Source organism: Bufo gargarizans, chromosome 4 (genome assembly GCF_014858855.1).
Source record: "Bufo gargarizans isolate SCDJY-AF-19 chromosome 4, ASM1485885v1, whole genome shotgun sequence".
NCBI lineage: Eukaryota > Metazoa > Chordata > Amphibia > Anura > Bufonidae > Bufo > Bufo gargarizans.
In genome coordinates, this window is record NC_058083.1 from 450,583,207 (window position 1) to 450,727,385 (window position 144,179).

The 144,179-nt window shown below is 41.1% G+C and overlaps 1 protein-coding gene across 4 annotated transcripts; it reads right to left on the reverse strand.

Annotated features, from left to right (window-relative positions):
* Positions 1 to 862: 862 nt before the first annotated feature.
* On the reverse strand, positions 863 to 121,281 carry BCL11A (BAF chromatin remodeling complex subunit BCL11A). Of its 4 annotated transcripts, none has more exons than XM_044289543.1 (4): positions 120,739 to 121,273; positions 115,826 to 116,155; positions 6,528 to 8,553; positions 863 to 2,315 (listed from the first exon to the last, which is right to left on the reverse strand). In XM_044289543.1, the coding sequence occupies exons 1-3, from the start codon at positions 120,791 to 120,793 to the stop codon at positions 6,530 to 6,532; spliced, it is 2,409 nt and encodes an 802-aa protein (XP_044145478.1). In that variant the 5' UTR covers positions 120,794 to 121,273; the 3' UTR covers positions 863 to 2,315; positions 6,528 to 6,529. The 4 variants fall into 4 exon arrangements, with proteins under 4 accessions (XP_044145478.1, XP_044145479.1, XP_044145480.1 ...); XM_044289544.1 differs by having other exon boundaries at positions 6,808 to 8,553; positions 120,739 to 121,271; XM_044289542.1 differs by lacking the exon at positions 863 to 2,315 and having other exon boundaries at positions 2,347 to 8,553; positions 120,739 to 121,272.
* Positions 121,282 to 144,179: the final 22,898 nt, after the last annotated feature.

Genomic DNA, 144,179 nt, shown 5'->3' on the forward strand with positions numbered 1-144,179 from the left:
CAGATGTTCCAAGGCTGCATACATGTAACAGATCAATGGGCAAAAATCTAAGTAAAAATAAATCGGGATATATATACACTGGACAGCTCAATAACTTACAATTTTCTATAAGCTCTCATCAAAAGATTGGTGGTTGTTAATGCTTATGTGTATTGCTTACACAGTTGTCTGTCTAATTTTATGCAATTTACATAGTCCTATTTTTATTTGCCAGCTTTAATTTATGCTTGTGTTACTATAACTACATGATTGTTGACAATAAATCTCCCTTGTCCTTTTTTTCACAGAGCAATGGTTAGAGCATTCAGGGGTTAAATCAAAATATGTTTAAACTGGCTCTGCCATGCACACAGAAAAAGTGAAAGATGGGGTCACAGGTTACTCTTTGAGGCTCAACAGGCATCTGTATCAGAAATGGGAACTCATTTTTTTAAGAATTGTAGCCTAGTGGGCAATTAACCCCCTCACCATAGCTTACCAGACACTAAAATACATCCATGCAGTCAGAAGCCTAAATATATGCAGGGGCAGAACGATATGTTATGTGGCTGCTTACATTAGTGTATTGATTATATCCAGTTCCCAAAGTGGCAATGTACTCTTGAACTTGGAGGTATCGTTATTCTTGCTGCGGTCTTGCAGATCATCTCCTGTATTTATCTTCTATACTGTATTTCAATAAATATAGCATACAATTTAAGATAACAACTTCCAACTTCAGGATTCATCAAGTATACCGTTTCACTCAACACAGCCTGTGAATTCATGTAACAATTACAGATTTTTTTTTCTTTTTAAAATAAATGATTAAAAATAAATAATGAGATAAAAAAAACAGACCTAAATCTTGACAGTTTATTGTGTCAATTTAATTTCTTTTGTGTTTCGGCCCTTTTAGAGGCAAATGTATAATGTATATTAACAATGATTCCTGGAATATACTTTCAGTATATAACAACAGTTTACATCACATTAAATTCACCCAAAATGGGCAACAATTAACATAAGAAGTGGTGGATTTGTTTTACCCTACAATATGTCATTTTATACAAACTGCATTAAAAGGACACCCCACCCCCCCACCCCTCCTGTTCATAACGCAAGCAATATTTAGAATTTCAGGCACTGATACTAGATCTCCTTTTATTCCGGATTTATTGCGACTTGTACGATCGTATAAGTGGAGTCAAACCAAGAAGAAGAAGAAGAAAAAAAAAATCCTTGTTGTACCAGTGGTCTTCAGTATCTTTGCACAAAATATCTTGAGCAATACTATTTTCTCAAAAGTTTTTACAAGATTCTAATGTGACACTTTTTACTTCAAAAACATTTTTGAAGTTGGCCTCAAAAAATCTAACAGTAAACAGTTAATGACTACCACATCATTTTTTTTTTTTTCAGTTTCAGTTTGACATTTTTTTTTTTCAACATAGAAATATATTTATAAAATTTTCTCCGGACACTAGGTCATGCTTGCATGAAATTTTACAGCAGCTTAAGAACACATTATGGGTGCCATATAAATCTGGTGCAGATTTCTAACAAACTTGAAAAGGCCTCAATGGTTCATGGTTTTTATAACACCATTAATTTATCACACAGTTAGAAAATGTCACACTTTGTATTACCATTTTTTTTCCTTTAGAGCTCAGAGTACAACATGTCATTTGTAAATTATGTTCTTGTTGACTAGGTTTTAGAGCCCCAGTTATTGAGGCAGTATGGTATATTATCTCTTAAATAAGGGTATCATGGAAAAAAACAAAGACAGCAAAATGTACTGCCTAGGCCTGGGATTTTCTGTGAGAGTTCTCCATTTCAGTCCAGCATATATAGTAAGTCGGAATAATAGTAGTTCCTTGTACGGTGTTGTTTTTAAGATTCTGTGTGAATAAAATGTGGATGTAAATTTTTAAATCTTCATAAGACCTTGATTAAACCTTAACTCCTATGCTGGCTTTTGTATCTATTTGTATTTAAAAAAAAAAAAAGATTTAAAGTCATGTCAATACAGGGAAGTAATGTACTCTAAGAGCATTCCTGCTAGGTGCAATGACCGATAATACTCAGCTACAAGTGTAATACATAGAGGTCAGGTCGAAGGAATTTTTTTTTTTCATTTACAATAGGTTGGCCTGTTCATATCAACAACGAGCATCTTCTCCTTTGTCTTCTGTTCTTCCAAAGCTAGGTGTTATTTATTTCTGGCCAAATTGGTATGCATATTTGTTTACACTTTTGCATATCTTTTCAGACTTCTTGCCATATAAATTTGATTGTTCTGTCCTTAGATTTAAAGATGTTGTATTTTCCCCCTAGAAAAAAGGGATACAAATCACACTCTTAGTAAATAAAAATGCACTACAACAAAGACATGGGGAAAAAGAAGATTACAAACCATTATGCATAAAAAGAAAACAATATTGTTTTTCCCTTTCGACTTGTGAGGCAAATGATAGATTTGCCAATTCTGACAGCAGTGTATAAAATTAAAAAAATTACAGTACAAAGAATCTAAAAAAAAATAGAAGCCATATGGATGGTAATGCATGTGCGGTTTGTAAAATGAAAAACAAATATGGGGATTGAAGGAAGAATGAACGACTGACATTGTAGGCTACTTTTAACATATATGAAATCTGGTGGATCTGGTGAAACATGGGTTAATGTGGTTTTGTTAAAAAGAATGTAGCTAGTGTGAAAAATCAAATATATATCTTTTTTTAACTAATTTTTAAGCACCGGGTATTTACTTTTTTGTCTTCTTGACTAATGGCTTCTTACTTAAAAAAAGTCTATGTATCAAGGTTAAAAAGGAACAACCATTGCAAGTGATTGAAAAAGTCTATGCATCAAGGCTATAAATCTAGAATATATACCTTCTATACCTACTATTATTAATAGAAACTATGATGCAAAGTGTAATTAAGAAAATAATCTACTTTGTTTTCCATGGTATTTTTTGACTGAGCTATACTTCATAATACTGTCAAATAAGGTCACAAGACTCTGATGGTGTGTATTTTATTACTTTTTTTATTTTTTCAATAAAAGGGACAAAATGGGTATATGAACAGGATAATGCAGACAACTGCCAAAAAAAACACAGACAGTGGTTTCTCCAATAGAAATTAACAGACCAGAAACAAATACAATAAAAGCCAGGTTTGCATGACCTTTGGTCATTAAATAAAATAAAAAAATAATAATAAGATAATAAGAAAAAATATTTTAAAAAAGATCAAAATGTGTGCCTACGTTTTAAACATTAAGCACATGACCAATAATAAATAGTGACTCCCATAGTAAAAGATAAAATTTCAAGTTACGACAAACACCTTTCATTACAGGAATAGAAAAGGCCAATAACAAAATAGTCTACATTGCCATTTACAAAAAAAAAGAAAAAGTACTGACTTGAGTAATTCTCCACTTTAATATGCTTTGCATATGAATATTTTTTTTCTTCAATCTACGGTAAATATAAAGCACCATTTAATTTTTGGCAATGGAAAGAAATAAAATGTGTTTCTTTTACTGCATATGAAGTTTTGATGCTGGAATGTAGGTGGAAAAAAGAGACAGAAAGCACACTACAGAACAAACCAATGCCATCAGCTTGTAGTACTGTGTACAGTATGGCAGCAAGAGAGAAGAACGAAATAAAAGGATATGTACAGCCCTCTGTAAGACGGCTCTTTTGCATGACATTCTAATCTGTATTCCCAAGTAGCCATTACATGGCTTCTGTACTGTACATTGTCATACATGATTTTTTTTCTTTTTTTTTTCTTGCTTTAAAACATACAAATAATTTGTACTATATTATCCTGCCGAAATAAAAAAAAATATATTTATATATATATATATATATGTATATATATACTGTGGCAGCCTCTGTTTTATACCACTACCATAAAAAGGTACATCGATACCTTTTAAAAAAAAAAAATACAAGCTTCAATATAAATACTATAGTTCCTAGACTAGATGAACATGAAATTCAAATACCTTTCTAAAAGTACAGAAAAAAAAGACAAAAGATGTGTTTTAGCATAATCGACATGAGTGTGCGTTTCCCTAGATTTAAGTACTCTATAATATGGAACCTTTCTTTTCCCAATGCACAACCTGAAAAAAAAACAGGATATATCCAAGGCATAGAAATTCCTCTACCATTTTATTTGCAATGAATATTAAGTCTTGGACATGCCACTGATGCCCTAACATATAACGCCCCTAAACAAAATGTATTATTTTTTAATAATTCAAAATAAAATAAAACCACAAAAACATTTATGTTTTTTTTTGCACACCAAGAAATACCCCTGTACTGTAAAGGCCGAAGAGATCACTATTTTGTAAAGTATGTGTGGTCTATTTCCTTTCACAGCATTGTCTACATGGTATAAGCATATCTGTAAGTCAAGTACATAACTGGCAGAGTATATATATACACATGCATACTTGTATGTATATATATATATATGTTTTATTCATTTACATTTATGTAGGTGTATATGTCTGTATGTGCATGTAGTCGCACATACAAACATCTTTTTATATATATATATGTATATATATATATATATATATATAAAAAGATATATAGATATATATTTTATTTTTATTTTTGCAACATTTCCCTTATAAGTAAGCCTGTAAACAGGGAAAATTGTACAGTGCATTTAAATGTATCTGAGCATTCTTTATACTCAACCACAGTACCTCTGATTAAAGGAAAAGGTACACACAATTCTGGAAGAGTCAAGTGCTATTTGAATACCAACTGGGGCAGATAGGAGCTTAATATTGAAACAACGAATCTGTATATTCATTATAATAGACAGTGCAAAGAAAGAAAACATATTTGCAAAAGAGATATATTCTTGGGTAGTTTTACTTTTATGTATGTCCTTCCTTTTTTTTTTTTTTAAGGGGGCATTTTTTTGAGACAATTCTCAAAAGTTCATACATATTTAATCATCATTATATTTAGCTTATATGCCTGCTTCTTTTCATGGTACCACAGTGACCGTGTTTCTATTGTGCCACTTGATAGCGTATAATTAATACCTAACATTTCATACAGTACACTCTTTAACAACGTTGATACCGATTGTCTATCAGACAACCACATATGCTCTTAATAATTTACTTTAAATTTATTTTCAATTTCTTTTATTTTTTGCACTGTGCTCAGAAAAAGCATATTATAGTACAATTAAACCTTTTGTCATAGAGTTCTAGTTCAGCTTTAATTTAAAAGGGTTTCCTGGGAAAACATCAATGACCTAGCCCTTTTCCCAGGCCATCAATTTGTTATCGTGGGGGGGGGGTCTCAATATGAGACCTCCATGACAACACATTGATGGCTATTCTAAAGATATAATTTAGTAGAATCAGGGCTGTGCCTGGTATGGCAGCTCAGCACCAAGTACCAGATTTGGGGCACCAGAAGCAACAATTGTGCCTGAATAAACATTTATGGGCTTTGGCACTTGAGTACCGATGTCTCTTCATACTGCTGATCCTGCGGTCATACTTCCATCAATCACAGATTGATGACTTATCCTAAGTATGGGCCATCAATGCTTTTTCCCCGAAAAAAAACAAACTTAAACTCTAAAGTTTACTCATAGGTAAACCTGAAATAAAATTCATATCCTTTCCATTCACGAGCAACTAGAATACATTTCATTAAATAAATATCATGGAAACATGATGATTAACTAGGACATCCTGGGTCATATTCTAGGTAGCCTCAGTTATAAGAAATACATCATCATACATTAGATCAATGGAGACCTACATATATCCAAGTTGAATTAGGCTAAATGTTCATTCAACGTAGGAAGAGCCATTGACATTGTTTCAAATAGACTGAAGGCACTCAGATATGCTTTATTTAAACCAAATGATAGTACAAATTACTAATTGAAGGCCTTTTTCTATGTGTTTTTTGTTGGTTTGCTTCTTTTGTCATAATATTTGCTTTTTACAACACTAAAAAGTAACCCCTGGCATGAGGAGATGAGGTTCCACCAGCATTTGCAGCACTATAATACCTGTCCCTGGAAGTCTGGTAAAGAGATGTTCCCTCTGCACATCAGAACACAAAACTGTACATGATATGTATTGCAGAATGTATGCAGCATGGTCACTTGTCAGCACAGAACTGGAAAGAGTAATGTTTGTTTTGCAACTAACTCAGGGACAAATGAAAATAGCTATAACAATACCATACATGCTGTCTATTATATAAAAAAAAATTAAAGGTAGAAAAACAACATACACAACATGTAAATTATTGCACAAGAGAAAGGCTCAAAGTTTGCGTAAAATGCAATAGTATTGCCCCAATAAAGAACATGCATTCAAACGGTGAGAACAAAAAATAAAGAAAAAATTATTTTAAAAAATCAGGAGTGCTAGTGATAAGCACGGTCTTGTATCCTTAGCTTTCATTATTTTTTTTATCACAAGGGACTAGAAAAAAAAAATCTACACGGGGTTTATCAATATACCTCTATTCAGTTTTTATATCATTATTCAAGACTCGATCACTGTGCCATTTTTTCATGTGTTTCTCCAGGGTACTGTACACGCTAAAAGGCATCTGACAAATTTCACATTTGTAAACGTCCTTTCCCACCTGACCATGTGTTTTCATGTGCCGGGTAAGTTTGCTACTCTGCGCGCAGGCGTAGTTGCAAAGCTCACACTTATATGGCCTTTCACCAGTGTGGCTCCTCCTGTGAACAGTAAGGTTACTACAGTTCTTGAAGATTTTTCCACAGTACTCACAAGTGTCGCTGCGCCTGCCCTCTTTTGAACTGGGCCTTCCAGGCCCTGGGCCACTAATATGGGGAGTGCTTCCGCCACTTCCTGTGCCACTACGGCCTGAAATTCCTCCATCCATCTCCCCTGGAGGTGTAGAAAAACGTAAACTACCATTTTCAGATGAGTGCTCTGAAGAGGAGGCAAATGGCGATTGTCTAGAGTCTCCAAAAGTGAGGAATGGATCTTTTAGCTGCCTAGACGCGGCATAGCCAGCAAGCCACTGAGAGTAAACATTTTCTGCGTTAGGCATAGCTGCAGCAGGGAGGTCAAATTCCTTCTCAAGTTTGATGCGTTTAGAAAAAGGACTCATGGAACTTGGGCTACCAAGAAGTAACTTTTTTGACAAGCCTCCTGAAGCAGATTCACCAGGTGAACACCCCCTCCCATTAACAGTACCACCATCTATGCGATCTGATTCTCCTGCCACTGAGTCTTCATCACAAGTGTCTCTTTGCGCTTCTGGCTCAGGTAAATGCCCCCTTTTATGTTTATCAACCAAAGCCTGATGAAAGGCATCACTAAAGTGATGCATTGCACCAAGACCCACACCTTGCATGACATCAGACATAGATCGGCTTTCCTCACCAGATCTTGAGTTGTTTTCATGGTGACGAGCAGCTTCAAGATTTAGGGCAAAACTATAATCCGGCCTACTGTCTGTTTCTGTCAAATCCTCCTCCTCCTCCTCTTCTTCCTCCTCCTCCTCCTCCTCCTCCTCTTCTTCTTCCTCTTCTTCCTCATCACCATTCTCTGGGATCATGTTTGGATCATTTTCACTTTTGAACTTGGCCACTACAGACTTGAGGGCGTTGCTTGCGCTGCCAACTAAATCACTGGTCCCTGGCTCTGGAGAACTGGCTGTGGAAAGACCATCATCTGATTTAACTGTCATTGGGGAGGATTTATGCATGTGCGTTTTCATGTGGCGTTTTAGTTTGCTGGCCTGCGTGCATGCATGGTCGCACAGGTTGCATTTATAAGGTTTTTCTCCAGTGTGGCTTCTACGGTGTACTACTAGATTGCTTTGAAATTTAAAAGTTTTCCCACAAAACTCACAAGATTTTGATTTAATAGAAGGTTGGGAAGGAGGAGGTACAGATTGAAGAGGAGGGAGGGGTGGAGTTGCCAAAAATGGTGGTTTGCTGCTGGACTGGAATGGCTGCAGTAACCTTTGCATAGGGCTTGGCCGGTTGGGCGACAAAGGGGGGCTGGAACTGGAAGTGTTACCAGCTAGCTCTCTAAGTCTCCTTGAAAAATCCATTGCTGGTGGCTCCATAGCCAGGGGATTAAGTCGCAGTACCCTGTCAAAGGCACTCGGGTGATGTGTTGCGAGAGCCATTTCTTCTGCACCCAAACGTTCTATACGATGTGGATCCAAATGATGTCTTGGTGGGGGGCTAAATAATGGGGGAGTTGGTGGGAATCGACCCTCAGATAGACCAGAAGCCTCTCTTGATACTGATCCAGGGATTCTCAATAGGTTAAAGGGATTATTGTCAGCAATATGAATTCCATGGAGTGGTGGCTGTGAAGGACATTCTGCACCCAGTCCTGATGGAATGCCTACCCGGGGTGTAAGAGGACTGCCATGTTCACTTTCCAGATAGATTCTGAAGCCGTGAGTGTTCTGTGCATGTTGCAGGAGAAACCATGCACTGGAGAATGGCTGTTTACATGTTGTACATGTGTAGCTGCTGGGCTCATCCTTGCCTGAAAAACAGTACAAAAATAACATCAGTTTTTGAAATTAATAAAAAAAAAACACAAGGTATAGGTTAAATAAAACCAATTACTTGAACAAATACAGAAATAAATTTCAGCATTAATCGGAATACATTTTTGAGAACTTGCCAAAAGTACTTTCTGTGTACCATATTTGTATTCAGTTTTAAAATGTGCACCTTTTTGAGTTTGGTTGCCTGCCAGGTGGTTTACTGTCGAAAAAAAATTACTTGTAGAGTATGTCCATAAATAATGTCATATTAGGGAACAAAAAAATTAACCTATATGTTCTCTACTCCCTACTTTAAAAATGTGTTTTGAAAGCAAAGGCTCAGTGGTTAACACTGTTGCCTTGCAGCACTGGGGTCTTTGACCTTTGCATATTTTCCCTGTGTTTTTGGCATTTTCCCGGTAGTCTGGTTTCCTCCAACACTCTGATAGACTGATAGACAAACTGGCTTCCAATGTTTGAGGTACAGAAACTAAATTGATTACAGGGACTAAGTAGAATGGCAACAATCTTGATACAACATTGTTGATATGTTGGTGTTATATAGATAAGGGAACAGAAATACTGTAAATAAGGTGGTACTAAATTTCAATTTTCAGCAGGTCTCATATGGTTATTCCAACTTTTATGAGTGTTTGTGTAATGACACCTATTTTTTGGATCTATAAGAGGTCAGTCATGCAAACTGTTGTTACCATTTGTAATGGCGTTATAAAAAAAAACACAAAATGAGAAAATTTGCACAGTTCCGAGTGCTTGCTGTAAAGAACAATATAACAATATACAGGGAACTGGAAACTTAAAGAAAATCAAGAGTACAGTACAACAGAATACTAAGGCAGGATCACAGAAGCAAGAAGACTTCCAATTCAGAAGTACTGTAGTTGGCCTGACCTGTAATTTACTTTGCAATGCATTTTAATCTCATTAAATGTATCCTGCTCTTGGATAAATCTCTTTACAAGATTAGAAGATGAAATTAGGTTTAAAACATTTGCTTAATATGAAATGTGAAAAGTAGCTAGATTTTATAATGAAATACTGTTGACATTATAGCTGCATTGTGCAGTAACCTTTTTGGCATTATTTATTGTAATATATGAATTTCATTCTAGCATAAGAGTCAGACCATCCATAGATATGATAAAATAATTCATGCAAATCCAGTTTTTGTACTGCAATAGTAATATCTTGGTCATAAACTCAAAGTAGATGCCACCTACAAGGTTGGTTGGTATACCTTTGTACGTGTGTATTTAGAACACAAATCCCATAAACCCATAGTTGATGACCTTTTCAAAGTCAGAGGATAATTGTAGTGCACAACTATATTTATAAAGCAATTCACTCATTGAGGATCTTCACCCATTGATAATCTTAAAGGTACAATGAATAAAAAACATTTTCTTTCCTTACAAAATCTGATTAAAATTAGTCTTCGAAGGAGACTGGAAAAGTTGTGACATCCCTATATGTTCCTAAAGGATCCATAACCTATTATCAAAAAGCTAAAGTAAGTAAGCATGTCTTGTTGTTCATGTTCCTTATACAGTGGAGCCATGTATCAAAAGTATTCCTGTGCAAATAAAGAAGGGTATGGCCTATTGTGAAGTCAATAAAACATGACGCTTGTATGTTCTTCATATAATTTAAATGCAAAGGCTAGAAAATTTTTTATGGTGATTCAGGGGTAAGTTCTTGGGACCAAAAACAACGTCTACATGGAATTTGTACAGCATGTTCAATCCATCTCTTTTTTAAATTCAATTTCTTTATGAATTTTCTCAAAATCAACACAATATACAAATCAATACAAAAGGGAAAGGAGGGGCATAATACATATACAAGTGCATCTCCCGGTATATAATCTTCATAATGTACATACCAATAGAATTCTGGCATGCCATGTTAACTTGCCAGTCAAACCAACCTGTAGGAAGAGCCCAGGATAAATACTCATCTCCCTCCTTCTGTAAACAACAAATCCTACCCATTCTACCCCCCCCCCCCCATTCCCGCCCTCCCAGGCCAGGCCACGGCTGTCACAAGTGCGGCAGGCGACTCCCGTCACCATTCCAGTCTGTTACTTATTGTCACCCAGTGTGCAATAAAACACACCATTTTATGAATGTACTTCCCCCTGGCCTTCCCCAGTAATTATTGATTATCAGCTCCACTCCAGCCATTCTCCGCACCTATGTCTAGTGTTTCTCCCCTTTACGTTTAATATCCTCAAATTCCTTTACTCTATGCATTAGTCTTTCCCATTCTAATAAGGTAGGGGCCCTATCTATCACCTAATTCCTAAGAATTAATACCTTGCCCGCCGTTCATTCCATCTTTGAGTAAGTTTCCATTGGGTACTCCATTTTTTCAACAGTCCAAAAACATATCAATGGTATAATTGGCTTTTGTTAAATTGGTCTGATACGTGTGTTTGTACAATCTTTGTACTGTGCTGTGGAAAGTGTTGGCACAATACAGGCAACTAGAAAAAAAAGTGTGCATTGTCACCTGTCTCTTTCCACCAGTGATGGTGAACCAAAACCAGGAATGAAGCATACACAGAGATAAGGTATAATGGAAAGATCTGCGTCTGTTCTATGTTTTGACCTGCACCTGGTTTTAGCTCACAATTACTGGATGGAAATCACTGACTGTGTGAAACTGGCTTAAAGGGAACTTGTCACCATGAAAATGTTATCTACAAGAATCTAGGAGTCAAGCAAACTGATTTATAGTATTTTGGGGGAATGGTTTGAGTATCATTTGCAACTTATTGATTAGAATATCTGCTAATTTTATCCAGTGAGTAGTCCTACTCAGAAATTGGCAGCTATCTATATATATATCCCCACACATACAGAAAAGGCTGTCAATCACTGATGAGACCGCCCACTGGACTCCTAAGCCCAGAATCGGCAAAGATGTCGATCAATAAGTTATAAGTGATGCTGAATTCATTTCCAACAAAACCATATATAGCTCAACCTCTCCTGCTCATCTTAGTCTACATAAACACTTCCGGCTAATCAGACTGCAGGTCCAGCGTGACAGGTTCCCTTTAAAATTGGGATCTGAGGACACAATTAACACATGCTATATTAGGAACCTAGAGCTGTAGATTCTTTGAGCTTCATAGCACATTGTTAATTTCACACATTTCCCTGTCTTGATTCCGGTAGAAATGCTAATCAGAGTTTGTTGTGTATTTCCTATAGTCCAGACATCATGGACATGGATCCCCTGTTGAAACAGAAAGTTAATTTGAATGGATTATTGCTCATCCAAGTTCTCCTTTCAAGGAGTATGGCAACCGAAAGCCTCCATTTATTACATAATGAGCATTCAGTGCACAGTTCTTGATGATTACAGTTTAGTCCTTCTGCTGGGTATATCAGAAGAGAAGTACGGTAATGTATTAATAATAATGTCAATGAGAGGAGTTGTTAACCTGGACTTCCATAGAACATTAAGAGAGCTGCTTTGAAAATGGTAATTATCAGTAGCCAACTAACAGCAAATAATGCATTACTGTTACTCCTTGCTCTCGCAATCCCTCTCAGCCGCTGCTTAGATTCTATTATACTAAGCGGCCTCACGGCATTCCTCAACTTCACACCATCAATAAATGTGCTGCTTGCCATAATCAACTAAATGACTTTGTTCAGACCGTCTTCAACTGTCTAAAGATCAGGATTGATCTAGGTGGCAAAATTATGTTTCCATCGATTTGCTGGAGTGTAAAATGTTCATTTGCTTTGAAGAAATAAAAATCATTTCTAATTTTGCGATTTGTGATAAGGGCTCTCTTTATTATCCTACTAAACAAACTCCAAAAATACCGAGGTCAGCCGAGATGAAAATATGTATCAAATGGTGGAGGTTGGTGGTGGGGGGGGGGGAGTAGATGCAGGCCCGGTCTAGTTCTCCGCATGCTTTTAAGTCTTTAAAAGAATAACATTTACATCAAAGCTTTTAACACTTAAACGCATTTTACTGGCATAGATTTAACTAATGATCATAATAGCTCTGCGCACACTCAGCAAATGTCACCTATCTGCAGTCATTTTAATTCCAGAGGATAAAATGACACCAGCACGATTCCTATGAGACCAAATAAACTCCATGCAAAGATAAATGGAAGAGAACGTTGGTAGATGCTTCAGATTATTTGGAGTGAGCAGATATTCACGTATTTCTCATCTTATTTAGATTCCTCTCCTGCACATCGCTTCCAAAGCAGCAAGAAATATTAGTGTATTCACCGAAGAGCAATTTTTTTTACATGAAGTCCTGGGAGGACAATCGCTGTGTGACCCCAAGTGATGGCAAAAGCAGGTCAATGGACACATTAACGTGCAAGTTAGTAAATAAAGTGGCTTGTTCAACCAAGCGTGTGTTAATGATATACCAGGCGAGCAGATTGCTCAAAACTTTATTGATCAGCTTGAACTTTTCATCCTGACCAGACATCCTCTAAATAAATAGAACAGATATCAGCAGCCATGATGACACTGCAATAGCAAGAGAACCTCATTCTAGGAACAGTGTTTGTACAGTGTCTCCGATATGATGTCTATCTACTCTACCTATATCTATCTATCTACTCTATCCATCCATCCATCCATAATTTATCTATCTATTTATCTATCTATCCATCTATTATCCATCTATGCTATCTATCTATCTATCTATCTATCTATCATCTTTCTATCATTTATCTATCTATTATTTATCTATCTATTATTTATCTATCTACATATCTATTATCTATCTATTATTTATCTATCCATATATTATTTATTTATCTATCTATTACTTATCTATCTATCTATCTATCTATCTACTCTAACTATGTATCTATGTATCTATGTATCTATCCATCTATCTATCTATCTATCTATCTATTATCTATCTATCTATCTATCTATCTCCTACCTAGTATGTATCTAATCTATCTATCTTTCTATCCATGATAGAAGAATGAGACAGCACTCCAAAGTAAGGTTAAAGGGTAGTGGACTCGCTTTATTCACTCCCAAACGCAATGTTTCAGTCCAACACAGTGAGGCATCTCTTGGGTTGAGTTGGCCTGAAACATTACATTTTGGGGATGAATAAAGCGGGTCCACTACCCTTTCACCTTATTATGGAGTGCTCCCGCCACTCTTCCATCCATTGGCTTACAACCCACGGTCTGGAGGGATTTCACCCACTACATTAGTTTTTTTTTGTTTTTTTACTAATGTTGCTGCTTTCATTGCTATAGTATCTATCTATCTATAGCAGTGATGGCGAATCTTTTATAGACCGAGTGCCCAAACTGTAACCCAAAACCCACTTATTTATCACAAAGTGTCAACACGGCAATGTAACCTGGATACTACAGTCCAATATAGTATATCTTCCATGTACTTTATCATTTAGCTATAATATCCTGCCTGCATTCAGTGCGCTGCCTGTGCTGTTCATAGTGCGCCCTGCACTGATGAATGGCAGGAAAAGTCTAAGGCGTATTGGTACACCATAGACTTTTTCCAGGGCACGGGTGCCCACAGATAGGGCTCTGAGTGCCGCCTCTGGCACCCGTGCCATAGGTTCGCCACCACTGATCTATACAATAAATAGAAAAAAATAGCACTGCAACAACAATAAAAAGTGAAAAACAGGTGTAATTCCTTAAAAAGATCCTGGACAAAGATCCTCAACATAGTAAAATCAGTAAGCAGAGGCAGCACTCTGAATTCACCCAATAGTCACCCGAAAGTCAATGCAACACTTCAGCTCATCTGTCGGGAGCCTTTGTTAAGCAGTAACTGAAGTTCTTAGCAATATATATATATATATATATATATATATATACACACACACACAACAATGCGATCATAATTAATGCATGATTAATAATTCAACCAAATAAACTCATAAAAGCATGCCATATTATGGATTTGTTAAGCTCAGAACTTTGCTAGACATAAACTACACAATGGCTACAAGGCTTCGATGAGGTTGCTTGGGAGAAGGTTCCTATTAACCAATCTCAGATTGATTACTAGTAAGGCTACTTTCACACTGGCGTTTTGGCTTTCCGTTTGTAAGATCCATTTCAGGGCTCTCACAAGCGGTCCAAAACGGATCAGTTTGTATTCTAATGCTTTCTGAATGGAAAAGGATCCGCACAGAATGCATCAGTTCAGTCTCCATTCCGCTTTGGAGACAGACACCAAAACGCTGCATTCTGTGCTTGCAGCGTTTTGGTGTCCGTCTGATGAAACTGAGCCAAACGGATCCGTCCCCATTGACTTACATTGTGTGCCAGGACGGATCCGTTTTCACTGACACAATCTGGCACAACAGAAAACGGATCCGTCCTCCATTGACTTTCAATGGTGTTCAAAACGGATCCGTCTTAGCTATGTTAAAGATAACACAAACGGATCCGTTCTGAACGGATGCAGATGGTTGTATTATCTGAACGGATCGGTCCATGGCGGATCCGCAGAAAACGCGAGTGTGAAAGTAGCCTAAGAGGTGGACACAGATAATGGTCAAGGAGCCTTGGCCTTACTGAAAGATAATGTGTCAGCACAATCTTGGACTATTATCTGCTGTAATAAGTAAGTAGTACTGCAGATAAGGAGTCCGGATCGATACATTTTATTTCCCCATTACCCCCATTTATCCCACGTTTAAAGCTGCGCTGAAATACACTGTCACAACTGCTGTGCCTGCACAAAAGGAGTCCTCTCCATTATGTTAGCACAGCAGTCCAGACTGTGTATTTCAGTGCAATTTTCAGTCCTGACAGCGGGGGAATCAGGGGCAGTAGGGAATAAAAACTGGTGATCTGGGCTCCTTATTTGCAGCACTACTCATGTATTACTGCAGATTGTGGTAACAAGTTTCCTTTAATGTATTATCAATAAATCCATAAAAATAAAATGTAGATGTTGCAGATGATGTTCTCAAATGGTTTCGCTCTATACGTGGCTTTACATGTAAAAAAAATAATAATAATAGAGACATACATAAAAGATAGATGGCCCCATAAAAAAGATAAACGGCTTTTTGGGTTTCCCTCTCTCCACACCATTTCCATGCCTCTTGGGTCAAATTCTCATCCCTTGTTTCTCTGTAAGATGGAGTCTTGCAGTTTTCATGAAACCCAATAACAAAGCACACAGTACCAAACAGGTGTGGGGCCCTCTCACCTAGATGCCTGGGCTGTCATACACCCTTGAAGAGGTTGGATACATTTTCAAAGACTGCATTATTACCTGGAATATCGCCTCTTTATTATTGTTATTTCAATATCGTTTTAAATGAAAAAAAAAAATAATCCACATATGATGCTGAGGTTTTAGAAAAATATCAACACATACAACAGAGGCACATCATTTCAGACAAGAGCAGCACAATATGTAACTGACTCAATGTCAGCCTCTGGCATGTCTATAGCCACCAGTCGTGGAATCAACCAAGAAGCTGGGGCGTGAGCCAAAAGAGAAAAACATTTCTTTGCCAACAGAATCCAAAACCAAAGTAAATTCCTCACATGCCAACTAGATGTAGAAGTCTGTTCCAAAATTGCCTCATCTAAAAATAAAATATGGTTTAGCACTTCACAAATATGTATATAAGGTCTAGTTGAAAACATCTCATGAGATATAAAAAGTATGTAATTAGTAATGGGAATACTAATACATATAAGGAACGTATTTTAAAAAAAATTCAAAATGAAGCCTACAAAACGCTTACTTAGGCTATATATGGCTGGCTACATATATCAGATAGCTGTTGGCCAAACCGACAGCTATCCCAGCCAAGCATGCATACAGTATCTTCTGAATGGAGAGAAGGTAGAAAGCCACTGCCAGACATTTCTAGCACCAGTTTACCTCCTCAAGAATAAAGGTGGAGAGTCAAGAGGCCTCTGTAGATATTAGATGGTCAGCTGTTCCCACCGAAATTCAAATTCGGTTGACATTTATCTAATATTTGCAAACAGCTTAAATCTCCACATGAGGCTATGCATTGCCTTTATGAAGACCTACGGTCACCATGCTAGTGCTAGACAACTGCTAATATTCATATATAGCTGCACATTTATAGTTTGTAATTGTACCACAGTCAAACATGCAGCAGGGTCATATTCTATGGTCACTATGAGGCCTAGGTAGATAAGAGCCTAAAGGTGGCAAGGTGGCCATACACATTAGTGTAAAGCAATGGCGTACTGCCAATATAGGCAGACCATGCTGTTGCTATGAGGCCCGTGGCACAGGGGGGCCCAGAGCGCATGGAAGGCTCCGCCCCCTACATCTACGTCATCTCTGCACAAGACTACAGTTTATTCGGGCATTGAGGTGACCCATGGCCCGCCCACTTGTGTTCTCCCTGCCTCCGGTAACAACCCACCCGCACAATGGTTGATCCTCCCTCCCTGTCTGACCTCCATGATCTGGGCGGCGGGCTCCCTCCCAGGCACTTCTGCTGCATTTCACACTGGCCAATCAGCTTTTAGCAGTGCAGAGATCCTGCTGCTGATTGTCCAGTGTATCGCTGGCAGGCAGCAGAAGCAGGCGCCGCTCAAGCACACACAAAGGCGTGCAGCCGGCGTGGCAGTTATCCTCACCTCTGCGCTCAAATGCTGCCCGCCATCTGCCTCAACTTCAAGTCATCAACCAGTGAGTGCAGCCCCCCCCCCCCCTTCCACAGCAGACTTCACAAAAAGTTAACCTATGGTTGGATATATGGGTATTCTTGATGGGGGGAGGGCAGCAGCAAGCAGTGGGGTTGGGGGGGGGCGTAGGTTCATAAAGGACTCAGGAGGACACTGTACGCCTTAGTCCTCTATGAGCCGACAGGGTCCCCCCACCACATCAGTCACCTTGCAGGGGGGAGGGAGATAGGATTGGTGGCTATGTGCACACTCAGCATCAGCAGCAAGGAGTTAAAGGGGTTATCCAACCCCTATAATTCCCCCTAAAAAGCCCAGGCACCTTACTTACCTCATTCCCCCGACACCCGCATTGCTCCTGAGGCCTGCACAGCCGCCACTGCCTCCCTCCCGTCACGCAGATGAAAACTTTCAGCGACATGGGGGGCAGTCAATAGCAGGCCAAAATGGGAACGAGCCTCCCTAGCATCGCAGGTAACGCTAGGGAAGCTAATTTCCGACGCAGCCTGCTATTGGCTGCACCTCCCATTGGGCATAAGTATTATCTGTATGCGGTGCCTGAGCATTTTGAAGGGCATAATAGGGGTTAGATAGCCCCTTTAACTCTTAGGATACCGGAGATTTTTTCATTTTTGCATTTTCTTTTTTCTTCCCTATCTTCCTTGAGCCATAACTTTGTTATTTTTCCGTTCACATAGATGTATGAGGACTTATTTTTTGCGGGAGAAATTGTACTTTAATATGGCATACAATGTAGTGGGAAGTGGGCAAAAAAATTCCAGTGCCCACTCTGCTAAAGCCTGACATAGCCCATCTATGCCCGGCTTTACCAAAGCAGACAGGCAGGAGCAGTGATGTGTGCTGTACATCACTCACTGCAGCCCCAATAAAATCCTTACTCATATCAGTGGTGTACGAGAGTACGGATTATAAAGCGCTAACCGTTTCAGTAGGTCATGTATACATTTCTTTATTGGCGAATGGGGGTGTGGCAGGGGAGGAGCCAGGACAGGAGGTGGGATGGCCCAGGGGTGGGTAGTGGGTGGAGTTAAGGGCCCAATTCAGATTCTTCCTTTGGGGCCCAGTGATTTCTATGTACGCCCCTGGTGTAAAGTTGATCAAAATAGACAATCTCATTCAAAACGATCATTCGTCGGGTGAAACTTAACAAGAATTATAATTTCTAATTACAACCTCATCATCTAAAAAGAAGTTGGCCATGTTTGAAAAACCTTTCCCAGAAAGATCTTTCATCTATTGTCTGGTTTCATTGAACATGAATGGCCAGTGTGAACAACTATAATGGCCTAAAATGTGTATGGCTGTGTCTGCAAAAATGATTGTTCAACTGATGTTCAACCATCATCCAACTTCCATCTAATGTGCATGGCCACCTTAAGCACAGGTCGACCCCACCAACAAGGTGTTCTCCTTCTCAATAACTTTCCAAAGCCACACTCTCAGACACTATTCATATCTTTTAAATTCATTGGTTTGTTCTAAATATTTGCTCTTGATTTTTAGAATAAGATAAGTTTAAATAAACCTTTCTCTCTAAGTTAATGGAGGAGGATCTACCATCTAGGACCCACATCCTATGACCAGTTTGGAGAAAGGTGACACAGATCATAAAAAAATAATTTCAAATGGCAAAGTATAATCCTTCATATCCCCTGTGGAGGCACTGCAGGGAAACTGAACACAAATTGTAGCGGATCACTAATCCCAGCAGTGAGACAGTTCATTGTTTGAGGGACCTTTTAACAAACAGGTATTATTTAAATGATCCTCATTATCATATATAGTTTATGCCAATTATTAAGGACATTGATGATATGCAATATATCACAGACTCTTATAGGCATTGTATCTCAACAAGAATGGAAGAATAAAGATATTATTTGCAAGATATCATACTTATCATGGCTGAAATCATATGATAGCCTCCATATAATATGTTCATCAACTAGAAATAAGAAAACATTAATTTTCCAAACATCAAAGCATTTTTTTGCATATACCAAAGTAATCTTCCTATCTAATCTTTGCATGCATACCAGATATATCCCCTGAGGCACAAAACATAAAACAAATACTATCTCTTGACTAATAAATGAAAAAATCTTAATAAACCATGAATCATAATGATGCAGCCCATATCCTGTGATACAGAAATGAACTGAGCTATGATAGAAAGATAAACTGATGATGAAAGACATAGGTACGTAGATAGATAGATAGATAGATAGATAGATAGATAGATAGATACATTTTGTGGCATTTTATTTCAAGACACGCCCTTCTCAGTGGAAACTTAAGTTCTGGCTTCTGAATGTCTGGGATTTGCTGGCGACTATTTCATCAGTGATGTAGTGGCAATTCAAGTGTAATACATGAAAGGATAGCACCTGCTAGGGCAAAAACCATTATGTGTTATTGGCTAATAGAGGTAAAGCTGGGGTTGTGAGACGGTCCCTTTCAGCTTTCCAGGGACTTAAATTTTGCTAGTTTTGCGATATTTGGCAGGTATCTGCAGTCCAAAAGTCCAACAGATAGGGTTTAACAGGTAAATATCCAGTGTTATTGTTAGAGATAAACTGTGCTACAAACTGATAATTTCATTTTCCTTCTACAAGAGGTTAATCACTAATATATAATTAACTAAGCTCCACTTAAAATGATAAAGATTTACAAAATTTTGTTTGAAAAAAATGTATCATGGGTGTTGTGGCAGTGGGTGTGGGACTGCTGCGTCAACCAAGGGCATTATCCCGGCAGTCCCTTGGTTTTCACACTTTACCTTTACTTACCTACAGAGGAACCATCAGGCAAATACCTCTTAGAGTAGTTTCTGTTGGGTTGACAGCTGCCCACGGTGGTTAAAATCCTAAAAGGAGGCTGGGACACGGGCATAAAATGAAATATAGGCACCCTACTACTGAGGAAGTTGTCTTAAGTACCTCCAAGGTGGCCAGCCATAGGCTGGTGAAGATAAGGGTGTCTGCTGGCCCTTTGAGAATCAGTGGGAGCGCACACATCCTAAAGGCACAGTGAGAGAGGCTGGGCTGAAAAGTAGGCCATAGCCTGTGTGGAGGGACAAAGCTACCCTGGCGAGAGGCTACAGAGGGTGGTAGGCAGGTCTACGCCACTGGGACCTGGGGCGCCAGGAATGGGTGAGCAAGATAGCGGCGTCCTCAAGCCACCACTGCAACAATAAGGTCTAATAGTAATACAAATTTCAACATGTCCTACTGGGGCGTCAAAATTATGTAGCTACTGGAGTTTCTCTTTAAGAATTTTTTTAAACATAAGACAGATAATTATACATCCAAATTCTATAAATATAAGACGTATATATGTCTGCAGCGTTTGGAACATTGTAAATATTACTTCTCTTCTTGATAGGCTATATATTATTCATTTTACAGTAAAAGGACAACATGATAACATGGAACAAGCGAGGCCAACGCACATAACCTTTTACATTGTACCAATTAACATCACAGACACATATGACTGAACACTCAATACTGCAGGCACAGAGAGATCTCATTGTGTCACTCTCGTTATGTGGTTCTATCATTTCCTATAATAGAATGTATTATGCCTTACATGTTCAAAATAAACATATTAAAATAGAGCCATATGGTTTGGAAGTAAAAGCACAAATACTAATACAAAATCACCCAATTAGGCTTTCCAGTTACTAATGCAATACAAAAGAACTCCCCAGAGTAGTCTGATGTAATGTGATGTTTAAGGCCACTTTCATCTCTGCTCCCAGGAATAGAAATTGCATTCTGCACTCTTAGTAATCATGACTGCTCTGCTGGATATAAATACTGGATACGTTTCAGTTAAAAATGGGATTTTTTATTCTACAGGATTTTAAACCTTACTTTGATGACCAGAATCAAAACATGTTCCTTTACTTATAAATGTTTCATCGTGGACAACACTGTGCATGGCGGCTGCATGTGAGCGAGGCATGCTTTCTGAGGGGTATGACTATGGTAGCTGTAAATATATCATTTTTAGGGAGTCAAAAATTAATATTTTGGATCATGTGAGATATGAAAAAAAAAAAAAAAAAACTGATGCTCCATTAGGCAGATTAAGCATTTGGAACAATTGACTAAAAATTGACTAAATATAATAATCTGGAGCTGAAGGAATTTCCCTATTTGATGCCCATTCCCTGAGGGAGCGCTCAGCAGAATACAGCAAGCTGCCAAATACCAGCAGGTTATTGTCACGATGATCTCGTGACTAAGAGGAGAAATTCTAATTAGAACAATATAGCCATGTATGCAAAGTCATATATTTTACAGTCATACTGGAATTTCACAATTAAGGATTAATCTAAACTTTGCTAAAGAAAATTATACTGTGGGGGTCCAACTTTAGATGTCCTAATTGGCAGTTTACAGTGATAAAGTAGATGTTGGATAACAACTCAACCCTCACCCCTTTATAAACATGCATGCATGCCAGGATTGGCTGAACATGGATGTTTAATTCAAAGAGGTGGCTGTAGTCATGGCTCCAAGTACGACCAGACTGTACCTGGAAAAACATTGTTCCAGGGTCGCAGCGGCACAGCCATTGCATTCTGCTGTTCCTGGGGGTCAGAACCATCCCAATCATCCTTCCTCTGTCAACAGCAAAGCAATGTCTTATTTGAAAAACACTAATATGATTCTGTCTCTTAATATGGAATATACTAAGCATAAAAAAGATATACAAAATGCAACAGCATTAAAATGTAAAAAAAAAAAAAAGGACAAAAAAGCCCAATTTATCAAAACTGCCTTAGTTGCCCATATCAACCAATCAGAGCTCACCTTTCATTTTTCAGAGCACTTTAAGAAATGAAACGTGAGCTCTGATTGGTTGCCATGGGCAACTAAGACAGTTTTGATAAATGAGGCCCAGAGCTATCAAACTGGTGTAAAAAAGAACTGTCTTAATTGCCCATAGCAACCAATCCGATTCCACCTTTCATTTATCACAGCTCCTGTGGAAAATGAAAGGTGGAATCTGATTGTATGTTATGGGCAACTAAGCCAATACTACTTGCTGCTTTACTCCAATCTCCTAGAACAGGGGTGCCCAACCTGTGGCCCTCCATTTGTTGCAAAGCTACAACTCCCAACAGGATCTGATAGCTGTAGGCTATCCAGGCATGCTGGGAGTTGTAGTTTTGCAACAGCTGGAGGGCCACAGGTTGGGCATCCCTGTTCTAGAATATTAAATTATGAGCGATCCCACAGTGATTTAAGATAAAAGAGAAAGAAAATGCTTTTACTTATATGTCAACATCTAGAGAAAGAGCCTTATGAAAAAATTGCATTGGTTCGATCCACGTGATGCATAATAAGAAAATTACTTTATAATCCATTATTATTTTATAGCAATTCACGTTATGATGTTATTTTTATTACATATTACTGTGGACAATCGGACGCTAATGTCTAAATGTAGGCCATGCCTATGTTGCTCTCACTTGGAAAGCTAATTATATATTACTTTAAAATGTACTTATTAGCATACATGAACAGTAGATGTGAATATACAAAACTTGGTGACATATCTTTTCAGAAGAAAATTCCATTTTCTTCATCTTGCGACAACCTCTAGTGCCTTATTCCCTGCCTACAAGCTCTTTGTGAATGCTCAAAAACCTCAACAGTCACCAAAAATCCATCTGGCATAGAACAACAAATATTAAACAGTTAAGAGGGGTATGCAGCTGCAGTATGCAGCTACTAGAGGGGAGGGGGGAGCAGCAAGAGGAGGGCCGCTGATTTTTCAGAGCACACAACACAGATTTGAAATCACATCAGGAAGAACCGGCCAACTGAAAAACCTCCTCAGCCACCAAAAATATCCATCTAGAGTAAACAGTAAATACTAAACAGAGAAGAGGGGTATGCAGCTGCAGGATCTTTCTTCATTTATGCTGGGGGAGGAGAGAAAAAGGATCAAAAGGAGGGCCACTGATTCTTAACAGCACAGATCGAAGAACCTGCCCACTCAAAAATCTCCTCAGTCCCCATAAATCCATCTAAACAGTAAATACTAAACAGAGAAGAGGGGTATGCAGCTGCAGGATCTTTCTGATTTATGCTGGGAGAGGAGGAGAAGTAGCAAGGGGAGGGTCGCTGATGACACAACACAGATCTGAAATCACAGCAGGAAGAAAAGTTCCACTCAAGTATAGAGTAAAAACGAGCATTTACCAAAACAATATTGAAGGAACATGTCTTAGAATGTTAGGAGGTTGCCTCCATTTGCAGAGCTTCCTATGGAGGTGAGGGAGCAGGGCCTCGCTTTACTGCATTACAATAGAGGGTAATGGTGCAATCCTGCCTACGATATGCCATCATGGCTTAGTAGCCTGACAGGAACGCTCACCAATGTGTAGTATATGCAAGTGCCAGAGTGTAGTATATAGCAGTGTTTCCCAACCAGTGTGCCTCCAGCTGTTGCAAAACTACAACTCCCAGCATGCCTGGACAGCCTTTGGCTGTGCTGGCATGCTGGGAGTTGTAGTTTTGCAACAGCTGGAGGCACACTGGTTGGGAAACACTGCTATATAGTAAGCCCCCACCTAGACAGCTTTGCAATGGAAGCAGCTAATCCTCCCCATTACAAGTCCATTATAGACCAGCCTGACTTGACAATGCCATGTGTGTTCTTAAGATGTTTCAAGGTTGAACCATACTCCTTGGAAACAGCACTGGAGGTATTCACTTTAGGCAGCCCTTTGAATTTCTGATTTAGCTATGTACAACTGGACTCAGTTCATCTGATTATACAGTGTCTTGCTTTCTAGAATATGTAATCATGTCTTCCTGATGACATTTTAAATATCCAACTAGACAAATAATTGCAGCAATAATTGATAGCCCAAGCAGGCCGAGAGATTATTGATTGGCGGAGTATCCACTGGAAAAAAAATCCTGCTTAGTGCTCAAGCATTACACTTTGGATATGTACGTCTGGCCATTTATATTTATTTTCCTGGACATACTCTTGTAGAATCAATGTACCTATTAATTGTCATGTAGAATTAAGAGCAAGGGGGATATTTAACTAATGAATAATGAAGACATATGTACAGTAAGTGAAATGGATAGAAGAATTTAGTAAGAAGCTTCATGGCAGCAATACTGTACATCAAATACTTTTAGAAGGTTTAATAAACATTAGTGTCTTCTAACGTTCCTATAAGGATGACATACATTTGATTAAATTAAACATTAGCTTATTAGTATTAAACTATTTCCCCACAATATGTATAGTATATAAGTAATATTGCATCTAAGGGAATAATACAGACACAATTTAGGGGGGGAAGTTCCGATACTTGATGTCCATGATGAATGTGCCCTGTAAGGAGGATGATACATTATTTCCATCTGTGCATCTGGGAAATACATCAGATACCTACATAAAAGCTAAATTTGTCATTTAACTGTTTCTATCATGCACAGTAATATCCTACTGAGGGGGAGAAAAAGTAATATAAAGAAAAAGTATATAAAATTCATCGTATTTTCCTACAGTGTAAGGTTGGCCATACACTTACAATAGTTGTCAGCTGGAGCTCTTGCTTAACCTAAAGCTATTACTACTGATCCTCCCATACATGTGCATGCTCGACTTAGCCTACTGTTCTCATTAGGAAGACTGGAGGGCACCCCTGGCTCTGACAGTGGCTTACTTCACTGATAACATAAGAATCGTGTAGATGAAATCCAACATGCCCAATCCTTATCTCAGTGAATGTTGCAAGAGTCAGGATGCCAGGTTGAGCCGATGTAGGCATTGTGAATTGTTTGACCCAAATTTATAGTTTTACATGGCATATCTATAGGATTTGCCATCAATGGATGGGACAGAATGATGTTTCTGTGGACACCAGTGCATATCATACATCATGTGGATTTGGGGTGAGCTGGGGTTGCTGGTACAGCCTCACACATATAGACTAGGGCTGCAGTAAACGATTATTTTAGTAATCAAGTATTCTACCGATTATTTTTGTGATGAATCGAGTTCTCTAATAAGAAAAAATGAATTAATAGACTGTTTTCTTTTACAAAAACTCATCAGACCCCCTGCCATCAGTCCCCAACACCCTTCGGTCCCCCCTGTGAGATCAGCCCAAGTAAATCAGTTCCCCCCAGTGCCATCAGATCCATTATCCCCCAATGCCATCAGCTCCGTTCCACCAGTGCCTTCAGCTCTCCACCACCCCAGTGCCTTCAGCTCTCCACCACCCCAGTGCCTTCAGTTCTCCACCACCCCAGTGCCTTCAGCTCCACTCCCCCAGTGCCATCAGCTTTCCCCCACCGTAGTGCCATCAGCCTTCCCACACCCTAGTGCCATCAGCTCCAGTCCCCCAGTGCCCTCAGCTCTCCCCCACCAAAGTGCCTTCAGTTCTCCCCCACCCCAGTGCCTTTAGCTTTCCCCCACCCCAGTCCCATCAGCTCCACTCCCCCAGTGCCTTCAGCTCTCCCCCACCCCAGTCCCATCAGCTCCACTCCCCCAGTGCCTTCAGCTCTCCCCCACCCAGTGCCATCAGCTCCCCCTCCAATGCCACCAGCTCTCTCCACTGCCATCAGTTCTTCCACTCCCTCTTCTAGCCATCAGTGCCCAGCCGCAGCGCCAGTGAACTAAAATGTCCTGATAATGTGTGTACATCAGGATCCAAAGCAGCGTTGTGCGAGCAGGTGGGTGACCGCGGAGCGTGAGTAATAGCAAGCTCTTCACACTCAGTAGTCACATGGCAAAAAAGAGTCATCGATTCGAGGATTTTTTTTTTGTCGAGTTAATCGATTAATTAGAGTAATCATTTCAGCCCTAATATAGAAATCACTGTGCCTGGATAAACAATGAAGGGGCCACCAGAGTTTCTTTCTGGCCCTTAACAGTAGTCCCTCAAGTTACAATATTAATTGGGATGACCATTGTAAGTTGAAACCATTGTAACATGAGTCCATAACCCTATGGAAAACTAGTTCTAAAGACTCAACAGTCATTCAATGATAAGAGAAAGTGATGATTTAAGAAAAATAGGCAGATAACTAAGATAAAACAACTCCTTATATATAACAGTCAGTGATAGATGATGGAAGCTGTAAATCAATATCTATGATGAGGACAGGGGCTTCTACAGGGTCCTGTATAAAGTACTCACATGTACAAGAAAAATAAAATGGAGCAGCCCGCACCTGACATCCATAAAAGTAAATCATCCTGGCACAGGCAGAGGGCAGTACTGGAAATGTGGAGAAATAGCCATATTGATGGCTTGGATCGGAGTCTGAGGCACTTAATGTTGAGTCTTGCATTTGATGGCCCAGGAAAAAAATATTGTAAGTTGAAAATATTGTATTGTCAGGTCATAGTATCTTGAGGGACCACTCTACTGCTGTTTTCAGGTCCATCATGTGCCAAACTTTGCCTCCAATCTACCCACACTAAATTACAATCAACTTTTGCGATCTCTTACCTTCCTACTACAAAACAATTTTTCAAGATCTAGAAAGTCATGAGAGCATTTCCTCTTTTTCGAATTTATAGCAGTTTCCTTGTAGCACAGGAAAGAAGACAGCTGCCACATGCTTCTGAAGAACATCTACTGTTATATATTTCCCCTAATGTTTCATTTTTAAAGACCTTGCCGGTAAAATATCACTGGGGTAAAGCACTGGTCACATAATCCAATATGTAACAGAAATGTGTAATAACGAGAGTCGCCTCATATAAAATGACTGCTCATAAAGAAACCCAGCAATTACAAACTATCAAAATTACCCATGACCTCAGAAAGCCCCTGCACTCTGCTATCAAGTCAATTTTGCAATAATTATGCAGATTTTTATGTATACTATTCAAATACTAAAGGCATTTTGTAGGATAATGCAAATATAGCTGTTTTTACTGGACACATGGAGTGATCACATTTGCCTTAGGCTGGTTTCACACGGGCGTTGCGGAAAAATGTGCGGGTGCGTTGCGGAAACACCCGCGATTTTTCCGCGCGAGTGCAAAACATTGTAATGCGTTTTGCACTCGCGTGAGAAAAATCGCGCATGTTTGGTACCCAAACCCGAACTTCTTCACAGAAGTTCGGGCTTGGGATTGATGTTCTGAAGATTGTATTATTTTCCCTTATAACATGGTTATAAGGGAAAATAATAGCATTCTGAATACAGAATGCTTAGTATAATAGTGCTGGAAGGGTTAAAAATAATAAAAAAGTTAACTCACCTTATCCCCATGATCGTGTAGATCCCGGTCTGTTCTTTAGCTGTGGCTGAATGACCTTTGGTGATGTCAGATCACATGCTCCAATCACATGGTCCATCACCATGGTGATGGAGCATGTGATCTGACATCACCACAGGTCCTTTAGCCACAGCTAAAGAACAGACCGACCGGGAACTAGGCGATCATGGGGATAAGGTGAGTTAACTTTTTTTATTTTTTTTAACCCTTCCAGCACTATTATACTAAGCATTCTGTAGTCAGAATGCTATTATTTTCCCTTATAACCATGTTATAAGGGAAAATAATACAGTGAATAGACTGTCACCTAGAACCCATGCGTGGAAATCGCACCGCATCCGCACTTGCTTGCGGATGCTTGCGATTTTCACGCAACCCCATTCATTTCTATGGGGCCTGCGTTACGTGAAAAACGCTGAATATAGAACATGCTGCGATTTTCACGCAACGCATAAGTGATGCGTGAAAATCACCGGTCATGTGAACAGCCCCATAGAAATGAATGGGTCAGGATTCAGTGCGGGTGCAATGCGTTCAACTCACGCATCGCACCCGCGCGGAAATCTCGCCCGTGTGAAAGGGGCCTTAAAGGGGTTCTGCACCTTTGTACTACTGGTTGCCTTCTCAAACAGCTGATTAGTGGGAGTACCAGGTGTCAGGCTCCCACCGATCAGATGCTGATGATCTATCCAATAGATAGATCATCAGTAATAAAAAGGTGTAGAGCCCCTTTGAGGGTGCCTTCAGATGCGGCAGATTTTTTGCTGAAAATTTGCTTCGACTGAAACTCTGTTTCATTCACCTGAATGGGGCTTTAAGAAATCCATGTGCTTCCCACAAAAAAACAACCCAATTCAGATAAAAGGAACTGATTTTCAGTTGCAACAAAACCTGTCTCGTGTGACGGCACCCTTATACTTCCTGTAAAAATGGGTTTGTTTTTTAGCACTGCTTCTCTCTGCTTGGGTTTAGAGACAATTTGTGTATATACATACACATTGCCTCCCTGTAGCCACCCTGAGGCAAACATAACTACAGGGTTAGGGCAGTAAGCTGACCCTTCGTGTAAAAAGAGTTGTGCCAGACTCAAAGCGTATCACCTATCGAGCATTGGTCAAGCATACATTGATTCTCTATGGGACTGATGAAGATATCCCAAGATCTCTGTCAGTTCTATGTAGTCCTCTGCTCCATTTAAGCAGGCAACAAGGAACCCCCTGTTCTCAAGATTGATGGGAGTCCCAGGAGTTGGACCCCTTGTGATCGACAACTTATCAATCTATCCAGTGGATAATTGATACGTTTCGATTTTCTGGCACAACCCCTTTAAGGAAAGCCCCGTTATGTCTCCAAATCCAGCTAGTTCACTGCCACTTGCTAGGAGGCCACTTACTATAACAACACTGCCTCTGCCACTGACTATTGGCCCTTTTTCAAGGGCTGAGGATTGGGACAATTATTGGGAACGACCATTCAGAAGAATGCACATTTCTGTTTACTGCGCTGCGTAAATGTGCCACTGATTTCCGGAAGAATGAGTAAATCCTCTTCTGCATCTACAAACATTACATCTTTCGAGCAGGCAGGTGCTGCCAACAAATACAGAATCTGTATAGGGGACAAACAATCACAGTAGCGATCATTCATCCCTATACAGAACAGATGACCGCTGCATGTAAACTGCAGTTGAACACTGATCAACCACTGGGAATAAATCTTTTATTCCAGATCCTTGCTCTGCGCATGTAAATTGGCCTCTAGGCAATCAGCTCTTTCTAAATATATTATCCTACAAGTGCCTGTCCATGTTGTCACCTGTCTAAGCTCTGTTGCCTCAAATTATCCACATTATATCTGCAGGGAGTGCGAGTCAGTCTTAGCCTCCTAATTTGTAATCTGCAGACCCGTGCAGCTGTATCCTCGTTGCAAATGTTTTTTTATACGGGAACCGATGATTTTGTTGCCGTTCATTTTTCTACTGTTTAGTGGATCATTTACCTTGAGCAATAAAAAAAAATGAATTCAGTGGGTGGTCCAATGGAGGTGGTATCGCTAATGCCGGTGTGGACTAAAATTAGATATTACAGCTGAATATTTTAGTGTGGAAGCAAGGAATTTAATTTCATGGAGGGGAGGACCTGCCGATCTGCTCTAACATTCTGAAATAAAGTCATTATGAGCTGATTGAGTCTCATAGCTACTGTTAAAAATCAGAGGCTTGTTAGAGGTAATGATTATCTGTGCCTTGACACTTACGGCATATGAGGGGGCTTGTCGAGCAGCTTTACTCTAATTTACAGTTCTGCAGTTAATTAGATAAGCCCTATGATTTTTTTCTCTTTTTTTTTTTTTACCATGCAAATACAGGTCACTATCGACGGCTCCGATCTTTGATGCTGCCCCTATGACAGTTGCTGGACCGACCTTCCTTAGGCTGCCAGGGTCATCTAGAACTTACTATGTCAGGGAATTTAGAGCAGCCTGCCAGCTCTAGCAGGAAGCTTACCAGTAAGGATACGGTGCTCATATACCCTGTTTCCTCACATTAAACAAACGCTGACAAAACCTGCTATAAATAGCTGGAATTTTTTTTTTTCCGCGGAGAACGAAACAGGGAGGGAGGTCAAGTAATGTCACAGCATGTCCAGAGTTTCCAGGTTATTATTGGACTGGCATCTGCATGTTAGAGCTTTATGTTAAAGATCACATGCAATGAGGCTATCATGTCTCCAGATTGTTGGGAAAAAATAGTATAGCAGGAAGATAAGGTCCCTGATCTCAAGGCTGTTTACAATGACCACAGTAGGACTGGTTCATAAGTTCATAGAAAAACATTTTTTATATATATATATATATATATATATATATATCTATATATATATAATTATTTTTGTACAGATTTCAAACCAGCACCTGCATCTGAATACTTTTGTAATTACCTGTAATTAAAAATTTGGCGTTAATCAATGAAATATATCTGTAGAGCACCACCCGCTGTTTACTCTTTTTTTAATTTCTCTGTCCTGCTGACAGAGATGGACGCACATGCTCAGTTCTATCCTTCAACTGCCGCCAGCTGCTGCAGAAAAGACACATCCTCTGAGAAAGGACACGTCCCATGAGCTGCAGCTTGAAATAAATCTAGCAGAACAGTTGGAGCAATGAATGGGGAGATCTCTGGATCCATGGGAGGTACAGGGCTGGTATTAGCTTTGTTAGAAAGAGATTGTCATGTACTAGATTATGTATGATTTCCATTTTTTACATTCATCGTGGGATAACCCCATTTAAAGGGTTATTCCCATCTGGGACATTGATGGTGTATCAATAGGATAGGCCATCAATATCAGATAGGTGCAGGTCACCTTGTATCTTCAGAACAGGACCCCTCGAAGTGAACAAAGAGCAGCATCACATGCACGGCCACCCTCTGTTCAGTGCTGTGGGAGTTCTGAAAATAGCTGAGTGATGGCTTGGCTATTTCCAGCAGTATCATAGAAGTAAATGGATAGATGGCCGTTTTTGCACTTTGCACTTTCCATTAATCACTATGCGAAAATTGCCGAGCGCACGCTGTTTTTGGAACTCCCACAACGATGAATAAAGAGTGCGCCACGTAGGTGTGGCAGTGTTCTCTTTCAGTTTGGGGGCCCCATTCTCTAGATAGGAGCAGGCTATAGAGGTGAGACCAACACCTATGTGACACTGATGCCCTATTCTAGTGATATGCCATTATTGTCCCAGATGGGGCAACCCCTTTACATTTTAAAGAATTCATTGAGAATTGACTTTGGAGATGGAGTGAGATTGGATTGTGATTCAGGAGTCAGCAATTTACACATTTCAAAGATTCACACATCTGCATTTGCCAAAGTGAGAACAATTTAATTGGGGGTGGAGGTGGTAGGTTAGTGGCATAAATGGTAGCTTTTATTTTTTAAACTATATAATATGCCTATTGAAGCCAAAGGTAGACCAAGTATTAAAGTGCCATTGGCTGGGCAGCTGAAGGGGCCTACAGAATGTTTCATGCCGAGTTGGATGCAGTGGTTGTTGAAATTGTCAATTATGTCATTGTACCTTCATCACTCTCCACCAGTCATTTGCAGATCTGTCAGTATAGCTCTGATCTGACCTACCTCTCACATTTCCTCTCTAAGACCTCTGGATTACTTGGCAATTTTGCATGTCGCAACTATTGCGCCTTCCAAACAGGTTAGAGTTTCAAGTTTTTTTTATCACAACACATACACAACTAATTTTATATGCCGTGCTCCTCGGGTTATCATTGCCTCCAATACCATTTGATTTAATCTCAATCTGTTGCAAAATGATTCTGGAGACAGGGCCTCAAAGAGTACAAGGCATGGCATGACATGCAAGTCATGTGTGACTTTGAAGTAACGTTATGTTGCTCTTTCATACTGTTCTGGTTCTGTACAAGTACTGAGCCTTATTAGGGCACCCATAGAATTCTGTTGTGATACACAGTATCTCTGTATGAGGCATACACCATGCCTTGCTCTAGGATACTTATGGAATCTGACGGGAAAATGTGGAAGGTTCCTTCAGATGCCATATTACAGAGGTATTCAGGTTGCCATTTTATCTCCAAAGGTTTTGAAGCTATCAACATTAGTCTGTCATGAGAAAAGATGTAGAGCCACAAGGTGAGAGTTAACATATTACTAGGGCTACAATAAAGTTAATAGTGCTTTCCACTGTGGTAACATAGAAACATAGACTGTGTCGGCAGATAAGAACCATTTGGCCCATCTAGTCTGCCCAATATACTGAATACTATGGATAGCCCTGGCCCTATCTTATATGAAGGATGGCCTTATGCCTATCCCATGCATGCTTAAACTCCTTCACTGTATTTGCAGCTACCACTTCTGCAGGAAGGCTATTCCATGCATCCACTACTTTCTCAGTAAAGTAATACTTCCTGATATTACTTTTAAACCTTTGCCCCTCTAATTTAAAACCATGTCCTCTTGTAGCAGTTTTTCTTCTTTTAAATATTCTTTCCTCTTTTACCTTGTTGATTCCCTTTATGTATTTAATATATTTCTATCATATCCCCTCTGTCTCGTCTTTCTTCCAAGCTATAAGGTCCTTAGGTTTCTTCCACTTGTTAAGGTCCTTTAATCTTCCCTGGTAAGTTTTATCCTGCAATCCATGTACCAGTTTAGTAGCTCTTCTCTGAACTCTCTCCATGATGGACCAAGTAGCTAAAAGGTTGCATGTAAAACACCTTTTAAGTACCTGAGAAAATGTGAAAAGAACCATGTAGAACTAAATATGTAATTACTAGAAAGTTAAAAGGCTTTTCTGAGATTTAAAAACTAATGACCTATCCTCCTTCTCACAGGTTTACCTAGGCCATGTGACATAACGTTCATCGGTCACAAGGCCTAGGCGCAGTTCAGTCCCTTTAAAATAAATGGGGCTAAGCTGTGATACCAACACAGCAACAATACAATGTACAGCACTGTGCTTGGTGAGTAGAGAAAAATTCGCTGCCCTAACGCGAGCACCGTTACCTTCTCAACTTATCGGCGGGAACCTCAGGTGTCAGGCCCCCCGATCAGATACTGACAACCTATCTGGAGGATAAGTCATCAATTTGGATTTTCTTAATCAAGACGGGAGCAGGCGGCCTCTCTGCGAACAATTGGATGAGGTGTGTATAATTTTATTATTTATTTTTTAACCCCGGAAAAAACTCAAGGGCACCTGAATGTGAGTCTCAGATGCCACAATCAGCGTTCAATGTGGCATCTGAGGAGTTAGATGACAGGTGCGGCGCATTCGCCATTCCCGTCATTGCACCCGCTCCATACAAGTGATTTGTGACAAAGTTTCTGGACGAAGTTTGGCGAAGCTTCCGAATGTACTTTTTCAAAAGTTAGCTCAATACTACGCAAGTCATAATCTACAATCTAAGCCTCCTACGTGCACAGTACAGTTATCATTTTCATATAGTACCGTGCAACATCTGGTATTGAATAGGTTAAGATTACACAGACTTTTGTTTAGTCGTCTCAGTCTACCCCATCAAACTTTTTAAGTTTTTTTTTTGTCATCCATCTGTAAGATTAGAATAATACTTCTCTTGTTTGTCAGATAACTTAGATGAATTATTCTGTAATGTGGCAAATAAAACAAAAGACAAGGGTACGCAGGGTGTTCTAGAAATTGCATCAGGTTCACTTAGATTCTTCCCTAGTGTCCGTGGCAATCCAGTTAAGAGTCGACTGCACTTAAAGATCACGCTATTTAAGATAATGGGACAGTGCTGTAACAGGATTACAGGAAATGTGAAAGAAAGGACACAGGTACGAAATGTCATTTAGATAAACCCATCACGGAAAAGTTGATGAGTATATTGGTAGACCAAAAACATACGCACAAGCTAATACATTAACAGCTTTGTGAAAGTCATAAATTCTTTACAGTTAGTTGAACATTAACAGGTCACTAAAAAGTGTCCTTGTCACACTAATGACTCTCTATCGGCGGGACCTAATTAATTGGCGATTGTTGAGGTGTCCATTACACAATGATTATTATCATCATTATGATTGAAATTACAAATAGACCAACGCCCAAATGTCCACATTCCAGAAGATTATGTACTTTCACATCAAACTTAAAAAAGGAAGGTTCATATATATGCTGACCCACATTGTATGTACAGTCATAGTTACAATATTTGAATATTAAAATGTATGTAGGATCATTCTGCAGCTCCCAAACCTGCGACCAGATAAAACTGAATGCAATAGTTTCAGTATACATGTGTCGCAAGGTGGCTCAATGATCAGCGCTACTGCTTGTAAGACTGGGGTCATAAGCTTGAATTTGACCAAGGAAACATCTGCATGACCCTGTTTCTCTATGTGTTTCCTCCAGGTACTCCAGTTTCCTCTTATACTCAAAAAATACACTTAGGTTCATTTACTTTTTACGAAATTGGCCTTAAGTGTATTATGTCGTTGAGTGTAAGAGATTGTCACTCCCCAATTTCTGAACTCCTGAACAGAACGTGTAATAAGGATGGGATCAGGACCAGAGGTAACCCTAATGTTGAGTATATACATAAATCTTTTGTTGGCCAGACCCACTGAGAAGGGTAGGTTCAGCAGACACACTAATGTGTGGGTTGAGCTCCCGACTCTTCTCCGATAGATGATGTCCTGGAAGAAAAGGATTGAGAAAAATGAATATTTTCCCCCAATTCTATTGTTCTCATGGGAGAAAAGCTGCAACTAAAACTGCCTGGTAGTGGCTTTCTCCTCTGTCCCCATAGAATACCCAGACAAGTTTGCCCAAGCCAAACGTGTATGTTGGAAGAGATAGCGGCCAAAAGATTGAATGTGTGTGGACAGCTTAAAAACAGCACAGTGGGAAAAGCACCTGCTTCTCAGGTTCAGATAATAATATGAATTGTGGAAATTAGTTCAGTCGTTTCAAGTAGATCTGTGCTATAGTGCCAGCTATACTGGCCTTTGCCCAGTCTGACCCAAACTCACTGTATCACAGTGATTTATGACGCTATGAGCTCCTGCCCGGCCGTAGGTCTGCTGTCCCATGCTTACACAATACTGTGAGTAGAGGACAGTAGACCCACAGTAGGGCTGGAACTCACAGCATCATAGGTCAATATATTGGAGTGGGTTCGGGTCAGACGAGATGTGGTCGGTCTTGGAAATGCTTCTGTGAACCAGTCTAACATGGATTCCTTATCAGTCAGCACCTCAATGGGATATTCACAGTGTGAACGGGAACAGATGGAGCATTTTTTTTTCCTTTTGAAGAATAGCTTATTTGCATAATGTCCCATAAACCATTGCCAGATAGTCTACCTATGTTTACACAATGTACTAGCAATGTTAGTATAGCCTACTATGATCTGTCCAGGGCAAGGCAATGCAGGAAGTGCATACTTACTGTGATATATCTGTAACTCATTGTACGTTACTATATTGTGTTATTTATTTTCATGCGATATGTGTCAAGAATTCGCTGATTTTGGAACAGATTTGCACCCATACCCACGCTGGGTCTGAACATACCTTAAAGCAGTGTTTCCCAACCAGTGTGCCTCCAGCTGTTGCAAAACTACAACTCCCAGCAGGCCTGCAGTGTTTCCCAACCAGTGTGCCTCCAGCTGTTGCAAAACTACAACTCCCAGCATGCCTGCACAGCCAAAGGCTGTCTGGGCATGCTGGGAGTTGTAGTTTTGCAACAGCTGGAGGCACGCTGGTTGGGAAACACTGCCTTAAAGAGCATCTGTCAGCAAGATCAACCCTAGTAAATCCCCCATACTGCCTGGTAGTGTTGATCATGCTGAGTGTAACAATTATTCTCTTGCAGCAATCCAAAGTCTAAGTTTTTTGAAATTCATACTTTCATTTTTATGCTAATAAAGTGCTCGGAGCAATGAGTGGCAGGTGCAGTTGCTTGGAGCACCGCTTCACCACCGCCTTTCATCCTCTGCCATTCCCTTTCCCCCCACTGATTAACAGGGCCGGGCATCCTCACTGTACCAGAGCCTGGCCTTGAAGCCTTGTGCAATCGGTGTGTGCGCAGTTTAGATCTCAGAGCCAAATCCGATCCATGTACCCTCGCATGCTAGGTTCACTAGGGTTGATCATGTTGACAAATGCTCTTTAAAATGTACCCGTTCCATTCATAATTTTATTTTGTCTTTGCACAACTATACAATATCCTTAGCTGAGGGGTTATGTGCGTACTCTGAACAAGTAGTAGTTTCCAATATCATGCCCATGATTCTCTAATTATTCCACACGTCCAGAAATCTAAAATAGACCCGTCACTGCTGTTTAAGGTGGCGAGCAGTGTTGCGCCGCAGCCAGCCGACTGTCCTAGGCGCTTCCTTAAATAACATCTTTGCAGATTCTTTACTTATCACTCACCAAACAACCGCACACCTGCAGAGTCCCACAGGGTAATCAAAAGGAGCTTCAAGGACCAAGGTCACCATAGTACTTGTAAAATCAGAGACGGGGTGGGGTATGAATAGAGAGGCAGAGAAAAATACACACCGGAGCAGATCTGCGGATAGAAGGCTCCTTTGGGTGCAGTCTAACGGCCTTATTACCTAGGCAGCTGGATCTAGTTTCCAGCACTTAAGTTCCCACAAGAGAAAACAACAAATCCACATAGGATGTTGACATATGCTAAACCGATAGGAGAGGTGAACGCCTGTGCACCCTTCACAGGGTCAGTAGTGCACGGACATGTGGAGAATGAATGACGCTCTCACGGAATAATAACCCGCTTTTTTTTTTTTTTCTGATTGTCTGGTCTCCAATCATTCAATGGCTACCTCAACACCCTGGAGGTTAACAATGACTTCAACACCTTGCAAATTCCCTTTTTGTCCTTTTTTTTTTTTTAACAATATCGCAGCTGCCCCCTTTTCTAGCCGCCAAAACAGCTTCCTCATTGTCACAGACCAGACGTTTTCTTGTGTGCCAAGTGATTGACCACAAACAAAAGCTTGTTTGACCAACACTTGTTCCCTAACAAAACACTGGCTGAAGGAGGAAGTGCAGAATAGAAGGCCACATTGATGTACCGATCATTTCAAACCCAGACAGGGAAGCGTTATCCCCTGTTGCTAAACAATACTGTCTGGACGATATATCTTTTTCTTTTTCATCTTTAAGGTTGTTAGGAGCGTTGCCATCATCAGAGAAGACGGACGTCTAACTCTAACGGCCGTGTATGTAAAATGATCACGTAGCAATAATTATAGTATAATATTAGAATAGTTACAGAGGGATTAATAAAGAACCATTTGAAAATGATCCCTCTGCTGTGAACACTGTATCATTTGTTATCATCAGAATCCGATTATATTGAGCTTTTACTGCCATCTAATGATACAAGCACAGGCACTTATTACTTGGAGAAGTTGGTTTTAGGTAGGTCACTTTACTCAATCATACAGTAAATGGATGGACTATGACAATAAAGGACAGTAAGTACCAGACCTATCAGGGTAAGGCCTCATGCACACAACCATATAAGAAATCTGTAAAATGGTACTCTGGACATATGGCCAAACTCTATACGGCGCTGATGTATTTTCTGCTTAAAAAAAAAAAAAATTCTAACAGGAAAAATTGGTGCAGTACAGAGTTTTTGGGATAGATCATTCTGCATGCAGGGATGCAATTTTCAGTCTCCCTGGACTTCTATGGAGAAAATAGACACATATACTGTATGGCATCTGATGTAAAAGAGCAAAATGTATATTCTTTACTGCGGTATGAACAGCACATACCAAAACACCAAGTATTAACCAATATACATAAAATTCTGTAAGATAACATTACCACCATATGATAGCAAGGAAACTGTATCAAACCGTAACACAGCTGTGTGCATGAGGCAATAGGCTAAAAGTTATCAATTTACTATGAACATTCGCAAGACTTAAAGGGGTTCTGTATTTTGTTTTAACTGATGATCTATCTTCTGGATAGATCATCAGCGTCTGATCGGCGGGGGTCCGACACCCGGGACCCCCGCCAATCAGCTGTTTGAGAAGGCAGCGGCGCTCGAGGAGCGCCGCAGCCTTCTCACTGTTTACCGCTGGCCCAGTGACGTCACGACTAGTATCAACTAGCGTGGGCGGGGCTAAGCTCTGTTCACTTGAATGGAGCTTAGCCCCGCCCACGCTAGTTGATACTAGTAGTGACGTCAATGGGCCGGCGGTAAACAGTGAGAAGGCCGCGGCGCTGCTGAGGCACCGCTGCCCTCTCAAACAGCTGATCGGGGGGGGTCCCGGGTGTCGGACCCCCGCCGATCAGAAGCTGATAATCTATCCAGAGGATAGACCATCAGTTAAAACAAAGTGCAGAACCCCTTTAAAGAGCATTTCTCAGCTTGATCAAGCCTATTAAACCAGCCTTTGAAATTTAGAAAATCAGTGTCCCATTTGTAGAGAAATCTATACTTTATTGCATATGCTTATGAAGTATTCAGAGCACCGAGGGGCAGACCTAGCCCCTCGGAGCACCACTTCACCAATGCCTTTCCCCCCTTAGGCACAACACCTCCCCTTGAGTAAAGGTCCAGGCATGCTCACTGTATACCTACTTGACCCTGTAATTGGTGCACGCGGACTTCAGATCTGAGCAGGCTTTCCCAGTGTTAATATCCTAAGGCTCCATTCACATATCCGTATAATGGGTCCGCATCCGTTCCGCAGGTGAGGTCCCATTCATTCTCTATGGGGACGGAATGGATGCGGAGAGCACATATCTCCGGAGCGCGCCCCCGATCTTCTGGTCCGCGGTTCCGGAAAAAAATAGAACATGTCCTATTGCGGACAAGAATAGGCAGTTCTATAGGGGTGCCGGCCGGGTGTATTGCAGATCCGCAATGCACTACGGACGTCTGAATGGACCCTAACTGCGCATGCACGGATTTAACGTTCTCCAGAGCATGCACAGGATTGCAGGGCCAGGTAGAAGGCAGTGAAGATGCTAAGAGGGAAAGGTGGTAGAGAAGCAGTGCTCCGAGGGGTAAGGCCTGCCCCTTGCTGCTCTGAACACCTCATTAATGTAAGTTTAAGTGCAGATTTCTCTACAACAGGGCTATGGATTTCAAACACAGAGGGATCACTTAACTCAGCATGATCAACCCTAACACGCAGTAGGCCTGGTTTAATAAAAAAAATGTATAACTGCCTACAGACTTATTAGTGTCAAAAGCCAAATGATTAGACTGCTGCCATTGTGGTGCAGTCGGGTCCTGCTAACATAAGCAATGATGGCTAGTATTGCTTAGTGTTAATAAATGCAATGTAAAGCTGAGTTGTGATACATTTCCTTTACTAGGGGGCAAATACTCTGGTCAAGGCAAAGTCAACACCAAGCAACCAGGCCAGATGCCAGCTCCACATTACAGGAGCTATGGACACATTTGAACAGCAAATTGCCTGCAGACCAGGCAGGGGTTAAAACAAGACAAAGTGGCCAGTGAAATAAATGGAAGCAAAGTCCATGAGTGGTTGTTACCTTTGGCCATTTACTGAGCTGGGGCACAGTCATGATATGTGATTTCAGGTCTTGTTAGATGTTCTACTGTCCGTGCGGAGATCTCTGTACAGGCCTGAATGCACAATTGTTGCACAGTGTATGTTCAGTCTGATATATGGCGGTTTTATCACTGAGTCTGTAACTTGACTGATGTTTCTTGCACTCCGGTGCTGTCATACCCATTGTTCTGCCACCCTCAGGAATACTTAGTGTTCATACAACCCACAGTTAACCCATGCATTTATAACACCCAGCGCTGGTGGGTGGCCGCCTCTCAAGCATTGTTCCTGTCCTGTATCGCACACTAATCAAGCCCGGTGGGAGAGAAAGCAGTAGAGGTCTTAACTAAATACACAGCTGTGGGGTGATATTGCCATCTTAATTGAAAAACAAGGGGGGCTTTTATTTTGGCTCTGCAAATCGGAAGATAAAGGCAGCTCTATGCTGGAGTGACATGTGGATTCTCTTACAGATTGGGGACTCATATCCCGGCCCTGCTGTCTGCAATATCCACTCTTTTCTACATAAGTGCCAGGCGCTGTCAAAGTGGTCAGCAATGCATTACAAAATCCTTTGTGGGTAAGACGATACAGGAACTCGAACATCAGCAGACTCCGCTTCCAGTTTTAGAAGGGGGGAGAAGAAAAAAGGTCTGATATTAATCAAAAACGGAACAACATTTTACCAGCACAAGTCCTGGCACCATGTCCAGATACATGGGTGGCCTCCTAACAGACGATCTGCAGCGACCAGCAGTATAGAAAGAGAGGATAACTGATAGATAGATAGATAGATAGATAGATAGATAGATAGATAATATATATATATATATATATATATATATATATATATATAAGATAGATAGATATAAGATAGATATGAGATAGATAGATAGATAGATAGATAGATAGATAGATAGATAGATAGATAGATAGGAAATAGACAGATGAATAGATGATAGATGGATCAATATATAGATAGATAATAGATAAATAGTAGATGAATAGAAGATAGATAGTTATGAGATTAATAGATATCAGAGAGAGAGAGATGAAATAGAGAAATACAGTAGATAGATAGACAGATATAAGTAAAAACACTTTTATTTAATCTATTGTAGATGAATGAATCGATAGATGATAGATAGATAGATGATAGATAGATAGATGATAGATAGATAGATAGATAGATAGGATTTCCCCCTGCTGCATTCTCTATAACCTGATGATTTATATACAAAGTGATTTGGAAAGTAGACATAACTATGGGAACTGCTTACAAGACAGTTCCCTAATATGCAAGCAAAGGAGAACTTTGCCTTAAAGATATTCTATACTTTTTCATGAATAAAGCCGAAATAACAACATAAATAGTGGTCCAACATCAAATATACAATGTATAAATGTGGTCAGTAAGGTCCGAAGAGTCCCTATTTAAATCCACTCTGAGGCACCAAGTTTTACCAAATGAATTATACTTTATTTAGAAACAGCACCACTTGTACCCGCAGGCTGTGCCTTGTATTGCAGCACAACAGTATATATATATATATATATATTACAGTGATTTCTAGAAGGATACATAGAGTGGACACGTGCTCATAGCACAGATGTGAGTGCGGCAGTCCTAGTCGTGGATGCCAGGCTAGGAAAACTGTTAGTGATCGTTTGCATGAGCAGCTCGTAAGCAAACATGACAGCATGGTGTTCAGTGATAACAATTTTGACAAGTTCAACTGCAGATATCCCTGCGAACAGACCCTGCTCCTGATATACCGAATGCTGCACCAGAGATAAAGCACAAAGTAGTTTTCTACTTTGTGTCCATATTACATAACAGTTCTGCGGCGTGAGACGTAATCTTTATATCATAAATGTGTAAGAACAGAAGACTTACATGCACATAGTTCATAAGAGAACCTGAATACAATGGGTTCCTGGGTAAAAGAAAACATTTGGAAAAAATACTTTTATTGACTGTTAACGTTCCATTCGATTATCCCTGCCAACCCAACACTGAGCAAAAATGATTTGCATACTGGATATAGTGTCTCCCTTATCGTCCAGTGTAATTCGATCTACTTCCGGACAATAACCTCTTAGGCAGGGGGCTGAATATCCTAAAAGAGACCAGTCCTGTATGGAGACTTACAGGGGCTGACTGGCCATAGACCCTACAGGGAAATTCCCTTGGTGGGTCGATCCTCGGTGGGCCACCTGAGCCCACCTCACGGCTGCAGGATACATAACGTTCGGATGCTCTCAGTAGTAAATCATTCTAGGAGCATCAGGTACTAATGTTCCTGGCCAGTGGCTACAGGTCCCCCTCCTGAATTTAACTGTATTGCATCTTTAGGACGGTGATAGAGTGAATACTGCAGCGGGGGCAGCAGGATTTTGTGCTGCACTGTTATATTTGGTTCTGCTGGGGTGGTATTTTGTGCTGCACTATGGTATTGCTGCCCCCCCCCCCCAACTTCTGTTTTTCCTGCCTACTTGTTTTGCCCCACCTTCTTTCAATTTGGACCTGCCTACAACATGGGGCCACTTTAAGTTCCCAGTCCATCCCTGAAGATTTACTGGAAGCACTCCTTGGCATGGAGACTTATCGGCAATGCTTCTTGGGAAACAAATATGCAGAGAGGTATCTCCAAAGAAAAAGAACCATCTCACCAGCGCCACCGATTAGAAGTGGCCCCCTATGAGTCAATATCCGACTGAAGAGTTTCATCGTATAGGAACATTTTATTCTAGTTAGCACTATATTTTGGGTCTATAAGATGGCAGAGTCCCCACTAAGTCAGCACCAACACAGCATTTGTCCACTTCTTTACAAGTGATTGCCTAGCCTCAGGCCTAGCCGCAATATTGAATGAGCGGTAGTCCGTCACCACATGCCTCCGTCGATCAGCTGTTCTGCAGTAACTCCGGCACTGGAAGTCATCCCTGAAACTAGGCAGCTCTGTCTATTGTGCAGTTCATGGAGCTGGTTACTGCAGTCCTGCTCCCCCCGAAGTGAATGGGAGCAATGCTGCAGTTACAAGTTTTGTAAACTGTACAACAAACAGAACTGTGTAGTTCTGGCGCTGATTTCTGGTGCCAGAGTTACTGCAGAACAACTGACCGGTGGGTTTACGAGGTGACAAATAATGCCAATCCAATATTGATGGCCTAAGGAGTGGACAACCCATTTAAAGTACTCCTCCGGTAAAGGTCTTAAAATGATACATTAGTCTGTACCTACAGGGGATGATTACCTGCTATTTATTTTCCATAGTGCTAACTCGATTACAGCAAGTCTGTGACTACAGGTTAGCCATGGTGCTAATCTTCCTATCCCATCATTGGTTCAGGCTCCTGCTCTGCTGGAGCCTGAACCAATGATGAGACAAGGGGGGTGTCTCAGACTACCTAGGCAATCTGGCTGGACTGTAGTCTCAGATAGAGCAGAGCTGAAAAGCAGCTAAGGAGCAAGCGCTGAGGACATAAATAGCAGGTAGTAGATACTGAATTACCGATAAATATAATTTCTGAGCTCCTGACTGAAGGGTCACTCAAATACATCAGTAGGGTTCTGCTATCTTAAGCCATGGGTACAGCCGGGGGTGGACTGGGAACTTAAAGTGGGCCTGGAAAAAAAACTTAAAGGGAACCTGTCACCGGGATTTTGTGTACAGAGCTGAGGTCATGGATTGCTAGATGGCCGCTAGCACATCCGCAATACCCAGTCCCCATAGCTCTGTGTGCTTTTATTGTGTCAAAAAACCGATTTGATACATATGCAAATTAACCTGAGATGAGTCCTGTATGTGAGATGAGTCAGGGACAGGACTCATCTCAGGTTAATTTGCATAGGTATCAAATCGGTTTTTTGACACAATAAAAGCACACGGAGCTATGGGGACTGGGTATTGCGGATGTGCTAGCGGCCATCTAGCATTCCATGTCCTCAGCTCTATACACAAAATCCTGGTGACAGGTTCCCTTTAAAGGTGGTCCCATGTTGTAGGCGGATTCAGATTAACAGAAGGTGGAGCAAAACAAGCCAGAGGTTCCCTAGTGCAGCACAAAATGCTACCCCAGCAGAACCACATACTGCTGCCTACAGAAACCCTCTGTCCTGAGGACAGCGATACAGTTGAATTCAGCAGGGCACCTGTGGATGCCAGCTAGGGACATAAGTACCTGATGTTACTAAGTTACCTGATCGTTATGTACTCAACCAGCAGCCATGAGAAGGGCTTGGGCGGCCCCCTGGGCATAGACCCACTGGGGAATTTCCCTGTAGGTTATATGGCCAATCTCCCCCTGGGTACAGCTAAATGTCAAGTATTTCACTAATTTCAGTAATCCAGGACCTCAAACATGTACCACATTAAAATGTATTGTCCAAGATTTACCCGTTTCTCTTTCAACATGGCACAATATAGGACACCGACATGAACTGCATTAAAGAGAACATTATAATGAAAGGGCGTGGATTATCAAGTATTTACTCTGGATTATATTGGTTCCCCTGATATCTAATATAATAACAGCCATACTAAAAATACCATTCCAACCAGAGGTTTCAGAAACGTATAATCATTTCTAATGGTCATTTACAGCTCTGCGTTCAGAAACACAAGCTGTTTCGGTCAATCGATCATTCGATCTTTTTTTCTGCTTCCTAAAGAGGACACATGAGCTATAAGTCTAGACAATCCTGAAAGCTATAGGTTTACATCAAGAGCCTCCATGTTTGACAGGCACGCCACCACCATCACCACCCTTCCCCCTCGGCTCACACACAATAGTTTAAGTCAATGAACCTTATACCAGGCACATGATTTTTTTTATATATATATACTTTAGTATTAATGATGACAATTTCCATTCCTACAGTTCTTCTTTCCTTATGCTTCCAAATGTTGCACTTGAAAAACTAACATAACTCAAGGTTATATGAGACGTTAGCAAGCTTGTCATGTCTCACTCATTTCAAATGAGTAGCATCCACTGGAGAGTATGCACACTCATTTTCTACTTCAATAGTCTCATTCACTTCAAGGCACGGTCCTACTCTGCACCACCAACACTGCCTTTGTGCAAATTGCCTTTCCCTGGCATTTTCATCTTGAGTACATGTAAAAATCTTTTTTTTTTTCCAGACAGATTTATCATGACTTCAAAATACATAAATGACAATACACAGAATTTCTAAAAACAACCAAGCAGATGTCTGCTAATTAATTTCTGCATATACAATTACAGCCCCCCCCCCCTCCCCCCCCCTTCCTGCTTTAGAAAGACAGAGCACAAGAGTAAGGAGACATTTGTCCCCATGTGCCCAACCTTTGAAGACATGTCCTTTGGAGAATTCTATTCTGATTTTTCTCATACATGCAAAGGTCACCCATTGCTGTTATGTTAGGTCAGGGTCATACGTGATTGTGTTTTCAAAAAAAAATCCCTAATTTTATACTGGTTATTAGTGGAGTTTTATAAGTGTGCTGAGGGCTTATTGTCCCGTTGACTTTAATGAGAATAAAATGTAAAAAATCTATGTTTCTCCTTTACATGTGATACCATGTACCAAGCTTCAGCACTAACAGCTTTGGGAACATTGGGGGAGATTTATCAAAACTGGCTTAGATGCCCATAGCAACAAATCAGATTCCACCTTTCATTTTTCAGAGCTCCTTTGGAAAATGAAAGGTGCATTCTGATTGGTTGCTCTGGACAACTAAACCAGTTTTCTTTTACACCACTTTCGATAAAATCCCCCATTGTGTTAAAACTCTAAAAGGCTTGGATTGATGAAAGGGATGCAGAAGTAGAAGCAGCCCCAGGCCCTGGTGCCTGAGGGACCTGGGAAGCTCCTAGTCCACATATGAAAGCAATACCATTATACCTACCACCTGTTACAGATTTTACATAGTGGCCAAGGACTTGAAAATTAGACTCCCGTTTTCATTTCATAGCACTATTGGTCATGTGTGAACACAGTTGTCATCAGCCCATCCATTTGTTGAGGAACCATAAGTGTCAGCCCAACCTATACCATATGAACTGACACATGTAATCATTATGTATCTATAATGATATGGTATTAGATTCTGATCGTACCACATCATCTCAAGTGAAAAGAAAAAGTAGTCCGGCATGAAATCTGGAGGCCTTACTAGGAATGCAGTTGGAATATTTCTTTCGAAACATCAAAAAGGTTGCAAGTATGTGGACAGACTGAAGGTGGCGCAGTGGAGCTTGTGATGACAAACAACGGCTTCTTATGGTCAATAGATTTCAACAGAAAACAGATTGCACTCTGCTCCTGAATGGACCTCAGACTTCATCTATTGCTGCGGCGTCCTTGCCGTGTTTGATCACTCAGTGTTATCACCGTCGATATCAAAAGAAATAGTGTGACGTTTACAAAAAAACGTTGGACGGCTTACAGCAGCGTGTGTTGTAATACTGTGAACAGAAAGAGTTATCTGCGCTGGATAAATATTTGCAGAGACACTTATCAAAAGCAGCTATCGTATATCGGGCCCCTTTTAGTTGAATGGAGAGGATAATGATATTACTGTAGTCTTGAACTCAAACACAATTACGCAAACACAAAGAGGCAAAAAACAAACAGCCGTGGTTAGTGGAAGTAACGCAACCCTCTGCAATGAAGGTGATCAACATAAAAATACCACTAGGTGCACAAGAACAGATCACATTGCTCTATGACTGTTTTCATCCAACAGACAATGTGCAAATTGAGAGATTATTGTGGCACATGCAGTACAATGGCCCAGATTTACTAAGACTGTAGATGGTGTAAGCTTAGACCGGCTGTCTAGACCTGCACCAGAATTATATTGCTGGCTTATATTAAATAAGCCAGCACCTCATCTGCAGACAGCTGTTTCGGGGTGATTGCCCCTCATCAGTGCAGAGCAGAGAGTACTGGCTTAACTGGGTAGGAGGCCTGTGTCCGAGCAAGGGGGGAAGCTAACTCTCCTTAGGGAGAGAGCACCTTAATCAGTGTGAGGAGACTCATCTGCAGACAGCTGTTTCGGGGTGATTGCCCCTCATCAGTGCAGAGCAGAGAGTACTGGCTTAACAGGGTAGGAGGCCTGTGTCCGAGCAAGGGGGGAAACTAACTCTCCTTAGGGAGAGAGCACCTTAATCAGTGTGAGGAGACCTATAGGCCATAAATGCTCCTCTGGAATGGCCTATAAGTCTCCTCACACTGATTAAGGTGCTCTCTCCCTAAGGATCGTTAGTTCCCCCCTTGCTCGGACACAGGCCTCCTACCCAGTTAAGCCAGTACTCTCTGCTCTGCACTGATTAGGGGCAATCACCCCGAAACAGCTGTCTGCAGATGAGGTGCTGGCTTATTTAATATCCAAGTCATGTCTCAAGGCTTATTTTAGGAGCTGAATAATGACTTATAGGATAGCTGCCTTACATCTGGTGGCATTAGAGGCAGAGCTTGTTAAGAGCTCATTTGCATTTCTTCCCTCCTAGAAGACAGTTGTAACAGAATGTCAAAAGAGGCAAAATGTATACAAACCCTCTAAGAGGACCATATAAAAGGACTTCACCCCAGTGATGCTGGTAAAATCCTTATGGTATTACTAGCTATACCAGTTTATCTCTAAGGATTTCTGCCACGGATTTTAAGTTGCAGATGCAAAATGTAGATTTAGTCTCCTTTGGTGGAACTTATGTGCGTGTGGCCATGTCTTCCCACCCCCCAAGAGATGTTGGGTGGCATACATAATTTGGTCCCCTTACTATGTTCACGATATCAGTATAGACCTACATGTAGAGGGCAATTGTAACAGAATGTTGAAAAAGTAAACAAGAGGACCATATAAAAGGACCCCACTCTATTGATGCTGGTAAAACCCTCATGGTATTACTAGCGACACTAGTTTTATCACCAAGGATTTCTGCTGCAAATTATTAGTTGTATATGTCAAATGCAGAATTATCCCCCATAGGTGGGATTTATGCATGTGTCACCATGTCACCCCTCCCCTAGAGACATAGTGTAGAATATATAATTTGCGTTTTTTTTTTTCTATATCTTTTTTTAGACTTGCCCTTACTGGTTTAGACAGCGTTGATTGTGCCATATTTATCAAATGCCACAACTGTCTAGAAATTCGATTCGACTGTTTTTGTAACTTCTCCAAAAAGCTGTGAAGATAAATCTGGCAACTCTCGCTTTTATACTACTTTTCAAAACCGAGAGGCTGTTGTAAAAGGGTAAAACGGCAAAACCATACAAATTTTGACACAAAACGGCATTTGGGCCAAAATTTGCGATACTCGATACATTGCCCTCATGATGTTTACCTCCCACATGACACAGCTTGAGAACCTAGACTGTAGCACTCCACCACTGTATAGGTTCAGTGATGTTTGCCGTTTTCTGCAGCAGCCTACTAATGATTGTTTTTAATGCTATAAGGTTATTAAATGATTGGAAATGTTCTTCCTTGTAGCCGTTGAAGAGTCAGTTATTAACACTGAAAGAAGAAAGACATAGTTTGGATTATTACCTGAACTTTTATGACGGTCACATACTTTTTATTGCACATGAATAACGAGGGTAATGAGAAAACTGATTGTTAAATATTAAATATGCCTCTACACTTAGCCGGGGTCAAAGCTATACTACAGCTGGCATGCCAATAAGCAGAAAATTAAAATTTGTGCAAGTGCATTTTTAATAGGTTATAAACGTCTTTTTTTTCACCTGTTAACGGCCACTGACAACAATTCTAAGGGTATGTACACACTTATGTGGTCGAGGTTTTTCCCGTAGGCGAAGCAGAGTATGTGCTTGCCATGTGGCATCTAGACAGATGTTGACATATGGAATATGGTAATGAGACTATGAGCTTAACATATCAATATAGGGCATGACATGTCTGGTTAATGAGACAAATTACAACATTAATGGGTATGTACACTTTTTTGTCTATTTTTGATGTAGTTCTAATTGCAACTGCAAACAAGTCTACATAACCGTAGGTGTATTAGATGATGCCGTATGATTATAAGGGTAAACCAAAGACCAAACTAGCTGCGGTGTCAAACATCTCACTTTTTACATTAATAAATTTGCATATTTACTTCCGCATCCACCTTACACACACTGTATGGCAGCAATATACTGTATGCAAAGGTCTGCGAATAATAGACTTAGGGAGGAAAATGTATCATTTGCGGTGATTTTGATGTCAGTTTTAGGTCTGTCTTTGCTTTGTGAGATGGCGCCAAATTTATGAAATGGCGCACTACGTAATAATATATTGGCAATGTGGTGTCAGCCTATGTCTGTAAAAGTACACAAGGGGGTTGACTTTTTCGTGACTTTTTAAAAAGTCTCATATCATAAAATGAGACTTGAAGGTATTCTAATCTGAAATCCTGACCTACTGTTCACCAAATATTTCAAAATTTGACCAAATGTTGCAAAAATATGTACCAAATGTTGCACAAGGGCATTGCTTACGACATTTTTGCTACATAGAGGTCCAAGGCATAAGGGTATCTTCTGCGGGATATATCAAAGGCTGTATCCTTGGATTTGTGCTGTGGATTTGCAGCAGATATGCTGTTGTGTCTGCAGCAATTCCATAGCAGCAGATTCACACAGGGATTAGCCCCATTGTCATCTAATGGAGTCAATCCTCAACGTTCTCTGTCCAAGATAAATTATGTCACTTATTTCTGCAGCAGATGTTTTTCCACCATGCGGCCAGAAATCCGCTGTGAAATTTTCCAACACATGTAGATGGGGTTGCAGAAACCCTATTCACATCCATGGGATGTAGATCTCAAGCAGATTTAGGACCAGAATATGTGCTGAAATATGCATGAAATTTATAATGTGTGAATTTACCTTAAAGGGGTTGTCTAGGAATAAATAACTTTTCAGCGATGCCACAGCTTGCAGAGCAGGTGATCATGCTCATGACCAGGAAAAAGTACGGTAAACAAACCGCGGACGGGAAGATGGACACTAAGGAGACAATGCACAGTGGTGGGGAGCAGGTAAGTATGATTCTTTCCATATTGGAGGCAAGCTGCGGGCACCACTAAAAAGTTATTTATTTATTGATAGACAACACCTTTAAGAAGGTAACCCAAACAGGAACACTCTCTGCAAACCCGGAGCAGTTTCACGCTATAGATTTCAATGGGATTTAAAGGGAACCTGTCGCCGGGATTTTGTGTATAGAGCTGAGGACATGGGTTGCTAGATCACAGCTAGCACATCCGCAATACCCAGTCCCCATAGCTCTGTGTGCTTTTATTGTGTAAAAAAAAAAAGATTTTAAACATTTGCAAATTAACCTGAGATGAGTCCTGTATGTGAGATGAGTCAGGGACAGGTTAATTTGCATATGTATCAAATATATATATATTTTTTACACAATAAAAGCACACAGAGCTATGGGGACTGGGTATTGCGGATGTGCTAGCGGCCATCTAGCAACCCATGTCCTCAGCTCTATACACAAAATCCCGGTGACAGGTTCCCTTTAACTTCAGGGACTGTCAATTTGTCATGTGGATTTTCTCTGTGCATTTCTCCCATTTTAATGTAGCACTGTGAAATCTGTAGTAAACTCTCAACAAAATCTGCAGGATTCTCCTCAGATTTGGACCTATCCTCAGAGTTGGGTTGCCATAGTAATCTTGACCTTCACAAAGATGACTGGCAAAAATTGAGGAATTCTTTGCTCACTCTTATACTGACCTTCTCTGTTGTAGAGTTAAGGCACCTTTACAAGGGACGACTAAGCAGGTAATTATCGGGAACAAACCATTCGGTCACAATAGTTGCATGCTTATCAGAAGAGGTGAGAGCTGCATATTCTTGCAGCTATCATGTCCTCTGTATGAGGGTGAGCGATTATTACTGCGCTCGCTCATCCTCATAGAACATCACTGTTTCTGGGGAGGAAATCCCCCCCTTTCACAGGGCGATCTGTTGCACAGAGACAATGATTCCGGGCGCCATATCCAACAATGCCTTCACTCAATGGAGAAGAGTTTGCTCATTCATCAGGTGATCAGCGGCACCTTTATGTGGCAATTATCAAGAATGAGTGTTTATGCAAACATTTATTCCCGATAATCGCCCGATAATTGACATGTCTAAAGAGATCTTAAGAGTTCTTCAAGACAAAATCAAACTTTTCAAAGCTTCCCACTAAAGCAGCCTTGTTACATAATATCAGTAATAACTATATTAAAGAAAATGCAATAGCCAAATGTAGAATCACATGTGACCACTTATAGGCCCACTACTTCCTTGTTCCATTATTGGAAAGCTGCCGCTTGTAAAGATGGCGCTTGGGATAATAGAAGTAAATTATGTACCAAAGTGTCATTTACTTATGCCCACCGTCATATGGCAGAATGATTTTACACTGTATATCATTGTGCACATTTGAGTCACCACTGGTCAGTGGCCCATTACATCCTCACCTTAGGGGTTGTGGGCACTGTAAACATGTATAGAAGTTAATGTAAGTTGTCAGCATAAAATAGTATAATATTAAATGATTACAAAAAGATATATGTTTTTAGTGCCACAGTGGCCATAATTAGTCCCATATAAGTTGTTTGGCCACAGAACTCCAAAATGTTCCAGGGACCTGCTCCTAGTGAAGGCTGTTTCCTGTTATGACATATCTTCTAAAGACATTGGAGGTTATTTTTAAAAAGCCACCAAACTAAAAAGGAGAAATTGTAAAAGTTTCAATCTGAATGCGTGTCTGGTTTAAGACTGCAGGGGGGCTGTGTCTTTAAAGCACAGGTCAGTTTTGGGCTCCCATCGACACCCCAAACACTGTTATTTCAGCTGGGGCACCTATCCATCTGATCTACATGGGCAATGAGAAGAAAGGCAAATCATTTTACAAAAAGAATCATATTTTAAAGGTATATAGGGAAAAATATTATTACACGTATACAGGGTTGTGTGACCTAGGGATCACAATAGGAAAAAAATAATAAAATTATTTTCCTATTTTAGAATTTTTTTGCATACATAATTATTATGTTGGGATGCAAACATACGTAGATGGTGCTTGTCTGATTGTCATGTCCACCCCTCCCCTCCAATGACGTAAGCCAAGTCAGAGACATCTAACAGTCATTCCCCACCCCTATACCTATAATAATTCACATTCATCTCCATGGGTCATCTGGCATGACTCAAGTCTCACCGTTTATGAACTTGCCATTTAATGGATATTATATAGGTGGCCATAGATGTGACAATTCTTTATAGCCAGAAATAAGGAATAGAAAATGCTGGTTCATGGCTTTTCAGCGGACAAGCAACATGTACAAAACATTCACATTCTTTTTGATCAGCTTGTTTAAAGGACATGTTTGAAAAATGTCGTACACAGTAGATAAAAATTGTTGAAACTCACAGATTACGGCGGCAACAGCCACCCATCTAATGTGTATGAGGGACCTCCAAATCTCTGCAGACGTTGGGGGAAAGAAGGAATTGGACACGTTGGATTTCTTTTGCTTTCAAGAGACATAAGCCTCCGCCAGCTGTGTATTCTCCCCTCCCTGTTGAGAATACCTGCTCACTTGGTACAGCTCAACATGCAGGTAGGTCAGGAGGCCTGCACCTTCTAAGGAGTACTGCCACTTTTACCTTGATGATACCAAACTTTACTTCTTTGGCGAACTTTGTCAAGAAAACAAACTTCACAAAGTAATCAAAATGTATCTCTCTGCCTCAACTATAGACAGTTATCGCTGTCTATGACAAGGATTTTTATAGTCAAGTAAGACGACGCAATGTCTTCTCTCACAGACAGATGCAGGCCATTACATGTTTCATTCTGTGAACCACGGTAAACAAAAGATTTTCTCTCTTTAGGTTAATGTTGTGCTTCAGACCAAATGCAGACGTTATAAGGCTTTCAAAATAAGCAAAGCAAAGGAAGGCAGTTGTTCAAAGTTCTCCTTTTCAGCATGGTTTGTGGATCTTGCAGGAGAAATAATAACCTTTAGAAGCACAGAGCCATGTTGGGACATGCAGGTGAAATGTAAGAGAGCAGCTGTCACCTCTAGGAATCACTCATCATGCGTGGAGCTGGGTGGGATTGGTTTCAGCTGGACAAACATTTTATCTACAATGATGTGCAACTCTCTGTCCTACAGAGTCGATCAGGTCAGATCACACACTCTTTGAGCTCTCCTTATCTTTCTATCAACACACCATACAGGTGGCTGTTTTTTTTTTTTATTGCTGCACCCAGACTAAGCAAACAGTTCAAGAAAAAGAGTCGGGAGAGTAAAGCTGGCCTCATTGTGACCATTCAGCTGTTCCAAAGACGATAGCCTCTTGTCCGCACTGACACATAATGCAGGTTTAATATGAAAAAAAAAAAAAATCTAAGATATATTCAATGGATATTAAACAGTCAATCAGCTACTGAAGAACTGAGTGATAATTTATTATATGTAATGCTTCAACCTCTCGGCACAGGTACAAGGCTGTTGTTGGACTTAACATCTTTAGTACAGCCTGATAGCCCAATGTCTATGGACTCTACCAAACACCCTCCGTTAACCCTTCAGCCACATTCAACTCTATTAGCCAGCTCCGGTTGTTCAGATACATCAGAGGCATCTAGCGGCCACTCAACTGCTTCAGTCTCCACATAAAGATATGGCAGTGCCAGGGGCGGACTGGCCATAGACCCTATAGGGAAATTTCCCAGTGGGCCTCCTGAGCCCTCCTCATGGCTGCCATCCGGGTACACAATGATCTGACGCTCTTAGATCATGTAGGAGCATCTGGTACTTATGCACCTGACCAACCGTCGCGGGTTCCCTTCTAGATGGTGATACAGTTCAGTACTGTGGCAAGGGCAACAGTATTTTGCGCTGAACTTTGGTATTTGGTTCTGCTGAGGCAGTAGTTTGTGCTACACTGTGGTATTTGGTTCAGGTGGTGTGGTATTTTGGGCTGCATTATGGTATTGTTGGCCCTGCCTATTTCTGTTGTACCTGCCTACTTATCATGACCCTACTTGTGCTTTCTCACCCTTTGTGAATTTGGACCCACCTACAATATGAGGCCACTTTTAGTTTATTTTCTACTTTAAGTTCCCTGGGCAGTGCAATACTTTAGCTCTTCAGCTAGAGGGGTAGTTTGGACAATAGTGATCATACACGCTGATCTTTCCTTCCGCACGGGTCTTCCACTCGCTGCAGCAAGCAATATTTTAAGTTGGGCATTGACTTTTATCTGGTGAGGCCAAAAGACAAAAATGGAAATCCAAGTGTACATCAACGTAGATTATTGCATTGTTCGAATTTGTGGCCAGTTTACTAAGGCATAGAGAAAATTCGTTCAAAGCGTTGAAGATTTTCCACAAATAACTTCATTAGTTTAGAAAGCTAAAAATGGAATTTATGGAGCATTTTCTGAGAAGTCTGTGATGCATTTTGTAACAGAGAAGAAAATATGGTCTTTTTGGCAGTAGCACGGAGTTGCTGACAATTTTGCAGATTAAAAATATCAATAAGCTATTAATTCAGTTTAAAATGGATCGACATTAAGAGAAAGGATTTTTTTTAACATATGTGTTCAGTTTTTTTTTTTTTAACACATCATATTAAACAGATGACAAACTGGTCTTTAGAGAAGCCTCTTAACTATAATTTATCATCAGTCATTGCAATGGAAAGACTGCCAGACTCCATAGTTGGTGGTGATAACACATTATAGTTTATTGCTTAAAGGGAACCTGCCACCTGGATTTTGGGTATAGAGCTGAGGACATGGGCTGCTAGATGGCCGCTAGCACATCCGCAATACCCAGTCCCCATAGCTCTGTGTGCTTTTATTGTGTCAAAAAAAACAATTTTAAAGATATGTAATTCTACATTTCAGAAAAAGCTGTCATGTGTGCCTAAGTGAGGAAAAACAATATACCTGACCATTATATTAGGGTGGGTTCACATCTGCGTTCTGGATACCGTTATGGCTTTCCGTTATAACATGGTTATAACGGAAAACAACCGAATCCATAAAACGGAAGGACGGATTCGTTATGCTGCCCACATAGACTTCAATTATGACGGAATGCAAAACGGAAGCGTTAAAAAGGCATTCCGTCTTAATTGAAGTCTATGGGAACCCTAACGGAACCGTCCAGTTTCCGTTATACAGAAAAAAAGTCCTGTCGACAGGACTTTGTTTTCCGTCTTGCATAACGGGAACCTGACGGATCCGTTGATTCCCATAGACTTCTATTAAGATGGATCAAAACAGAATGCCTTTGAACTGACCCTTACTTGTATTCTGCACATTTCTGTAAATATTCAGTTCAGGTGGTAGGGCAGGGAGAAGAAGACTCTCATAAAGAGGCATTTTTCTCTAATAAGATATACTAGAAAAAGGTTTTGTTATATTTGCTTGTATTATTGATATATAAATGTACAGCAATTTGAAAAGATACATTTCTCTGGTCCGAGTATAACTTAGAATAAATTAATAATCTACCTATAAATACATACAGATAGATAAGGATCTAGGAATTTTAATAAACAGCAAACTAAGCTGTAGAAACCAGTGTCAGGCAGCTGCTGCCAAGGCCAATAAGATAATGGGTTGCATAAGAAGGGGCATAGATGCCCGTGATGATAACATAGCCCTACCACTTTACAAATCGCTAGTCAGACCACACATGGAGTACTGTGTACAGTTCTGGGCTCCTGTGAACAAGGCAGACATAGCAGAGCTGGAGAGGGTCCAGAGGAGGGCAACTAAAGTAATAACTGGAATGGGGCAACTACAGTACCCTGAAAGATTATCAACATTAGGGTTATTCACTTTAGAAAAAAGACGACTGAGGGGAGATCTAATAGCTATGTATAAATATATCAGGGGTCAGTACAGAGATCTATCCCATCAGCTATTTATCCCCAGGACTGTGATTGTGACGAGGGGACATCCTCTGCGTCTGGAGGAAAGAAGGTTTGTACACAAACATAGAAGAGGATTCTTTATGGTAAGAGCAGTGAAACTATGGAACTCTCTGCCTGAGGAGGTGGTGATGGTGAGTACAATAAAGGAATTCAAGAGGGGCCTGGATGTATTTCTGGAGTGTAATAATATTGCAGGCTATGGCTACTAGAGAGGGGTCGTTGATCCAGGGAGTTATTCTGATTGCCTGATTGGAGTCGGGAAGGAATTTTTTATTCCCCTAAAGTGAGGAAAATTGGCTTCTACTTCACATTTTTTTTGCCTTCCTCTGGATCAACTTGCAGGATGGCAGGCCGAACTGGATGGACAAATGTCTTTTTTTGGCCTTATGTCCTATGTTACTGTGTTATGTACTATGTTTATGTTCAGTATCCAAGAGCAGGCAGGGCGATTGATCAAGTAAATATGATTGCCACCACGGCCATGCTGGGGGATCTGAAGAAACACTCATCAAGGGTGCACAACACCTTTAGGGTATTTTGTGGTCACTTTGTAAGCTAAACTAATAATAAATAGCTCCAAAGACTATAACTTGTGACAGTAATAAGCCAAATTACACAGTTTTTTTTATTTTTATGGCAGTCTCAGCTTATGTGGATGTACTGTACTTTAGAGCATGAATGTTACAACATAATGATATCGGACAATCTGGTGTTTGTACCATGAATAGCCTGACTACTGACCACAATACCATGCATAAAAGAAGCCTCTGAAATCATCATCATATGACATGTCAGTGAATGTAACTAAATGATGAATGTCTACAGACACATTGGTAGCTCTACAATCCATGTCATTTTGCTTATGCTTCAGAGCTTTGGTATGCTTTTTCTAATTACTTAGATGACGCAGATTTTTATGAAGTGATTTATAGGTATGGGGTGTTGGCAGATATTATTGCCCTGTGGCATGTTGGTGTTTCAAGGTAACAATATCCCTTTGTTTAGATGTATACATTCATGTCCCCCAGATACTTATGTTTTGTCAAATATGCCACCTATAGAGATACCCAAATACTGGACACTATTGTCATTGCGAACTGTATGCCGGGACCTTGGTGTGGGTGTACCATACTTTTCTGTACACTGGGACGGAATGTCTTTTATGTGTGTCTTGTCTGTGGATTACTAATGTTTTACTATATGCCCATTTGGTACTTTTTACCTGCTTGTTTTCTGTTCCCTATTTGTGTGTGCTGTGGCCTAAGCAATGTATGGTAGTAAATTATTTTGGCTTCCAGGTATGCCATCTTTTTTATGTTCTGTGTGCCACCGTTTTCATGTTTTCAGTTTTTTATGCAAAAAGTTTTAAATATGTATTTAAAGGGGTTTCCAAATGTTTTATAGATAGAATATCAGCATCCGATCGGCGGTGGTCCGACCTCCAGCACACCTGAAGATAAGCTGTTTAAATAGGCGGCATCGCTCCAGTGAGCGCTACAGCCTCCCCGCAGCTTATCAAGTACATTGACTTTCGCTGGACAGAAGCTGTGCTTGGTAACGCAACTCAGGCTCTTTCAGTTGGTCATTTGACCGATGAGCGTGACACCACTGGCTTAGGACCAGGCTGCAGTGCTCACCGGAGCGCCGCAGCCTCTGTAAACAGCTGATCGGTGGACGTCCTGGGAGTCAGAACCCCACCAATCAGTTACTGATAAAGTATCCTGAGGATAGGTTATCAATATTAAACACTTGGAGAACTCCTTTAATAAAGATATGTTTTTTTTTTTTTTGGGTCTAAAATTGTGTTGAGCGTATTGGTATCTCTATAGGTGGCAAATTTGTGGTTATGCATGCAGAGTTGGACTATTACATATGGCATTATTCATTGGTTTGGTGTTTTGTTAAATAACCCCAACACATTTCTTTCACTGCTTAGTACTTTCTATCTTTTCTGGTTACTTTTAAAACAACCTAGGTGGAAATAATTTATTTCATATAAAATATGTATATAGGAATTGTTTTGTATGGACGGGCCTCTACTAGTCTTCACTGATGGCTCTATTGCTGGGTAAACAACTTCAGTTTTGTCATTTTATTAATTCCGCACCCTTTATCTAGATATTATGAAGATGATTACAGACAGATATACTCAGTCACACTGGGGATAATTAATGCATGGCAAAGTAATTCTAAGAAGTAGCTGCTTGCTGCAAACACTTTGCCCTAGGCACTCTCATAAACTCCAATTTTGGACTACAGGAACTGCAGTGGTAATGTTGACTGGTCATGGCAGTAGATGAGTTTTCTGACTTTGCCTTAGCAAGATTATAACATAACTTGATATGTCCGATACAGGATAAGCTATGTATTTCATGAGTAATTAATCATTTAGAGGGCCCTGTGAATAATGCTTTCGTATAGTGAAGCCAACATAAGGATGAACGCGTTGGGCATCTTGCCACAATAATTATGTCTTCATGGCAAAATCAACACTTGAGACTTGACCTTAGAAATCACCAATTCTCACCCTGCTGTGATATATCTCAGTCATTTTTTCACAAACGCATTAATCTTCAGCTTATATAAAATAATGAAATAATAACCGGGAATACTAGGAAAGAAACCTTTGCATGTTAACATGTGTTATTTATGTTTCAATTGGTCCTCGGGCCTTGACTATGACAGCTGGCTTAGAGGTATAGAAGGAAGAGGTAAGATGCTATTGAGCGTCATAGGCAAGTATACTAGCACATCTACTATAGACTACAAAACATTTTACAACAATGTTTGCTAGTTTGGTCACTTTATTCATAATTTAATACACACTTTCAATCCCGTAGTTTAGGTTCAGGAGTTGGTACAACATTGTGTGACCTGAAAGTTTAATGAGATAGCATAAAAAAAAAAAAGCCAGAATGGGTTAAAATAAAAGCATAAGCCATACTCACCTCACCTATCCCATCTGCTTCTGTTCTGAAGCTGCTGTGGTCCCTGCTGCCCTCCACTTCCAGGTCCTGACTCAACATACAGGAAATGGCTTAGGATGGCCTCTCAGCCAATCAGTGGTCGAGATGCATCACCGATGCAGCCAGCTATTGGCTTACAGGCATACAGCCATTTTCTGGATGCTGAGCTAGACCTTGGAAGAGTAGAGCACAGGGGACCTTTTTATTTTTAACCCCAACTGGCGTTTAAAATTTTTTATCCTTCAGACAACCCTTTTAACTATGGATTATGGACCTTGATATTTGACGCTTTGAGAATCAACATTATAATGTAGTGTTTTACAAAAGAGGAAAGTGATTGGACAGGTGTAATGAAGAGTTAAACCAAGAGTATGTGGTTGAGACTAAGATAGACATACGATTTTAACTGGACAAGTCTTCTTGAGCCTATAAAATAGGGTGGCACAAGGACAACATTTCCTTTAAAGTTAATAATAGAATTTGGCAGAATCTTGTATCATCACTGGTAAAAAGTTAAAAGTAGCATGATTCTGTTTAAGAACCAGCTAATTAGAATGGTTACATTCACTGAATAGTTTCTTTGGTGTACGGGGCAGACTGAGACAGTTGTGTAATGAGTCTCTCTCCATTAAACAGGAAACACCATTGAAAAAAAGAGGACAAAATAAAATTCCTAGTTCTGCATCATAGACAGTGTCTGTCCAGTCTTCAAAAAGGTAAAAACACGAGGTATTGGTTGGCAGTCCTCATCGACACATGTGGGGTTAACATGTGATTTTAGACATTTTAGATTTATATCAAATACAATGAGCACTGTTAAGTGTCTATGGCTGGCCTCCAGTGAATAAACAAGACCGAATTGTACCACATCACAGGATTCAGATGGTCTTCAAATGTCCTTCTTCTTATAGAGTGTGTCTGAGATGCAATCAAACTAATCAAACAATGGCCACTATTGCAAATCCGTAAGAGAGATCTATTCATTCCAAAGGACCAATATGGACTACAGATTGCCTAACGGCAATCTACCAAAAAGTTACGTAAATAAAACATAAAGCATAAGGACAGAGGAGATCTCAAGCTAGTGGATAGTCACAGAATGCAGAATAAGTCTGAGCAACATGAAGGGCTGGAAGAAAGGCTTCATTACACAGCACAACACCCCAGGCCAACTTCTCTACAGTGGTAAGACACGTAGGCCCAGCAGTACAGTCAATAGCTACATAAAATCTGACATTTACACACACAAGAAGGGCTGCAGGCTGCTGTGAGACAAACATCCATAACACACTATTTTCAAGGAATACAGCTGTAGGGTTATGTAACACCCAGCAAAGAGCAACATTTTGTATAGGACCTCAACTTTTTTACGACAATGACTCATTCTAGAGATAATATTAAAGTTCTAAATGTCTTTCATTGAGTTCAATAGGATAAAATAAAATGTGGTTCTCTTTTTATACTTTAAGTAGCTTAGAAGGTCTATTCATCCTTTGAGCATCTGTGCGGTCTCTTTTTGACTTTCTTATTGTCACATTCAGCATGACCTGTGCTCCGATTGAGACTTTGTACCATATTCAAGTGCACATATAAACGTGAAAGGTTTCATCCTCTGACATCTTTCTATCCTGAAACCAATAAGTAAAAAAGTAAACTGTGTAGGAAAATATATATGTTATACAAAATTAATATTAGGCACTGAAATGACAGAATGATATTTTCTGGTTGATAATTTTATTGACACTTGCTCAACAAGTCACCAGAAATATCACAACTGCTGATCACCACGAAGATAGCAATACATTATTTAACCAGTTTTATCATATCATCTCAAGGTGTAACGTTTGATATAGTACAGATATCTCCCAAACTGTTCTGAACTAGAAATTCATGCCCAGAGAATTTGTTACATGCCTTTCCCCATTTCAATTGGACAGTCATCCAAGTAAAGGGGCCCATAAACATTAATAGTAAAGTTGGGTGGATCCAATCATTTTGTAGGGACTAGCCCACTACCTTATGAATGGGCCAAGGATCGGACACGTTAAATTTCAACTCCCAATCCTTTTGTTCTTAAGGCAGATAAGCTGTTATGTACACTCAGCCAAGTTCATTGTGCATTTATATGGGAGAGTCAAGAAGAATAGCAATTCAGCCAATAGATATTGAAGGTGTAAAGCCTGTATTGCACCTGCCGATTTTTCGGCAGATGATCACCAAGCCTACTTTCACACTCGCGTTTTGGCTTTCCGTTTGGGGCTGTCTCTCAATGGATGAGTTTGCATTCTAATGCATTCTGAATGGGAAAGGATCCGCTCAGAATGCATCAGTTTGCATCAGTTCAGTCTCCATTCCGCTTTGGAGACGGACACCACAGCGTTTTGGTGTCCGTCTAATGAAACTGAGCCAAATGGATCCATCCTGGCACACAATGTAAGTCAATAGGGACGGATCCGTTTTCACTGACACAATCTGGCACAATAGAAAACGGATCCGTCCTCCATTGACTTTCAATGGTGTGCAAGACAGATCCGTCTTGGCAATGTTAAAGATAATACAAACAGATCCGTGCAGAACTGATGCAGACGGTTGTATTATCTGAACAGATCCGTCCATGACAGATCCGCACAAAACGCGAGTGTGAAAGTAGCCTAACAAGCGTTCATATGAACACTCGATCATCGGGCAATCCGAATCTTCTGACATGTTAAAAAATAATCGTTTGCAGAAGGCTGATCGTGGTGTCTATTAACGATCTGCCGCCGGCAAACCAGTATACAGCATGGGGATGAGCAATGGTATAGCGATCACTCCTCCCCATGCTGTTGAGGAGATAACTGCGCGTAACAGAAGTGGTCTCCTCCGATAGCGAGCAGGCGATTACCGTGAGGGAATGCTTCCTTCCTGACAATCATCTGCCACATCGGGTTGTGTAATACAGCCTTGAGAGTACCTCAAGCCATAAAACTACTAGACAGAAGAAGTCAATGGGTAAAAACAACATATGTGTGATCTAGCAACTCCTCCTTCCTTTACAAGTAAATGGTGGTTCCTAGCATTGCAACTCTACCGTACTTCATTCTGTATAAACAGGGCAAACATTTCACAGGTCTATTAAAGCATATGACTGACTTGGTAAATGTGGATATGGTATTGCCAAATGCTATCTGACAATAGTGGTAAATCTTGTCACATCTAAGCTCTTCATATAGTGATGTTTTTGTGTTATGTAGAATTATAGAGCTGTGATCGCATTAAAGTCCATATTGAAGTTCAGTCATGAGCTATAGTGACACAGGCTCCAACATATCAGTCATTGTTGGCAAATTAATAGTTGAAGTTAAATGACAAAGCCATGTTGGCTGTTTCCCTCCCAGGTTGGGAGTTGCTTGTTTAGATGTCCTGGAATTCCTGTCAATGCATATAGAGTCTGTAGGTTCACACACCCTAATCTACAGCTATGATCAATATTGTGGTTTCTGGTGAACATCGAGAACAGCATTGCAGAGGTAGGGCTCATCCACTGTACGGAGAAACGCCACAAGCTTCAATTCTAAACATATAGTGATGCAACTGGGTAATGAAAGAATGAATCAATGGCTAATTTGGGATCATGGGGAAAACTATATGCTGCGTGCAAATTATCTTGTCAAAGGGTCACTTACTTTTCCAAAAACCTTTGATATGCCATAGAGACATATCAAAAGTTTAGATCGGTGGGGGTCTGAGCGCTGAGACCCCACCGATCTCTAGAACAAGTGAAGAGAAGTGAGTGAATATTACATACTCTCTCCTCATTGCTAGAAGTCTATGGGCCCATCTCGATTCCATCTTCTGCAGAGAGGAGAAAGAGTATGAAATGCGCGTGCTTTTCTCCCCTTGTTCTCAGCACTCAGACCCCCACCGATTTAAATTTCGATATTTGTCTCTATGACATATGAAAAGTTTCTTGCAAAGATAGTGACACTGTAAATAAGTTGTAGCTTTGACTATAAAAGATGCTTTAAAACATGTAGCTTCTAATCATTGGCTACAGCTCCACCATTCATTAGTTGTCGGTTGAATAACCATCTTTCCTGACTCCACCATACACAACATGCATGCTTGGTTCACCTAAACGTCTATGTGTTTTCCATGGGAAGACACGAGAAAGCCACTGCCAGACAATTCTGGTGGAAGAACAAAAGGATCAGTCGAAAAAATTCAGTTTGTCCGATCGTTCTCTCCCCCAACATCATCTGTCGGAAGGTTTCAATACACTAATCTGGATGGGCCTTTAGACCCACATACATTGGACACTAGAGTGCCAAATCTTGTGGGGGTGATTCGAATTACACATGTTGTGGGTTATCCAAATTACAAACTCATCTAAAGGTATAACAGCTGTGGCAAACATCGCCACTTATAGAATGTCTTTCTTGTCTGTACCTCTTCCCCTCCCCCCTCATCCTCCCATCAGCCCTTGCTATTGTCTGACCCCACCTCTCCTTGTACCATAGTAATCTATGTATTGTATGTAAATGAGGCTGTTGGAGGTTTGAAAGCAGGTGCACATGCCTAGTAAAGTCAGTTGACTCCCAAACTGTGTGTCGTCCAGTCACTGGGGAAATTGTCTCTTGAATATTGACCTGTTTCTTCAGCTACAAGGGGATTTAAGTGAAGATATTGAGGGTATATCTTCAAGCTCCGCAACAACAGCTTTCTTTAGTAGTTTGAAAAAGATAAGTCAATACCTCACCAATTCACCTAATTCCTACAACCTAGTCACAGAATATAAGTAAGACTGACTACGTATTATTGGGAGCAGTAAGTAAAAGTAAATGGTGTTGACCAACAAGGTAATTGTCCTTTATTCCATTCTAAGGTTAAAAAAATGAAAATTTCTGATCCATTTAAATGGAAAGACTATTTATTGGTGGGAGTTTGCATGAGATGGCCTATTCTGTTGAAGAACTAGGATGCAAAATATTGCTGTTATTGCTCCTGTGCTAGGGGATACGAGGAGGCTGAATTAAAATAACTTGCCAATTTGAAAATGAATGCCTTTTTGCCTAGCTGCTCTCTGTTCCATTATAGATAAAACACTTAAAGATGCAATTCATGCAGACATAAAGTACTAATGGGTACTTGTTAACATGTTTATAATGCTAATATTTTTCTCTTGTTCAGATGGTTCTCTTTTTTTTCGTTATATTAAAGGTAGTGGAACACTAATCTGATCATGAAGACTTAAAGAGCGTCAATCTGCATAACTGTACTATTAATGACAGCCATTCTCATCTGCAGCAGCATTTCATACAAACAGTCATTATTCAGTGTACCTAGTCTGTGAGCCACGCAAGGCAACACATGAGTACTTTCATCAGAATTCTGCTCCTTTTTCTTTAAGTGTATGTAAATACCTGTTTGAGCCATAGTTAAAAGGGTTTTCCTGGAGTAAAATACCAATGAGCCATCCTCAGGATAGGTCATCAATATCTGGTCATGGCAGTCTGACTCCTGACTGTAATGACCGGCGTCACGCAAAGAAAAAAATTGTGTCTAGATATAAGTGACATTTGCAGGGGCGTAGCTATGGGCTCATGGGCCCTGGTGCTAATGTTCAGCTTGGGACCCCCCTTCCCTCAGTGCTTTGTGGCCAGGGGCAGGGAAGCACGTAGCTACCCCCACCCCCGCCATACCAAATTCTTGGCCTAACCCCTTCCCTCCAGCCAGAGGGGTAACTTGACCAGCATGCACTTTCTACAATGCCAGTGTCTTTTTATGCGGCACAAGGGTCTTTGGGCCCCTTCAGGCTCCTGGGCCCGGTAGCGACTGCTACCTCTGCACCCCCTATAGCTACGCCCCTGGACATTTATCAGAAACATGTCAGGGTTGGCACAATACTTGAGAATTGGAGATAGTAGTTTGATGTCTCCAAGCAATGGTAAGCTACCATAAACACATGACCCCGACTGACCGGCCAAGAGGGTTTATTGAAAGACTCTCATGCTGGCATTTTGGAAGTTAAGGCCTTTGGTGGTTAAAAACACAACCACAAGCTCACAAACAGTGCTCTCAAAGTGACATATCCTTTAATATGGCATCTTTCCAGAGTTCACAATCTTGTCTACAAAATCAGCTGGAGAACGTATAGTATTTTCACCCTAAACTGGGGTTAGAGCACTCAGTCTGCTTCCACTTAAAGGGGTAATCCCAAAAATTAGAAAAAATATATATCTGGAGTAATGCACACCATTCAATGCAAAACTGCTCTCCAGTGTAATTTTCACCTATGGTACTTTCTTTTTCTTACTGATATTCTTTAGTGAACTTGTATCTTCCCTTTCTCTGGGTGGGCAGCTTATAACATGTGACAGTCATGCATCCACATCTACCAAGAGTGCATTTCAGCCATTTTCTCCCCTGCGTAGAAAAAAGCCCCATGCGGTTGTATTATCTGAACGGATGCGTTTGTGCAGATCCATGACGGATCTGCACCAAATGCGAGTGTGAAAGAAGCCTAATGAAAAGCACTATGGTATGCAAATCCCCCCCACCCCCAACTTCCTTCTCCGCTATCTAGAGAGCAATATAGCTATAGTGTTTCTTCTTTCACTCTCCCACCACAGTGCTCAGGATCCCCACTGTTGACAGCCAGTGTGACGGTGTTGCAGTCAATGACTGGCCTCAGTGCTGAGCTGTCCCCTTTCATCATGTGACTAATTGACATGCCACAAGGAGGGCAGGTCACCACTAGGGCCAGCCATTGGCTGCAGTGGCATGAAACTGAATGTTGATGGTGGGGGTGCTGAGCACTGAAAAGGGGTTGGAGTAAAAGAGTCAGGACCCAGCAGCAGGGAGCTGGTAAATACGCTTCCCTCAGCAGGTCTGGTCACAAGGGGGGGCTGCCAAAAGAAACCCTATGAAGATGAACAACCCCTTTCAAAGATCTGTTATCACACAGATTGCAAAAATGTATTCAGCACTGTTGATTTTAAAATCTGCAGTGTGTTTATTATTGAGGGCGGACTTGTTCCGGAGCATGCGGTATAATATAACCCATTCACATGCATTGGCGGTGGAATGTCAGTAGAATTCACACCTAAATCCTCTAAGAATCTGAAACATGTAAACATGGCCTTACAGTAACCGAGTAGACAGAGCAAGTAGTTCTGCATTCTACAGATTTGTATTTTCTTTGGGTCTGAGGACATCTGGGTGTCCACCCTAATAATTTTTTCTTCTGTGTTGCCATGACTTTTACAGGGACATACGCTTTGACTCGGCTCGCACACTTTGTATGAATTCAGAGCAACCACTCCAGATAAAAATATTCTAAACTTTTTTTTTTATGCTTCACTTTTTATGTTTTTTTTTTTTTTTTTCTTTAATCAAAATCCACAAATATAAACTCTCTGTGGGAACTTGCACACTTGAGAATATTAAAATGATGCAATTGTTTGAATTTAAACATTTATCGGGTTACTTTGCGGTTAAATCCACTCCTGACCTAAGCTTAGTTGCTTGCAATGCTGGTACATAACACTGTATTACATGACAGCGTTCTGCAGCAAAGATCACAAGACTGATTTCGTTTTAATTAAATTCGACAAGTATAATTAAAGTCTTTACACAAATCCATGTAGGTTTGTAGCCCACTAAATAAATAATACATTGAACTGGAGAGATTGCATTGAATACCCATGCAATTTTATACCATTTAGTATGATTTGGCCCCGTGCGTTCAAACTGCTGTCTGGAACTTTAGTCAGTGCGTAATTAGCACTGAAATTTTGTTTTCTTCCAAAACTTTTCTAGACAAATAGAATGGAAACTGATACAAAATTGCCTTTGATAACAATAAGAATACGAGAATATTAGAAAAACTAACCTAACAGCCTGTATTCAGGTCACTACTAATCCATCTAGCATCCATGTAGATAAGCTGATCCATGGCATGCACTAAAATATATAAAGTACACATATGGTTAGAGAGAAAGCTGGGTCGATCAATAGGTACTGTCACCAGGAAAAAAGGATCTGATGGACTTTGGCCCCTAGAGAATATATTCATGGAGAGACCGTTAACGACAATCAACCACGCGTTTCGCGCCCAGACCGGGCACTTCATCAGGTTTTGTCAGATTGAACATGACGAAGTGCACGGTCCAAGCAAGAAGCACATAGTTTGTTGTCATTTTATTTTGTCATGACTGTAGAAAAATCGGGCCAAGAACCACCTACAAATACATATCAGGTTTTAATGAGGCAGTAATGTCTGTGAGAAGCAAAATGGTAAGATTAAAACATGTCCAAACCTTTTCATTAGACTCTGCCAAAAATGTGACATGATCCCTTCAGGTAAAGATAGGTGTGTTCTCTTTCTCTCACAAATATGCACTGACATATTCTGAAGTCATGTGTAGTTACCTGATATACAATACCTCTTATTATATCTTTAAGTAATTTCATATGTATGTTTAAAATACCCTTAAAGGGTTTGTCCAACCCTTTACTATATGTTATCCTCAGGATAGGCCATCACTACCTGATCAGCGAGGGTCTGACACCCCACACTCCTGCCGATCAGCTGTTCTGCAGTACCTCTGGCACCGGAACTACAAGGCTCGGTCCATTGTGCAGTGGCTGGAGCTAAGGTAGCTACACATGGAGATTTTTTACATTGAATATTTGTCATGGATTCCATATCAAAAAGCCATCAGCAGACGAGTAGAAACCGCCCAACCATTGTTCTCAATCGGAGGCTGCACTGTCATTCACGTTGCCGCGGTTTGTAGCCACAGCTGGGCCAACAAGGCCTTTCTTTGATGCAGTCAAAGCCGTAAAGCATGGCCTCCCACTGAGAACGATGGGAGGAGGATTCTGTGCCAAAACAATGCCAAAAGATGCCGAGTGAACATACCCTAGGGTAGAGCGGCATGAGGTGAATTTTCTGCAGTGAGATTTCCACCTTCATTTTTCGTGATCTATTTGGTGACAAATCTGCAGAAATGTGTTAGATGTGGATCTATGGTGGAATTTGCTGTGGATCTGGCACAGATATGCACTGCAAAGGGAGAAATCTCTGGTGGAACACTTTAAGCTGAACATTTATAACCCACACCGCTGGTCAATTTCCGCTATTGATTTTCTGCAGTATGTGGTAGAGTTTTTGTAAAATCTCATCTATTTTACTGGTACCCTGCTGAAAATCCCCAGGGTATCTGTGACATATGTATGCTTAATCCATTTTTTCCACCCATTTTTTTAATGGAAAAGGTATTTTCTGGTTCTTCTATGTTCCTCCAGGCAGAAATATTGGTGGCATTGCATCACCAAGTGCCCACCAGTACTTTAGGTCAAAGCAGGCATGAGAAGCCATTCTCAGTGACACTGCCACATTAAATAGGCCTCTGCAGGTCAAGCACTGTCACCTGATGTCCCCAATGGTTGTTGCTAGGCAACGACTTGTAGACATCCAGGGAGTGAGGAGAAGAAAGACAAGCTTTGAAGAAAACAAAGGAGCCACATTGAAGGAAACATTTACAACAGGGACATCATCATTTCAACAGGGCTGCCCTTAACTAGGTGATTATATTGATCAGATACCTTGTCATGACTTACTAGGAGGACAGATGCTATCTATAGATCTGAAGCCACGAGCGCTGCCCTGAATGTTGTCTACCTAGGAACATAGATGGACAGTAGTTAAAAGGCAACTTAAAAATAAAAACTTAAGAAAATTGCATGGATACTACAATTGCATTTCAGAGGTGATTTACATATTAATATGCATGGCCGTGCCAGATGATCTTCGTAGCGCAGAAACACAAAAATAACCTGTCCGTCTAACTCAACATCTTTTCTTTCATCAGGTGAGACAAAGCCTCGGTGATGGCAGGACAATGGCTGACATTTTCTGTCCCTGTGGAGAACAGCTTGTCAGGTACCTAATCTGAAAATAGTCACCTGTGCATTACAAACCTCCAACAAGGGAAAAGAAAAAAAGAAAATAGGCTTCCGTCATGGCACCCTGTACTTGTTGGTGCCAGATTACATTTCCACAACAGCTGCTTCTTTTGTCTGCTTTCAGTGAAGCCAAACCAGCCTAAAATTTAATTTAATCTGCTGTAAAACCAAAGTGTCAGGCACTTAGGTGGCAGCTAAAAGCGCCACTCTCAGATAACTGACTGACACTTGCTAATAATAGGCTTGTGCATTAACAGGGTAAGAGCGGACATTTTGTGCACCTTAAGTTGTGTATGGGAACGGTTGAGTGTGGCCAGTCCCAGCTTCTTAAGAAGCCAATATAGTAATAAGGGGCCGGGCCCACCCGGGCTTTTATGTGATTAGCTTCAGCCGCACTAATACCACCAGTGACCTCTCTTTTCAAGCCAGGGGGTGACACAAGTCTTAGCTTTTGTTAGGTGGAAAACAAAATGCCACCTTGCCGCAGCCCTTGGAAATCATAGCTTTTCATCTTTGGCATGCTCTGAAGTTAGACCTCTGAAGTTTAACCCTTTCCTGAGACTTTTCCATGGACAAATGACACAAGGATTAGATGGCAGGTCGACTGGCGAGTGCATAAACCACAAAATCAGATGTGCGGTGGCATGAAGACGCTCGTCACAACAAGAACTAGGTTGGCAAAGAAAGAGATGAAAAAAAAAAATCTTGTTGCTAGGAAATGTTACATTCGGGTTATAGTGTGGCGTAATGTCAGTAAGCAGTCCATGTCCAAGCCAAGATGGGAGAAGAGAAGAGGAGTGAGAGACCCTAACGGCCCAGGTGTCATAAATTATTATTTATGACACCTGGGCCGTTAGGGTCTCTCACTCCTCTTCTCTTCTCTTCTACTGTCTGTCTATGTCTTCTACGGCCATGGCCCTGCCTGCAAGCTGCACTGCACATGGTGATGGCACTTGATCTCTCATAGCAGGCATTAGGGAATAATACCCAGGTCATCATGAGTCCCATCAGCATAATAGCCTCATACAGTATAATGTCTCCCTGTTGCCCCATACAGGAGCAGCAAGAAGACATTACTGTCTTCGACCAGCCTATACAGTATATAATGTCTCCTTGTGGCCCGCTGTCTGCCCAGCAACCAGCCCATACAGTATATAATGTCTCCTTGTGCCCCGCTACCAGCCCATAAAGAATATGTCTCCTTGTGCCCTGCTGCCTGCCCATACAGTATATAATGTCTCCTTGTGCCCCACTGCCTGCCCATACAGAATATTTCTCCTTCTCCATGATAAATTTCTTAATATCGTTATCATGGGAATATTTTTGATATCGCCCAACCCTACATCATACAGTAGTAGAAACTGGCAAATTACTGAACTCGCATCATTGTGCATTGCATTACAGAGCACTAAGATGCAGTGTGTGTCTATATATATATATATATATATATATATATAGACAGACAGGCCCGGCTTATTTATCATTTTCTATGCTGTTTTTTGGCGTGAAAAATGGCTTAAACCTATGCTAGCAAGAGGGCTGGTGTACAGATAATGGTGTTGTCTCACTTCAGCAAATGGCATTTCTCATGTAAATAAAGTTAATACTAGGCAGTTACTAATGTATTGTAATTGTCCATATTGCCTCCTTTGCTGGCTGGATTCATTTTTCCATCACATTATACACTGCTGATATCCATGGTTATGACCACCTTGCAATCCAGCAGTGGTGGCCGTGCTTGCACACTATAGGAAAAAGCACCGACCTATGTGTACTTCTGCAATCCCGACCACCAGAGAGGCCTTTTCGTATAGTGTACAAGCATGACCACTGTTGGATTGAATGGTGGACGGAACCCCTGGATACGAGCAGTGTAATATTGGATGGAAAAATGAATCAAGACAACAAAGGAGGCAATATGGACAATTGCCCCCAATATTTATTTATTTTATGCATTTTATATAGCGCTACTATATTCCGCAGCGCTTTACAGACATTATCATCCAACTGTCCCCAATGGGGCTCACAATCTAAGGATGGAAAATAGTCTACATCAGGCATGCCCAACCTGCGGCCCTCCAGCTGTTGCAAAACTAAAACCACAACTCCCAACATGCCTGCATAACCTACAGCAATCAGGGCATGCTGGGAGTTGTAGTTTTTCAACAGCTGGAGAGCGCAGGTTCAGCATCCCTGGGGTCTACGTGATAAATGACATTTGCTGAAGTGAGACAACTCCTTTAAGCTTGTTGCACGGCCTGCCGGATGGAGCGCCAGACTTATGTAGAGGACTGCGCCTACAGAGGGACTTGGAAAATGTCTTAATAAATGTCCCCCTGTATGTACATATGCACACACCCTTTCTTAGGAAACAAGGAGGTTAAAGTTAAAAGAGTAACAACGCAAACAGACAAATCCTTACATAACCTCTGCATCAACTATTCAACCAGCTCACACTATGAGTATTTTCTACTAATCTGGTGATTTTGTTTCCTGTGGCAAAATACAGAGAGAACTACATACTTCCAAGCTAAGAAAAGACATCAGTCGACAGAGAGTGGGCGTACATACTAAGTCAATTATGCTAAATATTGTTCATCTGACATACGACCTCCAGCTCCTTCATAGGACGCCACTAAGACCATGATCACATTTAATAATCACTCTTTTATACTTACAATACATAGTGCCAGCACAAAATGGAAATCAATGATACATGGCATTTCCTACAGCAGCACAAACAATCATGATGGCACCAGGAACATGTATAGGGAGAGAGGTTGGTTTCTGACACCACCCTTTCCCAAATTCAGGGGCCAGCATTCAGTAGTTATACAGTTGATCTGCCAAATTTTTTTTCCATCTCCAATTTAGGGAAGGGGAGTTGGCTGTCCTTGCTTTACACTTACTTTCTGGCCTTAAAGGGGTATTTTAATTGTTTAATGTTATGGCACATGACTACACATGAATCCTGGGACTGAAGGGGCAGCAGTGCTGGTATTGGGTCTGTTGGTCTGGTCTTTGGACAGTTTTTCACTGCACTGTAGCACTTGTCGGTGTGGACAATTGTAGCACAGCCCCCATCGGTGCTTCATTCCCGGCCCCTCCATTCTCAGGATCGGTGTGCAGCGTTATGCTATAGTATAGGACAAAAAGGCACCATAGATTCCTCACTGCACTACAATTTCAGAGTATGGTCACATTAAGAAGCTTAAAAGGGTTTTCCAAGCTCCTGGTATTGATGATCTATCTTCAGGATAGGTTATTAATACCTGATCTGTGAGGGTCCGACACCCTGCACCACTACTGATTAGCTGCCTGGGGCAATGGAACTAGCACTGCAAATGGAACAGGAAGCGCTGCTCAGTTCCAAGTATAGTGGGCATGCTGGGTTACTGCAGCTCAGCTCCCATTCACTTCAGTAACCCAGCATGACCACTACATTTTGAGCAGCGCTGTGTTCCCTTCAAAGTTTTAGTTCGAGCCCCATGAGGTTTCAGGAAACAGCTGATGTGTGGGGGTGCTGGGTGTCAGATGCTAACCAATTGGATATTAATATCAGTATCAGGGGCCTGGAAAACCCCTTTGAAGAAATTCTCCAACTATACCTGCTGAACGAGTATGTGTATGGCGGAGCCGGAAGGGAGTCAGGAGAGTAAGGGTAGAGCCACAAGGTCAGGTTTCTGCATGCAGTTTTGGAAGCCAAAATCAGGAATGGATCATAAAAGTAGAGAAAGTATACAGGACAGGTAACTTTTTCTCTTTTTTGAATTCACTCCTGGCTTTGGCTTCCAAAACAGCATCAAGAAACCTGACCATGCAGTCATCCTCAAAGCTGTCAGCCAAACCATTGTACTGTCAACAGCAATTGAATGTATATATGATGCCCTTAGACAAAGCAGTGAGAAGATGTGCATTATTCTTGACTGTGGCATGCACAGCGTGATAGAGTTTCCACATCTTACAAGAACTTATACTTAGACCAGCTCTTGTTGGGTTTACTTTAGAGCAATTTTTTTAGCTAAAATGTGTGGGGTCATTAATAAATTTGGCGCTGTTTCAAATGTACTAAGCCATGCCCTTTTTCAGTGTTTAGAAAGGCTGAAAAAGTGTCCAAAACCTTTAGTAAGTGTGACACATGGCACGTGCGCCAGGATTCTGCCTCCGTTTGAGAGGTAACTCTGTCCCATTGTTCACAAAAAATTAGATGTACTGTGGTCTCTTTATTCTAAACCCAGTGCCGATTTCACCTCAAGGCTAGAAATGAGCGAATCTATTCGCAGACTCGGAGATTCGTTCTGAATATCCAATCTTTTTGGACTGAATCGAACCCGAAACCTTTCTGGTTCGATTCGGATGAATCTTGTAAAACGGCGCCCAGTGAATAAGCCATCAATAGTGTTCTGTCATCACCAGGCAGGAGGTGGATGCAGTCAGTTGTGGCCAAGCAATAACCGCAGGTTACGGCAGCAACGATAAAAGTAGATACAGTTATACCTGATGCTGCAACAGACCGAGGGGACGGGCAAAGGAAAATGAAAAAAATTCATGAAAAATGAGCGAAACGAGATTGGAGCTTTTCATTTTAAAAAAAATCTGTGTTTTAGAGAACTATAGGGGGTTATATACCAATTTCGAGGGCAATTGGGGCAACTTTCATTCCAGACGAATAGATTCAGACCCGAAACAAACTTTTTTGAAAAATTTGTCGAATCCGAAGATTCACTCCTGTCTACTCAAAACCTTAGTAATCAAAACAGACTGGTTTCTAGGGTTGCGCTGTCTGACAAGCTATTGTATCCCTAGCAACCAGTTTCATTTGGTTTTATTTAGTGGTATGGTGGTGACATCTGAGAAGGGAAAAGCAGCGATGCAGAAGGTAACTCATGCCACCCTCATACATGCTTGGCGATACATTTTCTGGGATTAATGTTAGGCTACTTTCACACTAGCATTTTGGCTTTCCGTTTTCCGCCTGACGAAGCAGAGCCAAACGGGCCATCCTGGCACACAATGCAAGTCAACGGGGACGGATCCGTTTTCTCTCACACACAATAGAAAACTCATCCGTCCCCCATTGACTTTCAATGGTGTTCAAGACAGATCCGTTCATGATGGATGCATGCGGTTGTATTATTGTAACGGAAGCGTTTTTTTGCAGATCCATGGCGTATCCGCAAAAACGCTAGTGTGAAAGTAGCCTTAGTTGATTTAAGGGTATGCGTACATTCCATAGACCTACATTTTAAGTATTTATCTACAGTAGTCCATTTTACTGTTCAACTGTACTTAAAACCAAGATGAGGAGTATTGGGAGTGTAAAGAAAAATGTTACAGTTATTTAAGATCCGATTCCCCAATATTCACCTCAACGTACTGTTCAGCACTGCATAAAAGAGAAAACGCCCATGGACGGCATGTCTGAGATGTACAGATGACTGAACGTGTCAGTTATGTTCCAAATGGGTTTTTGCAGGTCAAGGTTCTGTAGGCAGCAAGAGCACAAACTATTTTTAGACAGGATAAGGTCATCAGGCCTATAGAGACAGCGAGGTCGACAGCAAAACTTATTGATCAGTCTCTGGAACCGGTACTCTGGAGACTTGTAGATTGAAACAAAAATTGCCCAGCCGTTTCCACAGTAGACGCACCAGCTAAAAGCTTGAAGGTCTAAAGATCTTTTAGGAAATAAAATGATTAGTAAGGAGTAACAGTGTGGGGAGCAGACAGGTTCATTTAACCAGATAAAAGGGGAGAAGGTCACGGGAGAGGAAAGAATATTCCCCTAGCACCAGCAGGGCACAGGGAAATGCATATGTAGCATTCCTATATGTAGGGAGGCAACTAAGGACGTGTCGTAGTCTGCTTTCTATTAAATCATGGAAATAATTCATAGCCTCCACTGTGTGTATTATATTCCAGGAGCTGTAAGATACTGGATACATTAAAATGTGATGTTTTATTTCAGACGACCTATTTTTGAATAATTTTATATAAGTTTAATTTTGCTAAGTTGCATTTTACATGCTTGCTGTTTAACTTTAAAGCATCAGAATGGGTTTACTATAAGCACGCTACTGGAATGACTAAATCCGTTCATAGTCCTAATGAATGGGGCCTTGGCTGCAGCTCATTCAGGGCTTCCTCGAAAGTCACGCAACATTCAGGATGGAGCCGCACATCGAGTTTGGTCCTGAGTAAGGATTGCAGTGTGGCTCTGCCTACATCTCTAGTAATTGCAACTAATGGGGTTACGTTGTGACCTGCAAGTTTCCGTAAGCTCATAGCGTATCGCGGCAACTTGATGGTCACCATGCAAACCCGTTAAATGACATTATTACCTGCGATGTAGGCAGTGCAATCTTTGGCCACGCGAAGAGCGTGGCGGACAAAATCTCTGTGTGGCCCCTTATGTGTGGCAGAAGGAACCTCTTGGTACCAGGGCTCAGTTGCGACAGCAACCTGTACACCCTCTATCTCTCTAACGGTGGATTCGCACTTGCGTTATGGCATTCCATGACGCTGGGTTCACACCTGAGCGTTTTACAGCGCGTTCCTACGCGCTGTAAAATGCTCAACAAGGAGAAACCAATGCTTCCCTATCGGCATGGTTCTCACCTGGGCGTTTTACAGCGCGTACGATCGCGCTGTAAAATGCCCGACGCCCCAAGAAGTACATGAGCTTCTTTGGGGTGTCTTGTCGCGCGTTCCCGTACATAGACTTTCGGGAACGTGCGACAATGGGCGTTCGCTTGTCTCTGTATGCGCGATTGCAAACGCCCGTACAATCGCACTTACAGAGCGCTCCATCGCGAACGCTCAGGTGTGAACCCAGCCTTATAGGTTCCTGTCAACAGGACTTTGTTTTCCATCCTGCATAAAGGAAATGAGACGGATCCGTTATGCTTTCCTATAGTCTTGTATTATGACAAATCTAAACAAAATTTCTCTTAAAGGCTTCTGGGAATTTCGTTATATTCCGTTATAAAGGGAACCTATAACGGCATGCCATAATACAAGTACAAATCCACCCTAAGCTGCGCCCTTTGCACAATGTATTTAGGGTCTTTTTACACAGCACGATGCACAGGGCAATGATCGTGAAAGAACCATTAATTCCCGATCACGGAACTGCAATAGAGCTGCATTTATATGCAGAGGAACAGTTTCTGCTACGATTGTTCATCCCCATACAGATTCTTTGTTTGCACATGGTGATATGTGCTGCCCGCAATGATTTTAGGCGCTGCATGAAAGATGTGATCGTCCTATGAACAAACAATTAATGATCAGTGGGACTTTTACAAAGGCAGTTATCGACAAGAATTTTGTTCCAATGCGCTGCCCATGGAAAAGGGCCTAGGAAAATGTAACTGCTTGCAGACAAGTACTTTCACACTTGCGTTGCTTGATTCCGGCAGGCAGTTCCGTTGCCTGAACTGACTGCCTGATCAGGCAAACTGTATGCAAACGGATGTCATTTTTTCTGACTGATCAGGCATTTTTCTGACTGATCAGGATCCTGATCAGTCAGAAAAATGCCTGATCAGTCATAAAAATGCCTGATCAGTCATAAAAATGCATTGCAATACCGGATCCGTTTTTCCGGTGTCATCAGGCAAAACGGATCCGTTTTTTTTTTTTTTTTCATTTTTAAAGGTCTGCGCATGCGCATTCAGAATGCATGGGGATATGCCTGATCAGTTATTTTCCGGTATAGAGCCCCTGTGACGGAACTCTATGCCGGAAAAGAAAAACGCAAGTGTGAAAGTACCCTAAAGCTGATAATGGCTCATTTGACCTCATTAGAATCTTGTTTTAACCCCTTTCTTTCCATAGTGTATAGATTAAAGGGAATACGGATTATAAGAGTTTTAGTGGCAACAGTGCTTGGAAGGGAAGTCACCAACTTCCGCCCATATGTCCTTTACACAGGGAATGTGGAAGCGGTAAGAAACATCACAAAACTCTAGTTTCATGAGTCACTCTAAAAATAATGACGGGAATAGATCAAGACCTGCTACAGAATTTTGTCTTCAAAAAGTCACCAAGTAGGGCCTTGGTGACTTTTTGGGGTCACTTGCGCAAACCTTTTATGACTTTTTGCATTTTTACGCCACTCACTTCAGTTTTGAAAAGTAGGTGGGAAATAAGCCATGGTTAGCTACGTTAATGAGTTTAACTCCAGATTTATGACTTTAAAAAAAAGTTTTTTTAAATATCCCAAGGCGGGGGGGGGGGGGGGGGGGTTGGAGGGAATTGTGCAGAAAACTGGAGTACAATTTGTAGACAAAAGTGTTACATTTAAAGATAAAGCCAATTTAACAAATAATGTGTGCTGTGTGATAAACTTCAAATATCACCCCTCCCCCCCCCCCCCCCCACACACCCTTTATCTCCAATAAGATCCCAATAAGAACAAAAGCAACAGTATTTTCCAGCAATGACCTACTAAAAGTTTTCTTTTTTCTGTAAATGTAGTTACTTTCCATTGACATTCTCAAACAATGATATAATCAACTGCTGCGGAGAAACTTTTTGGAAACATTAAAATCAGTCAATTGGTTATTTCTATGGCTATTAGGAATATGTTAATGATCATCATTTGTTTAAGATAGATAGATAGATAGATAGATAGAGTAATATGATCTCTCAAGATCCTTCTGGAGAGGGCAGCATAATTGTTTCGGGTTGAATACAGTAACCAATTCCAGTTCTCGTGTTCTCTATTACTGGCAGCGCCATTTGCTGGCAGTCCTACACTGACTGGTTTGTTGGTAGGACACTTATTTATTTCACCACAATGCCACAATATTTCTAGATACTTATGAAAATATGCATGAAACTTTATACAAATGAAGCCAAATAGGAGCTAGTGACACATTTTTGGGTGTGAATAGCGAGTGTACTTCCCATATGACACATAGCTTTGATAAATATGGAGCACTTTGGGTCTGACACCTTTCCGGTAATTTGGTATATTGATACAAGAAGAAAAAAATCACAGAATGAAGTGGCCTAAATGGGAGGAAGTGCTCAAAACCCCAAACATCAGCGTGAGGGTTTGGCCAGTATTGTCAGTAGCATATTATTTTGGTGCACTTTTTGCAGTGATTTATGGATTTTTATATTCTCAGCCACACAATATTCCATCTTGTGTAGGATGTTTTTGTGGTGCGTGTGGTCCGCTGCCCTCCATTGTATGCATTTTTGCTGGGGATGGCCGTTAGCAGCAGATCACATGCGGAGGATCTGCTCCCCCGGTTATAAACACGCCACAGTGTTTGGGGTTTTGAGCACTTCCTCACATTTAGGCCACTTCATTCTGTGATTTTATTCTTGATATATATGGAATGTGCCATAGTTTATCGTTAGTACCATTCTAGTGCACCTGGTAGCCTGTGTCACATGGCCTGTTATAGGTGGGGCTCGCAGCCTTCTCCCTCCTCCCATTGTATTAGTGATCCTACTATGGAGGTATTTGGGAGTTTGGCTGTAAGTCAGACCTCAGCACCTATTGGACTGTGTTCACACACTGTCGGTAGGTTAGCGGTAGGACCCATGCCACACTAAAATACCTTGACGGGGTGCCTTGGGCTCCGATATGTTCCTGACTGGAATATATTGGCCAAAGTCTCCGTTTTTAACATCAGCGTGAGGGTTTGGCCAGTATTGTCAGTAGCATATTATTGTGTTGCACCATTTGCAGTGATTTATACATTGATACGAGAGCCTAATTTTGTACAAAAAGCAAATTTTACAAGAAAGAAAGTGTCTTTCCTTTAACACGGTCTTACTTGTCTCATGTCGTACTTGGTATTCTAAGTTATTATTCTAAGGACGATAAAGCAAAGCATCATTTGTGCTTTAGATCAGTGCATTAAACCTAAAATAACAGATTAGGAGATAATCCGAGCCCTGAGGAATCTGTGCTGAGTATACTTTCATATAGTTCCACATTCTCTGACATGATCACATAAGGGAATTTTTCACCTTATCTTATATCTGTCCACACTGCAAGACAACCACAAAATAGCAAATTATTTCCTTAAATCTATATATAACAGCACCTGCCCCTCTGAAACCATTTTTTCCCCCTTACAGTCGCTCACTGGGTGAATCTTTGTTATTTCTTTCTTTCTCTTTCCTCATAAATATTTGATTGTCCCAAATTCAAGCATTCTGTTTCAAGATGCTGTATTGATTATGCATTTTGCCGACTGACCTGAGGCAATGTCTGCAGGATTTTCTCAGGCTGAAGGTTTTCCATCCATCCAGTCAAGTTACTGGCCCTTACTTAAACATTTCACACTAAAACAAGGGAGTCTTCTTCAAAAGCAGAAGTGAACCTTTCCTGGCAAACGTTTCATATTGTAATATCTTGTATATGAACAACGATAGATTAGATTAGATAGACGGAGCAGTCAGACAATTATATACTAGCCAAGGACACACATACCATAAAGGCAGACACTCCTAGGGACCCATACTTTCTAGTCACAACCATCAGTGTTTAGTCTCCTATTACAGCCAGGAGAATGCCGGAGCCTTGAGAGGTAAGTAACCCATTGGACCCGACCCCAGTTAGACAGTATTAACACTTACAATGCCCTCTACCAAAGATCTTAGAATGAACTATTTTATCACCATGAGTTTTGAAATCAATCCCTTTACTGCCAAGGACCACTAGGGATACTGACATTAACCCCTTCACTGCCCTAGACCAACAGGTACACAGTCATTAACCCCTTTACTGATCTAGACCACTGGGGATACACCGATAAATCCCTTCAGTGCCCTAGATCACTGGGGATACTGACATTGACCCTTCACTGCCCTAGACCACCAGATGAACTGTTTTATTGCTCTAGACAAATGGGTAAAACCAGCATTAACACTTTCACTGTCCTAAATCATCAAGAATTCTGACACCAACACTTCACTAACATAGATCACCAGGGTGCTGGCATTAACCACATTGCCACCATAGACCATCATGTATTTTAATAGAAATAAAAGTATGAGAGAGGGACACAATAGAATCTCGACCTATAGTAGGAAACGAGGTGAATTTTAAAGTGTAATATGTCAGACTTCCATTAGACAATATAGATATACAACAGTCCTACAGTCCTCACAGATCAAAAAATACAGCAAACGTCTGACATTGATGGAAGGTGATAATTGAAAAGTTAAGAAATCGTTTGGATGGTCAGACAAGGGGCAGACACATACAGGGGGGATCCCTCAAATGTACTTGTATGACAGCCACCTGAAATAAGCCTAACTTTTTTTTTTTTTTTTAATATGGTCCTTGGAAACACCGAAACGGAACCTGCTGTTAATAATAGCACATGCTACATACAGCCTGAATAGTGTCTCAGCGTGTTTTTTGTTTGTTTGTTTTTTTGCCTTTTTTAAGTGAAAACTAGAGGGGATGGGGGGAAGGCGGGGACATTATATAGAGTGGGGTGCATTATTTAAACTGGGGGCATGATGGGGGGCATAATATCTATACTGAGAGCACTCTAGGAGTTGGCATTTTAACTTGAAAACCCAATGGAAATCAGACGTTTTTAATGGCCGTTAAAAATAAATGCAAATTGGAAGAAAAACGGCTGCTAAAGATGGCTAGACAGTATAGACAAAATGGATGCACAAATGGTTGAAGAATGTGTGAATGTAGCCTTCATGTAGTTGCTTTGCAGCACTGGGCTCTTGGGTTTGAACCCAACCAAGAATTATCTCTGTATGTAGTTTGTATGCTCTTCCTGTGGATGCTTAGGTTTCCTCCTATGCTCCAAAAAACAGAGGCGGTCATTTACTATATTGAAATACACCTAAATTAGGTGTATTTCAGGCTCAGATGGGGACGCAACGGTTAGTTGCACCGCTAATTGTGACTTTACTCTGCTCACGCCAGGTCTAAAATCGTGGCATGAGCGGAGTAAAGTCACAGATAGCGGGCCCTTCTCATTCATCATTTTTTATGCTTGGTTTAGGCATAGAAAATAAATCTGAATGAATCTGGTCTGAATGTAAAACGCCGGTCTTACTACATGTGCCCTAGACTGTTTAATTTGAAATTTAGTTATGAACCCCAATGGGGATAGTGAGTGCTGGCAATCTCTGTACAGTGCCATGTTATATATTGGCACTGTATAAGGGAATACGATAATATTGTCCCTTTTATCACCTACATAACATTTCCCCTTCTTGTTTGTTGGTGTTTTGTGGACTATTAATTATAATGAGAACCTGGGAAAACACATATACGCCTTAATTATTCAAAGGTATCTCAAGGGGAAGCAAGGACACGGTACCCTGAGCATATTGTGCAATATACATTACTGTGGTAACAGTCACACACGTTATGCGACTGTAGTGGTGCCGAGTTTGTCATCGGGTACACTTTATCATCATATTGCAATTTATCAGCAGGTAAACCTACAATATCATGTTAACCCAGTGACAGCTTGAGCTCAGCTACATCTCTACACTATGCGAGAGGTATTAAAAAAACATTAATTAAAATGGATTCCAAGGTCACCCTAACCTTAATTACCTCTGAGAGTGTGTACTGCACGAGATAATATCAGGAAGCTGTACCAATACTCCATTTTTTTCACTGTGAAAATATTATAGTACAAGAGAAAATCTGGGGGGGGGAGACACAATCCATGTGCACAACTACAACGCGTTTCGTCATTTGGTAAAAAAAAAAAAAAAAAAAAGGGTTGTCCCCACGACCATTTACATTTTGCAAAGTGCACTAATTAATTACTGCAGATTTTCATCCCTGTATCTCCTGCTGAATTGCCAGAATTGGTCCGCGAAATAAAAATGTATAGAGTAATTAAATGGATATTTATAATTAGAATTTAATAATTTGCATCAGGGACAAACGAGCTCTGATTTCAATCTGCAGTGCATTTAAATTAGCCTGAAGACAATATGATGTTTTATAGTTCCCCCTCTCAGATTATGAAACAATAGTGGCTGCCGAACTGGTGTGTTTGTGTCTGCGATACAGTATACCGTGGAAGCTGCAATGAAAATGTTTGACAACGCAAAGGCGCTATAAATTACATGGCAACTGTGTAAAAGCCATGATAGAACAAGTAAAAGGGCTGACCCATAACACATTTGATTCACGGCTGTACACGCAGCTTTCCCGCGCCAGTCTTAGAAAAGGCGAGTGCACAGCACGACTACTTAGCACGCGGAGCACTGTAAATTATCGCTAGTCAACACCATTGATTTCTAGTCAACATTTCAATCAATCTGAGGTAAAAATCATACACAACTCATTCAACAGCCTATTAACCAGTCAGGCTCAGGTCTATAGCGTTTTAAAGGTACTTTAACTCAAAAAGGGGGATATCTATCACACACTTGATTAGCCAAGGCTACAGAAACACAGTAATTATACGTTTGGGCTCCTTCGGAGTCTGGGACTTGCCAGAAATCTATTTTTTCTTTTCCGCTTTTGATAAATGTTTTAAAGTGGATGAAATTTACTACGTTGTGAATCTTTAAAATTCTAGGGAAAGAGGTGACTGAGCAGAAGAAAAATGTCTCCATGAGAGGAAATTCATATTTATGCAATTGATATTTTTTTTAAAAATGCATTTGAATGAATAGTTTTGGACACATTTTTCATCCCTTCCGTTTTAAATTCCTTCTGCTGCTTTTTTAATGAAACACCTCTCCGCCTCTCTCTAGGTTTTCGGGGGCAGTCAGACGAGGTGCTGTACAACACAAAAGCAGTCTCTTGTGAGAGGAAACACATAAAGGCCTCATGGAGGCAGGTGAATGCAGCAGTTGCCCATGGCAACCAATCAGATGTGAGCTTTCAAATCTCCACTGCAGTTTGGCAAATGAAAGACGTGATATGATTGGTTGTTGTGGGTAACTCCTTCCTAAACCTTTGTTTATCTGCACAGGTTTTGTGTGTGAAGGACATAATAGTCACCGTCACTTTTATTTCAACTAAGTCCTGAAGGAACATATTCAAAACAAATGACCAATGTCTTTACGGCCACGCATCCAGAAGGCCTTCTTCCATTTTAGTGTAGATTCAGCAAAGGTGAACCTGTGAGAATATATAATATATATACTGTATCAGACCTCCTGCACATGACCGCATTTTTCTACAGAGTGCTATCCGTTTTTAAAATGAATAGCACACTGAACAATACCATAGTTACCAACATTGTACAAACACACCTGGGATTGCCACTTATGGGTGGGGCTTATATGAGTCCCAACCATTTTAATCCAAGGACAGCCCAAATTTGCCAGGACTGTCTCTGAAAATTAGGGACAGCCCCTTCAAATTTGAGATTGTTGGCAACTATGCCAATACACATCAATCGGGCTATTCCCAGATCCGTGTGCCCAATACAAGAATCTCACTGCCGGTCCTATTCATGCCCATTTTACGACAGAGACTCACCATTTCTATTGATGGGAGTGACAAAGAAACGGAATGTGTACATAAGCTTACTATTTTTCAAGGAACCAATTTCTGCAAACCAAAAATCGCATAAACGCCTTAAACACAGAATGTAATCATTCAAATCAGTCCCTGGTCCTTACAGAGCTCACAATTTAATTTTTTTTACCACTACACTATCATACACTATTCCTCATGCACACCGCCATATTATAGCTCCATCCTGTCTTGAGTTATACTCCTCCTGATGGTGTGCTGTATCCTGTTCTGCCCATGTATAGACTTCTGCCTGTTTACTGTACTCTGACCTTTGACTGCCTGACCTTATCTGTATCTGACCTCCATCTTGATCCTACCCTGCCTGCCCTTGGACCAATTCCCATAGTGAAGTACTCTGCCAGCCCTGACCTTGGCCTGTCCCTGACTAGGAGTCTGCCTGACCTCTCGTTCCCTGCACCAGTGTCTCTGACCCCTGGTGGTCAACCACACTGGGACTGCTCCAGGAGGTAGTGGCCTGGTAGTTCCCCTGTAGAGAAGTCCAAATGTATAAAGGACAAAGGGTGTATACCAGGTGACTGGCAGGTTAACCCCCATAGGATTAGTCGTAAGCCGGATCTATTGGATGACACAGTGGTTCTACACCAACTGCTGTAAAAGCTGGTTAATAGTGTATAGTAATATGAATTCCATGCTGCCTATGATATATGTTCCTCCAATAATAGTATAAAAGTAAATCCCTGATTCTGCCATTCTTCCAAAATGGCTGACTTTCCAATCCCAAAGAACCTGCAGTCGGAAAAAGTTTTATCTTTGGAGTTATTTCTAATAGTTCTGCTAGTTTTCTAACACAATTTGTAACACCTTTTCCCAGTAAATTTGCTTCTGGAATTGTCTTTTAACTGGGCTCTAAAGTACTCGTTCACCAAGGTGGTCCACTAGATAGACCTCTTCTCAACTACACTGTATACACAGAGGTATACAACTAAGATTTCGGAAAGGTCTGAGGTTATGTAACCTGCAGTTCTTACTAAAAGCTGATAATGCAGATAAACTTTCTGCCAACCATGAATAAAAGATGATGTGACTCGAATCTACATAATAATGTAGGGCCAAGCTTTGACCACCAGGTGTTCACAAGGTAATATTACACATTTAACCCTTTAAGGGCGGCAGCTTGGTCTCTCTTTTACAACTAAATGCAATTTACTGACAGCACCAGTGGCTTGCCAATTTCTGAATGACTGGAATTATGTATGGGAATGCCCTAAGGCGGCCATAGCTAATAAGAATGAGAAATAGCATTATTACAGCACCTTTTAATTCTGTGAAAATGAAAAAAGATACATTGTGCACTGATGATAATGGCTATTATGTAAGCTGCAATCCATATACTGTATGCTCTAATAGATCCCAGTGGTGGTCCTAATTGCAAGCAATGGTATGGCTTATGCATGTTCTCATCTTATGGTATTTAGCTTTATCCATACCATTAAAGGGGTTATCCCATGACTAATGTAAAATCAGACATCATATAGTAAATGAGAATCTCTTTCTAACAAAGCTAAAACCAGTCATCTACCTTCCATGGATCAAGAGATCTTCACATTCAATGCTCTGCTAGATTTATATCAAGCTGACAGCTCAAGGGGAGTGTCTTTTCTGCTGCAGCTCAGGGGTGTGTCTATGCTCTCCCTATCACAGCTCAGGAGGCAGTTGAAGGATGAAACTGAGCATGTGCGGCCTTCTCAGGGAGCCAAACAAAGAAAAGCAGGTGGTGCTATACAGATACATTTTATTGAATAACTCACTGGCTATGCTACATTTTTAATTACATGCAATTACAAAAGTATTAAGATCCAGGTGCTGGTTTGAAAACTGTAGAATATTTTTTGTGGGACAACCCCTTTAACTTAAAGGTTGTTTATGGATTTTCTAGGGTAGTTATGAACATTTTATAGAGAAAAGTACAATTGATATACTAGTGACCCATAGGCATGACGACTACGGTAAAAGGCCTGGCAGCTCTATGGTACCTAGGTGCCTTCTTCTGCTATGAGGTGATCACTCCTGATGATGGAAAGAGCATTTGAAAATTGAACACAGTTCCCATAGGAAATATATGGAAATATGCACATGGGCTGAGAGCAAATTATATGTCAGCCTGGTACCAACCTGTCCACAACCATGAAATACCAAGCATTTATGCATCAAACCCTGCGTCCCCAACCAGTATTACCTGATATTTGAGCTGTTTGTGGGACATAGCACAACTAGCTGGTGTGGTGGGAAATTGCAGTTGGGGTGCTGGTGTAAATGGGAAGACTGTAAGCACAAGGAAATGGAGGGAAGGGATAGGTGAGCATTTTAGGAGCATTTGCTGTTAGACCCTTCAGATGCTCGCCCCACTTTTAGATTCCCAACCTCTGGGCTCTCAAAATTAGGGTGCTTTGCTAAAAAAAAAAAGGTATGTAAGAGGCGGATTTACACAGCACAATTGCCAGGCTCATTATTGGTTAGTATGAATACATGTTCCCGATAAGGTGTCTGTGTAAATTTTCCGCAGATCACCTGATGAATGAGCAAAACGCTTGTTCATCAGGTGAAATGATGTTTCATGCGGACATCCCAATCATCATTTCCGGGCAGCAGACTGTGATTTCAGCATGTAAATGTAGCTCTTTCCGCCACCCACGAGCCTTCGCTTCCCAATAATTGCCTGTTCGATCTATCTACTGTATCTATCTATCTATCTAATATCTAGCTATGTATCTGTCTACTGTATCTATCATCTGTTTATCTGTCTACCTCATATCTAACTAATATCTAGCTATGTATTTGTCTACTGTATCTAACTATCTATCTTCTCTCTAACATATATCTATCATCTAACCTATATATCTATTTACCTCTTATGAACTTTGTGTACATCTAAAACCATGGACCTACAAATTAAAATGAGGGGTGGGGGGGGGGACTGCTTCCAAGCATAGGATACCCATTACAAATGTTTCTGTTAATTGCTTATCCTAGAAGCTTATCAGGGAATACAAGGGGCACCCCCAGCCAAAGAATCTGTGCTACATTTCCATCAAAAATTCCACATAGCTGGTATAATCTGCACTTCCATCAGGTCACAGTGCAAGGTAAATATGCAAGAAGTCACAATATGGCTCTCTCAATTAGCTGAAGCACAGCAGGATCTCACAATGGCGCAGCTTACAGCCATCTACAGTTGCCAGGCACAAATACATCTGAGTTGGTTCCAGGAAATGTGAATGAATGGCAGGGATGCCAAGTTAGTGTAATAATAACAACACATTTTTTTAGAGTGGAATCCAAAATGCTTCCATTGTGTTACTAATTGGTGTTTGAGAGACTGCAGATTTATTCTATGATTTCCTGAAGATTGAAATAACAAATCTTATACTCCGGTGATCATTCTGATATCAAGAAAATCAATTACATGCTTGATCATTTTTCTGTTTCAATGGTTCTTTATTGGAATTTTATCAACAGTACGAGACAACATAGCCTGCTGGTCAGCGCAGGTAAAGAAAAGTATATGCATATCTTAACACATGAGATCAGGTATGAGTGACAATAAAGGTACATCATAAATATTACCGTCAAACTTTTATAAATATGAAATGACATATCTAAATATTACAGAACTATGCAAGCAGTTAGAAGATGTTTCATGAAAGAGGCACGCTGATCTCCAGTTTGCTTCTGGCTCCTTAGGTAGTGTGGGGATTCGCTCTGATAGTTAGGACTAGCAGATGCAGTATAGAGGCAAAGTACACAGTTCTTGAATCAAACAGCAGTGTTTATTCACACATTGGTGTATAACAAAATGCAGATAAGGTGTATCACAAAACGCAGGTGGCTTGGTGTTTGTTCACACACAAGGAAAGTCCATAAACAATAAAAGTCACCTTTTCTCCTGGGTGTTAATTCACACACTGTTAGCCGTTCAGCATCAAGTCCATAGGCGGTCTGTTCACCTTTAGAGGGGTCTGAGTCCTCCAGCCCGGCTTAAACCTCAAATCCCAGCACAGCCCTCAGTTCACAGCACACAGACTCCTGAACTCAACTGTCAGAGGGAGGTAAATCCACACACCTGGCAGCGCTGGCTGTTTTTTATGCCTGGCAAAACCCAGCTGAAACATGGGGTGTAGTTACCCACCCAGCACTTTGACTACTCCCAGTAAGAGCCGTTCCGGATCAGCTATAACAGCCATGCTAAATCTTTAGGTATCAATTAGCAATAGCTGCTGCTGACACATAAAATACTGACTCTTACTTCAGCCGAGGCCATGAACCTCGGTAACACCTACCTTCTAACCACGATAATTCCAGGTACCTTTTTACATACCCCCCTTTGTTCAACCCTGAGGGGGTAAACACCTGTCATACAGTATACCCAGGACAGGGCATCCGCGTTTCCCTGCAACCGGCCTGGCCTTTGTTCCACTGAGAACTTAAAGTTCTGTAAGGACAGGACTCGGGCATTTCTCTCTTTGGCCTGGCTCACCCACTTGAGAGGGTAGTGGTCAGTCACCAGGCAGAACTTTCTCCCCAACAAATAGTAGCGGAGAGACTCGAGTGCCCACTTGATAGCCAGGCACTCTCTCTCCACTATACTATACCTGGTTTCGGCTGGGGTGAGCTTGCGGCTTAAAAAGACAACGGGGTGCTCCTCCCCATTGATTTCCTGAGAGAGTACAGCACCGAGGCCTACTTCGGAGGCATCTGTCTGTACCACGAACTCCCGATTGAAGTCGGGCGTCACAAAAACCTGTGACCCACACAGGGCCGACTTCAAAGTGAAAAAAGCCTCTTCCGCCCGCTTATCCTAGCGAACCATCACTGATTTTCATCCCTTCAAGAGCTCTGTCAAGGGCACAGCTATAGTGGCAAAGTGGGGAACAAATCTCATGTAATAGCCTATCATTCCTAGGAACGTCTTAACTTGTTTAGTGGTGACAGTTCGGGGCCAATTTCTTATCACCTCTATTTTGTTTACTCAGGGTTTGATCACTCCGCGCCCAATGACATAACCCAGGTATTTTGTCTCCTCTAACCCTATCGCGCATTTTTTTGGGGTTAGCGGTTAGTCTAGCTTTTCGAAGGGAGTCTACTACAGCCTGCACTTTGGGCAGGTGACTTTCCTAGTCAGTACTGTGGATGACAATATCGTCCAGGTAAGCCGAAGCGTACCGACGATGTGGTCACAGCATAATGTCCATTAGCCTTTGGAAAGTGGCAGGGGCGCCATGCAGACCAAAGGGTAACACCTTATACTGGTACAGCCCTCCGGTGTGATAAAGGCCGTTTTCTCTTTGGCAGCCTCTGTCGCCGAGCCTCAGGTACCTGATATGGTTTCACCCGGATTTTTACCTGAGGCTCAGTGACAATGTCATGCTGGGTTATGAAAGTGCATCCAGGGAGGTCTGAGAACACATCTGTATTCCTGCTGACGAACTCCCTGGCCTCCTAAATCTGTTTATAGGAGAGGCTGTCAGAAATCTATACTGTGGCAACCGCTTCCCTTACATCAGACTTAGGGGCCGTCACCTCTCCCCCTAGAAAACTCGGCCGCGGGATATCGTCAGTACTGGTCTCACTATCCTTCCACGGTTCGAGTAAATTCACATGGTACACCTGCTCCGGCCTCCGCCGCCCTGGTTGGTGTACCTTGTAGTTTACCTCTCCAACCATTTCGAGTACCTCGTAGGGTCCCTGCCACCTAGCCGGTAACTTACTGTCCACTGTCGGTACCAGAACCAAAACCTGATCTTCCGGGTTAAAGATCCGGACCCGAGCCTGCCGATTATACACCCGACTTTGAGCTCGCTGAGCTGCCTCCATATGTTCCTTTACCAGCGGCAACATGGTTTTCATACGTTCCTGCATCTGGGTGACGTTTTTAACAACACTTTTATATGGTGTGGGTTGTTGCTCCCACGCCTCTTTGGCTATATCCAACAGACCACGTTGATGTCTGCCATATAGTGTCTCAAACGGCGAGAACCCAGTAGAGGCCTGGGGCACTTCTCGCACTGCGAACATAAGATAGGGCAGAAGGAGGTCCCAGTCCTTTCCATCCTTAGCTACTACTCATTTTAAAATAGTTTTTAACGTTTGATTAAACCTTTCTACTAGGCCGTCAGTTTGCGGGTGATAAAAGGATGTATGTATCAGTTTGATATTCAGCAACACACAGAGCTCCCGCATGACCTTGGACATAAAAGGAGTCCCCTGGTCAGTCAGAACCTCTTTGGGTATCCCCACTCAGGAAAACATCTCCATTAACTCTTTTGCTATGAGATTGGCCAATGTATGTCGCAGTGGCACCGCCTCCGGGTACCGAGTGGCGTAGTCCTGGATAACCAAGATTTGTTGGTGCCCCCCAGCGGACTTCGGTACTGGGCCTACAGGATCCATAGCGATTCCCTCAAATGGTGCCTCGATAATCGGGAGGGGCACTAAGGGACTGCGGAACAGGTGCTGGGGGCTAGTGGTTTGGCAGGTCAGGCAATACTTACAAAAGTTATCCACCTCTCTAAAGAAACTGGGCCAGTAAAACCATTGTAGTATCCGGTCCTGTGTCTTCTGCAGTCCCAGATGATCCCCGAGAACATGTTGGTGGGCTAACTCTAACACGAGTTTTCAATAAGCCCCAGGCACCACCAACTGTTCAACAGGTTCACCCCGCAGCTGGTTTATCCGATATGGCATATTCTGGTGGACCACAAAACGGGGAAACATCGACTCGGCCCCAGGTTGTTGAGGTACACCATCAAGTATTACCACATTCTCCCAGGCCCGAGATAGGGTTGGGTCTCGGCATTGGGCTGTACCTAAATTCTCCCCAGAGATGTTGAGGTCTGCCAACCCAGGACCCAGTGGCAACTGCTCCACCTCTCCCACCATTACCCTATGCGGGGTTGTCTCCCCCTCTTCCACCAAAGTGGTGGTCACCCCTACTGCTAGCCCTTCGGCCTCAGGTTCCCAGGGTTCTGGCCGTCCCCCTGAACAAGGACAATCTCCTGGGCTTATTCCTGTCTAGGGGGTATCCTTAACTCTCACAACTGGCCATAGGGCAGGGAAGCCTGGAAAGTCTCTCACTATTACGCGGTATCTTTCAAGTCTCCATGAATGCACATCACCTAAACTTTCCGGCCAATATACTCAGCGGCCCGCACCAGGGTAGCCCTTACCAGGGTCACCAAGCTCCCTGAGTCCAGCAGTGCCTCCGCTTCAGTGTCTCCCACTTGGTATGAGTGGTCTAGAGCATCTGGGGTACCTGTGGCACACAGTTTCCTAGCATATAGCGATTGTCGGTAACCATAATTAGTGTCCATGGACTCAACCCGATGAGGACACTCAGCCCTGGTGTGGCCAGGTTCCTGACACCGCCAGCAGATTAACTGCGTCTGGCCCATAGGGGGAACCTCCCAGGGGGGTTTCATTGGCTCATACCGGTGGGCCTGGGGTGGGGAGATCTGGGAGTTTGCCAGCCCTCCTCCCAAAATAACCCCCTTGAGATTCTTGGTGGCCTCATAGTGTTTCACCAGGTCCACCATTTCCAGGGCATTTCCAGGAGATACCTGGCCAATCCAGTGCTGGAGAGGGGGTGGCAGCGCCCTCCAGAATATGTCAGCCAATAGTCTATCCAGCATAGTCGTGGGACTCAGCACATCAGCCTGTAGCCACTTTTGCAAAAGGTGGAGTAAGTCATAATACTGGGGTCTCGCGGGCTCAGCCGCCTTAAACCCCCACTGATGTACCCGCTGGGCCCGGACCAACACATTCACCCCCAGTCTTGCCAAAATCTCACCCTTTACCTTCGGGTAGTCGGCCGCTTGATCGTCCGGCAAGTTGAAATACACACGCTGGGACTCTGATGCCAGGAAAGGAGCGATGACTTCAGCCCACTGGTCTCAGGCAGCTTTTCCCTGGTGGCCACTTTCTCGTACATCGCCAGGTAGGTTTCGATGTCGTCTGTGGGTGTCATCTTATGGATCGCTGCACGGACTGTTTTCCGGGCATCGTGGATGCTTGGGGTTGCTCCTGCTGTCTGAAAAGCCATCATGTGTTATAGCAGCAACTGGTTGGTCTCTTGCTGCTGCTTATTAGCCTCCCGTTGGTGCAGGTTGGTCTCTCGCTGCTGCAAATTAGCCTCCATGAGGGCCTTCACAGCAGCCTCTATTTTTTCGTGGGGCACGGGTTGAAATACAGCTGGTTTGATGTACGACATACAACTGTGCCCAAAAATGCAAACCGAAAAATATATCAGCGTTCACGCCAGCCTCACTGCACTTGCTCACATCCTCCACCAATTGTGGGGATTCGCTCTGGTAGTTAGGACTAGCAGATGCAGTATAGAGGCAAAGTACACAGTTCTTGAATCAAACAGCGGTGTTTATTCACACATTGGTGTATAACAAAATGCAGATAAGGTATATCACAAAACGCAGGTGGCTTGGTGTTTGTTCACACACAAGGAAAGTCCATAAACAATAAAAGTCACCTTTTCTCCTGGGTGTTAATTCACACCCTGTTAGCCGTTCAGCCTCATCAAGTCCATAGGTGGTCTGTTCTTCTTTAGAGGGGCCTGAGTCCTCCAGCCCAGCTCAAATCCCAGCACAGCCCTCAGTTCACAGCACACAGACTCCTGAGCTCCACTGTCAGAGGGAGGTAAATCCACACACCTGGCAGTGCTGGCTGTTTTTTATGCCTGGCAAAACTCGGCTAGAACATGGGGAGTAGTCACCCACCCAGCACTTTGACTACTCCCAGTAAGAGCCGTTCTGGATCAGCTATAACAGCCATGCTAAATCTTTAGGTTTCAATTAGCAATAGCTGCTGCTGACACATAAAATACCTGGCTCTTACTTCACCGAGGCCAGGAACCTCGGTGACACATACCTTCCATCCACGATGATTCCAGGTACCTTCTTACAGTAGTTACATGTAATCTATGTACATGTGTTCAGGTGTACCTATATGTGTCGCCTTTTAGGATGTTTTGCCGCCATTATGTAGAAATGATGGCAAACACCTCAATTTCTTTTACTTTAACCACTCGTAGTTGACTGATCAAGCTTCCCTGGAAAAGGGAAATTAATGACCGACGCGCATTTATGTGGGAGTCTGGTGGCACTCTAGTATGGCTGTCTTCCTAATATAGGTGAATCTTTGGTTGACATGCTAGGGACTTTTGGGTGTATCTGTGCCAGGTGAACTGTCATAGGCAGGGCATAGCTATAGGGGGTGCAGAGGTAGCAGTTGCTCGCGGGCCCAGGAGCCTGAGGGGCTCAAAGACCCTTGTGCTGTATAAGAACACACCAGTACTATAGAAAGTGCAGGCTGGTCAAGTTACACCTCTGGCTGGATGAAAGGGGTTAGGTCAAGAATTTGGCAATTTTTGCCTCAGGAAGCACAAAGGTAATGTGCTTACCTGCCCCTGGCCACAAAGCTCGGAGGGAAGGGGGGCCCAAGCTGAACTCTTGCACAAGGGCCCATGGGCCTTTAGCTATGCCCCTGGTCAAAGGTGTATCTGTGAATGGCACACTGGCATGGGAGCTTCTGTGGCCAGCAGTCATGTAGGCATCTCTAGCTGACATAATGGTATTTAGGCATCTATGGCTGACACAGTGTTATGGGAGAAACGGTGGCAGGCGCATTGTTGTGTGGGCATTCCATTGAAGAACCTGTGGCAGGTGCTTTTGTATGGAGACATCAATGGCTGGCACATTTTTAGGGGGCATCTGCAGCTAGTGCTCAGTTATTTGTTACCTGTGCCTGGAATAATGTAAAGGCATATGTGACCTGTTCTCTTATGGGGCAACTTTTGGACCATTTAATAGGGGCACATGAAATTTCAGCTTTTAACAATATTTATAAAAAAAAAAAAAAAAAGGTAATAGAACTTTGTTAGTTATCATCTATGGATTTTACAGTCATTTAAGTAGTTTTTCCATCTATTTTTATCTCAACTCCAGCTTGAGGCCTGACCTTCCTGCGTCTACACATGCGCCATCAGATAAATGAAAGAACACGTTCCCGTCTTAGTTAAAACCACTAATGAAAAAAACGTGCCTTTAAAGTAACAAGAATAAATATTCTTTCATAATTGGGATTCAGCCTTGTGCGGCTTAATACAAACTGTTCAAGGTGGGTGTTAATGCCCCTGAATCAGTCGTATGCTTTCCTCCAGTAATTGGTCATTTACAGCCCTGGTTAAATCTGATTATCTTGTAAATATGGTGGGGAGGAAGCCACTGTACACCACTGTATATACATTAGGGGCTCGTTAAGGGATAATAACTGAACGAGGAAAGAATGATACAGTGATTTTAACAAAACAGTAACTTGGGGGACATATTTTGTCTTTTTTATTAGATTTGCCCACATTTAATAGTTAACCTTGAATTGGTTTACATCAATCAAACCTAAAGGCAGTTCTTAAAAGAGATGCATTATTAATCCATCTGCAACTGCAGCTCCGAGTGTGGGAATGAATTCTGCTACTACAGCGTGCGATTATTAGAGGGACCTGCAACATATTACTTGCCACTTACTGTGTTTACAGTCATGTCGTTTTTGCAAGAAAGGATTAGAGAAAAGCATTAAAAATAACTCCGATAACAATATGTGATAGTATATAGAGCAGTGTGGGAAATACCTGGGCCTTACATTGTAATCCTCCTGCAAAGACAAGTATAAGGCTGATTAATGGCACCAAACACTGACACTTGCAACAACAAAAAAATATGCCGCAGTCACAAATCTCTGCCTGGAAGTGCAGATTCTATAGAGCATAGCAGGTAGGCACACGTCAGGCCTAATACACTGGCACAGGCTATGTACTATGCTGTACAGTATAATAACATGGGCTGTGGATGCTGGGAAGTAGTTCAGCAAGAGATGGAAAGCTATCCAGTTCAACATAGGGGTAAATACATTGACGCCATGATCTTAATAATACATATAACACATACCTCTCCAAAAGATCACATCTTTGAGAAGATCATCCCCTTATCCAGACCAGATTTCTTGTGATTTTCTGTCCCACCATAAACAATGCATATTAACCATCTTCTTTGAGAATGCCACCTCATAGAAGACCATTTTTGATGCAATGTTGGGTGGACAGTTTATATAAAAGGTATACGGTCTCTGTTATGTAATTGAGGTCCTATGGATTCATCTAAAGGAGGCTTAGACATTGGAGCACTCACAGTTTAGTCCTCAAGAACAGATATTAAGGAACGGTGTAGGTGGGACGGATCCATAAGACTAAGATATCTACTATCATTCTTATTAACATCATACAATAAAAAGGTCAGGAAAAATGAGTCTGATCTATATAAATTACTAGTTTTGTTAGATATTACAGATTATGAGTCACGATAGAAGATCATAGATATAGTACATAGTGTACTTATACATTACAATTAATGGCTGGGGGGTAGGTGGCTCATATTTACAACATACATATATTCAAGCAGTTCTGTGTGTATTGTTACCAAGTCTCATGCACAGCACTGCTTTAACTACTCTTTATATACTGTGATTATGGGGGGCTATAGGAAAAAGGGATTGTCTACTTACATAGAGCTCTTCTATGACACTGATAACTGTGTGTGTATTCCCTAAAATTATCTCTCTCTCTCTATTAGGCATATTATACAGTGGGCCATATCCAGGAACATGTTTATGACTGTGGGTTTTTCAGGTGTTTCATTTTTTATGACCTATTCTCAAAATAGGCAAGGGTCCAACTCCTGGCAGTCCCGAGGATCAGGTGTTTGAATAGGCCATGATGCTCCATGAGGAAATCAGCCTCCATCTAGGCAAGTGATGTCACACTCATCATTTACGTGGCCTAGGCCCAGATCAGTCCCATTCAAGTGAATGGAGCTGAGCTGCAATACCAAGCACAGCCGCTATCAAATGGATGGCACAGCCTCTTCAACCATGAGAGGTAGTGCCCAGTGTCAAACCTCTACTGATCAGGTAGAGATCAATGGGGATCTGACATGACATATCTTCAGGATAGGTCAGGAATATTAAACGCCTGGAAAAACCCTTTAAGTGCTGCTATTTCTCTGCGTAACTGTGGTGTATTCATATAAGGTACATTCATTTGCCTGTGCCCAACGAACATGGTGCTGGTAAAGTCGGACCCTGGAATCTATAATTTGTGGAGAACTGTAATGTAATTGTCTACAACAATGTAAGAAGGCATAGGAGTACGGACACCACATTCCTCATGTGGACCTCATAGCTAATTCAATAAAAGGGTCAGCTCTTTCTGCCAATGGGGTGTAGGATTTCAGCACTAACAGTTAGTGTTGAAGACTGGAGTGTCTAGTACTTTTCTCTACTACATCCAACACAATGAGCTCAAATTGGTACTGTGGTGCTAGGTATACACAGACATTTCTTGTAGATGACAAATCGGAAAGCTGGGAGGTAGACCCTGGACATACCCAACAGGTCTTACAGAATTTCTGCAACTAGCCGCAATCTCTGGATAGAGAGACACACCACTGCCATGAGTCGCACAGGAGCTTGTAAGTTGAACTGATTTGCACTCCATATTGTTGGCCACACTCTGTTTCTAGGGTAAAGCCACATTGTAGTCCTGCTATGTCCTACACCACAGTTGCCTGTTGTGCCGCACATGCATTGTGTTAGCGGCATTCATACTTCAAACTAGCTTGCGCTACACTACGAATCCTCGGCCGAACCATTACAATGGTGTCTGTTTATAGCAGCCATGGCAGCTGTGCTGTATCCTTTTAAAAATGGATACCGTTAAATCCTTGAGGACCCCTACTGAGTTTAATGAAGTCAACCAGGTTACCATTGAGGTTCTATTTTTTTGACAGCAAGAAGAGAGCTGCAGCCTTTTCCATTCTTGCCCTCAAGACTACCGTAGACTCGATGGAAACCAAAAATGCTACCTGCACACGCATTAGTTAATTTTAGTATAGTATCTACCAGAAATGTAGACAGGATCTTGGGACCCTAAGTTCCTTCCATCTTCCTTCCCTGTGCATGATTCTTTAGGCGGTTTATAAAATGGCACCTGCCAGCGTGGCCAAATGACTGGTCTCAACTGGTTCTCTGAGAACAAAAAAAAATAGAGCTATTTTGTTTTCCTTTATGCCTTCAGCCACAAGACCTGAGAGACTATGATGAACAGTCAGCAGGTATAAAAAAAATATTGAATGCTCCTGGGCTATGACACTTTCTCATCAAAAGCCTGGACTTCGTCCAAGTTCATCTGTTAATGGACAGCATCATCCCACCCCCACCCATCTTCTTTCCCTACGTGCTCGCCAGATCTCCTTTAACCCTTTCTCTACCCCAGGAACTTGCTGTTTGCCGCAGTCATGCATCTACTGCATAATATGCTGGGCATTCAAGGGTTACAATCGCCATAGCTTCAGTTACACTTATGCAGAAGAGATTCGACACTTCTAAAATTGAGTGTTAAACTTTTCATTCCACAATGGTAAAGGGTTGTTTTGTAATTTATGTCTTAGACTGATACTCCATATGGCATGATATTAAATATCAGGGGATTTGCAATGACTTTTGTTTGCAAGGTAGATGGCAAAGACTGAAAGGTAAACTGTATTGAGGGCATAACTCTAACCATGCAAGAAACATTGCTGGCATTTCAGCAGTTTAGGAATGGGCATAATGGTTTTATAAATTATTCATTTTAGTTTTATTTGTTTTATATTTTCTAATGTGTTTTATTGTATCTTATGCCACATTCCTCCATAGTTAATAATATTCACTTTTATGTCCGTTTGATAATGCCCACTGTGGCATAAACAGGTTAAATAATGTTTTTTTCTTTGTCCGCCCCCCCCCCCCTTCCTCCCCTTACATCCCCCATCAAGCTCCTACAAACTAGACACTGATTATGTCTCTGCTTTCCCTTGCTATTCAAGATAAACAAAGTGCTTTAAGATCAGGGCACACCCTGGGACCCTTGACAAAGCAATCTATCATTCTGTCTGCTAAACCAGTCTGGCCACACTAAGGCTATAGAGGCTGAAGCTCTCAGTGTACAATTTTTCTATTGTGCTGCTGGCCTATTACAACTTACTTCCATTCTTTGCCACTTTCTCCAGAGCAGATGTGATGGACCACTTGGCTTAAGCCCCTCCTAGTCCAGACAGAATTGTTTAAAGAAACCTCGGGAATAAGAAAGTCCATGGCCAAGACCTAGGCATCACAAAGGCGGCGACTCTCAATTTTGTGCTCTCACCTCCACAAAATTCTCACTATTTATCACTGCAAGCTTTTCAGTGCCGTGCTTCTGTAGAGCAAAGATTCAGGAATGAATGAAGCCACAGAGCAGGCTTTTCATGGGTTAGAGCACTGCATTGTGTTGGCCATGAAAGGATTAACGAGGGTATCTATTAATAGTATTGCTGTGTACCAAGCAATATGCTTCCATCACCACATTGTTTTTTCCCCTCTATCATTATTTAGCAAGTTATCTACAATTCATTGACTATATAGTGTGTAAATACCCAACATCTCTAAGCCCTCAGCTTCTCAACCTCTGATGATCACCATCATGTTCATCAGACGCAGAATAAAGCCAGTTCTAAAATTCCTAGACACATGAGATGATCACTGACCCAGAAGTACATAATTTATTCAATTTTTTTTTTGTATAGAGTAATAGTGTCACCAGCTCCCAATCTCATGAAAAGCTCGAAACTACCCCACAGTTAGCAAAATGTAAGGCGACGTGGACATTGGCCATTTTCCCTGTCCCTCATTCCAGAATTTTAATCACTCATTGAAAGGGGAATCCCACTGGAGTGGTTTACAGATTTACACTCAAGCGAATGGCAAGAATTCTTTGGCATAAGTGTGTGTTTGTTGATCAAATGTCACATCATATGCTTGCCTTTATTATGACTTACAAAACCCTTGCTTCAGTCCCAAAGCTTTGCCAAAGACAACAACACCAGTACGAGAAGCAAACACATGCATTTATGAATCATGTGAAGTGCTAGCAGCCATTAATGTTTCTCTCCATTTCACATGATAACTCAGGATGCTCTGTGGAACAACTAAGCTTCTTGTGGAAACATCAGGCTTATTTGTCAGATTTCATGCTAATTTGGACAGTCCTCCAACATTTCATTGATATTCATGGAGAGCCTAAGTGGGTATCAACAAGAATTGGAGTAGCATGGCTATATCACACAACTTGCTTTCTCTTATTATGTTAGATATGCTTCCACTGTTCGAAGCAGAAACAATTATTCTTGGACTCTGTAAAAAAAACGGTCACCATTTTTTACTTGAGGGATTTCTATTATTATTGGACTGTGAACATTGCATCTATACGAATTTCATAATGTTTTTTAAATATATCAAAGGGGTTCTTCAGCCTAGGAGTCAACAACCCCAATGCTCCTAACATGCCCCCCCATAAATGAAAACACTCATCTGTCCGCTGTCTTGCCATGCCCGTAGTGCTGCCCCATTTCCGGTTGCTTCCAGTCCCCACAGGAACCGGAAGTGGCTTAGTCCTGTGACCTCTGCGGTCAATTACCGGCCTCAGTGGTCACATCTGCTTAAATGATACAAGTATGGATGAAATAAAATGGCTATGTGGTCCTCAATTTATTGAACAAGTCTGCATTAGGGATTCAATACAGAAAAAGGACTATGTACTCATTGTGCCCATACAGCAAACATTATAGACTTTATTCCTGCAGCCTAGATTATAGACAAATTTTCAATATATTCTTTCAGCCTCCATTTATATAACACTCGTTTTATATTATACTGTAGATCATGGTTCAGCAACCTTTGGCACTACAGCTACTGAGAAACTACAACTCCAAGCATGCACACTTGCTCAGCTCAAAAAGTGACAGGAGGATTCTGGGAGTTCTAGTTTTAGAACAGCTATAGTGCCGGAGGTTGCTGATCCCTACTGTAGACAAACTTGAATTGTTCCTGTAAATTTTTGCCTATAAAACATATTTTTCTAAAAAAAATTAAAATAAATGTTTTATGTGAGGCCCTAAAGAGAAAGTGCTCTCTCAAGGCTGGTCCTAACATGGTCTTCCCAGATGCTACAATCTTATTAAACTAAATCATGAAAAGTAGATGGAGGCACCAATAGCACTTATCCCTTAACCGCAAGATAGGGGATTAGTGGTCTGACCTCTGTGACCCCCAGCAGGGGTTCTCAAGTGCCTCCAAACTTCTCCATAAGAATTAAGCAGTGGTGTGCGAATGTGGCCAGAAGGACTGCCTTTAGTGCAGCAGTCCCATTGAAGTGAATGGATTGGTGATCAGGCATGCGCACCACCACTCCATTATCATGGGGCACTTGCAAAGCACTGTTCTGGTGATTGCTGGGGGTCCCAAAGGTAGGACCCCCAGCATTCAAATACTTTTACCCCTTTTTGTGGATAGGATATGTGTCATTATTTGTACAACCCCTTTAAGACTTCATTGAAGCCTACTGATGTGCTGTATCAACCAGTTTATTTGAACGGAGATGGTAAATGCCTATCTTGAATTCAGACTGCAATGAATGGAGTAGAGCAGAAACCTACCACTTGTGTGCACTGGCTTTTCTTGGCAACGTCATATATATTTTTAGGAGTGCATTTTGTGGCCTTTTGACAGTGTTTGCATTATTGGCTGGCATGCTTGCCATGTTTTTCTATGGTAAGCTAATCATGGCAGCTTCTATAAACCATGTCCATGCAGGAACATTGAGAAGGTAGCATTTCTTCAGAAAATGCTAACAGGCCCACGTAATATTTTATGCATTCAGTTAAATAGGACAAATAACCCCTTGATCGCCAGTCCTAGCTTATGCATAGCACACAAAAGGCTGACATGGACAAAGTTTGAACTGGCCCTGCTCTCAGATAATTTATACAGAGGCTTCTTTGCTTTCATTGTTTATATGTGCAAAAGCCTTTGAGGTGGCTATATACAGATTCAATACGGGAAGTGTTCAGAATGCTGTTTTACAGGAAACTACCCGTCACCAATAGTCCAAAAACATATAAAAACTGCAATATTGTATTCTCATGCAGATCTGTAGACGAAAGTGAAGCATCTGAGAAACAGAGAGCAGTCCTTAATAATCCCACTCCTCTGTAAGGATATAATACCGACTTGGTAATAGTTATATGCCACTGTGGCACTGGCCAACACGAAGAAGGACATTTAGCCTTTTTATTATTTTGAAATGGTAAACTATCCATTAGATTTCATCATATCTTACTGAAGCAATTACATCAAGAAAACGATAGCGTGTGTGGAATCAATTATGCATGCACTTGGCCGGAGACCAAAGGCTATGGAGTCGAAGAGGGCAGAATCGTTGGACACACACACAAATAAAAAGCCCCTAGATCTCACAGATGGACCCCATCAGTTTATCTTACTGCCTAAAAAGTTCATGCACTTAATAATTTATTTGCGTTCTGGATACTGTTTCCAAGCTGAATATTAACAACTCTAGCGTGCTTTTACCACACTATGAAGCATAGTCGAAGGGCACAATTAGGTCCCTGTGAGGTTAAGAGACATATTATTGTATAGGAAAATATAGAAATATTTCCATTTTCAGCTGACATTTTTTTTTATGTGTGTGCTACATTCATTTACTTATCTATGGATGCCATATGGTGATGCACAGTCCATGAGGATTTCATTTTATGGTAAAATTAGTTTTGAATGTTAAAGGGATTGTCCAGCGTTTTTGTTTTTTTCAGTGTGCACCGCATCCTGGAATAACTGTGGAGAAAAATCATACTCACCTGCTCCCCGCCACTCTCTCTCCCTGACTCTCTTCAATGCTTTTCTAGTCCCCATCTGTCAACTGCTCCTGGGTCACATACAGCTAGGGGACATGTCAGTGCTGAAGCCCATCATTGGTTGCAGTGGCTCACATGACTCTGTCCATGCGGACCAGTAAAGAAAGACAGCGAGCCAAGGTGCGAGAACAGTGTGGCAGGAAGCAGATGAGTATAGAGTTTTGCACAGATATTCCTGGCTTAAGGTCCCTTATGTCCCCCATATACATCCCGTCAATTTCTTCAGGCCCAGCCAACTATCTTATGTGTAGAGGGCCCTTCTGAATTTTCCAGACAGAAGATATCATGGGAAAGAAGGATGAGGATTTTTGAATTACATTCCCAACCCTTCGGTTCTCATAGAAGATAAGCAGCCACCAGCGGTACCTGACAGCAGCTGACTTGCCTGTCCCCATTTAGATCATAGGCACGCTCTTCCACGTAGGTAAGTGTATGGGATGTTAGGAGGAATGGCACTCAGTCGAACCAGTGCTTGGCCAAAAGCTATTAAAGGTGTCTGGGCACCTTTAGAGTTGGTAGACCAAAAAGGTAAAACCTTTGTACTTTACAAGAGCGTCAATAATAAGGCCAGTACTGTGCAAAAAAAAATTCCTGTTCGGCTAAACAAGATTGTACTAAATCTATGTGGATTTGAGTGTTAGTGAATATAACCCATTTCAGTTCAATATAGAAAACAACTTATAAATGATCATGTAAATCTACATATGTTTTTAGATGTCATCAGGACGCCTCGTTCTGCAGACACTTACATTATCTAAGCCCAGAAGCTCTACTGCATCTATATGAGTATGAGGCAATGCGTTCAAAGGTTTTTTCTATGGTTCCATGTTCCATCAATGTTGCATTCCGCATGTAATACAGTGCCTTAGCGAGACACCGTATGGCGTCGCACAGAGTGCCTACAGTTCTGTAGTACGGAGCCAAAGGGATTCAGTGTGCCACCATATGGCTCTGCCCTGTACCTAAGCGTATTATACCACAATGGTGGAGAAACCCTTTGAGCTAAAGCTCGTTGGCAAGGCTCACTTCTTATACGCTCTTGATTCCTATATTGTACTTACAAATAAGACTTTGGTATCTTGGCGCAAATGTTGCAAAAAAAAAAGATGTGATGAGAAGTGGACCCTGGGTAAAAGTGAGTTTTTGATGATGATTTGAAAAGCACACTTACTTTCTTCAGTTTTTACAAGTGGAGGCCAGCATCAATCGATGATAGATGTTTCTGTAAGGCCAGTTTTTATATCTTGGAATGCTGCAGCCTGGTGGAACAGCACAAGCACTAAAGCATTCCGTCTCACTATTGTCAAATTGCTTGCAGCTTAACCTCCCTGCCTTTTTTTTTTTGCCAAGATCAATTCAACTGAACCGTTGGGAAAAAAGGGAAAAAAAATAAAAAATCTAGATTTTTGAAGGAATGCCCCCCCCCCCCCCAAATGGGAACTGTTTCCTTCTACATTCCACAAACTGTACTTAACGTAAATGCAGAAACTGATAAAACATATTTAATTACTGGAGGTTAGGATCCTAATTCCTCAATTCACTAAAGGAAAGTTGGCAAGGAGATGCATCATTTTGCTGCTTTCTGCCTGAGCATCTGAGGGAGAAAAGCCACTGAGGCAGCTAATACACAAAACATGATCAAAAGTGATTAACAACAGCTTCATATGCAAATTGCATTAATGAAGGAGTGCAAAGTCATCATGTAAATTAAATATGTCAAATCTCTCGGTGAACTTTCACTCATGAGAGAGAAAAAAAGGGGAAAAAAAATAAAAAGGTCTATTTTTTTCACATCATCCATTTCCACAGAATGAAAAATCTTAAGAATCTCGGTGCTATAAACAATTTTCACCTTTTTTTTCCTCCTTCAGCAGCCTGACAGGCCGGGCTGATATGTGCCGAATGCACATGTTAATAAGCCAATCAAAAATGCAAAACAATTCGCAATTACTGCAAGGACCTAATGGTCATTAGAATTTACAACTAGGTAATGAACTAAAGTCTGCCCACACCATGCATATTCATAAAGCAATTTAGCCTTTGAAGATTAAAGCAGTGCTTAAAATTCAAATGAGCTTTAGCAAATTATCAGTAAAATTCATCCAAAAAGCACAGTGCTGCATGTCCCATGATTTCCCCCCACCCCACCTCTTTTTAATGCAAACCCGCAGAGCCGCCTTTATAGAGAGGTGCTTAGGGGTGCAGAAGGCAGCACTGCCCCAGGCCTCACGTGTTTTTATGTGGCCTTACTTTGCCTCATTTCACTCACAGCCCTTCATGTATTTTCCGTGCAAACACAATTAACTCCTTCATCGCTCTGGGGCGTATGGATAGTTAAGCTGGTTTGCAAAGGCAAGAACTTTTCTGTATAGCAGCGTAAAATCATTCATGTTTGATCATTCTCAAACTGTACTGCCAAAAAAGACTTGATTATTACTATTATTATTATTATGAAAGTTATCATTATTATTTTGACAGCCGTAACCAGGTTGGTCCATTTTATTTCAAGGCTTCTTTGAGTTGATTTCAAAGGACGCGTTGGCGTATGTAAATTTCCAGTAAATGAATACATGTCTCTTTCTTCAAATAATATGTGGGAAGAAAATGTTATATAGTCAGTCACCCCTCACTTTGTATTGTTTCTATATATGTAGCAGAGCTGAGTTTATTCATTCAGTTCTTTGAGGAAACGGTGTATGCCTGTGTTTGGTTATGTTCAAAGGTAAGCCCCAATACGGCTGTACCAACACAGTTGCAATGTCTGTCAATGGCTGCCATTCAAAAAGTTGTATACCATACAATATCTTTTTCTTTTGGTATACAGTTGTATTCAAAAGCGTAGTCAACTATGCTCTTCGGTACAGTTGGGGCTACTGGATAATAATGTATACTTGCCAAACGAGTGCCAAAAGGACGTCCTTTTGGCATTCATTTGGTCATCGAAGAATATGGACCCATCAGTGTCCGGGAATTTTCCTAGCATGCATGTGGTGTGACTTAAACGTTAGGTCTGCCAGCAGTTCTATGTAAAGCTATAAAGTAGTATTGTATGTATAAGCTTTATATTGATGTCAGTGATATTTCTCTTCTTGTTGCCTATACATTAGGCCTAAACACAGCAAACAGCAGTCAGATCTTAGGTTGAGTCAGAACCAGGGCCGACGTTAGGGGGGGAAATTGCCCAGGGCCCCCACCTCCTAAGGGGCCCCCTGCTTCAGCGCGACTGAATGTCGGGGCAGCAGATCGCTAAACAATTGGGACTCCAATTCCTGGCTTAGGAGTCCCTTCTCTGACGCCATATATGGCTGTGTCCATATATGGAGTCAGTGCTATGAACATGAAGGGGGTATACACAGGGTGACCCCAAGTATACTGACAATGCTTGGGGACACCCCACTGGTGGATCCAGGGGGGCGGTAACGGGTCAATATAGTGAGAGAGTGGGCGTCGCTCCGTTCGCCCCGCCGTGGCCCAGTTACCTTCTCCGGCGCTGTATGGTAATTGCTACTATCGGAACACCAGGGAGGAATCTGCCCTGTTTACAGTAAGGGAGAAGGAACGCCCAGGGAGAAACAGGGCAGACTCCTCCATGGTGTTCCGATAGTAGCAATTACCATACAGCGCAGGAGAAGGTAATGGGGCCACAGCGGGCAAACAGAGCAGTGCCCAGGGATAATAGTAAGTGGCAGTGAGATCCCTGGGCGCCGGGCTGCATATACAGATAGTTATCTTACAATGTTTGGACCCATGAAAGATCCTCTTTAATAAGTTTTTCAGGGCCTTTTCACATACACTGGCTCGGCGCCATTGGTGGCCCGCCCTGTCCCTTCCACCCCCACCCGCGCATCTTACTGCCAACCAGAATCAAGCCGGTACAAGCCGGCGTCGTTCTAATTAGGCCCGCCCACCAAGTTCCGGACCCGGGAACTGGAAGTCCGTAAAAGAGGAGCACCACGTGGGAGTCGGGACAGGTACGGGACCTCACCTCACGGGTTGCGGAAAACTGCGGCGGTGCCAGTGACAGTCTGACAGACTGTTCCCCTCCTGAGACCAGGCTCTGCATCCACCACTGGGACACCCTGTGTATTTAAGTTTTATTTAGCCTCTATTTTTGAAATGTACATTATTACAAGATTTGGGGCCCAATTTTTTATTTTGCCCTGGTCAGAACTCTTCCAAACTGAGGACATAGACTATAACATGTAGGTTTGAGTTATAGCTGCCAAAAGGAGAAATCAAAGTCTTTTGACCATTCGACAAAACTGCTAGACATGACTAGTACAAGACACTGGGATCTAACGTTGCATGCATTCCAGTGGTGCAGACAATCTTATTTTTATATTGAAGGAAGAGGGCATATATAGGAGAAGTGAAACCCTGGTGACTTCATAGTTACATCTTTAAATATTGGCTGTGGTGTCTTTGGACAGTCAAATGCAAACCCATGTCTCAAGCTGTCTTTTTGAAACCTTGATTTGCATGTACCAGCCAAGCCATGTGAGACAAAATCAGTTGTTAAGGCCGTTAAAGTTCTGCTTCATCTTCATTATTTTTGAGGAAGTAGCACCATCAATCAAGTTCACACTTTCGAATAGAATCAGGCTCTGACTGTTGCTCGATTATGCTTTCCTAAAATGACTCTTAGTTTCGCTAATACCATCTCTAATCTTCGTGGGGGGGTGGTTCTATATTTTATACAGTCTTACAGCAATGACAAAGAAGAAGCTTTGAACGTTTAACATTTATGTCTTGAGAATTTTTTGTGAGTGGTTCCTTCATTGCATTGCATGGGTAACCTTGCCTCAGGTGATTGTAGAGATAAAAGTAGAAGTCAATTCACTAAAATCAAGAGGCAACTAAAACATTTACTAAAAGTTAAGTGGTATAATTAAAACAGCCAGCTAAATAACCCACAAGTATAATAATGCAAGACTTGGCCTGCCCCTAAAGGGTCTTGCAATGTAATTACACAAGTAATTGGACTAGTTGCTCTTCAGCCAGGGACAAAATTCACTACTTTAACAGCTGCATTGGCTCCTAATCCAAATCCATCTTATATTTTTTTTATATATGGAGTCAAATACATGAATGCATTGATCCACCGGTCCCATAATATGTCTATATAACCAATTATATCTCCTCTAATATAGGAAAAGTATGCTTGGAAGTCTCGTTTTGAGGGCCAGAGCGTATCAACTTTATATCTCTTATTCTGTCTGACTCTTACGAGAAGCAGAGATTGGAAATATGGAGCAATGATCCCTATAGTCCCAATTACTCTGTCATAGATGTTTTGATTCAGACGTATGATTTTGGAGACTATCGAGTCAGTTTATCACACTTTTGTCCTATATTATCCATTGTCGCATGAACAAGTTCTGCCCAATGTGGTACATGAACATGGTGCGACCCAAGCCAGAATAGCATATAATCAGTATCAGAGGAAGGCTGTTGATTACCTGAATTGTCATCATAGGCGATGACGCCTCTTTTGGCCAAAAGTCACTCATAAGATGAGCTGCAATTAACAGTACCTGCAGCACTGAAAAACCATATATATAACCAATGAAGAAACTTTAATAATATTCTATAAGTTGCAGATATGACATACATTACCCATGTGCTGTGTATGGGCAGCTCTTGTATATTAAAGGTGACTATGGCTTAATAAGAATTTTAGAATCGAACTTTGATTAGGGTTTGGCTGCAATCCATTGGTTAAAGACTTAAACATATATCAGCTCCATTGTCAACGAGTAAGAGAGTGAAGAACGTCCGTAGATCACTGCCTCATTGTGTTTCAGACTGTGTAGGACTTAGTCTATAAATGTCAGGCCTACACCTATATCGTGAGGCCTATATATGGGATCAGAGCCTTCAGGCACTTATTTCCAAGGCTCAATGCTTAGTTTTGAATGAACGACTACAGAGACTTTGCTCCACAGTGTGAGCTGCAGGATTCTCTAATCACACTCAGTGGCAGGTAGTTGTACTCATTAGTGGCCTCACATTAGAATTTTACACTTACACATCACAGCGTCTCCTTCACTTTTGATTTGTATGATACCGAATTCCCAGATGTCACGTACCAGACTCATCGTTAGAACGACGTGATTCAGGCTAAATGGCATTGTGTGTATCTCTGCCTAGTTTTCACCATGCTACAGCTATGGAAGAGCTCAGTTTGTCACTTATCGATATGCATTGTCCCTGGGATGAGTTACATGACAAATTCTGCACTGCTACATCTGTAGAGTCTTGGCACCTTTTTTTTAGGTTGTCATAATCCGTAACCAATAACAGCAAAGCATTAATATGACCTGAAGTATGCCAGTATGTAGAGAAGGAAAGATCGACGCCAGTCGGGGGAGAAAGAAGCCAAATCTTGGAAACATAGGAGAATAAAGAATGTGAATGTAGAACAAATTGCAGCGGAGGCAAGTACAACGCATTCTTGTCGTAACTTCCTCAATAAAGTGAGAAAATCTCTCCCTTGTGCAAGCACTATTTTTTAGCAATTTAAACTTAAATTAAACCAATTTAGTATATTAGCACAGGGAAGATGAGACTGCTGCACCATTAGGAGCTTCAAATGACCAATTTTATCTGAAATAAAATAAGCACCAAACAAAAAAAACTAAATAAATAAAAAATTCCTCCAGACATCTTTGTCAGCCATAGGTCTACATTACATACAATCCCTCCCAGCGGCAAAGTTATTATACAAGGAAGCAGAGCCCAGCCATAGTTTACATGGGCTCTATCAGAGCCAAGACAAAAGACTACAGACAGACAATAGCTTGCAATGTAAATGCATAAAAAAAAAAGGGGGGCCACAGTTCTTAACCTGCCAAAAACGTTTTTTCCCCTTTTGCAATGTCTGCAGAAAACTATGGCAGTCTTACCAGGGGAGAGGAAGAAAGAAAAATGTCACAAAAGGAGGTTGAAATATTTCTAAAAATTAAGCAATTAACTTTTCGGCAGAATTCAGCAAGCGATTGTGATAGACTGTTCTGCATAAAAAGCAGGAGTCGTGATCCTCGATCTCAGACCCGCGGCGGGCACAAAGGAGGCAGCCCCTGCACAATGCCTGCTGTCAGCAAGTGAATTATTTTTATACAGGAATTTTTATCTCTATTGTACAAACAAGTATGTGCCTGCGCTGACTTGTTAAGCAATCCACTTGTATGTAGAATAAGAAATGCCTTTTTCTTCTTTCCCCGCTGCTCCGCGTCACACAGCCCCTAACATCATAAGACAACACGTTCTTTGAAGATCCTGATTTTTCTTTTTTTATTCAAGAAGTCGTTACCATAGCAGAAAGATTTTTGAATGGATTCAATAACTTTAAAAAAATATATATAAAATAATTCCGTCAAAATTCTGACAAAATGTATTTTTCATGACATGTTTCTTTTGTTTTTAGTTTTTTGTGTGTGACACCCATGCGTCAGCTTTCCACCGCAACCCATACACACTGAATGGTACAGTGTTAAAAATGGAAAATTACCTTCGGCACCTAACGAGCATGGAAGGTAAATAACTCTATTTCTGTCAGTTTTATTAAGTGCGTTGCCTGAGGTCTGTTGTTTCTATCTAGAGGTAACAAATGCAATTGTCAAAAAAGCAATACACGCACATTATATAGACAGTGCCATTTGTGGCCTACAATAGGTGCTTAAATAAACGACGGACTAAAGCATACATTCTGTAATGTATTAGTATAATATCCATTGAACATCAATAATAAAGCACTGCGTGTTTGAACTACAGAATATCAACTATTACCTTCTCATTCTCCGTAGGTAGGTATAGGTCTGGGCGGGGGGGGGTTCTACTTTTTATACAGACACCTCTTGCGTGTGCTCCAGTTATGGTAACTTAGCATTAGAGGATGAGACGTGTATGTTGCCAGCACACCTCTTCTTGTCTGCACATCTGTGCGAGGGAATTATTATTTTTTTTGGGGTGGGGGGGAGTTGTTAAAACTAGATTCTGAAAATTGTTAAGGGTGAGCCAAAAGTCAAAGCAGAACACAAACTGCTGTTTTACATTTTACTACCTCAGCCACAGAAGCTCCATAAAATTCTCTTCGATTTCGCACCACGGGGGTTGCAAAACTTCATTTTTAACTTCGCTAAAGACTCTATGGGTGCAGTGGTCCAATACTATACCCCCTACACAAAGAGCAGCACAGAGTTTGTCCGCTGTAGTAGGGCAGAGTGGGCGATTTGGGACAACTCTCTGTGTGATTAGGATCAGTGGTTTGACATAGGACTGCAGGAAAACCTTTACTTAGAGGGTTATGAAAATGCAAAAGCAGTCTAGGTTTATTTGATGCTCTTTTATATTTCCTTTGCTTTTTATATGTATACCATGCAAACTTTTTATGCACATGGCCTCTAGTGTATTTATATATATATATATATATATATATTTATTTATTTATTTTTTCATCTAGACTGAGCCAGTGCAACTCTGCATATGGCTTTGTCCTGATTAAAATATTCCACTGCATTGTGTAAAATGCTGCCCATGGTCTGGTTCAAAAACACCATATGCAGCTGGGTGATTGACAGGCATTTGTCCATCTAACACCCTGGAGCACCCTAACCACAAACAGGTTTCCATAATGGCCCAATGTGGATTCACAAGAGCATAAGAAACTGTAAAAACACTGTCAACGCTCTTTTAACTAAGCAAACTGGGGAAGGGTGAATGTGTTCAAGTGTGTTTTATTATAAGCATGCCTCTTTCTTCTTTGTACACTCTGTTAATTTGGTCCATCTGCCAACGAAGATGTTCTGCCTACAAAATGGGCATACTGCTAAAAAAAAAAAAAAAAAAAAAAAAAAACCCTTCCCACCATTAAACAAAGGAAATGAAGGCTCCTAATGAAAACACCAACCATTCTGTCTTGGGAGGGGATGGGGGTGGGCATGAGTTTAGTGAAAAATTACAGAAGTGTTGAGGGCAGCCATTATTCCAAAAGGGTTAATAGGAGCACCAAGGCCAACATTGTACCAGTATATTATTGCATCGTTGTCGTTGTATCGTACTTTCAATTGATCCTTTTATACCTATGATAAACCCTGGCAGCAACTTAATTTTCAAATAAGACATTAAAAGAGGCCCTTCAGCAGAAAAGAGGGGAAGGTAACTGCACGGACTGGCACAGATGAAGTCGGGAAACAGACATATTGAACATTTTAACAGCGCTGTCACTCGCAGTAGGCTAGGCACTGTACAATTCCCTGGACTGACTTGCACGTTATAATTTCAGCTTGTAGCTGTGTACAGCTCTATTACAGAGGAAGGTGAATGGAGCATTAAGATTCCACCAGTGCGTCTGCCAGGAAATTTACATGCAGCTGATCTAAACTTGCACCTAAAGGCTTCTCAAAGGTGCTGTAACTTTGCTAATATTTCATATACAAATCAAGAGGCCACGCGGCAGGAAGGCTTCCTGACCTTAACACACCTGCAACTTTTCCCGTTCAAGTCCAACTCAGAGTCACTTGGGAAACCACAAGTAAGCCTAATGGAAACATTGAATAATTCTCCGTCCCCCGATGAACAGCAAAAAAAACCTTTCCAAATTGCGCTCGCAACTTTTATTGGGTCTGGCCAGACTAAATGTACATGGGAAGTGAGACCATTGACAAAAAAAAAGTCACATCTATCTAGGTGACTAAAAGTCATTCTGCAAAGTCATAAACACACACGGCACATCCGTGCCAGCGCGAGCACGGGCATCGATGCTGGCTTGCAGTTATTTTATGGTGTACCAACAGTACAACGTAGCTAGGCTGGTTATTTGGCCCAGGTCATTGGGATGTATCAAAAGGGCTTCTTTATCTGGTAGAGTGCCAAGGGAGAATTCGGTTCTGCTACATCTGTCTACACCTGATGACAGCCAAGGCTTCTTAATAATCTGCAACAGTTACACAGAGAGCTAGTAAGTAAATCAGATGCAGAATGCAATACAAAAATGACAGCTTACTGAGAAAATCTATAAATTCATCAGCTTATACACAAAATTGAAACACCATTTTGAGCCAAGGCCAATCTCACGAGAAATCAAGCTGAAATCTACCAAAGGAGTGTGCAGATACAAAGGGCTTAGGCAGAAAAGAAAAACAATGAGATGCCCGGTATAGTGTGTGTCAGGTGTGGGTATGGGTGTGAAGAAAAGAGGATCAGGCCCCCTTTATCTAATCACATAACTGCCAGCATACCCATGGCACAAACAGAACCTCTACCAGCAGAAAGCAAATAAAGATGCTTACTGATTAGATCTCATAGTAAGTGATGGCAAGATGCCAGGCAATGTCCAGCTTGATGCTAAGCGTCTTTTATTGCACAAAGCTGGTACCACGGCATACAAATGCCAACTAGATTGCTGGCAAAACGGTGTCTAATTCAATATGAAAGAAACCATTGCTTCTGTAATCAGCTACTTCGGCATCTCCAAAGGTCATCTCCATTATTACGGTTTTTACATAATAAAGGCATGATGCGAGCGTAGTTGCCGGGCATAAAGATTATCGATCGAACAACACACATCAATTTTGTTTACTGCCGGTGAATGGAAAAATCTTCATTCTAGCAGCGGTCTACCTGATTATGCCGTCTTCGTCTCGTAAGTGTGATCATTGTCTCTCCAGTGACAGTCCCTCCCACAGTAAAACATTATAGCTTTACAATTCACAGTTCAAGGCTTGTATGAACAGGAAAGCTAATACAATATGCATGCGGTACTACTACTGCAAGCGATTCCTCTACGTGGTCTGTATATATGTCTAACAGGGACACTTCATCTTTTCCCTATCCAATAATAAACACGTTCTCACAACGCTATCCGATTCAATATATGTATTCTGCTAGCATTAATTGGAACTAATTAGGGTATTTAGCAATTATAACCCAATATATTCCAATACAAGCAGAACGCTAACACTTGCTAATGACTTTCTAGCCACATGAAGATAAATATTCTCTATAGCTTCAGCCCAGCAACAATGATATCATTGACTCAATACAGAACATACTCCTTGCCTATAATACAAGCCAGACTAGAATTTCACCAGCAGAAGTCTTGTGTATAGTGTATAAATGCAATCCTCATGGTACAGTTCCTGTGTATACAGTTGCATTTTTCATACATCAAAGTGCATAGGCATTCTACGTCATATTTACAACTCAGCGGGGCCTCCATAATGACCACATGTTAATTAAATCAATTCAGACCATAGATGTAGAGCTTTTTTTTGGGTGACATAAATGGGACATTTATGGTGGGGAGCCAGAACAGAGGGAGCACTATTTTGTGCCATTTCATCATACACCAAAAATGTGATGTCCATAAACATGTGGAACATCCTTATATTGTTCATGTCATGGAACTGTGCCACATTATGTCCAATAAAAAACTTTATACTATACCATTTGAATGAATTTTGAGAAATTGCTACCTAGTCTACATCGTAGACACAAGTCATACAAGCTACAATACATTTTCTTAAGCACTGGAGAAGACCTGTCCCATCAAAATTGTGCTGATGGTCTGAAAAGGTTTGCGTTTAACTATGCATGACCAATATATTTCTTTAAAATTTCCTAGCATCCTGCTCATGTTTCTTATCAAAGGTGCCATTGCTGATGAGATTCTCAAAAGTAGTCATGGCGTAAAATGATTTGCCTCATAACTTTGGAAAACACACTGGACTTTTGAGAAACAACCTCAATCTTAGGCAAGGCATGAACTGACTGCCATGTTTTCATCTGGATATTATTTTAAGTCATAACAGATATATACACGGACTTATTAGTAAGGAATACTACACAAAAACTAGAAAAAAATAAGTCCATATTGATATTGCATGTTCCGCTTTGGAAATGTTCTCCGGTAGAAGGATATGTTCAGAGATTGAATTTTGTATCTGCTTGCACAATTTGACTTATATTTCCACTCAGAGTATAAGGACATCATCTAATGAATTACAACATGTTCCAAAAATGCTTGTTAAGGGATGTCTGAAGATATAAAAATCCCAGAAGCTACTTGTGAATACTTAAACCCAGGTCTCCAGATTGAATTATAAATGGATCAAAGGCTGGAGATGCTTAGGTTCTAGAATTAACAGAGCTAGAAATGTATAAGGTTGAAGATGCTCAGATTCTAGAAATAACAAACATAAGAAATGTATTTATAAGGTCAGAGGTAGGAGATGCTCAGATTCTAGAAGAAACGCATAGAATAACCGTATTTATAAGCCTGGAGATGCTTAGGTTCTAGAATTAACATAAATAGAGACTTATAGGATTGGGGATACTCAAGTTCTAGAAATGACACACAGAAGAACCTTATTTATAAGGTTGTGTGATGCTCAACTTCTAGAAGTAACAAATAGATTAACTTTATTTATAAGGCTGGAGATGCTTAGAGTCTAGAAGTAACACTCAGAGGAACTTAATAAAGCTGGAGATGCTCACATTTTAGAAGTAATAAACTGATGAACCTTATTTATAAGGCTAGAAGTCCTCAGATTCTAGAAGTAACACATAGAATAACTATTTATTAGGCTGGAGATGCTCAAATTCTAGAAGTAACAAATAAATTAACTTTATTTCTAAGGTCGGAACTGCTCAGATTCTAGAAGTAACAGAAATAGAGGAACCCTATTTATAAGAGGCAGTCTGGTTTGAGGTGAACACACAGTTCCTTCAAAAAGTTCTCTGAAGACTGTTTAGTTACGGTAGCCTCCGAATGAACATATGGAGTTTATCAATAGAGTGACCTATTTGGGACAATGGCAAGCAGTCTGCTTTTAATTCCTTCTTGACAGATACTGTGTTTTGTCTTTTAAACAGAGCTCTCCAATATGTAAATATGATGTTACATCACTCCAGTGTTACTCCATATTTGGTGATTTAGAAGGACTTTGGATCTCTAAAGGCTACAGATCTCTTCCACCAACCCTGGCTTCATTAATCATGGAATACTATTCTGCTGTTATTCCCTCATATGAAAGACAGCAATTGGAAATGGTCACTAGGCCCTCAGCAGTGGAAAGAAAATTAACCATGCACATGCCAAAAGAGGCTCCTTTATAACTTTTCAGAACCACATTCTTTGTGCATTCTGTAAACCTACTAAGTTTACCCAGTCAGTGTCCCTAAAGTCCTATATAAAACGGCATACCTACTGTATATCTGTCCACATTTACTGCACACAATACACATATGATATAAAGGACAAATAAAAAGATTACCGTAGATCTCTAAATGAAGATTCATATATTACACTCAGGTCTACACTCGCAGAATAATAAATGAAAACTTTTATAATACAATTTCTGCAACGTGACTGACAGTTGTGGACATAATGGACCATGACACCTCCTATGTGTTCGGAAAAGGCCTATGAATTTTATAATCATACAATTAAAATAATACTTGTCATCATAAAACATGAAGGACCCAATGTAACGTCTCATTTAACCATTACTCTGCCACCTACGCAGCAAGTGCAGAAGAAGACCTGTAACTAGGTGCCAGAACCTACTGTATTCCATATCCATCTTGCAACGGCAGAGCTACATTAAGATGTAACTGTTTGATTTTCACACAAGCTGACCTTACACTAAATACACCACCCAGTCCTCGTTCTCACACAGTGCTGGGCTCCAAGTCAATTCACATTTCATTGTCTGCGTCTAAAAGGTTAAAACAACAGATACAAAAGAGAGGGAATCTCATAAAGAGTAATACACTTGTGACCTATTCTTAGGAATGAGGTTTGTCTGGACTTGGAAAGGCAATCACCGAGCTACAACTCTTTACGTTTATAATCCCATTTCTGCCACGAGAATTGTGAGGGTGCTCTTATCCTTCTCTAAAATGCAAATTTGCCCTGGACTGTACAGATGTAGCAGAGCTCAATTAGGCATGTATTTTTTATGTACCCCTAGTAATTGATTAAGTTATCTCAGTAGGGTTGACCTGAAGTTCTTGGGAAAACCCTCAGGTGAAAAACTGTGATATCATGATCAATGGCATCAAAACTACCAGTTCTGCTACAAATGTATATTTCCTGATAGATATGAGATAGATAGATAGATAGATAGATAGATAGATAGATAGATAGATAGATAGAATCAGTGCAGGGTTCTTCTTAAGTGTGGTTGTGTAGACCACAAAGAAAATAGAGATACATCTGTCAAAACCACATCAGAGGTATGGGAAAGCACAGAGAGGCATTTATCATTTGGCTGAAGAGGCAGACTGCAGAAAGCGGCCTTTCCTGTCAAACCAACCTTTTGAAATTTCCAACATGCCCTTAAACTTTTCGAATAAGCATGTCTGTGCGCTTCAGCAACTGCCCTCTCTACTCTGGCCTGGCCAGTCGAAAATGGCATCTTAAAGTCAAGGTCAGAGGTGTCACAGTGCCATGGGGCTGTGTTTAATTACAGTCTGCATGCTGACAGCCAGTATGGATCCAAGGCTAGCTGCAACATGCTTTAACCCTTTCTGTACTTCTAGTAGCAAACCAGTTTTTCAGAAGCTTTAAAGAATACATTTTTGTAAACTAAAAATAAAAAATAAAAAATGTACTGGTTTGAGGGACAAAATGGCATGTCTTTTTTTTTCTTTCAATTTGGACACTATTAGGTCAATTCATAGACATGCAATTTTTTCCCCCTGTTTTCTAGTAAAGCCATTGCACCAGACCTGGACAAGATGTAGCAGACACCTCACTGTCCAGTCTTCTAAGAAACAAACACAGATATGCATTTTTTTTTTGGGGGGGGGGGGGGATTTTGGAAATTTTGAAACAAAGAAATGGTGAGCGGTCAATTCTACCCTTGCAGGTAAAGTGATTGGAGTTGAGAGTGAAGCGTTCAGTAACCTCCTCTCATTAGATTTACCTGCGGCATTTTCCTGTTTAGGACAAATCCCTCTAGATGACGTTGACAAACAGTCATCATCCTCCGGCGTGACCTGGATGCCAACCTCCACAGGATTGGACGCTTTCTTCAGCTCACTTGGCGTAGGTGAGGGCGGCTTATCCACAGCCTTCTCTAAGCAAAGGCTGCCATTGCATTGTTTTCGCTTGTGCTCAATAAAAATAAGAATGTCCCCCAATGGGAAGTTCATCTGACACTGGCCACAGGTAAGGAGGTCATGGTCCCCTTCTCCAGTTCCCAATGTGCTGTTGTCTGGTTCATCGTCTGTTAGAATGGCTTCGACAGGTTCGGCTGCAGTGTAGAAAACAAAGAAAACATCAGCTCTCTTGAGAAGGGAAAGGAGAAACAAGCAATAGATAGGCAAGGTTTATACCCCGCACATACTGTACCAAATTGTTTGAGAACCCTATACTGTCAAGAAGAAGACACAGTGGAAAAACCATTGTGAGGGAGTACATTGGGAGGCTTTCATAAGTCCTTACTAACATGGTTGCTGTTGTAAGGTGACTATGTCATTATAGACTGCAAAGACATTTGGAACGAATATGTAGATGATGCCTGAAAAATGATTTAACCCCACTGTGCTGTGAGGTAGGAGAAAAAGATACTACAGAAATATAGACCTGCTTCTAAATACTTTGGAGGAGTCAATTCTACAAACAAATCATTTAGCTCTTTTGTGATATATACGAGAACGTTCATACAATCTCCATTCATGTTGCACCACCATGTAAAAGTCAGTGTGGTCAAGTGAACGCCACGTTTCATAACCACTGATAGAAGTCTATTTCGTCAACCTGAAATACCTATTCAACCGGCTGTCAAACTTGACAGATTGTCTACATGGAGATACAAGTCATTTTTTTTTTTTTTTTTTAGAATGGTAAAATGAAGCTTTTAATGAAACATATATACAGTTTTCCTAGAAAGCATTTTAACAAGAAAAATTCTGCAGCAAGTCTATGGACGTTCTATCAAGCTGGAAAGTAAAAAAAAACAAAAAACAAAACAGAGAACCACGTTCTATGATTCGTCACACAAAGGCAATGGTGACACTACAATGTCAATTAGAGCACAAAGAAAACCCATTTTGAAAATATCATGGTGCCCAGTGCAACTATCAAATAGTTAATCAGTCTGACCTTCTTAAGCAGACTGCCAATTTCACATTTTAATGAACTTAAAGCCACAGAGAATCAAAAAATAGATTTTAATTTGGTCGTAGACTATTGGACTAGATGTTGGTAAAGTGCAGAAATCTACTGAACTCAGGTTAAATTTATTTCAGCCCCACGTAGAGTGGATATTGAAGGGGGAGATCTGGAGTAGCTCCCAGTTGGGCAGTATAAAATAATATGAGTGACACCTTCCTGCACCTGAGCTTCAAGTAGGACAAAGTTCTACTTGAAGAAGTCGAAGCCTCTAAGACTGCACTATAATACGTGAACCCTAATTTTATGGGTTCAAGATGGGTATAGTCCTGCCATAACTCTTCCGGTGGCATCTTACCACATACAAGTAGCGAGGGATGAATACTGTACTATCCAGGAAACTGATTTTCGACATTTTTGAGTCTGTGCACAAGTGGGAAAACCTGTTCATGCCACTAAGATCTTTTTGACCCTTCGAACCCACCATAAAGCATAAAGATAATAGCTCCACAGCCATAAACCATCGGTGGTGCAGTCGCATAGACCAGGCACAGATATAGTTAAAAGATATTTGAGCAAAATAGGCAAAGTCTACTGAGTGCAGTCACCAGCCTGATTTACAATCAAAACCAGGAAATGAAGTGCTTATTCAGAGGTAGCTGATTACCCCTCCACATTTCACCTAATTAATTTTATAGGAGGCAAAGTTCTTGAAAATAACAAGATGATCAGATGTACAGATATAAAATCCATAACCTTAACATTTCCGATGCTCTCCACGTAAATTATTTCTAATTAGCAAGGAATACATCCTGATAAATAAGTGCGTTCAGCGGGCCTACGGTTGGCTCCTGATGTATGGAGATAGCACAGGGGAACAATTCCATTATTCTGGATTATTATTACAATGTGAGGCCGCCGAGGCTAACCTCTCAGTTATGTATGCACACTTATGGTGTACACAACGCGCTACAGCGCATATACATTAAATATTGCTTTTTTACTTTGGTATTACCTATGGGCTATGATTTCAAGAGCAATTTTTAAAAATGTGGAAAAAAAATTTAAAATAAAAATGAGAAGATCCCGACTCTTCAGAAGTGCAATTTCTTTTAGATTTGGAAGGAAATGCTTGTGTGTTCTCACTGCTGGTTGTGAACCTAAAGTGTTGAGTAGATTAACACAATCATCATGTTACCCCGAGTCTGGTCTAGTCCAGGATTTACTAAAAATAATAAAGATCTCGGGCCGGACGACCAGCGAACTTTGCAAATAATAAAGGCACAATGGGAGCTTGAACAGAGGACTCTATCCCTCCCTCTTCCTCTCTCTGTCCAAACACGTGGATGAAAGGCAAACATGTCAGACAGTCAACAAGGAACCTCTCTGTTTTAGGAAAAACCTGTTTCCCTCCCCTCCCCCTCTTACACAAGACTTCTTCCCTCTCTGCATTGTAGTTAATAAAGAACAGAACAATGTAAACTTTAAAAAAAAAAAAAAAAAAAGAGAGAGACCAGGCTGGACTCCACATGCTACAAGCAAACTTCAACTTGCCTATTAATACAAAAGAATTACGAAAGCGTAAACGAGACATGATAAATATGCAAAACATATTTTATTATAGAAAAAAATATTTTCACAATTTTTTTTAATTTTTTTATGCCTATGGGATAGCTATGGGTAGCCAAGACGGGCGCCGTGTTTGACTTTTTATTTGTACACGATTATTGTATGCGATATCTGCCCTAGAAAATAAAAGACAGCCATGACAGATTAATATATATATGTATGTGCCTCAGCAGCATGACTAGTGATGTCCGCCAGCCGAGGACACCGTCTTTCAAGGTAGTATAATCCACCGCCTGCATCGCCTCATTTAAATAAAGCCCCATAAATTGTAGATATGGACAAAGAAATGAGAAGGAGAATAAAATGTGCTTCCCGTTCACCCCCACCAGGAAGAAAAAAAAAAACAAATTATGAAAATGTAGGAATATATGTTGAACCGGTCAGGTTCAAGTTTGTCCGCGTTTCCTGATCTCTCTCTGCTCCCTAGCGGTCAGGTCCGGTATCACACAAAGGGTCTTAAGTGAAACCTCATGTTGTCGATCAAGTCCCCCACAGCTTCCTTGGCAAACGGGGGAGGGGGGGGTTAGGAATGGCAGAAATAAACATAAAGGCAGACAAGAGGCAAAATAATAGACAATGATCCACTATAACCCAACCATCGGGCACATATAGAAGTTTATGATTTTCAGACAGGACACATTGTAAGGGAAGTCCCAAAGGGAACAGAACAGTCTATAGGGTAACACATTCTGTTACATTGTAACTTTCCTAATCTGAGCCTCTGTAAGCGAGAAGGTCCTACACCTAAATATATAGGAAATATATAGGAAATGCAGCGGGGCTCAATCCTGATCTAAACCAGTGCTAATCAATATCCAGGAAATTGGAAAGGAATTGGTGAAAGTTGGGGGAATTAAGTAATCCATGTCCGGTTACCCCATAAAACATATGCAGACTGTCACAAGGCATTCCAGCATTGTCTAATAAACGGTGGACGCCATTGAGCATACATACATGTAGAGGGGCTGACACAAGGTAATGGCACAAGTTTAGAACAAGCCGCCCACCATTCACTCATTGTTCCAGGATCCCTGAAAATTGACTCAGAAAAAAATAAATAAAAAAAATTCTAATTCCATGCCAAATGCCCCCTAACCGGTATTTCATATTATTATTTTTTTTTAAAAAATTCATCTTGTATAGGTTACAACACGTCTGTCAATGAGATTTTTCCACACAGGATCTGCCTCTTCAGATCATTTTTTTTTTTTTTTTTCTGCTTACTTTTTTTTTTTTTTCTGGAGATTATTTTGCTTTTCCTGTCTCAGTTGTTGGCAGGAGATTCTGCACACGCGGTGCTTGTAAACATTCAGACACGAGATTTTTCCCAATCAAAATCCACTTCCACTTTTTTGAAAATCTTCCAAAAAATAGTAAAAGAGAGAGAGAGGAGAGGAGAGGGGGAAAGGAAGGGATTTTGTCTGCCAGCTGCTATCGAGGCAAAGTTTTCTTAAGAAGAGTTTGGGAAGAGGATTCTTTGAAAGGAGCAGAGGCATCTGAAGACGAGCTGTCCCCCCACCACCCTGCCACAGCTCTGACGGGGCTTCAAGGAGCAGCCTTGGGAGCCTCTGAAGACGAGCTGTCCCCCACCACCCTGCACAGCTCTGACCGGGCTTCAAGGAGCAGCCTTGGGAGCCTCTGAAGACGAGCTGTCCCCCATCAAGGAGCAGCCTTGGGAGCCTCTGAAGACGAGCTGTCCCCCACCACCCTGCACAGCTCTGACGGGGCTTCGTGGAGCAGCCTTGGGAGCAGGCAGCGACCCTCAGCACCCTGGCCACAAAGCACCCATCTCTCGGACAACCTTTAAGGTCGCACCTTTCCAACTTGCAGGTTCCATTTCTAGACTGAACCCCACAGGCTGCTCCTTCCCTCTAAAGGACTATCCACCCCCGAGGCTGCTCTTTACATGATCTCTGTCAAGTGTCCAGTCTGAAAGCGTCAGATGCTTCTTCTCTATTCCATAACAGAAGGGGGGAAAGTATTTCATTTCTACCAGCAGAGAAAACTAGAAGAAAGTGAAAGGGCTCCACAGACAGATGCGATTCCTCCCCCTCCCCGTCTGCAGGTAAAGCGAGGAGTAAGCAAGGTACTTACGTGAGTATTCCCGTTTGCTTAAGTGCTGGGGCTTGCCTTGCTTGCGGCGAGACATGTTGGTTGGTGGGTGGCTTGTGAGAGCTCGGTTCACATCGGGAGAGCAGGGTTAGAAAGAAGGAGACTCCAGAGAAAATATCTTCATCAAATGCCTTTGACATCCAAAATAAATTAGAAATAATACAAAGATGGTGCAGGGGAGATGAATTGTGGGACAGCCGTCATGCCTTTTTTTTTTTTTTTTTTTTTTCCGTTTTGGAGGGGGGTGAAAAAAAAGAAGAGAGAGATAGAGAAGGAGAGAAATGAAAAAAATGGCAAAAGCCCCCCTGAGCTGCAAGTTCAAGTGCGGACGTGACGTCCCTGCAAACTTGAACGTCAGGAGCTGGATGGACAGAGACATACAAAACATGGGCAGGGCCAGGGGGAGAGGAGAGGAGGAGGGAAGGCAACACCAATGGACATTCATAAGGGGCTGGACAGGAAAACCAGACCCGGGCAAGCCAATGGCCAGTGATCAGAAGGAGAGGGGGTGGGAAAGAGGGCACTCACAGTACAAGGGGGAGGGGGGGAGGAGAGAAGGGGCTAGACACAAGCTGCTGCTTATTGAAAGGGAGAAGAAATATATATATATATATATATAGGAGCACACAGTGTGGAGCTGGAATCTGATCCCGCTGTGGAGATAGCAGAGAGGAAAGAGATCACAGCCTCTGTCACATAGGCACAGCCCTGGGAGATCCCACCATGAGCTGCAAGGGTCTGCAGAACATCTAGCTGGCTCATGGAAGGGACGCACGCCAAGGACAGACAGACGAAGCACATACACTAAAGTTTCACAGATGTGAAAGGGACGGTTAAATATAAGTTAAAGAGGAGGGAGGGGTTAAGAAGTTGTATCCGGAAAAAAAAAAAAAAAACTACTGTGATAGGAGAGGTGTGAGGCATGGGAAGCATCACCTACACAGAGCGTTGCAGTCATGACATATATATATATATATACACATAGACGCATAAACATACGGTTAATATGCGAATAGGTAGAAATCAGATCGATGGCGTCAGGCGGTAATTTAAATAGGTCAAGTGCACAGTGGTCAGTCTCTGTTTTTTTGCGAAATGCAGCATGCAAGGGGTTAAGTCAGAGGAGGAGGAGGCGTCACAAGGAGGGAGAGATAGGTAAGTGCAGACAATGAAGCAGGGAGGACATGTCATTCTATAGCTGGAAGGCCACAGGGAAAGAGGGCAGAGTTCATCTGGTTTAAGGTGACTGGGAAAGGCATTGATTGGTCAAGCAAACAGAAGTGGTTAAAAAAAAAAAAAAGAGGAACAAGGGTTCACACATTGTGCTTCCTTGACCGATGAAAACCACCAACAGGCGACTTATCAATAAATGCACCTTGTCCGGCTGAGAGATGTAGACTTCTCCCACAGCTGTGCATAGTCTGTGCTGATAACAGGGCACGAGGCAGAGAAACAACACCGTCCAACCAGCGAGACCAACAAAAGAGGGAAGGGAGCAGATCAGAAAGACCCCACGCGTTTCATGAAATGCAGCCCGTGCATTCTAGGGACGCTGCCCCTTTAAGGGCAGATAGCTAATGGATCTGAAAGTGCTGGAGTCCTCATTAGATAACACTATAACATAAGGAAAAGGCTGCACTCCCTGTTCTGTAGTAACACAAGCATTAGCTGCCAATACTATAGTACACTAGCATAAAGAACATAACGTCAAATGAACCAGGGGTTGTGTTTCTGCTGACAGGACTTTGTCTTGGGGGCACAGACGGCTTTGAAGAAGCTTATTAAGGAATGTGCAGAAAAGCTGTTGGAAATAAGACACTGCCTGAATCCTACACACAAGTTGCTGCTGGCAGATATCCCTATGTCGTTTCAGCAGTAGCACCCCCTAGGAGCTCAAGTTTATTCTCATACAATAAACTACTTCCCATCGACTGAAATGTCTCAGCCAGGTTAAGAAATTAGCAGATCCAAAAGGTGGGATTGAGATTTTTATTTTTTATTTTTTTCCCAGTGAATGAAGCATCTGAATTTCCTTCAGCAAGGAAATACTTGTACATAATGGACATCTGTGACGCCCCTTTATTAGGGTTTTATTTTAGCAAGATGATAAGTTGCGCCAGTTCAAGCTTTGTTGAGACCATCGAGACTTCTCAACTGTGTCGTTAACTGAAGTACTGAGCTTTCCCGTGGACGCCGGAAGCCGTAACGCCAACCAAGGTGTGTATGATGGACCGAATGCATAGGGCAGGGAACGCCGGATGCATCATTTCTTGTCACTTGTGCATGCATTGGGGAGAGGTGTTTACATTCGGGGAGGGAGGAGCAGGCGTGAGGTATGGCTGAAAGGAATACACTGTGCGGATGTCAAATGTCTCCTTCATACCTATTATATATGGCTTGTTAACTTTACCTGTCAACATTTGGCAGCGCTTAATGTGTTAAGTCACCATGTTAAGTGCCTGATAGCTCTGCATCCGGTGTGATCAAATCCAGGAGATAGGTGGCAGTGAGATTACTTACCTCAATTAGAGTGGTATATTTTGGGGTTTAGTATGATGCCTACACCATAGTCCTAGAGACTCCTTCTACGCTATTTACTGTACAGGCTGACACATCAAGGAATATACCCTCCGTCTTATCCTATCCTTATCCGGCAATCAATAGGCAGTGATAAGGCCTCAGCCAGAAATCAGCCCAAAATAGGAATACATTAAGACTTGCTTAGATAGATAATAGATAGATAGATAGATAGATAGATAGATAGATAGATAATAGATAGATAGATAGATAGATAGATAGATTAATAGAAACTGTAGATATAGATAGATAGATCATTGATAGATATGAGTAAAAAAGATAAATATTAGATAAATAGACATGAGAGAAAGTGATTGATTGATAGATAGATAGTTAACAGATGATAGATAGATCATAGGTATTAGATAGAAAGACAGATAGATATGAGTGGATAGATAGATAGATATGAGATAGATAGATAGATAGATAGATAGATAGATAGATAGATAGGAGATAGATAACAGATGATAGCTAGATAGATCATAGATATGAGACAGAAAGACAGATACATAAATAGATATGAGTAGATAAATAGATAGATTATAGATAGATATGAGTAAGAAAGATAAATATGAGATAGATAGATAGATATGAGAGAAAGTGATTGATAGATCATAGATATGAGATTGAAAGACAGATACATTAATAGATAGATATGAGTAGATAGATAGATATAAACTGTAGATATAGATAGCTAGGTAGATAGATCATAGATAGATATGAGTAAGAAAGATAAACATGAGATAGATAGACAGATAAATAAATAGATAGATAGATACTGTAGATAGACAGATTTGAGATAGAAGGATAGATAGATAGATAAATAGATAGATAGAAGGATAGATAGATAGATAAATAGATAGATAGATAGATAGATAGATAGAAGGATAGATAGATAGAAGGATAGATAGATGGATAGATAGATAGATAGATAGATGGATAGATAGATAGATAGATAGAAGGATAGATAGATAGATAGATAGATAGATAGATAGATAGATAGAAGGATAGATAGATAGATAGATAGATAGATAGATAGATAGATAGAAGGATAGATAGATAGATAGATAGATAGATAGATAGATAAAGTTGTTTTTCATATTGCACTTTTACCTCTTTCATTTTCCTCTGCGTTGACTTCAGGTCTCTATTTACTCAACAGCAAAACACCTCCTAAAATTTACAATGGTTTAAAAAAAAAAATAATCAATTAAAAAATGTCATTCTGATTGCCATTCCCAATAGACAACCCTGTAAACAGAGTAGGACGAGCTTTCTGGATTTACAAGAACTCGTCCATAGAAAAGTGAACGTTAAAAAGAGCATTTAGCCAAATACCGTATGCATGGTGGAGCTGGTACGATGCACGGATATATTGATAGATGGCACCAAAAGGAAATGTATGCATTGTTCTAATGATCAGACCACACTAGAATGGAAAACAATTCATTATATAAGTTTAAAAATGCAAAGGGAGGTTATGGAGAAGCCTTCAGTGGTTATTCTCAATCAATACATTGCATTGTTCTATTGATTTCTTTAAAGAAAATTCACAATAAATTCTGGAGCACTTAGTTACAGTAGATTTATTTATTGTTGTGCTGCCGTTAGACCGAAAAGGTGACTTCCCGACCACAGTTCCAGTGCACTCATTAGACTGCTCTGCCCTAAAAAAACACATCAGATGTGTGCTGAAGCCAAGGGCTTACACTCTGGGTGGTCAAACTATTGCTAATAGTTCAACTTGTGCTTGAAATTTCATCTGCCTTGAGATGCAGGTAGTTTTAGGACATTTGCCACAGTAGGTCCCCTATATTCTAGGAATTTTCCCTGCAACATTTTCTTTGCACAGTTTTTATATTACCGTATGTGTGTGTTTTTCCCCCCTTTTCGTTCTGCAATAAATAAAGGGAATGTTAAAATACTTTCTTGCGAGTCAATTTTATTGTGTTTTGCCGTGGAATGCCTGCAGGGATTTTATATCTGCTTCATAATCACTGACGATGAGGCTTTATTCACTTGTCCCGAGGTGGCACGAAGGCGGTATCTGTCGGAAGCCCAAATACTCATGTTGTCTTCTGCTCTCTTTCTTCCTGTATTATACACCGGTTTCATTCTTCAAGCCTTCATGTAAGCTTTATCTTCTAGTGGCAAGTTTTCTAACAGAGTTCTCTAAAAGAATGCACATAGATTGGCACAGTTAGAAACTCACTGGTGTAGTCTACTAGATCTATATCCTAATGCACTGAGAGAGTGTAAATCATAGACGATTTCATAGCTCTTTCAGTAGTTTTCTGTATGAAGTATGAGCAGCGTGGCCTCCCGACGTAACCTTTTAGAAAAAAAGACAGTGCTTTTATTTTATGGTGTAAAGTGCTTTTAGCTCCAGGGCTCGGGACGTGAACGTGGTCAGCAAACAGTTTCTTGAGTTGAGCTCGATGGTAGCTGCATCACCTGCTCAAGAGCAATATCATGTCATCGGGAGGCAAAGGGGTTAATAGCTTATCTCAATGGTAATACCACAATATCTTCTGGCATGGTTTTCCAGGCCAAAACCTTTCATTATTTACTTAAGAATCAATCAATAGGCAGCTTGAGATAAATGTTCATGTTGGTGGGGAAAATGTCATCATAGAAATTACATGAGAAGCAACTTTACAGTTCTACATCTTAAGGTCACTCTCATGAATGGTGGCTGAACCTAAATAATTTGATGGGGACTGGGGACTGAACGATCAGGCAATGATTGTGCCTAAAGGGTTGTTCCCTGTGCATTGGCCAATGTAAAGGTGCATTTCTTCTAAAACTGCAGCATATAAAAGATTGGTGGTCCTCAGAATAGGGGACACTGAGAAGCAGTCACCATGGGGGGCTAGATATTTCTCATGACATGTTGGTTGGTCCAGAGTACTAAAGGTACTGGCCAGCAGTCTAATGTCTTTGAAATGTCATAAATATATTGTCTTTAGATCCCACCACCATTTACTTGAACTACCTATATGATATCTCATGTCTACAGCCATCATTGAAGAGCATTACAACCAAGTGCCTAGAGTCTGAAGTAGAAACGAAGCATAAACTGGAGATAAGATGTAGTATAAGTTTATTGGAGAAGCAGTGATCATTGGGGTAGAGATATCTCTGAACAACCTATCTTTTAAAGGGGTTGTCTCACTTCAGCAATAGCATTTATTATGTAGAGAAAGTTAATACAAGTCACTTACTAATGTACTTACTAATGTATTGTGATTGTCCATATTGCTTCCTTTGGTAGCTGGATTCATTTTCCCATCACATTATACACTATTCGTTTCCATGGTCACGACCACCCTGAAATCCAGCAGCGGTGGCCGTGCTTGCACACAATAGGAAAAAGCACTGGTCTATCTGCGCTCCCACAGTTTTAGCCACTAGAGAGGACGATGCTTTTTCCTATTGTGTTCAAGCCTGACCACCAATAATAGATTGCAGGGTGGTTGTACCCATGGAAACGAGCAGTGTATAATGTGATAGGAAAATTAATAAAGCCATCAAATGAGGCAATATGGATAATAATAAGTGATTTGTATTAACTTTCTCTACATGATAAATGCCACTTGATGAAGTCAGACAACCCCTTTAAGGAGGTCATAATCATGACATATTAGTTGATGGTACAACATGTTGAAGGTACTGGCCAGAGGTCTAATATCTTTGAAATGCCATTGACATTACATTGTCTTTAGATCCCTCCACCATTTGCTAGATCTATTTATATGATATCTCATGTCTACAGTCACCATTGAAGAGCACTACAACCAAGTGTCTAGAGTATGAAGTAGATTAGGTTCAACCGAACATAAACTGGAGATCAGATGTAATATAAGTTTATTGGAAAAGCAGTGATCATGAGAGTAGAGATATCTCTGAACACCCTATCTTTTAAGAAAGTCATAATTATGACATATTGGTTGATGATCCAGCGTGTTGAAGTTACTGGCCAGTAGTCTAATGTCTTTGAAATACCATATACATTATACCGTTTCCAGATCCCACCACCATTGCTCTAGATCTATCTATACAATATCTCATGTCTATGGTCTAATGTCTTTCAAATGCCATAAACGCTACATTGTCTCTAGATCCCCCCACCATTTAGATCCCACCACATATAGATAGATGATCAGCTCTATCTATACAATATCTCATGTCTATGGTCGAATGTCTTTGAAATGCCACAAATGTTACATTGTCTTTAGATCCCACCACCATTTGCTTGATCTATCTATATAATATCTAATGTCTATGGCCACCATTGAAGAGCAGTACTGTAGCTGATATGTTTATACAACTAGACCTGCCAATAACCTTAATACAGTTCCTATGTTTGTGTGTTAAAGACAAAAGCAGAGTTATTTACAGTGACTTCATGTTTGGATGTCATATAACTGTTATATACATTGTGTTCACAGAAGCAGAAAAGATAATATGCCTTTAAGATTCATTATATGGATGTGAGGTAAGCTCAATGACACAGCAGAAACAACAGAAAGCATAGAGTTAAACTGTTATTGCTGGGCAGGAGTCTAGACCAACCACAGCCAGCCTCACACACAGCCTGTGTGGGAAATTCCCTAGCAGGAGCTACTAGAAATTATTATTCACCAGGGAGAGAAGCTGAACAGACATTCACTCCACTAAGAGCTGTGTTTTATGGAAGCAGACAGGCCAAAATAGGTATTTAAAAACAGTTATATAATGTTTCTACTGGTAATATATTGATTAGAACTGTATACTGAACAAGTTATATGTGTTTTTACTTACAGTTTCACCAATTGCAAACTACAAAGTTCACAATTCAAATTCCATATTGCAATCCAAATTGCATACAACCATACCAGATCATACTCAACCAATCTGCAAATAGTTACTGCTAACTGCATACTGCAAATTGTGACCAAATTCAGCAAGTGAACTATTAGTTAGACCTCAGATATACCTCTCAGAGAGATCATAAAGTGCTTAAGTAACTTAAAGTGAGAGTACAGATACTGAAAAGAGAAATATATCCACCATTTTATGTTGAATGACAAGATTGAACAGTTGAACCACCATTTTATGCATACCGCCATTTTGTGATATCTTTAAAAAATATCAACACGTGTTATGTACATGGACTATCTGCTGCGGAGGTGGCAGTGTTATGTATGAAGAAAAGTTGAAGTTAATAAATAAGTTATTTCAAGCATTTGGTGTGCTCTTTAAACCTACTGTTTCCATAGAACGGCGCTAGAGGAATTACAGAGTAATAGACAGTCTGGTTAGACTAAAAAGTCATAGATATCAGAATTCTTCTAATGCCACAGCGCAAAAGGCACTTCATAGTGCTGCGCTTGCCACAACTATAACCAAGTGCCTTCAGACTGAAGTAGATTAGGTTCAACCGAAAATGAACTGCAGAAAAGGTATAAGTTTACTTTTACACTAGCGTTTTAGTTTTCCGGTATTGAGATCCGTCATAGTAGCTTAATACTGGGGAAAAAAAACGCTTCCGTTTTGTCCCCATTCATTGTCAAGGGGGAAAAAAACTGAACTGAACAGAACGGAATGCACCAGAATGCATTCTGTTCCGTTAAGTTGCGTTCCCAAACCGCAACATATTGTAGTTTGCTTTCCGTCCTGGGATGCAGAGCAAGACGGATCCGGCATGACCCCCAATGCAGGTCAATGGGGACAGATCCATTTTCTCGGTCACAATCTGCCACAATAGAAAAATGGATCCGTCCTCCATTAACTTTCCATGGAGTTCATGATGGATCCATCTTGGCAATGTTAAAGATAATACAACCGGAGCCGTTCATAATGGTTGCATTTTAAGTAACGGAAGCTTTTTTTCTCAACCCTGCCGGATCCAGTAAGAACGCTAGTGTGAAAGTAGCCTAAGTTTATTAGCCGTAGTATGTCATCTACATCTATCATATTATTTCTGCTGTACTTCTGCCCTTTAGTAGGGTGATAATATTCCACTACAAGCTTTGGTCACCCAAAATGTTGCATCAACGGACTCTATGGATGAAATACCTTCACTACATTTTTGGTTATAGGGTCATGAGATGCCTTTTTCTGTGGAATATTGCACTACTGACTGACCAAACATGGCTTCCCTTTACGTATCAGGAGTGTACACGGTGCTGATGAGCGCTGCCTTCCCAATTGTTGTGCGGCGGTCTAAACATAACCATTTGCAGGAAATAGTTTTTATTTATTTGTTTACTTGTGCATAAGGAGGGATTTATATTTTTGCAGCTACCTTCCCCTCGCAGCCAGGCAATCATAATGAACTGCGGGAGGCGCCATAAATATGCAAATTGCCAAGAAATTACTAGTTTTACTGATCTTACCTTTTGAATGTTAGAAGACTGGCAAATGCATTTAATCAAGGGTCGCTCCTTTATAGGAGATCATACTATGCGCTTTGAGTACCTTTTATGTGCACTTGCACATGTTCTTATATATACAAGGTTTAGAAAATGGTGCTATCAATCAGTGACCAGGTGTGAAAATCTGGTTCATAGTCGTCAAGACTATATAGATATAGCAGGGCTGAGTGCGTCATTTAACTCCCTGGGGCTGAGAATGCCTCGCTGAGACACCTCCCCGGGTTAAGATGTTACATGAGATTTACCTGCAGCATTATGTTAAGCCCCACTGTGAGTTTGTCCTGTGAGCCATATGACAAACTCAGCGCTGCTACATCCGTGAACAGAAGCACCTTGCAGCTTCCCAATGTATGAGACTAATAAAGTACTATGCGCCATAAGCTTTCAGAGCTATGCAGGTGGCTTCACATGATGTGACTCCGGCGTATGCCTTACTGATTTAGACTTGTGTCACATGAGATGAAGCAGCCGGACGCTACGAAAACATATAGGAATGGACTATCCTGGTCAAGGAAATACTGACACACAAACAGTATCCCGACCAGAAGGAAATATTCAGCCGAGTCACAAAATGGAAAACAATAGTTTCACATTAAATCATAAAGAACGCTTAAAATACGGAGGACGCCATGTAGGAATAGGGTGAATTCTTACAGGGGGAGCGCCATAACCAGCGATGTTTGATCTTGTGAAATTGCAAAAGCAATTTGTTACGACCAGTAAAATTTTGTAAAAATGTATTGTTCAGGCTTGAAACGTTTCGAGCTCTCGATCACGCGGGTGTCCAGAAGGTTATAAGTAGAGCGTCTGGTCTGGAACGATGGCCGATTAGGGTCGCTCAGATCTCTTTAATGATCAGAAAGTCGTAACTCTCATTTCTCCAACTGCGCCTACAAAATATCCGGCTGTGGGGAGAAAAAAATTGTCAAAAATTTCTCAGACAGAGCGTTAGAGGGTGTTTGTGAGACGGGAAGCAGCGGCGGATTTAGCAGGATGTATCAGACGCAGAAGGATTGTCACTTACCTTGGAGAGACCGAGTGCAGCCATTCAGACTGTTGAATCAAGAGGCTGTTTGATCTTATCTGCATCTCTGAGCCGACTGTCAACCTTTCCCGGCTGCATATTAAATCATGTATAGTAGCTATATCAAGCTGGGATGATCTGTTAATTCTAAATTTATTAACCCTTGGAGTGCAGTCATCATGTTTAATCTACTGTATCCAAAATTAGTTTTCGGAGAGTAAATCATTCAGGAAGATATGAGTGCGATTTCGATTAGAGAGCCATTAATGAGCGTTATATTAGGATAATTGAAATATATGACTGATGTCGGGCAAACATGAATATATACATAGCATATACTGTAGAACGTGTCATATGGAGGAGGACCTGGTGCAGTATATACCCACCACCATTTATATATTCAAATAATTACAGATTCAGTGGCCTGTACCACGGTATGGGGTACTTCTGTCATATGAAGACTCTGGCAACATAAATGAGGCTGCGCGACATTGTCACTAAATCAATAGGTGAGATCAATAGATGGTATATATGTGGGCATTCTGTTACTATCCTGGAATTGCCTGGACTGTTTGTACGTCTATTCTGAGAGAGAGAGAGAGAGACAGATAGATAGACAGATATGAGACAGATAAATAGACAGATATGAGATAGATAGATATTAGATAGATAGATAGATAGACTGGCCCCATATCTGGAGAAACTCCCCAATCCAAAAGACAGACAGATCCTGAGCCGGTACAGACTAAGCGCCCACAGCCTGCTCATTGAATCCGGGCGTCATCGACAGAGGTACATGCCCAGGGAGAGCAGACTGTGCCAGCAGTGCGACCAGGAGGCCGTGGAGGATGAGGCTCATTTCCTGCTGCGGTGCCCCAAATACTCAGCAGTGAGAGAGACTCACTTCAGGAGACTGTCTGATCTCTGCCCAGACTTCACCTCCATGGAGGAGGAAGAGAGACTCCCCATACTGCTGGGGGAAGAGGAGAACACAGCGGCCATAGCAGCACAATATATTACTGCCTGCCATGGACTGAGAGGAGCCTGATATACTATGGACTCCTATACCCCCACCCTGGACCTGTCCCCACCCCCAACCCTACCCAATTATTTACCACATGCTTTGGCAATGCTAAAATGTATTTAGTCCTGCCAATAAAGCTGATTTGATTTGATTTGATTTGATTTGATAGACAGATATGAGACAGATAGATAGACAGATATGAGACAGATAGATAGATAGATAGATAGATAGATAGATAGATAGATAGATATGAGATAGATAGATAGATAGATAGATAGATAGATAGATAGATAGATATGAGATAGATATGAGAAAGATATGAGCTAGATAGATAGATAAATAAATATGAGATAGATAGATATGAGATAGACAGATAGATAGATAGATAGATATGAGATAGATATGAGAAAGATATGAGATAGACAGATAGATAGATAGATAGATAGATAGATAGATAGATAGATATGAGATAGACAGATAGATAGATATGAGATAGATATGAGATAGATAGATAGATAGATATGAGATAGATAGATATGAGATAGATATGAGATAGACAGATAGATATGAGATAGATAGATAGATAGATAGATAGATAGATAGATAGATAGATAGATATGAGAAATATATGAGATAGATAGATAGATATGAGAAAGATATGAGATAGATAGATAGATATGAGAAAGATATGAGATAGATAGATAGATAGATAGATATGAGATAGACAGATAGATAGATATGAGATAGACAGATAGATAGATATGAGATAGACAGATAGATAGATATGAGATAGATAGATATGAGATAGATAGATAGATAGATAGATAGATAGATAGATAGATATGAGAAAGATATGAGATAGATAGATAGATAGATAGATAGATAGATAGATAGATATGAGATAGACAGATAGATAGATATGAGATAGACAGATAGATAGATATGAGATAGATAGATAGATAGATAGATAGATAGATAGATAGATAGATATGAGAAAGATATGAGATAGACAGATAGATAAATATTAGATAGACAGATAGATAGATATGAGATAGATAGATATGAGATAGATAGATAGATAGATAGATATGAGATAGATAGATAGATAGACAGACAGACAGACAGATAGATAGATAGATAGATAGATATTAGATAGATAGATAGATAGATAGATATTAGATAGATAGATAAGAGATAGACAGATAGATAGATAGATAGATGATAGATAGATAGATAGATAGATAGATAGATAGATAGATATTAGATAGATAGATATCAGATAGATAGATAGATTGAGCTACTACGACCATATAGATTGGACTGAAGGCATCTACTGAATATAAATGAATGAACATTATGTTGTCCTCAGATCCCACCACTAGATCTATCTATACATCTACAGCCACCAACCGAACATGAACTGGAGATATAATATGTTTATTGGGGTAAGATTGATCATAGGGATGGATGGATAGATGGATGGATAGATTGGGCTGATGGCATCCACTGAATATACAGAAGATGCAGAGCCGAGTTTGTCAGGAGCCTCAGTATACAGACATGTATATGGCAGCCATGTTGCCGCTCTCCTCTATACAGGCACCATATACACCTTTGTCGTCGGTAATGGCAGCTCTCCCAGCTTTGATTTCAGACACAAACTGCCAGGCATGCTTCTTTTTTTTTGGTAATCACGTGTCTGATTTGCCTCTAATGCAGCCTAATAACAATTTTAGCATTCAGATGAAGCGATTTCATTCTGTGACTGCCTTTTCTATTAGATTTGATTTTGAGAAGCCCCAGTGGGTGCCTCCGAGGCAGAGATCTATCTGTGAGGTTGCAGCCGATTCAATAGCAGCCTGAGCTAACCTTGACCTTTCACTAGACCCTGCTCCATCTGGTGCCAGCCTGGTTTTTTTTTTCCCTTTACTCCTTCTTCTTGCTTCATACATTGATCACGGCGGAAATCGAGCTTCTCATCTCCTCCAAGGGCTGGGGAGCCTGGAAAGGACAGCACATTTCAATATATGGAAATGATAAAGCCTCTTATGCAATCATAAATCTACATGCAGCCTCGTGATTTGATATTTCGCTCGCCTCCATCTATTTCTCTGGGAGACGTAGAAAGCATAGACACAGATCACAGGACACTACTGGGCTCCCATTACTCCAAAGAAAATGGGAAAACGGCGCGCTATTTACATCGTGTCTATGTAAAATGCTTTGGAAATGAACCTTGCACCAGGTTCCTGCCTAGGTGGGCACAATCGGCACCCGTCCTTATCGGAGTAAATAAATAAAAAAAATCTCGCTTCTTGGGAGGCGTAAGGGAAGATTAATGCCATTTTAAGGCGTTTTATTGCATGGTGCTATCATAAATGTGCATAACGAAGGGGCTCAGAGATACGTTAGGAACTCCCAGCCCCTGCCTGTGCATCATTAGTTCAGGTCCTGCTTTACCGGGTTGAGAAGGTATAAAAACAAGGAGCCGGTACCCCCCCCCCCCCCCCCCCACAATACCGGTGACATTGATTGCCTGCTCATGTCTTTAATATGTTTTTGTCTTGATCAAAGCTAGAGATGCAGAATAGGAGGGGGGGGGGGGGGGGGAGTAGGATCAGTCACATGGGCAGACCATGGGCAGCGGCAGCAGCTCAAAGGAAATTGACTGACTGGCCGCTTGGGCGCATTTCAATATATGGAAATGACCAGGGGCTTCTGCAATAAATCAACACCCAGCGCTGTCATTTTCCCAGTTTTTTAGCAACATATTCCTCGCCTCTTTATTCCAAGCAGCCCCTTTCTTCTCCGGGCTCCGTTAATTGGAGCTCACTGTCACTGATTTCCAGCACGTGCAGTAGAGTTGTGCGGTTGATTTTTTTATATATTTTTTTCTTTTATCTGTTTTTTTCCCCCCGTTTGATGTATGCATTGCATATAGCACACACCGTTTTCTATCTGACATCTGCTTTCATGGACTCCCCATGCAAGGTAGAAAGTGCAGGGGGCGCTCCTAGTGCCAAAAAAAAGGATTATTGTCATTTATGTGAAAGCGCCGCCTACATAATCTAAAACACTAAAATAATATAAAAATACAAATAGGATCTATATAGGAAACTATTAACAAACCGGGAAGGACCTTGCCTCAAGAGCTTACAATCCAATACATAGTGATACAAAACAAAAAACACTCTACCTGAATGAGCTTTAAAGTATCTTGTCAAGATTCCTAAAAGAGGATTTCTATTTAATTTGAGTCTTTTTGATTTTTGATTTTTTTTTGCCAGAAAACCAAAAACATGATATTTCCCACATATAGAAGGTCTGCAGTCATCACCCTTTAAAACTCCCACCCTAATTCATTCTTTTCTGAGGGCCCCGTTTATGAAATATGACGGACATAGGGCATTAACCCTCTATGGTCTGCAGCATATGTTCCCCCCCTCCCGCAGCCCGCATTAATTGTACACTGGTTACCAGTTGTGTCAGACAAGATTTACATGCAGAGCAGAGAGGGACCAGTCGTTAACATGATCCCTGTATCTTCTTTTTACCGGCATGCTGATAGAGACATTATTATTTGGCATTATTGTTTTTATTAGGCTTTTCTACATCTGCTGCTCCCATAAATACATTACCTAATAACCTCTGGCAAATTTTATATTCAGCCGGCAGTTCTCCTGTCCAGGAGTTTATTTCTTAATTATTAGAACATATTTTACATGGTTTATGTTAGCCGGCATATTTTCCAGTTCCCTCCACAGGCATAATCACAAAACAGTTCTCTCAATTATATGCACAAGTAATCAATTTAAACTGGTAGTGGACTGGATGGCACATTGCAGAGCACAAAAGATGACATCATTAAAACCAGCAAAAAGCCTAAAAATATTTGAAAGAGGTTCTCCACCTAAATATATTTTTTTGAAAAATCGGATTAATACGACTGGCTGGGATGGACAGCATAGGGGGGGTGCTGCCCATCCACTTTTTACCACAGTGCCAAGCTAGTGTGCTCGCTCGGGATACATAGCATAATACATCTAACCTCTATATGTGGTTGTCAAGAAGCATTTCCCTAGTCAGACTTCTAAGCCATTAACCAGAATTGGCAGTTTGGGCCCCGGAGGTTTGGCAATGCTCAATCACACTTCTCTTTCCTTCACTGGCACATACCGCTCAACATTGGAAATCTCATTTAAGAGAAACATGTTGCCCTATCCTGATCGGCCCAGGAATCCCAGAAAATATCCCAGGAATGTCCATATTGGGAAACATTTGCTTAAAGGCATTGTGTCATTTCAGCAAGTGGCATTTATCATGTAGAGAAAGTTAACACAAGGCAGTAACTAATGTATTGTGGGTGTCCATATTGCTTCCTTTGCTGGCTGGATTCACTTTTCTATCACATTATACAGTTCTCATTTCCAAAGTTACGACGCGCTGCAATCCATCAGTGGTGGTCGTACTGTGCTTATTTGTTTTATTACCCTTTGGCCTCATGCACACGGCCGTTGTTCAGCCGTTCTGTGCATTGGGGACCGCAATTTGCGGCTCCCCAGTGCACGGGCACTATCCGTGCGGCTGCTGCAGTGCATCCAGGCCCATTCAACTTGAATGAGTCCGTGATCCATCCGCACCACAAAAATGTTCTATTTTTTTTGCTGTGCGGAGGCACAGAGAGAAACCCCACAGAAGCACTCTATAGTGCTTCCGTAGGGTTCCGTGCCTCCCTTCCGCACAACAGCTTCCGGATTGCAGACTCATTCAAGTGTAATAGCGGCACAGCCATGTGTATGAGGCCTTTTAGATATCAGGAGGTTTTGGTTGGATCTTTAAGTATTCTTTTTTCATGACCCTCTTTTGACCTCATATGTCCATATGGGAAGAAGTGGTATCTTTTTCCAGGCCTACCAAAGACTAGTGCATTTAAGCAACTATGACCATGTGGATTAGGAATCTTAAGAGCCTGTCAGGTGGCCCAATGCTATGTGAAAGGGGACAAACGATCTTTATTGTGATCCATCATCCACCATTCACCATCTCCTGTTTAGACAGAATGCAAATACAAATTTTTGGTATCGTATGAAAGATACATTTACTAGGCAAGAGCTTGCTTATTTCTTCAGTGATGGGTGGAACATGTGCCACAGTTAGTGTGAGGGGTCAGTCATCGGAGACATGGATTGTGGAGGCAATGTTTAGTACCTCCTTTTTGTAAGGGATTACATTCTCAACCACCGCCCCATATAGGTTGGCCACTGGTTTCACCCCAGAAAGCCGAGCCTCACTGGGCACGCCCAAACTGCTAAACCACGCTCCTGGCTTTGTGAAGCCATGCCTCTCCGCATTAAGCCACGCCCCATTATGGCAAAAAAAAAAAAAGGGTGGGGGGGACTTTCAGACAGGAAGGTGAACTGGGGCAGCTCGGAGTGCTTCTCTCCCTCTCAGTCAGCCACAGGGAGCCATGTCCACAGGCTGTGCCGGGACAGAGGACAGGGAGCCACAAAACTGGACTCTCCGGCCTTAAACCGGACATCAGGCCACCCTAACCCAACATGCTGTGTGAAAAGGAACTTGTATGCAGGGGTGCTGTGCTTGTTAAAGGTAGGCTTGTTTGTCATGACAGCTATGTAGAGGGGGAGTCTTTGGAGTTGGGGAGAAGGAATCTATTGTGGGTATTTATCCCCCATTGGATGGTGTACATTAAAGTAGTTTTCCGAGATTTTAATACTGATGACCTATGCTCTGCATAGGTCATCTGTATCTGATCGGTGAGGGTCTGACACCCAGGACTCCTGCGATCATCTGTTTGAGAAGGTAGCTGCACTCCCCATAGCACCGCAGCCTTCTTATAGCTTTCCCTAGGCCAGTGATGTCACATTTATCGGTCACATGGCCCAGACGCAGATCAGCCCCATTGCGCAGTGGCATACCTCCCATACAGGCAGACCATGCAGCTGCTATGGGGCCCGTGGGGAAGGGGGGCCCACGGTGGAGGATATGCCCACTAATTATCTTCAATACTGGCTCCCATGTATCTTTAGTCTAAAATTCCTATCGTTAGTGAAGAAAGCTAAAGGACCTTTGAAGATGTCATCACAGGTCCTGTACATCTACTAAGGGAACTGCACAAAGAATAGTGTAGTTCCCAGGTTAGAACAGTGCATCTGCCAGGACTTGTGATGACATCATCTTCAGCATCACATGTTTTGCACAATCTAGAAAAGGAACTGTACCAATAATAGTGTAGTTCTCAGGTTTTAAAAGTGTATCTGCCAGGACCTGTGATGACATCATCACAGGTCCTTCAACCCTTAACAGCAAGGATTAGAAGTGCACAATGAGCTCTGCACTGATCCACTGAGACTGGAATGGAGTGGTAAGAGTACATCCTCCACTTTTCTCTTGATTTGTGCCCCACCCATGCCTTGTTTTTACTCATTTCTCACTCATGTATAATACTGCAGACAGTTACAATGGCCACTACCTCATTTACCTCACACACAGTGACCATAATGTATAACTGACCACATATTTCTGTACACACTGCATATATTATACCTTGTATGTCTCAAATCAGTACACTGCTCCATATATATATATATATATATATATATATATATATATATATACACACACTGTATATATTACACAGTATGATAGATGCAATATGTACAGATATATAGTATATACAGAAGTGTACTGATATGTGAGGTATGAGCTATAATAGATGCAGTGTGTACAGATATATAGTATATACAGAAGTGTACTGATATGTGAGGTATGAGCTATAATAGATGCAGTGTGTACAGATATATAGTATATACAGAAGTGTACTGATATGTGAGGTATGAGCTATAATAGATGCAGTCTGTACAGATATATAGTATATATAGCAGTGTACTGATCTGTGAGGTATGAGGTATAAATTACACCTGGTACACTGTTGTATATACTATATATGCATACCCACTGCATTTATTATATGTATATGTGTTTATTATATATGTAGTATGTGCGTATGTATATATATATATATATATATATATATATATATATACACACACAGCAGTGTACTGATATGTGAGGTACAAGGTATAATAGGTTTAATGGACACAGGTATATAGTATACACAGCAGTGTACTGATATGTGAGGTATAAGGTATAATAGACACAGGTATATAATATACACAGTGTACTGATATGTGAGGTACAAGGTATAATAGGTTTAATGGACACAGGTATATAGTATACACAGCAGTGTACTGATATGTGAGGTATAAGGTATAATAGGTTTAATGGACACAGGTATATAGTATACACAGCAGTGTACTGATATGTGAGGTATAAGGTATAATAGACACAGGTATATAATATACACAGTGTACTGATATGTGAGGTACACGGTATAATAGACACAGATATATAGTATACACATCAGTGTACTGATATGTGAGGTACAAGGTATAATAGATGCACTGTGTACTGATACATAGTATATACAGTAGAGTACGGATATGTGAGGTATGAGGTGTAATAGATGCAGTGGGTACAGATACATAGTACATACAGCAGTGTACTGACATGTGAGGTATGAGGTGTAATAGATGCAGTGGGTACAGATACATAGTATATACAGCAGTGTACTGATATGTGAATTACGAGTTGCAATGTATACCTTGTACCTCACATGTCAATACACTGCTGTATATACTATATACCTGTACACAGGTCATACCGCTTTTGTGTGCCAGGGCTGTTTTGTAATCCCAGTTCGGCCCTGATGGCATACAGTATAACACACAGCAGCAAGCACAGCTCATGGAGCAAAAAGAGAGGCCCGGAATGGATATTGGGATGTGCTATAAATGGGGCATGGGGGCCCAATTTAGATTTTTGCTATGGGGCCCAGTGATTTATATGTACGCCCCTGTGCCAGCGTAATACATGCCCTGAGAGGAGCAATCTTTTAGACACATTAATAGGGAAGGTATTTAATCACAGCTGAAGTCCTTTACTCTTCCTTTTCTCCTCTCTCTGACCCAGAACACCATGAGGATTCTACCAGCCGCAACTCGTCCCCGTCTAAACCAGTGTTTCCCAACCAGTGTGCCTCCAGCTGTTGCAAAACTACCACTTCCAGCATGCCCGCACAACCAAAGACTGTCCGGGCATGCTGGGAGTTGTAGTTTTGCAACAGCTGGAGGCACACTGGTTGGGAAACACTGGTCTAAACAATGTCACTGACATCCTGCACATCTGTTAGACTATAGGCCTGAATCATCCTATGGCCTAAAAGAGAGAATGGCAACCAATGGCGACTAAACTGTCTAGTGAAGAAAAGCAAAAGGTCCTGTGTCCTTGGTACAGTATGTGGGTGCTTCCAAACCTCAAAAAGTTTAATAGCAATATGTTTAATACTTTAATAACTTTTCACAAAATGTTGTACCATTATTGTATGTACAGGTGTGTTATGGGTTTTGGTAAAGCTGTATTGGATGACTGCTGGTCAAGAAGTCGATGGAATGGATATGAAAGATGTTAGTTGACAGTAAGTGCTTATAACCAGGAAGAAGGAAGTATTCATTGCACTACACAATGCAGCACGTGACATAAAATATAGTCCAGAAAACAGTCCATTAACTAGTTAAACTTGCTGTTGTTAACAATATACCCACTTGGTGGACTCTTTGGATTTTTTTTTTTGTCAGCTGGACAGAAAAACTATACTACAGCTGAATGACATAGTTCTGTTCAGTTGCATATTTTGTAGGCTTACATTATCTGAAAGCTACTCCAGTTTTTATTATTGTGAATTACTATTCTTTTACATTATTACTACACCTTTCAATACAAAAAAATGCAAAGGCATGTTTTAAAGCAGGAGGTAGATTGCTCTCTTTCATTGTCACTGTTACAAACCTGCAAAGTATTTCCCACAATTCTACTTGATGATCTGCCTTTGACACTCTGTATAACTTGTTTGTGAGACTTGTCAGCACTTTTAGGCTGGGTTCACAAGGGCGTTGCGGGTGACGTGAGGGAAAACATGCGGGTGCTTTGCGGGAAAATGAGCGATTTTTCCCCGCAAGTACAAACTGTTTCAATGCGTTTTGCACGCACGTGAGAAAAATTGGCATGTTCGGTACTGAAACCCGAACCCGGACTTCTTCACAGAAGTTCGGGTTTGGGTTAGATGTTCTGTAGATTTTATTATCTTCCTTTATAACATGGTTATAAGGGAAAATAATAGCATTGTTAATACAGAATGCTTAGTAAAATGTCCATTGAGGGGTTAAAATAATAAACAAATTTATTTCACCTCATCCACTTGGTCGCGTAGCGGATCTCCTCTTCTTTCTTCAGGACCTGGGTAAAAGACCTTTGATGACGTCACTGCGCTGATCACATGGTCCATCACCATGATGGATCATGTAACGGACCATGTGATGAGCGCAGTGATGTCACCACAGGTCCTTTTCCTCCTGGTCATCAAGCAAGAAGACAGAAGAGAAGCCGGGCCCGCGCGAACAAGTGGATGAGGTGAGTTAAATAATATTATTTTTTTTAACCCCTCCATCCCTATTTTACTAAGCATTTTGTATTAAGAATGCTATTATTTTCCCTTATAACCATGTTATAATGGAAAATAATAATGATAAGGTTCCCGTCCCGATCGTCTCCTAGCAACCATGCATGAAAATCGCACCGCATCCGCACTTGCTTGCAGATGCTTGCGATTTTCATGCAGCCCCATTCACTGCTATGTGAAAAACGCAATATAGAGCATGCTGCGATTTTCTCGCAACGCACAAGTGATGCGTGAAAATCACCGCTCATGTGCACAGCCCCATTGGAGTGAATGGGTCCGGATTCAGTGCAGGTGCAATGCGTTTACCTCACGCCTTGCACCCACGCAGAATTCTCGCCCGTGTGAAAGAGGCCTTAGAGTTTCAGGTTGAGGATACTTTCACACTAGCGGTAAAGTTTTCCACTATTGAGTTCCGTCACAGGGGCTCAAAACCGGGAAGAAAATGCTTCCGTTTTATCCTATGCATTCTGAATGGAGAGCAATCCATTCAGTATGCATCAGGATGTCTTCAGTTCAGTCACTCTTACTGTATTTAGCCGTAGAAAATGTAGCAGAATGCGTCATTTTTTCTGTCCAAAATTCCGGAACACTTACACTCCGGCATTATTTTTCCATTAAAATGCATAAATGCACGGATCTTCATGCGCAGACCTTTAAAAATGCAAAAAAAAAATATACTGGATCCGTTTATTCGGATGACACTAGAGAGACGGATCCGGTGTTTCAATGCATTTGGTAAAAATGCTATTCGTTTGCCCACGGATTTCTGGATCCAGCAGGCACTTCCGGCAAGTGTGAAAGTACCCTAAGTGAGCCTCAATTAATACATATAGAAAACCAGCAATATTTTTCTCACTCGGGTTAAATTTAACATTTTAGAAGTAAGTTCCCAGCATCCTTTTCACAGTACTTCAATATATGGCACGTAGAAGTGTTTTACCGGGAGTAGGGTTTAGGGACATTTGTATTTGTTTTTTAACAGCTAGAAACAAGTGGAAATGTAAATTTTTTTTGTATTTTAACATTTTCAAGCAGAACATTTTAACATTTTTGGAACGATGAAGGTAAGGGGAGATGTTTATGAGGCAGACAATAGAAATATCTTGCTGTCATGTTTCTATCTGATAGTCGTTCAACCAGAAGTTCTATGTATTTCTGTAGACACAGAAAACACCAATGACTGAAAAATGAAGATATTTCCCTCCTTTGTTGATTGTAGCATCTTAAACACTGTGAAGCCCTCATGACCCTTCCGCACCATATATCGCACAGTTAAAATCAATCAAGTAGATAGACAGGACTTTCTTCAGATTAATTTGTTTGATGACGCTTGTCAGAAATACATGTATAAGTAGAATATCAGAAAAAAATACATTCAACAGACAAGCAATTGCATAATATATATATAATACCACAAAAAATAACATTCCAGCACATATTCTGTATACCAACATGTAGCTTCACATTGCACCAAATACCAGTTAGACCAGGGATGCTCAACCTGCGGCCCCTTCAGCGGTTGTAAAACTACAACTCCCACCATGCCCTGCTGTAGGCTAATAGCTGTAGGCTGTTCAGGGATGCTGGGAGTTGTAGTTTTGCAACAGCTGGAGGGCCGCAGGTTGAGCATGCCTAAGCTAGACCATTACATAGCCAAGAGGCTTACACAACATAACTTTACAGTAATCTTCACGCACTGTGCTCACATAGAAATGTGTTCTTTTTGTGCAACAATAGTATCTACATACTGTTGGATGTGTAGATATGAGCAAAATATAAAAAAAAATTATTTGGCTGCTTTGGCGAATTTTACCCAAAAAATAGCTTTGTGACTAATTGCTTTGTCACGAAGTGCATTTCTTTGTAAGTAGTGGGTGCAATGACAGGGAGCGGCCATAGATGATCGCGGCATCTGACAGTAATAACACAGTGTAAAATAAAAAAATAAAATCATACCTCATCCATTTGCTTGCAATGGGCTGGCCACCGCCATCCTGAATCTAGCGCGAAATCTCGTCATACATCACCGCGCACAGGATTTTGTGCGAGATCTTCAATCAAAATGGCGACGGCCAGCCCGTCGTGAGCAAATGGATGAGGTAAGGATGATTTTTTTTGTTGTTTTTTACCGCCATTCAGGGAAAATCGTTTCGCTACCACAAAGCATGGGGAAATTCGGCTTCGTGGGGAATCAATTTTTCCTTGAAATTCGGATTCGCAGACTTTAATTCGCTCAACACTATTCATAACTAATTGCATAAACGTTTCAGTTCTGTCAGTGAATTTGAAGTGAACCAGTCAGGTGACTTCTGCTGCAGGATAGGATAGAGAGAAGGAAGTGGAGCTCTTTGATATATAGGCTTATATCAGAGTAAATCCTGCCGGGACTCCTAGGAGAGACAGTGAAGGTCCTGCTTATCCGACCCACACAAGGCAAACAACAATATTCTTTGTATCAGTATGTATACCAAGAACAGTGTCAATCAGCCCATGTGGGTGATAAAATCAGCTTTCTCATGGTATTGCCTAGGTGTCCAATGAGGATTTAAGATGGCCATTCACTTAAAGGCTATGTACACCTTTGGGGGCAATTATTTTTTTTTTTTTTGCATTCTACTCATTTTGAGCTAAAAATATTTTTTTAAATTGGTATTTATTAAAAATATGGCATTTGTTTTCGGTACAGAGCTGACATACTCTAGTAGCACTCTTTGGATTTTCTGCCTTTTCCGTCAGACCAGGAGCAGACGGACTCCTTATGTCTGCTCTCTTATAAACACTGGT

Coding starts and splice junctions, on each gene's coding strand:
- BCL11A (XM_044289543.1), bottom strand. CDS start 120,793: ATGTCTCGCCGCAAGCAAGGCAAGCCCCAGCACTTAAGCAAACGGGAA. Junction 116,156..120,738: donor AAGCAAACGGGAATACTCAC/GTAAGTACCTTG, acceptor TCTACACTGCAG/CCGAACCTGTCGAAGCCATT. Junction 8,554..115,825: donor TAAACAGGAAAATGCCGCAG/GTAAATCTAATG, acceptor ACTGTTTTTCAG/GCAAGGATGAGCCCAGCAGC.